The sequence below is a fragment of the Gallinula chloropus genome, assembly GCF_964237585.1.
Source record: "Gallinula chloropus genome assembly, chromosome: 2".
NCBI lineage: Eukaryota > Metazoa > Chordata > Aves > Gruiformes > Rallidae > Gallinula > Gallinula chloropus.
In genome coordinates this window covers 22,965,717-23,077,091 of record NC_140086.1, presented here as the reverse complement: position 1 = coordinate 23,077,091, position 111,375 = coordinate 22,965,717, and the positions used below count along the sequence as shown (strand labels likewise).

General features: G+C 46.6%; 1 protein-coding gene across 1 annotated transcript; it reads right to left on the bottom strand.

The window, feature by feature from the left end:
• Nucleotides 1-12,487: 12,487 nt before the first annotated feature.
• NCALD (neurocalcin delta) lies at nucleotides 12,488-62,378 on the bottom strand (the record flags this gene model as incomplete). Its single annotated transcript, XM_084260213.1, has 4 exons — nucleotides 62,269-62,378; nucleotides 19,798-20,194; nucleotides 12,867-12,972; nucleotides 12,488-12,585 (listed from the first exon to the last, which is right to left on the bottom strand). The coding sequence occupies exons 2-4, from the start codon at nucleotides 20,173-20,175 to the stop codon at nucleotides 12,488-12,490; spliced, it is 582 nt and encodes a 193-aa protein (XP_084116339.1). The 5' UTR covers nucleotides 20,176-20,194; nucleotides 62,269-62,378.
• Nucleotides 62,379-111,375: the final 48,997 nt, after the last annotated feature.

Sequence of the window (111,375 nt, the reverse complement as noted above, 5' to 3'; positions counted from 1 at the left end):
TGTCTGCTCTGCAAAGCAAAGTGTCTGTCAGGTCTTCCCCTCTCCCTCCCTTTTCCTCTGTCACCTGCTCTTTCTCCTTTTGATGCAGTTTGGTAGTAATTCCATTGTCTTTTTATAAATATGTACTCCAGCAAAGATGCTCTTGCTACCCTGCTCAAGAGCAGACACCTGGGAATACGGGGGATTCATGGTGGTTCTGTTTGTTTCTACTTGCCTGCAGCTCAGATGAAAACCTCTGTGCTCACGTAGCCCAGATGCTTCCCCCCCCACCCCCTCTGCCTTAAAGAGGACAAGTTTTGGCAGGTGGCATTAGGAACTGGGACCAGCACACAGGACTGGTGAGCAGCATAGGATCAGTGAGAAGTGCAATGCTCCAGGGCGCTTAAGGAACTCTCTTTCCAGTGCCATTTAGGAGCTTTTGGTCAGGCACTGTCCAGGGAAAGAAAGTTGCTTCCAAGATTAAAGGAAAGCTTTTCTATATACATCTTCAAGAGTGTGAATCCCTAACATGAGAGAGCTCCTGCCTTTGATTCCTTCTTGCAATCTCAATGAAGGTGGCAGGGTTGAGGAAGATGAGAAGGGTTTACCCTGATGGCAAGATTATTTTAAAACAAACTGCAGCTAGTTAAGGATGATCTCCCTTAACTGTATCTGCCAAGCTCTGAGGGTTTTGTTTCTCTGCTCCAGGTGCATCGAAAGCACCTGAGACATTACACAGAGCACATCACCCTGCATCTCTTCAGCTGTAGTGCTGGAGGAGCACTGAACCTTGGGTGCTGGTGGTGGCAAGCTGCAAGCTCTCAGGGTTCACGCTGTAGGTCAAAACCAGGCTATCAAAGTGGTGGGGAAGGGTCAGTATGAGAATCACACACTTCTGAAGCAGTGGCCTGCCTCGTGCCCTGCTCCCTTCAGAAGTCTCGAGGAGCGTGAAGGGCTCGCGTGTATATTGTCTGTAAAATATACATGCTGCTTTTACTGAAAAGTACTGATCAACTCTGGATCTTCCAAATATTGAGTTACATGGAAGTAAGATTAGGCTGCTGTTCAGCAGGGGACAGGAGTATCTGTCTTGCTTCCTTTGGTCTCTGTGGCACTGTTGTGGGTTTTTTATTTAAAGGAACAAAACTCTCGTTTCCTTCCCTTCTTCAAGACAGCAGTCTTGGCCCGTAACGTGTGCAGCCTGAAGGGTGGCTGCCTCCTCAGCCCGTTTCCTTGTGAAGAATTACAGCAGTGTCTGTAGGTGTTGTTTTGAAAGACCCTGATTAAGGTGTACAAAGGGAGAACAGTCCTCTTAGCTCTGATGTCGGTTCCCCCTGCAGGTTTGGCGCTGTGTCCGTCCATTTGACGTTGTATCATGAAGCCCCCAAATGTCAAATTTTAGTTTCTTTTTGTGTAGTTGGGTGCCGATATCCCCAAAATAAACCACATCTTTGCAGTGAAGCTTTGTTGATGTACAGTGGTATCCCCATCAAGGCATTTTGGAGGACTTTTACTACTTAACGTAAACTACAAAGGAAAGAACCTTTTTTTTCCCCCTTGTGTGTGCACTCTCATGAAGTTTTTGGCCAATGGAATTCAGAGATCAAGTGTCTTTCTTGTATATCTTCCTCTCTTGGTCTATGGATTGTTTAAATGTTGTAAATTAATTCAAACAATTAGTAAAAACTAAGCTCTCCAGCTGTCAGAGATATGCTATACTGATTAATATGGAACCGGAAAGGAATATTTTATGCCTTTTAAAATGTAAAGCTTATGAAATGTTTATATGCTCTTCCATTTCGTATGAATTGAGACAAAATGCAAACAAGAATGTTTGTGCCAAAGTTTGTGACAAGCCCTCTTTCTGGCAAACAAGGAAACTATGTATAAATAGTGTGCTTTTATATTAAGAAAATAGCTCATGTAACTTAATAGTGTTGCAACTGGGAGAGGGGTTTGATAAGCTGTAAATACAGTTATTTTATTTTTTGTACATTTTTAAGAAGGAAAAAATAAATATTCCTATGTATGAGATAGTATTTCTGTTGCTGTGGTGTGTATTGCTGCGTGCTGGGGATTGAGTTCCTACCTCTGAGCCCAGAAAAACTTTTCAAAAATAGGAATACAGAAATGAATTCTACCACGAAAACAGGAATGGAGACTGGAAATAATAATCACCAAAGCCTGCGTTCAGTGCATGCACAGGAGGTCAGGCTGAGGCTGGCCAGAGCCCCTGCTGCAACCAGCTCCGCTGTGGCCCCGTGAGCATGTCGCAGAGCGACCAAGCACAGCTGCCACCATACCAACGCGTGGGCCCTCCCCACATCCTGCCCTTCCCCTGACTCTGTGCTAGTCATTCCGAGATAAAACAATGCCCTGACCCTGCAGAGGGATTTCTCTGTGGCAGGGAACGCTTCCACCAGCCAGCTCAGCCACCCTCCCAGCTCCGGGGGTCCAGGGCTCTCCGCTTTGTGCTGTCCTTCCTTTGCTTTTATAAACCGCTCCCCGTTACCTCGCCCCGTGCCCGGCTGCTGGAGGAAAAACCTTATGAGCTGCAGAGCGCCCAGGCAGCTGCAACGTGCCGGCAGGGTGCCACGCACGGTTAAACCCTCACTAAGCTCTGCAAATTGGTTTACCCGGCTGCTGCCCCTTTGCCCGCGGCTGGGGGCTGTCAGGGCAGCAGGCAAAGACTTCTCCGAGGTTTGCTCCTCAGAGCACGGGGCTACACGAGGCTTTAAGGCTGTGAAGGGCGAAACAAAGAGCAGGCGGCACGCTGTAGCTAGCTGCAGCAGAATATTTATTAGTAGGAAAGAACATTTAGGGGATTTCAGTAGGAGAATTTGTTTGAACCGTCGGTAACCACCATACATTGGTTTTCATCGAGATTGTTCAAGGTTACATATTGATATAAGAAAACAAAATAAGTCATATTTAGGTGCAATCAGGAATTCCAGTATGAAAAAGCACCATGTCACAAAACAGTTTACAATACAAAAGTCTTCAAAATCTAACATTTAAAAACAATATTTGTTCAACAGTAATAACAATACAGTAAAAAATTCCTTATTTCCCTTCAAACAATACTGCGTATATATTTTGGCACTGAGAAAGAGACTGTCACAAACGCGCCTTTTTAACCACACAATGCTGATGGTGAGTGTCTATATAACAAGGAAAAACATGCTTCTGAAGTCAGTCGCTTTGCCAGGTGCGGTTTGAACTGCTTTCTCCATTAAAAAGAAAAAATAACACCCAAAAGGAAAAGAATAAAACAAACCCCAACCCAAACAACTCCTAAGCTGCAGCATGTCTGGTCTTTTGGCCCAGGACAGATCTGGAGAAGCATCTCTCTCAGACTCAATACATTGAGTAAGACTCCCCTGCCCGAAAGGCTAGACCCAAGCCCCTCTTTCGTCTCCCAAACCCAACAAAAAGCGTAGACCTAAGCTGGATAAATGGTCCCGTCTTTTGGGGGCTGACCCCACATTCTCACTATATTAAACACCCCAATAAAATCTTGACCCCAAACTCACTACCTGGGCTCTTCTTTTCCTTCATTGCTTAATTCCTCAGAGTTTTAGTTAGTTAATTTTCGAGTCATTTACACAAACGGGTTTAAATTGTGAACCCATCAGGTTTTGCCCCGGTATAGCCAGTGGTCCCGAGCGTGCATGTGGGTGAGGGGAGGGGTAAGGAAGCCTGATGCTGGGGCCAGCGGGGTGTTGCGAGGAGGGGACCCCTGGCTGGGTCTCCTCCTGGGTCCAGAACTGGCACACAGCACGGGAGTGGGAAGCTTGAGTCTGAGAGAGAGACAAACAGAAAACTAGACACTTCTGGAAGAATTAAGTTTCCGCTCCAAACTGACCCCTATTAAAGGAGAATGCAGGTACTGTGCTCTGGGTGAAAGGAACACCGGCGCCTGTGTGCAGCTACGACGGCCCTTGGAAAAGGCAGGTTCTAGTGAACATGCAGTCCTTGGTGCTAGCTCTAAAAGCTGAACAATAACAAAAAAAAAAAAAAAAATTGATTTTTTAAAATAGTTTTTACAGTTTACATCAAAGATGCCACTACGAGAACACAATAGCATCACACATTAATTAGTACAGTCTTAGAAATGCAAACCAACGCTGGTAAGACTCCCATACATTCTGCATATCATATGTACAGAAGAGAAGGGCTTCTCGAGAGGAGAGGACAGTTGCAGAGAGATAATCTCTTCTTTTTTTTCTCTTTTTTTCTGTTTTTCTCTGAAGTACGTTGCGTAATACAAATACGTTATCAGCATAAGAAAACTTTACTCCGACACTAAGAGTTCAGGAAAGGTCCTAACTGGAAGTTAATAGCAGGGGGAACGGTGCGCGTGCTGGGGGGGGAGGGGGGGCACAAAACACATACACAACCCTCCGCCAGATTCTCCGTCTCCTTGCACGGCCTGATCATCCATCCACCTGCGGACGCGCGCTCCCGAAGCACGCAACAGCGCAGAGGCAAGTCCTGAGAGCTGCCCACAGACCCCCTGAAGGCAGCGCTCCCCCAGACTCCATCCCGTGGGCTTTGCCTGGCTGACACCTGGCTGGAGACTCAGAGTATCACTGGGTGAGCTTACAACTCAATCAGGGGCAGGGGGGGAATCAACACATCACGATAGCTACAGGCAACTACACACGGGACACTAGCGATTCTAGACAGCCATAAGAGATCTACGCGGACCAAATTAATTTCATTCATATTTGCCCCTCCTTTCTGAGTTGTAAAAGTCTTCCTCGGGATATGTAGGTTTGCTGACAAAGCGTTCATCTAGAGAGGTATCTAATTTTGCCCAGCCACAGGGTATGCTGAACTCCGTGCTGCTGCAGTTAGTCTGCCCGTGGTAACTTATTTAAAGTCAGGTTTGGTGCTCTACTCTGTGCTGCAGTGCAGAAACAGCCTGAGGGACCAGAAATGAGGAAGCTCTCCCTTGTGGAATGGTCATGGACTCCAATGGGAATGGGGCACTCGGATCCATTCAGCCTTTGGCCATGGTTTATCTCAATTTATCACTCTCGACAGCATCAAAAATACCTGCCCAAACTTACACACACATGAATGCATAACTGTTTACTTTCACACCCACCCAGTCATTCACTTGGCAACAGTTAAAAATCAAAAGGTACCAAGTCCTTCTGTCAGAAGAGGCCAATTACCGGTCACCTCGGCTTCAAGAGTGAAATAGAACCGAACATACCAACATGAACTCCAAGACTGTGCGGAGGGAATGGAAGTGAGTGGAAGAGATAAGCGCATTGAAATGCAGCTCAATCAGCCTCCTTGCAGCAAAGGTGCAGACAAAAATAATCCCTAATGTAATTAAGCACTTCATTTTACTAGGCACGGCGAGCCCACCTTGCTGGTACCTGCTCAGGCAGCTCTGCTCCTGGGGTGATTGCGACTCTTGCTAGCGTACAGGCTGAGGGACTGGCAGGGATGAATCTGAGAGGATCCAAAAAAAATAAACCAATCACAACTAAAACATGGATTAGGAAATTGAACAGAAAGGACTAAAGCAACGTGCTCTTGCAGAGCAGCCATATGACTAGCATGGGGCACAGCGCCTGCAGTATGCTTCCTCAGATCCTTATTACATTGAAACTCTGGTTTGCTTTTTCTTCTTTTATTTTTCTCCCAGTCACTAATAAAAACTGTTTGGTCGCCCTGGAAATGGGAATAAGTTGATGACAGGAAATAAAAAGGTGGTGGTGACAACGAACTGCAAGTTCTCCCCCAATCAACCGCGTAGGACCCAGGCAATTAGCAGCACAAATGAAGCTTAGAATTTAATCGGATTTTCTCAGGTGGGTTTACTAATCACCATCATCCTGTTCGGTGGGGGAATGTGAGGCCAGCCCTGAATACTACTGAAGCCCTTGTCCCCGGGGAGGAGAAAACCAGAGGTCACACCCTTGACACGTGCTTTGGACAGAAGGCAGGAAGAGTCCCTGCCTGCTGTTACTGCGCCAAAATTTTCTCTTGGTCCACAGCATGCAGGTGCTCCGGGCAGGACCAGTGCACCAAATGCTGAAGAGTGATGCATGGGAAGATACTGCTCCTGCCTGGGAGAAATCACCTGCCCAAGGAATAAACCATGGGAGCCTAGAGCGAGCACCCCTCAGAGGTTCGGTCTGCAGTCCATCAACAAACAATGTGCAGTAACCAAAACCACATTGTTCCAGAGGTTTGGTGTGTTCTTGAAAAGTTCAATTTACTTAATAATAGGAAATAAATAGTGTGGTTGGCACAGTATGCATAGGAGGGCCAAATGCTGGGAACCAAATCAGAAGCTGTTCTGTCTCAGGGCATCAAGCCTGGCTCCTCTACGTGTCAAGGGCTGGTCTTTGTTATTCATTGACAGAGGGGGTGGGGATGGCAACTGGGAGGTGGGCACAAAACCTCAGAGAGCTAGAGACCCTGAGTGTCCGCCCTGGAAGGTGAGAACATCTTTGGTGTAAGATCAGGGAAGGGGGGAAGATCTAAGACATGTCTCAGCTGCACAGTAAGAACACAGGAGAGAGGGTGGTCATGGCAGACTTTGGGATCTGGGAAGCACTCGACAGGATGAAAAAGCACCGATGACCCAGAAGGGCAGGGCCTCGAGTCCCCAGCCTGAGCACGCCGTGACACAGGGATGAAGCAACCCATGGACTGGGCTGTCACAGAGGTGCTATTCTGCCCTGACTGGAGAGTTTCCCCTTGCAAATCCAGACCCTGATCTGAAGGCAGCTGACAATTACAGTTTTGTATTTCTCTAGCCTTTCCACATTGCTCAGTCCAGCCCTAGCTCTTTTTTGCCCTGGTTACTGGGCATTTGTCAGCACTGGGACAGGCTGCCCAAGGGGGTTGTGGAGTCTCCTCTGGAGATACTCAAGACCCACCTGTAAGCCTATCTGTACGACCTGTCCTAAGGAACCTGCTTTGGCAGGGGGGTTGGACTCGATGATCTCTGGAGATCCCATCACTTATGATACTGTGATTCTGTGATTTTGCACATGATAACTTAACCCCAGCTATACATGCTAACAAAACCACTTGTGACCTGTGGGAGCAATGAGGAAATCAAATCTATACACTGCAAGAAGCCCCTCAACCTGCCCTTTCCAGCTGTTACTTGTTAAGGTATGGAGGGTATAACTGGAAAGCTTTATCCTGTCAAAATCTCCCTCATGCCATCGGCCCCAGACAACTTCACAGTATGACAGATTTGGAAGCAAGAGCAGCAGAAGCCAGGCGGGCAATGTTGCTGATACACCTGTGGTAGCCACGGATGGTTTCTGCAAGGGATGAGGAGATTGACTTTGCATCCCACTGATCGTTCTCTTGCTCTGAATGCCAGAGGTACCTGCAGCTCCTCAACAATACTCCCAACTCCCAGTGTCACTGCTTTCCGTGCCAATTTGCAAACCCTGCTGCTTCCCCCACCCCTGCCCTCGCGTGCTTGAAATGTAGCTGGTTCATCTCACCTTACCCAGGTGCTGCAGAACAGCACCTGGGCTCTGAGAGTTGGGGAGAGCTTTCTCTTCTCATCTGCCATGACCAGGAAGAAAGCTCATGCAGGCAACGTTTTGTCCTCAGCTGCACTTAGGAAATGGCACAAGCTTTGCCTTGTTCAGCCTCCAACCAGCAGCGCACAGGGCGATCAGCTCTGTTACTCAGAGTGACTCTGCTGCTGCAGCTGCGTGTTCACACTGGTGGTATTCAAAAGCGCATCTTGTCAGCGCTGCTGACGGAGTGCACAGCCGGCAGAGCTGCTCAGCTAGAAGATGCCATTTCTGCTTCAGCCCTATTGCAGAGTACATCATACCACGAGTCTGACATATCACTGCTTGGTATCTTATCTGCCTCCTGCACAGACAGTGGAAAACTCCACATGCGTCTCCCTGCCTCTGTCTGGCACTTGCCAAGTTTCTCTGCATTTCTAAGCACCAGCCCTGCCTGCGGTACCAAGGAAACCACTTCCCCCCCCACTTCAAGACTCTTACGTGAGACCCTGCTTGGTGACACACAGAGCAAAGGATGCATCCTTGTGTAACGGGCAGGTGAAATATTCTTCTCCCCATCTTGCACTGGTTACCTGATACCTAATGCCTGAACCCGAGGACCATCTCACCACGGAGGGAGCACCCTGAGAAAGGAGAGGTGCTAGCCAGCCCTCCCCTCCGCCTGCTTCCCTCAGCACTCCTGTGCTAGGCTTCAAAAGGAAACTCTTTGGGAGGATGCCTCCTTTATCCTGACCGTGCTATGCTGCTATCGTGTTCCATCTTCGCCAGTGTTGCTAAAAAGAAAAACAACAAAAAAAGAGAGTGTTTTAAAACAAGGGAGACAGCTGAGCTCAGGGCAGGGATTCCCTCCCCACTGCCACGTGTCCCCTGGGACCGGCCTGTTGTCACCACGTTCCCCGGTTCACATGTACTGAGAGACAGGCGGCCAAGGCCATGTTCTCACTCGGCTTAGGCTGCGGATTAGGGCTCAACGTCAAGTCGCCACAGTTCACCAAGTTTCCATGAGTCAGCTGAGCTGAGGTTTCTGCCCATGTGTGTGCTCCCAGCACACAGCAAATGCGACTTAGCCCAGTCTGCGGTGAAAGAAAATTAAGCTAAGCCGCATTATGGCACGTTTGCCATCGGGGAAGAGAGCACACCCTGAGGGGCTCAGGGGCCGAGAGGTTCAGGGGCTCAGCCCCCGCCAGCAGCTATTAAACAGTGGGGACTCAGTCATGTGTGAACGCCTCTTGCACCCGGATGCGATACACACAGACCTCGTCCAGCTACGGAAGTCACATGCTTCTGGCTCACTGTTTCCAGCAGCAGTGTTTGGAAAATGTGGAGCTCGTCCTTTAAAACAGAGAACAAAAAAAAAAGGACAAAATGCTCCAATGATAAGGTAAAAATCCTACGAGCTCCCAAGAACAGAGAGAGGAACAGGATCATCTGCTGCTGTGAACTCACAGGGCTTCAAATAATGCTGAAACAATTCAGTCCCTCTCAAGCCGTAAGTGCTTGCAAAAACACATGCATCCTGGTTTCTCAAGGGTTGTGTCCCCGTTCCCCTTCCCAAAGCAGATCGCACAAGCCATAGGCCTCACTTCGCATCTTCTGGCCCAGAGGTTGGCAAGCCGGCTGGGAATGTTGCATAAATGGGCTGAGCGGGGCTGGCAGTTTCCATGGGTTCAGTCTACATGCGGGATGCACCCAATAATTCATTCGGACACCGGGTGAGTGAAGGTTACCTCTTCCACATGCAGCTAGTACTGGAGAATGTATCTACACAACTGAGAGGTGTAGCTCCATCCTTCCTGTATGGAAATAGTCGCTAGAGGAGCACTTGGAAGTGTCTGGCTTGCTGTGGCCTTTTATACAGGACAGGCCGTTTCTGCCTTCAGAGGGACTGTGGAGCAGGTATGACTGCAAAGGCAACTGGCAGCAAAGCAAAAAGACTCCGGCCTGAGGGGCAGCACACCGCTGCTGCCCTGCTGCTCTGTGGTCTGCAGAGGCTCCCATCGCAATTCCAGCTACGGATCCCTTTGAAAGTACATGCAGAGGCAGAGAAAGCAAAGGGTAGTTAATAATTTAAAACAATACCAATGATCAGCGGCGGCCAGGTAAAAGAATAACCTCAGTTCTCTCTGCAAATGTTTATACAGCAGGCTTATCGGCTGCTGTGTCCTCTGAGGCTGTCGGCTAATTCGTGTTCTTCCAGGTTCAGTGAGCTGTGGGAAGAATGACATCTCTGCTGGCCTGGAGTCGTACCATGGGTTGTGTTTGCAAGCAGGTGTCATACAGTACAGACACGTGCAGCCAGCCTGGACCCAGAGCCCCACATCTACTGAGCGAAAACAAATGGAGAGGTTAGGTTCTGGGCCAGAAATACCTTGTAAAAGGAAAAAGAGATGGAATGCAGCCGCTTAAATAAAAGGCAAGATTTTAAAAGTTTCAGTTGCAGGCAATGCTTTCACAATGTGAAGAAGAAGATGGACCTGCAGAAGGTATCCCAGTTCACCTTCAGTAAATGCTAGGTTCTGCAGGTCTGGGCTGCTGTGACAGGTTACCTCATCGAGGTTTCTCAAGCATCACCTAGTCTGGCCCGTGTAGGGGTGGTGAGGGAGCATTCAGGGCGTGGCTGGGGCAGCGGGACTGCTTGTTCCCGTCTGACAGAGGGGTGTTGATCAGAGCATGTCCACTGACCTTCCTGTGGCAACCTCCAGCAGCCTGGCCAGGCTTGTCCTGCTGAAAAGCAACCCTCAAAGCAATTGAGAGAGGGAACGTGGCTTTGAAAATAGGTGGGGTGATGGATACAGGAGAGAGGGACAGAACCTCTCCAGAAAAAGCAGAAAATAACCTTGAAGAAGGTTTGCACAAACTCTCCTTTAAAGGGTTAGGTTTGTGCACAGGTTGTCTTATTGAAGATCAGAGAGACACAGATACAGGACATTGCCATTGGCTGGAAGAATTGGTGCAAGGTTTGCTGGTGATGCTTGGAACAGCTAACAGCACTGAGCATTGAAACCTGTTTGTGGCTGGGCCTCTTGTGCTTCCTCACTTTCTCCCCACACCCCTCTGCTGGGTATCTTGATTAACGTAATGGGACTATATCACCACTGATCCTTGGAGACTGTGCACACCTGAAGATGTTTGCTGAGTGGGTTATTAGCCACTCATAATAATTTTAGTACAACCGATTAGCAATGTTATTTTCAATTTAGGTTTATTTTATTTTAATATGCTCTGCACTTCACACCTGGCAAAGGAAATGGGGTGGAAAATTAAATCTAGGGCTTTTTCCTCTCAGTTATCGTGCATGATAGCGAGTGCTCAACAGAAAATTATTCATACTCGGCTATTTTTTCATCGCTTCTAATTAGTACTTAGCTGATCATCATCTGCAAAGCAGACTTATTTTACTTAGTTTATTTTAAATTAAGGCTACTGGGGATTAGCATCTACAAGGTCACTTGACAAAACGCCAACCTTGCCTGTCAGACAAAAGGTTACTCTAACGAGCTCTCGCATTCCCAGCGCTGTGGGCTGCCTACAGGGGTACCTCTCCAACAGGATCACAGAGCAGACTTTAGCTAATGACAGATTAATGCCGATTTAGTCAGCATAATGCCTCCTGTCGCTAAAGCTTTTCCGTTGCAGCAGCAGCAGCAGCAGCGCTCCTAAAGTCCCTAAGAAATCCCACGCATGTGTACTAGCTTTGCATACAGCAACTTTGACCAAAGGATAAAGTTCTGCAGCAGCGAATTTCAGAACTCCTGTGTCTAGGCGAAAGGATAAACATTCAACATTTCTCTCAAGAGCTGATCTTTTTTTTTTTGTGTTTTGTTTTGTTTTAATTTTTTTATATATATAAATATACCATAAAGCGTACCATTTCCTTGTTTCAGTACAGATTTTCTGAACTTTACTAAAATAAACGAAATATAAATGCTACAATTTCATGTTTAAAACAAGTTTTGATGACAACTTTCCCCTAGGGGAAGGCCAGGAAACTCTGTTAGCTACGTGGAGAGAGACAGGAACACCCCAAAAGTTCATGCTACGTGAGAGCGTTCAGAACAGCAGATGTGCATCGCCTGGAGCTGCGTGTCTGTGAGCTCCTCACGTGAATGCCCACTCTCCTTAGCAGAAACTGCTTTATTACTAGCCTGGAAATTTCACATTCAACATATATCTCCGTTAAATTCATTGTCAAGACCCAGTTTTCCATATCTGTGTCTGCCTTTGCTGATCCCAAACGGCAAGAGGTATCGTCAGTTGTGGATTTGGGGATCAGGATTGCAAATTGCTGAATTTTCAGATAAAGCTGTGTGCAATCAACCACTGTAAACTTAGGAAAAACTGTCCGTCTTTGTTTTTTCCCCTTCTCGTTCACAACCTGGATAATGTTCACAGCATTGAAACAACGAGGCGTGGGAGCAGGGGTGTGGACAATGCACCCCCGCACCCGTTTTCCACTTTCTTACTTCTTCCCCATCTTGCCTTTGACCTTCACTGGTGCCTCCTGGAGAGGAGAGGAGGTTCCAGGTGAATCCTACCCCACCCACCACAACCCCTTTGGTTCAACCCCTACCACACTTTCAGGTCCTGCAGGTGAATACTCAGCGACTAAAGCAGCAATCTAAAAATCTGTCAGTGTGTCTTGCTGCCAAGGGTTTTGTTGTTGGTTTCCTCCTTCCCAACACATACTTTCCAAAACAGACATGTTAAAACAACAACAACAAAAAAACAAACCCCAAAGTAAAATCTTTAAAACAATGATAACACCGCGATACCTGTTTAAAACAGTACTGCCCGTGCTCTGGACACATTGTTAAGAGCAATTCAGCATTCTTATAATTAATCCACAACAAAAGAAGCTATAAGATGCCACAAAAGAAGGCATAATTGGCCATACAGAGGCAACACTACCATGAATGTTGTTTGGCAAGGAAAAAAAACAAAAAAAAGCAGATACATAATTAATCCAAAGAACGGGTTCAGAACTGCCCGGCGCTGCTGGGGTCACACTGCAGGAGGCGGACTATGGATGGGTCGCTCTTGGCGCCTCGGATGAACTCTTCCAGAGAGAGCTTTCCTAGAAAAGAAACACGTCTGCTTAGCGCACGGGGTGGGTTGCAGTGTACCTGCCAAGCCTCTGGACAAGCGTGACGGAAGGAAGCTGGGGGAGCCCGAGGAAAATCCCTGGGAAAGCAATCCCGCAAGGCAAAGCCCTGCCTGCCTGCACCCCGCTGCTTCTTTGCCTGGGTGGCTGAAGGAGGAGTGGTGGGTCTGAGGGGTCACCCCATCTGGGCAGGACACCCCAGCCACCCAGCATGAGTGCAGAGGTGGCCACGCTGGTGCTCGGAGGGTTCCTACCATCACGGTTGGTGTCCATCTGGCGGAAGATCTTCTCTGTCCTCTTCTCTGGTGTTGACTCATCTTCCGGCATCTTCATTACAGAAGAAACCATCTTATAGATTGCCTGTGTGATATGACAGGAGCAAAGAGGTGGTAAGAAACACTTTATCTCAATGTGGGGGGGTCTGATTATCACCCGGTGACAGAAATAGGCAGAAAATATCCCAGGAACATTGGCTGGGACCTACTGTCCGGATGCTGAAAGGAGCCAGGTGGCACCAGTGCATGCAGCTGCCCCTTCTGCGGGATGCTCACTTATGAAATACTGTGTTTCCTAATTTAGGCACGGTCGAACAGAGTCTGGGTTACATTTTTCCTTATTAAAACAGTCTTTGGATGAATTTATCTCTTGTACAGCACATTAGGCACTGGCAGCTCCTAGTGCCTGCAGGAATGGTAAGGCCTCTGCAGCATGTCCCTGTGCTTTGACCACCCAGCACACTCAACCCCTCACCCTGCCTTTGCTTCCCTGCCATCTCCTTTCCCTCCCTCCGTGGCCATCATCCTGCCCGTGGGGAGGGCAGTGACACCCTCCCTGTCTCACAGAGAGTGAAGACTTGACCAGCAACAAGGAGGCCTTCTCCTTGGTGTGCGCACGTGGCTAAAACCCCCCATTCGCCAGCCCTTCCTCAGAGAGCGGGTGCTCTGGTCCTGCACGGCACTGGTGCACCCAGAGCTATTCCCCGCAAAGACACATCCGTCAGTCACCTGCGGTACTGGCCACCCCCTGAAGAGATGTAACTAATTTCAAACCAAGCACGAGTAGTTGTCTCAGAATGGGTTACCCAGACGTAATGGAGATGTGAGCGTGCCGTGCCGGTAAGCCAGCGTTTCGCGTGCGGTGGGTATCTTTATGGTGCTGCGTGGCTGGGAGAACAGCAGCAGCCAGGCGGCTGCAGGGTGGGGGTCTTGGGGGGGCCTCCCAGGGGGTTCAGAGAGGCAGCGTGCCCAGCCCCAGGCAGCAATGCCCTCATCTGACCAGCTCCTCTGCTTCTTGCTGCAGCTGGCTGGCCTTTGGCTGGCAGGCACCACGCAGGACAGCCACCATGCTGGACAGCCACCATGCTGGACAGCCGCCATGACAGACAGACACCGTGACAGACAGACACCGTGACAGACAGACAGCCACCATGCCGGACAGACACCATGCCCTCCAGCCCCAGTCTGTAGAAGTGGATGGCTTTCATCCACAGATGCAAATTCTTGTTCCCGCCCCGTACAGTGTCTGTAGTAGTCAGCTGATAGTGCAGACGTGATTGATTAAGATGTTTGTTCTCCACTTCCTCCTGCTCAGGTGGCGGTGGGAGGAGACCCTTGGATGGCCCAGTGGATCTCCTCTCTGCCCACATGGAGGCTCTCTGCCTAGCATACTCCCATCATCTGGCCCAGGGTCCCCAGGGGATAGCTCCAGGAACATGACAGTTTAGATTCTCTGGCTGGAGGATGCCTCTGAGAAGCACAGGCATTTTACTAGGAAGCACTCGCTTCCTTGGCTGTCTTGCCGACTTCTCCTCTGTCAGGAGCTCACCTTTCATGTCTCCTGGACTTTAAATAACTTAGAGAGTTAAATCCTGAGAAAGGCATTTGTCTGTTTAATTAATTATCCATCGCTTATGCTCACAGTGAAACATCTGCTCCCTTGGTTATGTCACCAACAGTGTGGCTGTGGATTTCCTGGTCTGCCCTCTGGTAAATCTGTAACGCTGGCTGTGGACCCCAGCAGGGGAGCAGGAGAGAACGTTTCAGCATGAACAGCTGCTGGCTGAATGGAAAAGTCGTGGGCACCCTTTTACTCTCATAATCGTCATCATGATTTGCACTGCAGGAATGCCCAAAGGCTCCCAAGAGAATTTGGGTGCCTGAGTATTGGGCTTAGCCTCAGCAGAGGCAGGGATGCTGTCCACAGAAGCATGATCATTGGATAACCAGGAGAACAGAAGAAGGGATGAACATGCAAGCACATGACCATAGGGATGATGGGGCTGGAGGGAGGGAGGAAGAAGGAATACAGGAAGAAAAAGGAGAGGGTGGACAGTAAGGATTTGCACCTTCCTCATCCTCATCAGCATGCAAGACTCACAGGGGTCAGAGCAGAGATGAGGCTTATAAATCTGCCAATGTTTAAGCATCTTAAGCTGTCTGGCTTTTGTCTAGGGTAGGAAGAGAGGTGGAGGGGTCATTCCCTCACTCCGGGTGAGAGGACAGCAAAGCAGAGAATCTGTATTGAAAGTGTGGGAGGAATGCCCTGCACTGGGAGTGCAGGCGTGTTTACTCTGATCAAAGTAACCATAGTAAGAATATGCAGATTTTTAGGACAAAAAAAAAAAAAAAAGCACTTCAAGATGACTTCATCCTACAGGGCCCTTTTCACAGAGGCGTGTGAAGGGAATAACAGATGAGATATTCTAGGAAAGCCAGATGGGAATAACATAGTAAGCGTTCCTTTCATGCTGAAAATGGTTACTCTGGACAAATTCTTATGTCCTTACTCAGAAGTTCAGTGGGAAGTTTTCCCAAAGTAAAAGCCAGCTAAAGCTGATTAAGAATCTTGAGACTTGCCCCATATTAATTCAGTGCAGCTACACAAAGCTCTTTATTGCGTGTTTGAAAGAGCAGGCTTTCAAAGGAAGCTGGCTTCAGCCGATAATTACGTGGAGCTGGGTTGTTCTAACCCTGGGCAGAAACCTGGGGAGGCTGCAGGGGCTCCACTCCACCTGGAGTACGACTCCTTGGCCTCACAGCACTTGGGCTGAAAGCAGTGGCAAGAGAAGGTTTGGCAGTGGTTATCTATCTGTAGCCATCTGAGACAGGGCAGCCTTCTCAGGTGGGCTTATCAGGAGGGCTCCTTGCAGCTTCCCAGTGCCACCAAGACATTGTGCCTCCAGAGCCCTCTGTGCGTTGCTGGAGCAAGCACAGGCTCCAGCATCATCTGAACTGGCCGGTTCCCTGCAGAGCTCTCCCCTTTGATTTTCCACCTACACGTGGATGAGCGGTGATGGGTGATTTAGGGGAATCTCACCCCTTTGCCCATTCGCTTCCAGCTGCTGCGCTCGAGCCACCTTGGTAGGGGTGGCACTTCCATGCCATACTTGGCCAAGTGTCAAAGAGCTTTTTACAGTGATGGCAGCAATGACAGCACAGTTTTTGAGGCAATCATTTTTACTCTGTCAAAATAAATTTTGACAGCTAAAAATCTCATCAAGTGAGTAACTGGCCTGAAGAAAATTGCTCTCCTGTCAATCCCATGGGGATTTTTCCCACTGTCTTTACCGAGAAGCTTCTGTTTCTCCACATACCAGATTCTGCTTCTTCCTGGCTTACAAATGAGCCAGCCCAGCAAGTGAAACTGTATTAAACTGGAGGTGTTATTCTCCTCTCTCAGCTCAGTACTCTTAAGATGCCTCATGAGTCCGCATGGTTTAAAAATGTACCCTTAGAACAAGGTTTCCATTTCCTATTTGAACTCTTATTTTAAGAGACTCTCACCAAATATGTCCCATTACCAAGGGGAACAAACATAAAGCTTCTAGCTGGTTTGCAGCTATTTTTGAAGGGACTGGGCTATTTAGATTATAGGTAAACATATGGGAGACATGAAAAGCACTTGAGCAGAACAATCTGAGAGGTTCTGTGGTGGGGTCTGTCGAGAGGGCAGGATGGGAAGCATCTTCCCACAGCACTTTGCAGCTGTGCTGTGCCTGGTAGGTGCAGCAGTATCCTGCGGACCTTCTTCCATTAGGCTCTGCCATCACCAACCCACCACTGAAGTCCTTCAAGTTATGTGACCCTCCAAACTGTGCAGCCAGCTCTGTGGGGATGGCTCGTGTGTGTCTCTAAGCTGGGCTTTTTTTAGAGACTGGTCCTGGGGGAGCTCATGGGCAGGGGTGGTGAGTATGTAATTGGCTATGCTATACACACATGGTTAACATCACTACACTAAGTGGAACTTAGAGGAAAGCAGGTGCTTTGCCCTCTAGCCCATCGCTTTGCAGAGAAAACGGGCTTCAAAAAGCTGTTATGGGCCATTTGTGGCCTTGGCAGCTGGCTGGTGGGACATGAGCCACCTTAACCAGCAGCTCTGCTGTTTGAGTGCTGCTGCCACTGTTACCACCAGCACCTTCTTGCAGCAAGAACGCAATGCCTGCGCTGCCTGCAGTGGTGTTGGACCAGGCCAGGGCATGAGAAAGGAAATGCAAGTAACCATCAGCATCCCTCCATGGTGGAGGGAGAACTTTCAAAGCACAAAGGCAGGCTGAAAAGAGAAGACAAGTGTGCCTCGCCCCTGTGCCATTTAAGACACAGGAACCCTGCAGTAATAGGGACAATATTTTTCTGTGAAACCGAGACTCTTAGATTGATGGAATTTCTTTTAGTGTTCATTTTGATGTATTGTATCATGCAAAAATCCCATGAAAACATCATAAATTCTTCTGCTATATCAATATGCAAATACATTCTAGATAAGGGACTTGTAATAGGTTCCTGTGAGACATACATCAGAGATATGAGAGTTATGTTTTTCGCTACCAGAAAGATTGTGACGGCTGAGGGCCCCCAGGAAGACATGTGATACAGAATCCTGTCTCTCCATATTAAAAAATAATCTTCTTTCATAAATGAAAGTGATAGTTGCTAGCTGTTTTTTTGTAAGTCTAATCACTCCACATCAGAGGAACCTCTCAATAAAGCAATAAAATGTTCTCATCTGCTTCAGTTTCACATATCAGCTGAACACACTTCCAGAGTCTATGCAATAAATCCTATCCCACCAGGAGCAGCTATGGGTGACCAGTGCAATAGAGGGACATCATGATGACCACAAAAGAACCAGATGAACATGATGAGATCTACAAGCACTTTGCCTCATGGAAGATCCATCACAGAAAGGGAAGCTTTCTTGACTGTAAAACCATTGATGGTCCATGGTGCAGAAATGACTGTTGCTCACGCTTATTTTGGGCTGTTTATTTCCATAATTGATTTTTGCACAGTCCTCCAAAATGTGGGATGAAAGTAAATGAGAGAAAGCATCACTCCGTTGAGTTTCAAGTGTGATCTGGAAGGAAGAGAGAGCCAAACCTCATTAAGTGCAGTGGGAAGGCTGGAGAGCCAGGCTTAGGGCCACAGGCAAAGTGTTGCTCTGGGTTGGACATACAAATTGATAAAATGTTGCCCTACATGGATCCCTAAGCTGCAGTTTCTTCTGACAATAGCATCATGGTTGTAAAGGACAATGCTACGATTTAGTACCAACACGACTGTGAAGAGGAGGCAGAGCATTTCAGCCTGTCATGATGCTGGTGAGCAGATCCAGGGTAAACAGAAGCAGCTGCTGGTTTTGCCAGTCCTCACTTGACTTGCTACAGAGAATCCTGCCACTGATGTTTTCATTAAATTCAGCATGAACACATTCATGGCATTGTTCTCCGTGTTTGCAGATCTTCTGGCCTGGTCAGCATTGTGCTGCTGTTCAGCACTGAGGCTACTCAACAGCAGCAAGGGGTCCTGTGGTCCCTGGGGTATCCCCTTCCCATGAGGATCAGGTGCTTGCTCAGGTTTGGCTCCTTGTGTTTGCTTAAGTACTTTGTTAGCTCCTTTGGGATTCTCTTGGTTTTCTCATGAGGAGAAATACACACAGGAAAACAGAAAATGATAGCCTGTTTACCCTATCTGGGGGAAAGGGAGATTTGTAAGGAACAGAGTATCTTCTAATGTAAATATTCCACGGGGTTTGTCATGGCATGGAGACTGGGAGGTCTCTGTGTCTGAATGTAACCCTCTTCTTTAACTCAGGCACGGGAACACAAAGCAGAATAATTGAAAGACGACACAACAACCCCACTTTTGCAGCTGGGTGTTGCAGCGGGTCTTGCTGAAGCAGTGCAAGTGCTGGTGTTAGTTACTGTTTGGAGGATGTGGGAAGAGCCCTGGTAGAAAGACAAGGGCATCATGCGTTAGGCTGACTCCATACATGCCATTCGCCATCACAGCCTGTAATTTGTGTGCATTCCTTTCCCTTGGTTTCCAGCACAAATATAAATCTGAATAATACAGTACATTGTTAGCATTTCAAAACTTCCAGGGAGAGAGAGGATCTTGATAACAGGCCTTAAAAAAAAAAACAAAACCCAACCAACAAAACAGTGCTGCATTATACAGGCTCAAGCTGTGTAAATATACCACCATGTCAAAAATGTTTTAAAGCTTTCAGCAGAGTGATGTGCCTCAAGGGTAAAACCACGTTAGAGGAAGACAAAGTGAAGTGGGACTCCTACCAACACCACAAGATAATGCATCCAAAGAAGCTACCTATGGAATCATCATCTACCTGGATAAGGTTTATCTATACTGGCAACTTAACATGAAGGTAGCTAGCATGATACTAAGTAGGCAGACCTTGCCGGAAAGAGGCAGACAGACAGTTTAAAATGCATGAGCTGGGGCTCCATAACAACAGGATTTGAAAGCAAACTTTTTTCTTACTGTGGAGGGAGCCTGCCTTCCTTAAAAGTACACTACCTGGTTGATCTAAGATGCCTACTTGGTCCAACTAATTAGTTGTAATTAATTAACAGTGATTTCCCAGAGGACAGAATCCCATTTATCAGAAGGTTAGTTGCTGTGCTCCTGCCCAGCTCCCAAAGGAGAACTTCCCACACAGTGCGCTGCTCAGGAAAAACGTATGATGGGTATCAAGTGCTGTAGTTTGAATTGTGACACAATCTCTGCCAAACAAAATAACATTTTATATCCAGGCCATTATACAGAGAACCAAGAACATAAATCCCCAAATACCACCAGAGGTTTTAGTTCAGTGTCTCACTGCAACACCGCTTCAGCATTTGCTTGGAAGGTGGGAGGCCGAGGGGTGCTTCTGAGCAGCACATACCTGTACGATTTCGAGCATCTCTGACTTACTGATGTAGCCGTTCCCGTCAAGGTCGTACATGCTGAATGCCCACTTTAGCTTTTGCTCCAGTTTACCTCGCGACGTGACGCTCAGGGCTATGATGAATTCTCTGAAATCTATTGTTCCATCTCCGTTGGCGTCAAACGTGCGGAATACGTGTTCCGCGAACTTAGAAGCGTCCCCGTAAGGGAAAAAGTTCCCATATATTTTTTTAAACTCCTCCATAGATAAATGTCCACTTGGACAGTCTCTCAAAAAGCCTTTGTACCACTCCTGGATCTCATGCTCTGTAAAGTCTGTACTTTCTAGCAAATCTTGCATGACTTCGGGGCGTAGTTTGCTGTTTTGCTTTCCCATATTGGTGTCAAAATATTATCTGCAGAGGAAAAACAAACACATTGTTGTTATTATTGTTATTATTATTATCATTATTATTATATTAATAACTATTGGCTTGGAAGCTGTAGAACAGTATGCTGGATTCTGAGTTTTCTGGTGGTAGTTTGTTCTAAGGAATCACAGTCATAGATCAACTGAAACTTTGGGCAGTGTTCACTACTACAAGTATACACTGAAAGCAAGCTTAATCTGCATGTTGATTACATTGCCTTTTCATGGTCTGGAAAACTGTAATTACGTTGAATTTATTGTCATCCCACTTTGTCTTTGAAATCACAAGTTAAACAGTGGATGTTGCAAGGTATAGCTGACTGGCAGCTGTGTTGCAGCACACCCTCCACATCAATCACCCAACAGTCTCAAGGACCTGACCTGAGTGAGATGTGAGTCTTTGTCCCTATGGTGGAAACCAGGTTGCTACAAAGGGCTGTGTTCACTTGCTCTTGCTTCAAAATGGCATCAAGGTGCATCTGCAGTGTACACTGAAACCAGGAGCTCCAAAGCCCTTCTAGATATATCTTTATAGCCAGAATAAAAGAGAACAACCCAGGAGTTGCCTCTCTTGTTTGGCATGGACTAATTCCCAGTTTAGTTCAAAACGCTGATAAAATCGGAAAAGATTTTATCCGTGGTGGATTCCCCCACCCTAAACTATTACTCTATTTTTTAATTGCCTTTGTAGCCAGAAATTGGATCTATTACTAAGTAATAGTAATCTGGGTGGTCACAGCTCTTTGAAAAAAGAAAAAAAAAGTACACAGACAACAAAACTGGAAATTCATTTCCCTTAAATTAACCATTAAGAAATATTATAATAATATTGGATACGGCTTCGGTTAAATCACCTTAATTATATTTTATTCAAGACAAGTTGCTACATATCACATTGTGCAGCAGATTTACTAAAGACTGATGCCCTTTGGGTTTTAAGTTTTGGAGCCTGAGTGTGTTGCTCTAAAAGGCAACATCATTGATTTTACTGGAAGTTTAGCATTATACCTGAATTGTGGGAAGCTTGTCTCTATCAGCAGAAACCTGCCGGAGAATTTGTCATAGAATCAAAAAATGGTTTAGATTGGCAGGGACCTCAAAGCCCATCCGGTTCCAACCCCCCTGCCATGGGCAGGGACACCCTCCACCAGACCAGGCTGCCCAAAGCCCCATCCAACCTGGCCTTGGACACTGCCAGGGAGGGGGCAGCCACAGCCTCTCTGGGCAGCCTGTGCCAGGGCCTCACCACCTTAATTTCTTCCTTATATCTAACCAAAATCTACCCTCCCCTCTAACCCATTACCCCTTGTCCTATTCCCACTCTCCCTGATAAACAGCCCCTCTCCATCTTTCTGTAGCCCCTTCAGGTACTGGAAGGCCACTATAAGGTCTACCCAGACCCTTCTCTTCTCCAGGCCAAACAAGTCCAAATCATGCAGCCTGTCTTCACAGGAGATGTGCTCCAGCCCCTGATCATCTTCACGGGCCTCCTCTGGACTTGCTCCAACAGGTTATGCAAATGACAGTAACAAGTGAAGTCTGATGTATGGATAACTTAAGTAGAATTGTAAAACAATTTATTCAACACTCCCACACTGCTGTCAGAACGGAATCTCTGGGCCACAGAGATGGATTTATGAACAATGTCTGGAGTGGTTAATGAGCATTCAATAAAGTGTCCTTTCTAGACCAAGGTAATACTTTTAGAAAATGAAGAACAATACAGTATTGTTACATGTCAGAAGTACCTAGCAAGAAACGAACAACCATCTGAAACTAATTTACTGTCTCTTCTAGTTGGCACTGGGAAGAAGAAGTTGAGGCCTCTCCAGGTTGATGCTAATTGTTTCCTGTGGTGAGAAGCTTCCCTTCACCCAAGGTGAATTTGAACTACCCAAGGCGAATTTGAACTACCCAAGGCAACTTAGAGGACTTACTCCTTAATTTCATGTGTTCTTGGACCAAAATGACCAAAAAGGTTTATTTCTCAAGAGTAGAATGGTGTGATCCATCCTAGGTCTATCTCCACAGGATCCACTGATGGCTGCCTGGTAACTAGATGTCTAGTCTAAACTCATTGCCTACACAATTGATGTAGAACAGGCTCCCCTGTTCACAGAGAGGAGACTGAAAGCGGTGAGGAACCCTGAGCATTTCAGGAGCCAGGGTGTCTACCTTGATCCAAACAATGCCTTGACCTCCAAAGTGTCTCCAAAACACTTGGAAAGCCAAAGATGCCACCTCAAATGTATTTTTTCTATTGCCTTTCCTCTTTTCATCATGATCAAAACATACTGTACAGTTTTTAAGCAATCCAAGCTCTTAATACGCTGATAATAGCAAAAAAAGTCTGTTTTATAGGCCTGGTCCAGCAGCTGCTCAGGCAGCTGAAGGTTGTGTTGCCTCCTGTGGGTGTTGGATGGGGTCCATAATAAACAACCTGGGAATTAGCTGAGTGAACAGATTACATTAGGGCAGCCAGACGGGTTTATGTCAGGCAAAACAACACAAGCAGGGTCTGTCAGCAGGATGGGAAAGCAACCGGACAAGCAAAGTGACCAGGCTCAGTGCAGAGCAGCACCAGCTCAATAAAAAAACAAACGAGTAGAATCCCCAGAGTAGGTAGCAGCTACTCACACCCACGGTCGGTCGGCAGTTACTCCACAGCCCCAGGGGCTGCACGCTTTTTAGACCATGAGAGCAGAAAGGGAAGATCTCTGACTAATGTGCAAGCCAGCTGCCATGGGAGTGAGCTGGCATTAGTGATGTAGTCCCTTGCTGCTTTTTAATACCTCAAACATTTGGAAAAGCAAAACTTGGCTTGCACATTTCCAGTCCGGAGCCTTTTGAAAAACAAACCAGCAAGGTAACATGCAGGCAGTGGCCTTCAAGAGGTAGCCAACAAGAATGTGTTTCAGTCCAAAAAATGAGGCCTTTGCAGCTGCAGGTGCGATGTATTTTTACCAAATAATAAGCTGACAGAATAGCAGAGTACTGCATTGCACTGGTAGGAGCAAAACCCCACAATCAGAAAAATCTCTGTATGTTCCTCAGGCACAGGGAGAGCGCTGACCACGCGCAGTGAGGAGCTGAAATTCACAGCCGCTGGGATGCCAGGCAACGCAGTCAAAGCCAACAGAATTATTTCTGAGCCCGCTTTTGATGAATTTGTATTGTGTTCTTGGCCCTCCAGAGTGTTCATTATTAATAGGTGGTGTTCTAGGAACCATAACGATGGGATTTATCATGCCCGTTGTATCAACAACAGATCAAAATGCTTTTGCAGCCCAAGTACAGAAAATCCTTGAAGACACTTGAAGATCCTTATAATCACTTCATACACTGCTGCCTGCCTCTCCAGGATAGATTAGGTTATGGGAAGAGTACAGCGAGCTAAGAGAATGTCAGCTAACAGTGACAGCAGTAACTGCAAAGAATGAAATAAACTCGGATTCAATTTTAGGCATTTTTCCCCAACACTTAATGACCTCTGTAGATCTTTCAAAATTCTAATAAATGGCTGAATTTTAAGAACACAGCAAATAAATGGTGAATGGCAACTGCAGTAGAAGAGTAAAATATCGACAATGCTGAGAGATTGACCTTGAAGGTATATAAAACAAAGAGAAATTAAGTGTTTAAAGATTAAGTTTACTTGCGTTTCTACAATTTCTCCCTCTGATACAACAATGTTAGGCTTACTATAAATGACTTCCTATATGGGACAATGTGGCACATAAAAATATTAAGGTCTTAATTCTGAAGGCAGCGCTGTTTGGTAGAAAGATGTGATATGTTTGTGACTGGAAGGGTTGATACCGTTTCAGCCAACAACTACAGGAGATCAGAAAGGAAAGCATCTCTGCTGTGTGGTTGCTATGGAAAGAATCTCTATTCACTGATTACTGTAGGAAATGTCATAGGTGCTGCTCCATAAAATAAATACTTGGATCTTGCTCTAATCAGGTCTAGATGGAGAGTTTTTCAGATAAGTCTGAAGACAGAGTTTTTTGACAGGCAACAGGCTGAGACAATTCAGCATCAAAGAGAATAAATAAGTGAAGTAGTGACCGGCACCACACAAAGTGAGTTTCCATGGGGTGCAGTATATAGATGGGTTAGAGATCCTACTGACAGGACATTGATCCTGTTAGAACCTTCTCCTCAAAATAGGAAGATGTGACTGGACAGAGAGGCGATGAACACTTACGCTATCAAGTGCCTTTTGTTAGCGGTTTGCTGCTGCTCACATACAGTCGTTACCCCCATCTGAAACCTGAGGACAGGGAAAACATGCTGTCTGCTTAAGCAACAGCCTGGCAGGAGCTTGGAAGCTGCAGCAGCAGCTAACCCATTGCCCTGTCAGTGCAATGCAAGCATCTGAATGCATTTCCTCAAAAGAAACCAAGTTGATTTTATCTGTTGGGGGCTCACTATAATAAGCAAGTGCTAGCAACATGTTTCTAACAATGCCCTTGCTCTTCAAACTTGGAAACCACATAATCATATAGAATCATTGAATCACTGAGGTTGGAAAAGACCTCTAAGATGATCAAGTCCAACCATCAATCCAACACCACAAGTTGGCTATCTACCAACACCCTGGGTCCTTTTCTGCAGGGCAGCTCTGCAACCACTCTTCCCCAAGCCTGTGGCATTGCGAGGTGTGTGTGTGTGTGTGTGTTGCTGTGACTCAAGCATATAAAGATAACCTTTTTTTTTTCTGATTGAGCTCAGTCCACCAAACCCAGCAGGCCATCTTAGTTTTTGTTTAGGCTTAAACCTGGAGGAAAGGCCACTGCTGTTGTGAAAGGGTAAAATGAGTAAAATCAGAAAGGGGCACTTGTCCAGGGGGAAGTGCTGCTCTAAACTGGAGAATTTAGAATACTGAGTACTTCATAGCTAACAGCATGCCAAGCATCTGAAAGGTGTAGAGAATCAGTTCCGAGGCAAGTCTTGCCTGATATATTCCCAGTGGGGATAGGAAGAGAAATCATACCATAGGCTGGGCTACAGAGAGCAATGGTGTAAAAGTTAAGGCAGAAAACTTCTCAGAAAGAAGCAATGAAAGCTCCATTTTGTGATTTCAGAGCTATTCCACCATTTCAAAATAGAAAGCACTAGATAACAAAACATGAGCCTTAGAGAACAATTTTTCAGTTGCAAAGGGAACACTGGACGGTGCAGGAAGCCTTTTACACAGCCAGTTTGTGCAGTCCTAAAGCCACAGGTTACACACAGAGATAATTCAGCTGCATGGATATAGAAAGTCTTGGCAACACACCACTGAAGTGAGCTGGACAGCTCTCCAACAGAGACAAAACAACTGGATGATGAATATACCAGAACTACCTTATTTGACAAGTAATACAGCTCAGTAATATCTCAGAAAACATGGATGAACCACCTTCTTATTGTTTGTCTTCAGGAACGGCTGTTTCTTGGTTTCTTAAACACATGGTCTGACTGGCTTCCAAGAAATAATGTACTTATGGGGCAGTGCTGTCTTTAACATTTTTAACACATAATTTGAACATTTCCCTGAGAATAGCAATCGTGGGATTTCAGTCACTGCTGAGCAGCTGAAGCAGTTCCTGACAACTGCTGGAATGAGCCAAAGGCTGAGCGGGACAACATTGGTTTGAACCACTGCTGTTACCCGACAGAGAAAGCAGTGCTTCAGAACTTGTTACAAGAACCTGGAGATGTGGTAAGTAGACTCACATAAGCCATCTATTTCTCAACTGTCTGCACATCTGGATGTGCCAGGGATCTCATGTTCTTTCATGTCTCAACCACCCAATAGTCATCAGCTGTCACTGCATACTGGCCTCCACATACAGGGCTCTCACAAGCTAAATTCTCCTGCCATCGCTTTCTATCACTCTGTCCAGTTACATCCACTAACTCATCTACACAGGTAGATGAAGTACGTAGAGATATGTTTCAGTAGAGGACAGGTTCGGTTGGACTCAAGTGATTCTGTGATTCTGTGATTCCTGCCCTTCACTGTGCAACCCCACTCTGTCATGAGTGCAGAGAAGGGGTGCTGCTCTATTCCAGTTGACCAAACCTTTTTTGCTTGGTATCCTCTTACCCTGTGATATGGAAGGCTTGTCATGGGGGGACATTACAGTGCATCTCAGGGCATGGGACTTGGCTGGAAATGTGTCCCCAGGGCTTCCAGGCCAAATCCTTGCCCTGCTCTTAACAGTCTTCACAGTAAAAAGCTACTCTCTTCCAGCTGCTGCCATTGCTTGGTGAAGCTTCAGATACTAAAAGCCCATTCACCAATCACAGCACATGGCAGTCTGTGCAAATTCAGCTGTAATTTGTGATCTAACGTACAGACACTTCCAGATGCATCTCTGGTTCTTCTTTGCCTGCACCCCGTCAGAATGGGGGAAGGTGGGCACACTCACAAAAGTCAGGGCCTCGGTGAACACTTTCTGGTGTAAAAGCCAAGTTTCCTTCACAAGGTCAGTTATCCCTTCAGGCTGAAGCACACTGACGGCTGCACGAGCTGTGTGATGAAACGGTTCAAAGCAGCAGCTATCTCAAGTGACACGTTTTCTCCCCATCTGTGTATACTGTTTCCCTGGGGCTGGAACACCGACACTGCCCTGAATGCAGTCCCAGCAGTAAAGGTGGGCAGTGCACTGTCGCTCATCTTGTAGCTGCCCCGTGGGACTCGGGTGAGCAAGGCCCTGAACAGGGGAGCTGTAATCGATCACCGAGCTCCAGGTTGGGAAGAGTGCTCTTCTTTCAATCCACTCTCATTTTTTCCCTCCTGATGCTCCCACCTCAGAGCTACCTCCAGCACTGCTCTCCCCTTTCCAGTTGGAAATGTCAGCGCCGGTACAGGATCCCACTCATTGGGCACGGAGTACGTTTTGTTAGAGCACCAGTGCTGGCAAGAGTAATGCCTTGGGTTTTAGCTTCTCACCATAAAATGCAAGCACTAGCTGGTCAGGAGACTTTCCTTCTCCGTTCTGCAGAAAAATATCCCACAGGCTTCTAGAAGCAGCCACTTTATTTCCTTCTGGCCATTTCTATCTTATTTTCACATGTTCATTTAAGTGACCAGTGTGGCAATGCTTGCCAAGAAAGGCTTTTGTTTAATTATTATTTTTTTAACAGCATCTTGGAATATATTTTTGAAAGAAAAACAAACTTATTAAAAATCACAGAGGTACTCAGTGAAAAAACAAATATATGCAGAGTGAAATTTTGAGGCTCACCACCCTCAATTTATCTGCTTATATTGGCAAACAGCAAAAAAATTGATAGAATTCATGAGAGAGATTCATTTAAAAAATCTGACACTCTCTGATGAATATTCACAAGGAACAGCAGTAAACAGATTTGCAGTGCAGTGTTACAAAGTACCCGAGGCCTGAAATATATGCTGCAAGTAAAACTTCTGGCTAAAATCATGGCGGCCATTGAAGAACAGGAAGAAAGAATAATGTGGAAGATGACAAAACCCCCAGGAAAACAGAGGAAGAGGTGTGGGTAAGATCGTCATTCAGTATTTATACTTCATTTGTCGGTAGAAGGAACAGGACATGCATGTGGCATCCGTTTATCCATTGGTACTTCATAATGTGTTTGTCTCAATAAATTTCACCCATTTTGTATTAGGCTTTCAGCCTGATGCCAGGATCCTGAGGTTTTCCACTGTTGCCAGTTGCTGTTTTGTGTCACCTTCCTGCTCCTCCAGCCCCCTCACCGGGGATCCTTCCGCTGCGGAAGGTGCCCCTAATTGCCTCTTTCATGGTACTTGTTCCATGCTTTCCTTCCACAGCCCCAAGGAGAAACTCCAGGCGAGAAATAAAATAAAACCTTTATAGCTCTGAGGTGGGCAGTTGGAGCAGGAGCAGCTGCACTGAGTTCATGTGTTTCAAACTTGGAGACACTTAAGGATATCAAACATCAAAAGCCCAGGCTTTTATCCCTTCAGATTTACCCTGGCAGAGAAATGCTACAGCTGCTCCATGTTGCCTCCTGTTTCTCTTTATCGTCACTCCTTTGTGCACTTCAGCAATGAGGGCTGGCATGGGGGTGGAGGAGGAAGAAGCTGCAGAAAGGCAGTGTCCCCCTGTTAATAAACTCTGGTACGTTGCTAACAGTGTCTTCAGCATCAGTGGGTTAACTAGATAATGGCCTGGTGCTTATCACATTACCCTCAAGCAATGCCCATGGTCTTGGCTGGGATTGGTTGAGACCAGCAAGTGGTGTTTGAGCCTTAAGCAGTGAAAGGGATTATGTCTTCCCCATACCTACCACCTCCGCATCAGCTTCAGGGTCACTCAGACTTCCAGAGAAGTCTCTGGAAAAGTGACTTAGGGAAGGCTGAATGTGTGGTACAGGGGAAATGACTAGGCAGGAGTATTTCTAATATTGGGAGCCAGGGGCAAAGTGCACGTTGTGTGGGTTTGTGCAGCATGGAGCATTGCGCAGAGACTCCTCTCGCAGTCACCACTGGTCACCCTCCAACTTGAAGCCTTGCACTGAGCTTGAGAGCTTGTCTGTGAAACTGGTCCTAGCTGAGAGGTGGTGTACACCAGTGGAGTGTCTCTGCATTTCCTTATGTAACGGACTTTGTTCGCTCCACCTCCACCCACCAGATTTCGATTGCGTGGGAGCATTACGGAGCCTGTTCTTAAGCTACTGATGATCAGCTACTTGCTGGTGCATTGAGAGTGTGGCTGGTACAAGGTGGAGGTCACTTGCCTTGGCACAAAATCTCTGCCACTTCTGAGTGCACACAAGCATCTTCAGGAAGGTTTTCTGTTCAGTTTAGGTATAACCTCTGCCTCCACGTAGGGGCAGACAGGCAGTGAAGGTGGCCAGAAAAGGGACTGCTGGAGTTACACATAAAGCAATCAATGTTCCCAAATCCTACAGTGACCTTCCAAGGTAGAAGTGGGTGCAAATGGGGGCCCATCTAAATGTGCTCCCCTGTACACATGGACAGGAATCTGGACCTCCAGGCTGAGGTTGACGAACAAAGGCTTCACCAAGCAAGAAAGTAACATTTTCCCTACATAGTAGGCATTAAGAAAATAGAAAACAGAAACTAGACAAGAGGGGGAAAACTCACAGGATCTTGTTTAAGCATTCTTCCCAGACTCTCAAAGGATCTTACTATTTAATTTCATTTCTTCCTCATTCTTTAAGAGCTCACAACAATGACAACCATACCAATAACCACGTGGGTTTTTTTTGGTTCATAATCATTCATTTGTGAGTAGCTGAAGAACAACAGTTCCATAGGCTTTGTAAAAAAAGACAGTGATTTGTTCATTAACCCTGGGAAGAACCATCTGAGGTCTTTAAAATAACTAACTCTTTGTCTCAGCAGGCTTCAGATGACTCTTTTGGGAATTAGATATGTATTTTTGTACTACATATGATTTCTTTAAACTCTATGAAAATAGTACTTTTGTAAAAGTGCATTTGCCTTTGCCTAATTTTGTGTGACAGAGGGCAAGAGAGATGTTGCTACCACAGTACATTAGGACATCCACTCTCAAGAGGCTGTTTCTCCAGATTTTACTGCATTCAGCCATTTCAGTAAGCACAGGACATCTGCAGTACAGGGGTGTTAAACTAACAGCAGGGGAGATGGCAAAATCTCTCAGCCCATTGCAGCTGGAGGTGACTTTAGCGGTGTTCTTTCAAAAGGAGACCATATATCAGGATCCAAATGACGGACATTTTCTGCACATTATGGTGTCTCCTATTATGAGAGCAACTCAGGAGCCTAAAGTTTCTTTGTTTAGCAATCCCTTTCTGTACCATGTTTCCTAAAATGCTCAAGGTCACATTGTTCAAGTGCTCAGCACCCACAATTAAGTTCCGGCTTCTCAAAAGAATCACGTCTTCAGTTTGGGCACCTGTGTAATAGGCAGCTCCTCAAAAAGCATCTGTACCCAGTAAACTGAGATCTCCCAGAAAATCACACCACTTATTCTGGTACCTAACAAGGGCCTGAGTGCTTTAGAAAAGCCAGCTTTCCTACATGTCTGCGTCACTGCAATTTGTCTTTATCCTGATACTCACACCTCCAGCTACATCAAACACTGTTCTTTCTCCTCTCTTCTGAAGTGCTTCTCTCCTTTGTGTAAGGCACTCACTGGCTGTAACACAATCTTCCCCAATGCACCCGAGCACACCAGTCATCGAACTCATCTAGCAGCAACTTCATCAGGTTTCTAATCTGTCCTACATCTCGTTTGGTCCTTTTATGTAACCATATATGCAATACCTTGGTGGAAGGTAGTGGAAACTAAAGCAGAAAGCTACTGTTGCACAAAGTAACACGAGAAGCTGATGTGAATTCATGATCTTGATTTTTTTTATCTTTGTAAATAAATAGCATGTGACTCCCAAAGAGTGACATTTGTGCTTACTCTACCCTTAAAAAAACCGTTAACAGATGGTCTCCTATCCCACAGCAGAGACTCAATGTTGACAGATAAAATGAAAGCATGATATTGGAAAAACAGAGCCATTAGCTGGCTAGCTAGATATTTTTAAAGATGTTTCTAGGAAGGGGAAAGGAATGACTATGGAGGTTCCTACCTGGACAGTAGCTGCGAGTTTTTGTTCCATACTGAAGAAATTTGGTGGAACTTTCTCCAGGAAAGTAGGCAACAGAAGAGTGGGAGTGGGAGGTTCTGGCAGCCAGAACCAGAATCTTGCTAAGGAGACGGAAACAAGATGCACTAAGATAATGTCAGAGTTTACAAGTTCATAAATATGAAGGTCCATGCCAGGGATGATTTGTCCAGTACCCAGTACCGTGTCTGAACACAAGGGACCTAATGTGAGAGGTGATAGAGATGACTAAAGGAATTTTATGGGAGATGTAGGGGTTTTTCTAAAGCAGTTTTAAAAGTTTCTAATCTGCAGATAAAGCATTAATTTTCTTTTTGTGCATATCTTATTTCTCAGAATTTTTACATCCTTGAACTTGCAAGATGAGTCTGCGAATTGCTGGCCCTGAAAGAACAGCACTGGGTGAACGTGGGTTTTCTCCAGCAGGAACTGCATTTCCATCAGGTACTGCACCTCAGCTGAAACCAAGATGCTTTGTGGAAATGTGTCACATTCAGGAAAAGAAATTCCGGGAAAATGTCAGAATTGCTCATTTCAACTTTATCTTTTCCTTTTAATAAAGCAAAAAGTTTGAGAGTGGCTTTACCTTTTTATTAAAATTTCGGTTTGGCATTTATATTCCTGTTAGTTTGAGCAGAACAGTGGTTTTGACATTATTGAGAAAACAATTCATTGCCAGTGAAGTGAAATAGCTCGGTGTTTCCAGATCGTTTTTAACTTCCATCCCACCAGGAAATTTTGATGTTTTATTCCAATTCACAGTGGAAATAAATATGAATGTCAAAATTTCCTTTGGAATGGGAGCTTCAGATACTAACCAGCTCTAATCAACAACAAAGCCATCTGCTTTGTATTAATGACTTAGGGCAGTATGTAACGCTGCAGAACAGGGTAATGTTCTGCTGTTCAGCACTGCTCACGGAAGTCTATGGACATATGGCAAGTTTCTTGCTCCTAGTTGTCTAGGGAAGTTCGAGGCTGGCCACTTTTATTTTATTCTTCATGCTGTCTTGCCAAATTCACGGAAATCATCATTCAAACACAAGATTTTCTTGTGAATATATGAGAAAACATCCTCCCAGTGACATATGGCACAGCCTACAGCCCCTACATTGGAAGAGAACACATAATACCCAAATCACAGAGCAGAAAGCTACTTTCATTTTAGAAAGGTTTTAAATTGCTAAATTAAATAAAATATTTGTACCATGATAAATGCTTGTTTTTGAACATTAAAAGGAAGACAAATCTATTTGTTTTCAAAAGATAACTTCATCTAGATGAGTCATAATTTGAATTCTATTTGAGAAGTCACATTGACTTGAAGGACTTCAGCACCAACAAAATAAAATTAACATTTTAATTCTGGTTTAAGACAATGTCTTTGTTATTTTTCCTAAAAGCTCTTTTCTCTCTTCACAGATACAGTTTTTATGCTGCAGATAAGGTACAGGAAAACCACATAATTGCCCCCAAGTTGGTCCAGCAATTCAGTCTGCTCACTAAGTTCAGCCACAGACTCCAGATCAGGTGCTTTGCTGTGCTCCCTGACAAGTGTCCTGTGGACAGCAATAATGATGGTGATGATGAGGCTATTTCTTGGTGGTGAGGGTTTCTCTTCTCTTCCCTAACAATTTGATGATTACTCAAGCCACCTCAGGGTACCTGCTTCTCCCCACTCCACATGGGCGACTGACCCGGGAGAGCTGGATGGATCTTGGGGTGTACGACAGGCATTTAATGTGGAGATGCTGCTCTCTGTTTCCTCTGAGCACCACTTGTGTCCTAACCTGATGAGATACACAGCTTGGATATGTTCTATAAGGTTGCTAGAAGAAGATTTTGATTTGTATTCATTTTGAAAGTCAGGATGACATCCAGTACTGACAGCCCGCCGTGAAAAACACAGACCCTTGTCTTACCCGACTGCTATTTCATGCGTGACATGGTGCACTGCCTGCCTTTAGAAATTACTCAACAGGAATGAATTTGGGAGCTTGAACAACATGGTTGGTAAGCAAACTCCCTTAAGAGGCAAAGAAAAACATTTTACAAATTAAGTGCAAACATAATTTGCTGCGCTTCTCAGTGCATCTCTCTCACACACATATAAACAAATGCTTGTACAATCTTTGTGTTCATACTATTACTTGTTATCAATAAGCAAAACCCTAGCAATACTCAACATTAAGTGCAGGCAATAGCCACTCACATAAACAACACTGTTTTATAAACAAGCCTTTGCAATGGCATCTATCATATTGTCATAATACAGACTGTAGAAAAAGAAAACGTTTGCAAGAAGTCAACAAAAACTATTTACATGTTCCCAGCATTACAAAAGCTGCGGTGAGGAGTACTGTGTAAACACCAGGACTGAATCTAGACCAAAAAATCCAGATTACCACCTAGAAAACCCGTCTGCCATCACTGAAAATTTTCTGTAAATTCAACTAAGATGAATGGGTTAACAGCATTTCTGCCTTCACTATTAACATCCTCTGAGGAAGTAAACAAAGTTCATCAGATAACTGTTTTCAGACAAACGAACTATTTTTTTCCTCATGTGAACAACAAACAATTTGTATTATTATTGTAGAGAAGTAGAAGTGGCAGAAGCAGAAAACTTCTTTCCAAAGTTTAATTTTAGGAAGACCAGATTTTATCCAACGTGGAATAAACCACCACTTTTCACCACTTCCTAGGTACTGTAAATAAATAGAAACGCTGATCTTATTACATTTTAGGCCAGTTTACTTTTGCCTCTTTGCTGTTCTCAAGATGACAACTTCTCCTCGCATGTGACTTTTAGTGCCTCTCCCCATTTTTCAATTCCCAGTAATTTCATTTATAGTTTTATTGTATAAAACTCTGTTCTTTCTTTGATGTTTTATTCATCTTTTTCCCTTATCTCTTACTTTTTGCTACTACTTCTCAGCTCCCTAGAACAAACACCATCTTTCTTAATTTTTCTGTTATCTTTGAGAAAGTTCATGTCATACAATTACTCTTATATTTGTCTCTATTTCCTCTGTATTTCTGTTCCTACTATTAGCGTTTCCAAGTATTCACATTTCCCACACCACGAACAATAAAATATATTATGACCAAAGCAGCAGGGCTTGGAAACCTTGGAAGGAGACCAGCTATGGCTTAATCTCTACGTCTCTTTCTCCGATTAAATCATTTTAAATAAAAAAAAGGTAGGGAAGACTTACCCTGTGTCTAATTCCTAGCAAATAATTTCCATTTTATCCACTATACTTTCACCTTGCTGTTTTTGTCTTAGTAGTGTACCAGCACTGCTGTTACTAAAAGCAGTTTCTGTATTCTGAACAGCATCATCACCAGTGTTTTATTTTCAGCGTTGGATGGCCTGATCCCCTTTCCTAGGAAGCAGTCCTTTTCAGACGTGGAAAGGAGTGGAAACGTACGCCAGTGTGTGAGATGCTGACTCTAATAAGGATTTTTCCCCGTGGCTATTGGAAGATTCACCGGTTACATGATGGCAAGTATTTCAGATCAGATCCATTCAGTGACGTATGTGTTTATGTAACCATCATCTCGCCGATAGAGATCTCTGTCTCCAGCATTATTTGTTCCAGTTTCTTTGCTGTCCCTGTATCCCCCATGAGCTCCATTCTGTCTACGGCAACTTTAACCTCTTGTGTTCTCAGTATCATGCCTTATAAAAATAAAGGCCTTGTACTTTAAATGCTTGCTACATACAGCTTTTAAGAAGTCCTTAAAATATCTTCAGCTGTCTATTCTCTCTTGTACATCATCTTCACCAACACGTTCCTAATCCACTCCCTGGACGCTCCACGCTTCCTCTCACTTTATACATCAGGTATTTCCTAATTGTCTCCTCTGTTACCAATGTTATGAAAACCAGTGAAGCTCCACTGCTTAGAAACAGGATGAACACTGAAGAATTAGCCCACTGTTTGCAAAGTGCCATATAAAATCACCGTACAAATCACTAATTCAATAATAAAAGCACATCCTGTTCCACCAAACATGCCTCATATCTTAATGTTCTAATGACTTCACTGGAAAGTCACTAAAATCAGTGAGCAACACAGGGATCCTCCTGCGAATTGCCAAAGGAATCCTCCAAGAAAGATTAAGACACTGATAGCTATGCAAATATATATGTATAAAACTCATTATCCACTTGCTTCTTCTCTATTAAAAGAAGGACATTCCCCAGGAAACTTAGGGGGTTTTAATACATGTTCTAGGAAATGGAGGCATTCATGAAGAGACAGTATATATTTCATTGCAAGGTGTTCTAAAATTTATCACTTGGTTAAATTAAAATAAGGATGTTTTCACATTAGTCTCCACAGGATGATAAAGCAGCCACTTATCAACAGTTTACCACCCAGCACTTGGTAAGACTCATTTGATCTCAATCTTAATGAAAGATGTAGCTATCATCATATCATGAGAGCAGTTCAAACCCACACATTGTTCATTCATTTGTGATCAGATGGGAACCAGTTTCAGTGACCTCATACTGATTTGTGAAACCTCCTATCACCATATCTTGTCATTCCTCTGATTTTTTAGAAGGTTGGTGGTAAAACTGGCTTTGGAGTTGGTTTTCAGGCACTCAAATAAAAAAGAAAAAAAAAGGAAAAGAAAAAAAAAAAGAAAAGAGAAAAAGAAAACCCACACACAACAGCTTTGGGAGAAAGCCAGAATTTTCTTGGAAGTTTCCTTCATGAAGGAGTAGGAGTGGGACAGAGCAAAATACTTGATTTTGGCAGTAAACCTTTCTTCTGGCAACTTCATTAAAAAGCCATTCCACATTATGAGTTATCAGCACAGAGCTGGCATTTCTGAGTGTGACTGATGGTCCTCCCTGTGCTGACAAAATTAGAAACATCAATAATTCTTAGATTAATTGCTTAGAAAATTTCCAAGAGGCAAACATTTCCTTATTTTTAGACCCTTGTTTTCTGCTGTAGTCAAAGCAGTAAAGGCCAAAGTTCAGCTACATGTACTTCAATTAGCTGATGGTGTCCCTGTACTCTGAGTTTTATATGTGCGCAGAAATAAGTGTGCATGACTGCTGTGTGGGTGGGGGCATCCTATGGTGAGCCCCAAATTCCCAGGCTCTGAATAAATTCTGATTTATCTCTCAGCAGTCTTCTTGCCTGCATATGTATATATCCATCCATATATATCCCTATCTATAAACCTGGACATGCTAGGGTCTCTAACAGGCACCAGGAACACAAGTGCACGGAGGACAATCCATGCTCCACGATACTGGCTCAGCCATAATGAAGTTTTGCATGTGGCTAGCAAGAGGTGAAGATCTGTGCTGGTAGGGACAGACAGGGTCCTGGCACAACAGCTGCTGTAGCCACCTCAAGCACAAGTTCAAAGGTTGTGGGGGAAGATTGAGATGTTGAAATAACACAAGTCTCACCCCATAGATTTCCCCTCTTGCTTATGCAGGCCAAACAAGTTTCGTGAACCCTTCTCCACCCACTGCTTAGATAGACATATGGAAATCCACCAGTGGGTTTGAGCAGAGATCTATAGTACTCCTGAAAGGCTCCTCCTGTGGCTCCTTAGCAGGGTACCAGCACAGAGTCCTCAAAAGCACGAAGCTTGTGTGGCCTCACCCTCTTTTGCACATGATATGGACAGAAAAAGATAACTACTGCAGAACTGCATGAGAACAGTTAGAAATCACTCCTAGGAAGAAAGTTCTTCACAAATCTTTTATTTGACCACTTAATGTGGCAAAAATAAATGGAGTCTCATGGGTATCGTAAGCAGGTCAGACAAAGCAGTGAGCTTCAAGCTAAACACAGGAGAGAAACAGGTTGCCTGTAAATTAGTCCTTGTTAATGCGCTACAAACATGTCAGAGAAGGGTAATTAGAATGTTTGTAGCAGAGAAGGATATTAGTGGAAGGGGAGGTGTTCATTAACCTTCGAGGAGCAGGCGATAGGCAGTTTGCACCTGAAAAGTAGAGGACTAGGAAAAGCCTGGGGAGAGATGTATTGCAGTGGGCAATACCTGACACTGACACCCTGGTCTGTACCAGACACCTCAAGCTCATTTTAACCATTTTACATAGGCCCTCTCTTCATGGTCAGGACTGCGATGCCAGTATTAGAGTGGCTATTTTACAAAAGAAGGTTTTCCTTGGCATGATTGTACTTCTCTGTATTTCTCAGTTGTCCATGTGAGCTCATTCTGACCTGCAGACCTTCTGCAGTTTCACCTTCTTCATTGTACAGGAGGATGATGCATTGGAAGATCTGTATCATATCTGGTGACAAATGTATCTGGAACTCACTGACCCTGAAGACCATGGGCGGCTTCATCAAAGCCTGATTTCACCTGATGCTTCTTGGTTCTTGGGACAGTTGATGACTGCTGATGAACTGGGCAAGGCTGGAGGTTACTAAGAACACTAAGGAGGACACTAAGAACATACTTCCAGGTGTGACCTCTGGAATTCCAGTCCAGGCTGTAATTCTTTAATGATTTCTCCATGTAGGTTCCAGCCTGTAACACCAGCATATGCTAAAGGTGTGTTCTGCTTTTTCAAGGTGTATAAACTAAGAATATTATCTCTCTGACAAATCTCTTACACTTCTAAACCATCATGGTGACAGCACCTCTCTTGCACTAACACAGTCAGATATATCCATGCACACATGTATTCACTTGTCTAATTCTGATGACAATAAAGTATGGCATGAAGGACTGGAAAAGGCAACTCCTGAATGGCATGACAGGTCTAGACACAGACACCTTACAGTCAAGCAGATGCTCAGTTTTTCCAGCATCTTTTCAGCTAAGAGGTTAGAGTTGTTCATCTATGAACACAGGCAGGGGATTGTTTTACCTTCTGCCCAAGGTAGAAGGCAGAACTGGACCTCCTAAGCCAAACACAAAGCAACAACTTGAGGACGTACATCCAAATACCCTCTGCACCAGGCAGCAACACGAGGCCTCACACTGAGCAGAGCATGTGCTGTCCGGCTTCCTTGGAGTCATGAGCATGGACACCCTAGCGTTTTACTACACATTTCACCTAGAATGTAGTTTTACTCTTCATTAAATGAATACCAGTCCTTTTAGGCACAGCTTTAAAGTGAGCCCAGAATAAACAGGTCTTGCTCAGGAAAGATGAGGCAGGTCAGGTTTATCATTACATTAGTTGTCCTTCAGAATAAGTGTGAAATGCTCAAAGAAAGTAGCCTTTGCACTTAACAGCTGGAGCAAAAAACTATGAAAGAGAACAAAAAAATTCCTACATTGGAGAGAGGTTTGATGCAATGCTAGGATGGTCATGCCTCTCATTTGTGGATCACTCTATGTATATCTGCTGAATTACCAATATACTAATGGTCACAGAAGTGAAAGAACAGTTAGTTTAAATTTGTGTAATCTTACTGTATTACATATACAGACATCATACACAAAGCACAGACTGTTTTTCCAATACTGTTGCCAGATCTAGCACCCAAATTTGTGCAAAGCAAATAATTGATGCAAAGAGAGATAAAAATATCATCACTGAACTCAACAGTGTGTTGCTTCCTAAAAAATGCAACGCATGAACTTTGAAAGTAGTCTGGAACAAAAAAGCATTATTCTGTTGGGTTTTTTTCCTCAGGAAGCCTATCTCAGCAGATTGCCATTCTTGTCTGCCTTGAATGGCCACTTGGGAAATCACATTTTTCATCTGGGAGCTCTGCAGCTCTTATATATTCCAAACCCATTCATTTACAAAGCTAGTTGATAACAAAAGCATTTTTAATTAAAAATTGACTGAAAAATGTCTTGAATATCTCATTCACAGAGGGGAGCATGGCTCCTCCATGAAATGATTTTCTAGAGAGGAGAATCTCTGGACCCTCCTGAAAGGTGCGTTGTGATCACCACAGAACAAGGATGTCTGGATGCACCTTATTATTTCCGAGAAAGACACATAGATTGGACTGTTTGAAATAGGGAGCTCTCCAGATATTCCTTGAGATATTCACAGACCCAAATGCCTGAAGTTGCACTTGAGGGGACAGCAACCCACGCAAGTCCCCTCGGGGTGGAGAGCTACCATGCAATGCAGGGTAGGTTCCACCTTTGCAAGCAAAGTGACTTCCTCTAAGGAGGAAGCACTGAATTAAAGGCTTAGGGGTGCACAGCTTTTGAATTACAAGTAAATACCTCCTCTTCAAAGCAATCTTCCTCGTACACAGACTTGAATTTCTGCAACTAGTTTCCAAGGGGTGTCACAAAATTGAAACATAAAGAGAAGGCACATCTCACTGCACTAAAATATATGAACTAATTATATGAAAAGAGGCACAAGCAATGATAGCACAGATCACCCAAATTTCAACTTTTCCAACTATTTGGCTTTGAAAATTCACCTTTATCTTTTCATGTAAGCACATATATGTACATGTATGAATGAGATACAGATATAGACACAATATATATGTATACATACATGTCTGTGCATGTGTGTATATACATAACATTAGTTTAAATAATATAGAAAGATGAACACACTTTCAAGAGGAGAAAACAAGAGACCTACCAGATAGGTCAGTACAAACTGGGGTGGGGAATGGGCTGCAGGGCTGGGATGCCAGACTGACCTGTGAATGCCCAGAGGAGAGAACAAAATGGGTCCTTCAGATCTGCTAGATGGGATGGATCTGAGGTCAGCCTTCAGAGCTGCTTTGCACAGCACTGACTGCACCTTCGTGTGACCTTGGGGCTGCAGGTCTGTCGAGCTGCTGTGGTGAGAGATGTTATCAGACATGCACGGAGTGTGAAGCAAGCGTTGGAAGCGGAGCACTTGCTCCTCTTCCCATGACTGCAAACTGAAAATACGCCTTAAAAAAGGGATTGCCTAAAAAATGTGCTGCCCAGTGAATAAACCCTCTCTTCCTTCCTCTCCTGCTCCAGGGAGATTATGTTTCTGCTGTACGTAGGTAACAGATTATTTCTGTCCTACACCGACTCAGCCAGGCTGGGCAGCATGGTATTAAGCTTTCACCAAGTTACTAAGGGTAAGTCTGGAGCATCACGCTACTGCTGTAGAAAGAATGGGTTCCTAAAGCCCAAGGCTCAAGTCCTCTATCAGCTGCACTCACTGCCACCTGGGAAATGGCACTGTCTCTGAGAAACAGAGAATGGAAAAGCTGTGGGAGACTTTTGGATAGTGGATAGTGCACTGTAGGCATGACATGATGAGGGGACACATTTAATTATATAGGCTGCATAGGCTAAAGAAGCTTTTACAGCAACAAAATGGATTGCCACTTAGCAAAGTAATTGCATCACCAAAAATAGGGGCAAAATCATCACAGCCAACCTTTGCATGGCCAAAGGAGGCTGAGAGACACATCTGTCATTGGTCAGCTATCGCCCTGCCTGCCCAAAGGCAGCTGTGCGGTGGAGATGCTGTAAACACTATGTAGTAGGAGGGATTGGGAGATGCTGCTCTACGCTGACCACATTGTGGGACTTTCTGCAGCCATTGACCCTGACCTAAACTCCTTTTGGCATCTGTGTTTCCATCTGGGGTTTCAGTGAGAATCCCATGCTGCATCTCCCTCCACAGCCTGTGCTCTCCTTCGGAGGGAGAGAGACGGCACTGTCCTTTGCCCTGGTTTGCAAAATCTTTAAATCAGTTTCCATCAGCATAATTGCTGCTGAGATTACAGTTGGCTTAGTACATGAATAGCTCCATGTTAGCAGCAGTATGAGCGAGAGCAAAACCAACGCCAAGGGAAGCTAGGCAAGAACAGCAAAACAACAAAATCTTGTAACTCATCACCAAGGTGACACCTAGCAGCTCAGAGTCAAGAAAATACTAAAGAGGGAGCCAAACAGCCATTGCACTAGAGCTACTGTTTTAGAAGGGAAAGGGAGAGCAGCCTGAATATGCAGATCTGAATTCACATCTCGAGACCCACACTTAAGTTAGAGACAAAGAAGTTGCAAAGTACATTCTGGCATATATTTATGAACCTCTGCTATTTTCCTCTAGGAAAATTATAAACAATAAAAAAGGATTTTTTTACTTAAGACTACTAAAATGTCATCTGTACCTTAGTGAATGGAATAAGTATAATGTAATTAAACATCTGCTCTTTCACTCCTACTAATGACTGTAAAATAGCCAGAAAATTGTGAAGGTTGTGGCCATGGTAACAGACACTAGCTTAGGAAAAGGGAAATATCTGCAGTTATAATTCAACATCAAGATTGCTCATCTCCTTCCCAGGCCTGGAAGTTTAAAATCAAAGCCTTGATGTATGTGCTGGCCCCTCTATTATGATTTCTTCCTATATATGTGGCACATTGATTGTGGGAAACTGCCATTTATAAGGACATAGTGTGGCACAAGCACTACATTCACTCCTATTTGAAGGAAGAAAAGCTGCTCTTTTTTGGCAACGGGCTGGAGCAATTGCTGGTAAGTGCTTTTGTGGAAAATGACGATGTAGCCTGATGGAAGTGGGCCAGATCTTCCCCTGAGATGCAGCTGTCTCCCTCCCTTAGATCAGTGAAACGATAGCTGCTTACACCAGAGTGAAGATCAGCAGCTACAAGCAGCATTTCTGGAGGATCCTGAAGGACCAAGTCTGCAGATCTCCTTGGCTCAGCCAAGGGAGAACTGATGGAAACGAATGAGACTCCTCAAAAACACGTGTCCTCATCAAACCTACTCACTGCCCTACTGCCTCCAGGGTCTCCTCTAACACTGTCCTGCCCGGGGTCCACAGCTTGGACAGCCCACCTTGCATCCCACCGTGTGCTGCAGCTCCTTAAGCACATACAAGTGAAGAGGAAGGTCATTAGTCAAACAAAGCCCAACAAAATAAAAACCACAGCAGGAAGGGGCTGGACAAGCTGAGACAGAGGTGGTGGGGGATAATATGGATGTGCTGGGCACAGAGCTGATAACCAGCTCCAGGAGCTGTGCATCATGACTGAAACCTCTTCCACCAAGAGCCAGCAGTGAAGGAAAGGGCTTCTCTGAGTGCAGTGCTTTCCACCCAACTGTTTAATGAAAAACCTGCAAACTCTCCTCTTTGAAATGCACACATGGGGAAATGCCTTGGAGGTCTGAAACTGAGCAGGCAAAGGCCTGGGGAGCTGGTCCTGGTGAACCCTACTGAAACCACTGGCCGTTGTTTCTGAAGGATTTTTGAAAACCCAAATCAGAAACCCCAAAACTGGGGGGAACCCCACTTGCTGCCTGGAGGCCAGTTATGAAGCCGGTGCGAGTGAATTGGTTCCAGGAGGTCTCTGTACAGGCAGCAGTTATGGACAGAGTGGGAGTGCCTGAGCACACTGTATTTTTTGTGTGATTTCCCTTTGAAGTGCAGCACACTGTAAGCACCCAAACAACACAAGCAGCACAAACAGCAACCATTTATTCGGATTTTGGTAATATAGAAGCAACATGTGTTTTTCCCAGAGATGCCACCATCACCTTACTGCAGATGCTTTTAGCACACTGTTTGGAACATCGCACATTTGGATCTCCATAAAGGAAAACAGCATAATGAACACAGGGATGGCTTTTTGTCCCAATCAATTATCTAAAATTATGCTAAGGCAGCACATACCAAACACACTGGTGGAGCAATGTAAATACTGGCTTTTCAAATATGAAGACAACCAAATACTCAGGAAGGTTTGGTTAGCTTGCAAACTGCCCTAGCATAGCCAAAAGAAATAAAGCTACTGCCACCAACACGGGAGGTTTCTAACAATGCCATCCTTGCAGTGTGGCCGGGTGAAAAAATTAATTCAGTTAAGCTGTGTGAGGAATTCTGGTTCCACCAGCAACTCAAGGCAGCTCAACCGTCAGTGAACACCAGTGACCTGTGGAGGCTAGTGATGCCTTGGGAAGTGGGGAGCTTTGCAGAGCTGCCCCAGGCACACACAGCCATGTCTTCCCGAGGTCTTGACCACACTGTACTGGAACCATTCCCATCTCTGAGGTTGCAGAGATGGATAAGTTCAGTGGTTCCTCTGCTGAGGTCCAAACTATCACCCGGTTTGAAATGCCCAGCTCTTGGCATTTCCTCACTGTCTGCAACTTCCCTAAATTACTGCCACAGGAGGCCTGTGGGTACTGAGCTTTCCCCAGACTGACCTTGTATGATGCCCAGTGCATTCAGCCATCCCTCACCCCAAAACACATACAAAGCCCCAAGGTGTCTGCCCAGCACCACCTTGTTGCAGACTGCTCTGCCCCTTCTCTTCCTGGTGCCACTTCTTGCTGCTGCACTTCAACAGCCTGTGGGAATCAGCATTTCCTGTACCACCAGTATTCAGAAAGTTCCCCGTTTCCAGACCAGTAGGAGGTCCAGGGGCTGGGCTGGTGGTGCTCACAGCTATCTGAAACTCATGGAGAGAGGAGGGCTGTCAGGAACTGCTGAGAAGTGGGGATGAAGGGGGCAAGGGGAGACAGGTCTTCTCCTGACGCAGGACAGCACTCTTTATTTTGCTCAAAGAGCTTCTCCAAGCCCTGATCCATATGACCTTTCGCATGAGCTGCAAAGAGTGACAGCAGATGCTGGTGCACAGAGGGAGGGCAGTTTTAGTGCTGCTCTATTTCCTTCCCCAGAAGATTTGTTTTCTGAGGAGGAGGTTGGAGGCAGGGAGCAGCTACCTGAGGGAGGGATTTCTTGCCTGACACTCTGAAGTGCTGGAAATTGAATGGAGTGTGCCATGAAGCATCACTTCACTGGAGTTTTTGTCTTTTAAAATTAGGTTAGCAAATTTATTTGTACAGTAGCTTAATCTCAGAGTACATTATCTGTACACATGATGGACTGGAATATGAACTAATTCTGTCAATAAAGTGACTGCCTGCATCTCAATTGCCAGAGACAAGGAATTCAGTCTTCCCTTTGAAATGCTAGGCAGCTGCAGGCTGGTATGGTTCCCTCCTGCTACTTTTGGTTCAGAAGCTTCCTACATCCAAGTTTTCTCAGCAACAGAGAGAGGATGATGTGGGAGAGGAGGAGAGGGGAGGAAAGGGGAGAAACCTGGTTCTGGGCATCTGGCTGCATACGGTGACTCTGCACTAGTTGGTGCAGTGGCTTGGGGTCTGTGGCTTCCAGGGGCGTCTCCAACTGATACCATGAGCCCTGAATGCTCTGGAGACCCAGCTGCCTGGCTCAGCTCACCTTCAACCATTGTCCAGCCATTGGCAAGATAGGCAGAGACCAGAAAATTTATTCCTTCTGCCAGGCTCAGATCAGCAGGGAGTTTCCTTGGTGGAAGGGATCCTTGGCTGGAAATTCACAGCCAGAGCCCCCAGTGCTGCCGGAGCAGAGCAAGGGGGCTGGGCAGGGCCACAGCATGTGTGCAGGTACTCAGGAAAACCTTTGGTTCCAGACACAACCATTACCAAGTCACATCCTTTGGTGGCTGCAGCTTGGGAGGTGATAGTTATAATGCCAAACTTTTCACAGTATTTCCCTACAGAAACTGGGGGCATCTGACTCTGGATTCAGAAACCTAAGCTTAGCTGTCTCCACACAAGCTGTGGAAATTCACTCCATACCATCTCTGGAGTCTAGAAAGTGACTGAGCAAATTCCAAGTTTGCAGGCTGATTTCAGGCAGAAACAGAAATATTGGAAGCTAGTTTCACAGAAGTGCTTGAGGAGGACGTGGTCTTAGTTTGCTCAACATCCACTGTCAAATTGAATTATAGAATGCGTAGTTGCTGTAGAGTTCCTTCATTTTAGCAAAAAGAGCTGGAAAATGCAACCCCACGCCAAATTAAAGCCTTTTCTGCCTGATTGCTCGGCAGACAAATCCTCAAATCAATTATTCCTGGAGCTGCAGCCAGGATAACTGTCCACCAAGTGAGTAAGATGAAGTAAGATGAAGTCTGGAGTGTCATGGGAGTATCTAGTCCTTGGCGTTACAACATTCCAGATGTAGGCAAAAGGAGAAGCCTTGTCAGCCAGCTCTCAATATGCAAAGGCAAAAGCTTGTTCTTCAGATCAGAGAATACTCCAATGTTAATAAAAAAAAAAGATGATTTATAATGCAGTGACCAGGCTTAACTAGACTTATTTGATACTTCTGAAGGCTTTTTGCTCTTCTTCTTAAAGGTAGAATCATTCAGTTCTCATTTATACAACACATTCAGAAGAACTAGCTGGTAACACTGAGACATATCAAAACCCAAACTGGTCAAGGGAAGGAGGGCAAGAACTTCTTTTCCTGTCATCAAAAGGGCAGCCAATTATTCAGTAATGCCTCCTCTTGAGCTTTATCTGAGCCTAAAAGAGAAGTAGCTCTGTTCTTTGGTTTGTGGGATTGTACCACCAACTCCTCCGAAAGTCCCTGAACCCTTTGGCACAGAGGAGAAAAGAAGACAGTCAGATCTTTGTGAGGAATTGCAGGGAGATGTTGGAGGAGAAGCCTTGCATTTTTAATTGAAGAACTAGCAAGAATGTTGTTTTAGGACTACAAGATATTTATAGTCTCACCCAATTTGAATGTAAAGGGTACAAATACAATTTTTGCTATTCTTCTACAGGCCAAGAACTGAGGAACACAGGCCAGAGCACAAAAGAATTTTCACCCCATTCCAAATTCCCATAAAAATGTGCACTAAGCCTGAATAATGAGTTTAGTCATCTGAATCATGAATTTGGCTTCATAACCCACTGGGAGACCGAAGCAGAGCAAAACACGTCTGCTAACACCCCAACTTGAGCACCACAATTGGCAAGTCCTGCTGAAGAGAAATCTCGGACTCAAGTTGTAGAAATGTTAGAGGTTAGAACTGAAGTTTCTTGGCAGGACTGACCTTATATGGAAGCCCTGGAGAAAGTCTGCTCACACCGGCTTTCAAACCAGCACATAAACTTTCATTTCTAATAGATATATAGACGTATATAGAAAGGTTAATTCAAAACTACTTAGGTAAAATCAAAGTAAACCATTCCTTCTGGGGGATGTGCTGGACAGAGTCAGGCAGATGTTCCCTCTTGAAGGATCATGGGTTGTAATGGAAGGGGAAATCTCAGATGGAAAGTGACTGCAATGGGGTTCTTCAAAGGTGAGTTTCAGGATGGATCTGGTTTAGCATTTTCATTAATAGCCATGACGCAAAATCTTAAAGCAATGCACTTGCTGATGACACCAAGTGAGAGGCACTGTCAGCTGGACAGCCACACAAGAAGAATGGGATGATTTTAGCATTGGAATAGCGCTAAATGGGATGAAATCCCTTGTTGCTAAGTGCAGTTTCTGAGGGACCATTAGTTAGAATTGATGCTTTTAACTAGAAATGATGGATCTGGAGGAAGAGATGAAGATCTTCTATAGCTATAAGATAACCAATGCAATGTGACCTGCAGGAAATAAACAACACTTCCTAATGAACCTGCTGAAATCGATGTGGTGACTCCAGGCAGGGGATTGTAGAAGAGTTTGGTGGTACAAGGGCTCACCTGGATTGCTGTACTACATGGCCAGGAAATCATGCTCAGGAAAGGGATTTTGGCTTGCAGTGGCTGCAGAGCCGGGCTGTTAAGCCAAATAAGGGAATGGAAAGCCTGTGCTCTCAGAGGAGACCAGAGGCACTCGGCTGTTTAGCCTAGCTAAAGAAAGGCCAAGAGGGGATATGGTTGTAGTCTATAAATACATCAGAGGGGGTAAACACTAGGGAAGGAGGAAAGCTATTTAAACTGAAGGACAATGCTGGCACAATAACAAATGGGTATAAACTAGCCATGAATAAATTTTGGCTGAGAATGAGACACAAATCTCTAACCACTGGAGCAGTGAAGTCTGTGGAACAGGCTTCTCCAAAGATCACAAGACAAATGGCCCAGCTTGTATGAAAAGGGAGTTTGAGAAATGCACAAAATAGGGTCAATATTGTGTAGATACCTGCATCTGACTGGATGAGTCAGGAGGTGTCCTCCTGTCCTGACATCCTCTGGAAGGGAAAAGGCATCCTAAAAATCAAGTGCACTTCTTACAGGGAGCAGAGACTTTCTAGTGCAAAGGGTCACCAAGAGGAGACCCCAAGGCAGTAACATTAGGTAAACATGTTTACAATATCTCTGTCTTCCTCCTCAGCATGTCATCTCCCGCCACCGCACATCAGCAATGCAGGAATGTGAGCAGTGGGTTGTACCAGCAGTGCCAGGGTGCAGCAGACAGGTCAGGAGAGTCAGTCAGCTCTGTCAGTTTGGGGAGAATTTTGGGAGCAGCAATACGATTACTGCAAAAAAAAATTAATTGAAATTAAGATTTACAAGTAACCTCAATAAAATTTGCAGCTGGATGGGCTTAACCTTAGAGTGCAGAGGATTAACAGAATAAGTTGTCCAAATATGTGAAATAGCAGCTCTTCCATTTTCTTCGATAGTGACCCGTGTGCCCAGTTTCTACTCAGGATCAGTGGAGCAGTTCATGCTTTCTACAAAGGTTTTCTTCTTGAAAGAGATCCTTTTGTCTCCTATAGGGAGCAAAAGAACTTAATAACACCACACAGCTTTTTCATCTGAAGGCCTCTGTCCACTGTCAAAGAGTAATGGGTGAAAACTGCATTTCGCTGTTTACTGAGCTGATGCACAGGAAGAGGGAGGAAGGGATTTTCTAAACCATCCATATGGCTTTTGGTATGAACAGGTCCTGTGACCAGTCAGGCTCAGTTTTCAAAGTTCCTAGATTGGCAGGGACTCACAGGGGGACTGACTCTCATGAGGCACTCCCAGACCCCACCAGGGCACAAAGGCTGTAGGCACTTAAACCATCCCTCTGCTCCAGGACACGCCCAGGGCAGTTTCTGGCGTGATAGCAGGAAGGCACCTTGCCCTGTGCTTCCCCCACATCATGACAAACATGGAATCATGCTTTGGGTTGGAAGGGACCTCACAGACACCCTCACTAGACCAGGTTACCCAAAGCCCCATCTAACCTGGCCTTAAAAGCCTCCGGGAATGGGGCTTCCACGACTTCTGTGCCAGGGCATCACCACCCTCATAGTAAAGAATTTCTTCCTCACATCTAACCTAAACCTACTCTCTTTAAGCTTAAAGCCATTGCCCCTTGTCCTATCACTGTACTCCCTGGTGAACAGCCCCTCCCCCACTTTCCTGTAGGACCCCTTTAAGTATTGGTACGCCACAATTAGGTCACCCTGGAGCCTTCTCTTCTCCATAACAGACATGGAGGCACCCTGTGTTTATCACCTTCATGCAACAGGTCCCTGAAAATGCAGGGCTGCTCCCATGGCCACAGTGCACAGGCCATGGCACATCACTTTTCACTACCACATCCCGATGCCGCATCCCCAGCGCTACATCAAGTAGAGTTCTGCTGCTGGGCATCCTTTCCCCACTAGCCTCAGTGCACCTGTTCCTTCACAGGGAGAAAAATGACCCTCAGATATTAATGACTGAAAGTACTTCATGTAACAAAATATTCACCCTTTGGTGCATCTTCTCTGTGTTTCAAATATTATAAATGACAGTGTTAAGGAAGGCTGCTCCTGTGCAAGTAACACAGATACTTTGGATGCTGTAGGGCACAGGAGACTTCTGATTCTGCTGTTTGGCTGTCAGGTGCTTATATGCAAGAAGTCAAGAAGTTAACGTGTACGAAAGCTGTCAACTGTCCACTTAACGGGGAAGAACAGAGGTGGAAGGGAGCTGCTGCTCCAGGTCACCACCTTAATCTGAGTTTTGTCTTTTTTTTTCTGAAAATTGTCTGCCAAGGATTTGAAATAGCAATAAAGTAGGAAACATTAGTGAGGGACACTTTGTAAAACAAAAACTAGCCATGCGAGTGGAGAGGAACACCACAGTCCTTGGCTATCTGATGAGCTTCCAGTGGGCAGCTCTGAGCACCGCAAAAATGGTTGTGGCCCATCGTTGAAACTCTCTGCCCACATTTTGGCAGCCTTACGAGTTTCCTCAGAGCAGGAAAAAATAACTGAGAACAGATACCACAATACCTAACAAATTCATCTGATACCAATTTCTCCTGGGAGCCATGTAATACAGTTAACCACTGCTCCCATTAGAAACACTAAACCTAATTAGTTTATGAAACTGCATTAGATGGAGAAGGTGCATGTTGCTGATAGTGCTTAGTGGGAAAGCAGCGTAGATCTTCCTTTTGCCCACTTATAATTAAAATGATCTTCTTTGTATATTAGATTCCGTGGCTTATAATGAAATGCAATAAAGATTCCTGGAATAAATCCCATGGTTCTTAATATGTTTAAACAATTTTATGGACCCTTTTATTGATCGGACGAGGGTCAGTTTCAGGAATAATGTGCTTAAACAGCCATGACAAACCATCCAATTACCCAGCACTTCTCAAGACCAGCGCCTGAAGTAATGAGCGTGTCACGCAACGGTACCGCTTCCATTTGCGCCAGGCGCCTGAGAGGCAGCGATCATAAGTCTTTGCAACTGGTGGGGTGGGGGATTTCAGGAATGACTGGGAGAAAAGCCTGTCACAGTATTCTCTGCGTGGACACATTTTAGCACCCTGTGAAATCTTGATAAAATAACCTACTGGCAGAATTAGATAAGGAATAGGGAGCTATGTCCTGCTGGGAAGTGATAATTTGGACACCACCGATTCTTTAGTGGAAAGATTGAAGCAAAACATAAAATACGATATAGAACAACGGATGCAAACACCAACGAAACATGCAAATGGTTGAATAGGCTTTTACTACTAGATGAAATGACTGTCCTTTAAAACAGGAGCTCATTTCGGTTAAAGAAGGAATAGGCAAGGACTTGTGCATTAGAGCCATACGCTTAGTGGAACTAGAAATTTAAGAAAGTTTTTGCTTCTACCTGATGATGCTTGGAAGAAAAACTTGTGGATTTTTTGTGAAAAGAAATGTTTCCTGTTGTTGAGCTTTCCTCTGGAAAGGCATATTTCTGTTTCACTAGTCAGAGCAGCTGTGTAGCTATAAATGCATGGCAGGCTGCAGAGGACAGATCTTTAATTATACCTACCCTTCTGTGAGTTCACCAGGAGACAATTGCTCAAGGCCAGCAAGGATTAAAACATAGTCAATGCTTCTGAAAAAAAAAAAAAAAAGCCTTAATGCCAGTCTTCCTAAGTGCCCTGTATTATTTGGAGCAATACAAGCACATAATATGTTTGCAAGTGAAAGGGAAAAACATGACATTTTCATGCAGTCATGCCCATGTCCTGCTTTACTAAAAACCAGGGTCCTGCATCGCCAAACCCTGCAGTTCAAAAAACCCCAGCCAGTATCCTGGCGCTCTGCAGGGCTTTGGTGTAAAGATGCAATTAATATCGGAGTGCACCATACCATGGTTTCCGTGAAAGAACCTGCTGAGACATCATAGTCATGGTCACGTTCATCTGACTGGGAGGGTCAATGAAATTAAATTATTTCCCTTGAGTTACATGTGGAGGGGTTTAAATAAGGACCTCAGCCTAAGAATCCCATCCTGACGGATTCTGCCAGCTGCCGCCGAGTGACAACACCTGCCTCTGCTCAGCATCTGATAAATGAGCTGCATTTCCAGCATGCAGAGTGAGGCTGAGGTTTAGCACCATCCCACCAGCCATGCAGCTGGTGATGTCCCCAGGGCAGCAGGAGGCTGCAGCCTCAGAGCAGAGGGACGGGCAGCTGGATATCCCTGGGAAATCCAGGGAAAGTGGAAAACCCTCCACATCTGACAGAGGAAGTAATAAAAAATATCAATCAGACATCCTCAAAAAGCTGCAGGCAAGGAGATAGGTAGATGCTCCCCTGGCACACTCAAACCCCACTGGCGTTAGGCTCCAAGGCCAAAACTATACAGGTTAAATCTAACAAGAACAGAAGCACCAGGAGAAAGCTGCACTCAGAAATCTCCTTTGCATTTTACCTCCTCCAACCCTGAAGTTTTGTGAAGAGGGCACCAGGGCATCACTTCCCTCTTGCAGAGCAGAACACGAAATCCCTGAAAGCTCTGACTGCACGGCAGACATGGTGCTACATGGGGCTGTAGCGGCCGGGGCGCTGCGGTGGGATTCAGCAGCACTCGGCGCTGGCTTCAGCCAAAGGAGGGTTTAGAAAACAGATTTTAGGCACAATGCAGCATTAGAAAAGTGGATCACGTTGGTCTCTCATTGAGAGGGTTAATAATAGTAATGTGATAATAATAACAATCTGCCAATTGGATAACTATTTCCTGATCCTGGAGAAATAGCAGAGCAGGAGGGGCATAGCACTGGAAATCCATCTCTGCCGTTTCCCCATCTTTAAAATGAATGGATTGTAAGCTACAAAAGGTTTAGAACTGAGCCAGACAGCATGAAGTGTGTATACTAGGGAACAACGTGAAATCAGCATCAAACCCACACACCGGGGAAAGAAACCTCTGTACAGAGTCAGGTCGGCACCGTGCACAATCATGTCCCTCTGTACAGATGCCTGTTTCTCTATAGATTGAAGGGTTTTCTTTATCCTTCCTCCTAGCCACGTTCCTCACTTCCTTCACTCTGGTCCTATTAAAAACCTGCTGCTTTGTTCAACAGAGCGGTGCTGCCAGCCTTTTTGTCATGCTTCAGTAGGCTGGTTTCCTGCTGGTGGCTGCAGCCAGAACTGGCAGCTCAGGAGCTCTCCCCAGCCCTGGGTTCAGGAAAAAACACTTTTCTGTTTTTAAGATTTTTTCCCCCAAGGATTCCCACCAACTTATGCCTGATGACATTTACCACATCACCTGTGACCTCAAAGCAAATGCATCCGAGTGCATTCTCCAGCACAGCAACCAACCCGCACAGAAATTCCCTCTTTTGCACCCCCCTGGACAGTGACCATGTGCCACCTGCCCAGGGACAGGCACAGGGGCACAGGTTCAGTCCCAGGCTGGGCTTGGGCACCAGCTGGGAGGATATGGATCGGCTGGGAGCAGAACTGGGATAGGGACTGCTGTGGGCAGAGAGGGGTTTTGATCACTGTGGCTGTAGTACAGACACAGCTTTTACCTCAGGAAACCTGTCCCCTACTTGAATGTTAATGCTGAAGCAAGAAATGTCAAGGCTTTGGGAAAAGCAAGCTCTTCCCTTCTGGGGGAAAGGGGTATGGAGGGGAGATTCTGAACTAGATCCATTTGAGACATGCAAGTGGCTCTGGGCTCTGTGATAGGCTTGCTGGGGCTCTGAAGCAGCCTGACTGGCACCACTGATGGGTGCAGGGAAATGCCCAGCAGGGAGGACCAGAGGAGGTGGGAATGGTGGGATGGGCAGTGGCAGCCCCACCTGGGGAGGAGGGCTCTGGGGGATGGAGTCTGTTTGGTGCTCTCTGGTGATACAAGTGGGTGGGAGCTGGGACATCTCCATCGCAGCTCTGCACCCAGGCATCAGTCTGATTTTGGCAGTCCTCTGTTGACAGCTTCACAGAGCCCAGAGCCCTGCTCCCACGCTGTGTGTATGTGGGTCCTGCTCTCCACCACAGTGAACATGGCTCTTCACTTATGTGCCAGTGGCATCCCTGAATGCCAGCCCCAGTGGGGCTCAACCTTTGGACTCCTGAACACCAACCTCAGTAGGCTTGACCCTTGCACCTCAAATGCCATCAGAGTGGTTCCAAATAATGTTTATCAATATGGTGATAGGCATTTTATATATCTAAATCCCTTTGCCAGCACTAAGCATGCCCATGGCTGGGGCTATTCCAGACCCCAAACCAGAGAGAGGGCTGTGGCGTGGCCAGGCAAGCTCCCCAGCACCCCGTATTTAGCAGCAGCATCTGTCCAAGTGGTGTGTGACTCATCTGGGTCTGGCCACCTCCCTGGGCCATGCCTTTCAGTATGACTCTGGGGATTTCCACAGAGACGCAGGTGCTGCTGCCTCCAATGCGGCAGAGCTAGTGCTCTTGTGTGCCAAACCCCCGCACACAGTGGGGGGGCAGCTCCTTTCCATCGCCCTGCCAGGGCTGTAGGAGAGCTGGCCAGTCTCCAGCGAGGGCAATGAGGATGGGATGCTCCTCTCTTCCCACCCTGCGCTTGGGCAGCCAGCCAGCCACAATGAAGGTGAACTGTTGGGACATGGTGACAGCAAGCTGCTGCTGTGAGCATTTAATTTTTAATTCCTTTCAGGTCTTCTTTTCCACTGACACACACACACCCACACTGCCCATCCCCAGGGGAAGGCTGCTTGCACCCTTTCCTGAAGCTTGCAGTGTTTGGCTGTGTGTCTGATTGTGAGGGATAAGAGAGGGATGTCTCCAGACAGCTCCGGTGGGTGTTTCCTGGGATCCCCTGCAGAGCAACTGCTTTCCAGGGTCAGCTTTGAAGGACAGGACACCCGAGCCACCCTGAGGGGTGGGGCTGCATCCTGGCTCAGAGGGATCTGCCTGCAGCGCTGGTCCTGGGGCCAGGCTCCCTCGGGCTTACTTTCCCAAAGGCTTCTCCTGCTTTTCCTTCAAAGCGTCATCCACCAACACGAGAGGCTTCTGGTCAAGTTGGGCTACAAAGACACTGGATGACAGGAGCATGCTGCCTGCCAAGGCACCTTCCCACCACACTGCCATGAGCATGTCCTCTCTGTAGCTGGGAGCCGTTTGGACGGGTTCAGGCTTCCCCTTTGAAAGAATAACAACAGACATTTCTCTCGAGAGTAGCTGCAAGCTGTGCAAAGCTGGAGCCTGCCCCTGAGGAGCACCACTGAGGGCTGGCATGGAAGGAATTGCCAGGCTTGCTGCCGAGGGGCAAAATTCCCTGAAAGGCCGGGAATTGCCACCTGCCTGGTACTTGCCATTAGCATCCAAGGGCAGCTCAGACACGGGAGAGCATGCAGCTGTCCTCGGCTGTGGATCCCCTTCTCTCCCTGCTCAAGCCATTCATCTGCTCAAAAATGTTATTTTGGGAAAGAAATGAATAATCGGAACAGCACTGGAAAAGCACGGGGAATTCAGCAAACAAAGGAAAAGCTGCTATTTTTGAAAATGCCTCAAACTGGTAACCGTGGTTTGCTTTAACCCCTTCTCTCCCAGCTGGCTCTCCACCACCCTGCCCTGAGGGTGCAGTGGGAGCCACGCACAGGAAGGATGCGTTTTCTACAGGCTCTCAGTACGGGAGCAACGCCACAGTGAGCCAACAACTGACCCATAGTGAACTAATAGACAAATATTTTTAATTAGACGTTCTGAATTAAGTGGTGGTGGTGGTGAGGGTTTCTGCAAGGGTGCCAGTGTCTAACAAAAAGAGTGAAAATCAGGCAAGCAGTCACCCTACTAGCGCTGTGGTCTCCTTTTGTCATCTCTGAGACAATTGCATTTCTCTAATTGGGGCATCACAAGCACTACGTGGACACGGTGAGTGGGGGGGATCTAACCCTGCACGGCAGCTCGTGGCTCACCGTTCACAGCGAAAAGGCCATCGCCACTGTGGGGAAAGACACTGAATCTGTCAAGGCTGCAGATCCAGGTAAACATTTTCCACAATAAACTGATCTTCACAAATTCACCATGACCCCCACTCCCCACCCTGAGCTGGCATAGAACAACTGGCGGTGCTGGTTCACTGGCTCTCATTTCTCCTTGACGTTAGTGTGACCAAGGGCCCTTTGCAGCCCTGGCCAGCGCAGGCATGGCTCTCCTGCCGGCAGCATCCTGCGCCGGGGGAAGGCACAGGTGACATCTGAGCCACCACTGCTGGCGGCTCCCCACATCCTCCTGACGAAAGGGACCAGCTGCCTTCCTACATGGGCTAAAACCTAGCAGAAGAGAAATGAAATAGGAAATAAAGCCCTAATGATGCTGGAGGAAGAAGGACTAAGGTCTGAGCTTGTGTTTTCAGTTCCTAAAGCGACCCTGCCTGAGTGCTGCTGTGTGTGCTGGCCGGGACTCCCATGGATACCATGGAGCCAGCTGCAGGGATGGGGGCTGCTTTCTCACAGGCAATCTTACTTTTGAATTATCAGAAAAGAACCCATTTTGTTTCAGGAAAAAGCCTTCAAACACTCCTCCTGGATTTTCCCTTCCTGGAGAAGTATGAGAAAACAAAAGTCTGGGGTTTGTTCAGAAAGAGTTCCCCTTTCCACTGCCCCTGACCTTCCCAAGTCCCAGCACTTCTGCCTTTTCACTGCACACTGCTTCTCAGCTTTTACCTCACTGGGAACAAGTGAGGCTTCCTTTGCAGGAGTCAGTCAGCTCCTTCATCGTGCTCTGACAGCAGAGGGAAGGGAAAATCGAGATGGTCTTTCTGCAGAAGTGCCCACTACCTTCTTCAAGAAGGTGGCTCTTCAATAACTCCGTGACTGAACAGTTCTACACAGACTTCAGAGCTGTAAGTGGTTTAACATCATGTGCCATCAAACATTACATGCCTTGCAACTCACGTTGGGGATTTTGATTAAGGAAACCCTCCAATGTGGCAAAGTGCTGCAAATTCTGATAAAATCCTCAATTTTTAGTAGTACAGCGATTGAAAGTGAAGTATGAAATGAAATAATTGAAAGTGAAATCTGCGTGCTGTGCCAAATCAGCAGTAATATTCAAGCAAGAGGAGACTGTGGTTAGACTGAAAGATAGCCTTGGCCAGCCATAATTTTGCACTCTTCTTGTTCACATCAGCCGATGAAAAAAGTCTACAAAGCCAGAGATTACCCTTCAGATGAGACTGGTTTAGTAGGGTCAGAACAACTTTATGTGAAAAACCTCATGCAAGATAAACAGCTATGAATAGGACACTTGACAGACAGGTCCAGAGGACAACAGACAGTGTTTCTGCTGGGATATAATTGCTCTAATTGGACCTGGGCTTGCTAAAATGGTGAAGTTAAAGAGGACTCGGCAATCATGCTGCCATTCTGCACAAAAGAATAGTGTTGTGATAGGAAGCATATAGCAGTTGTGGAAATAATCAGTGGCTTTGTGTTCGCTTCCCCCTGGCAACTCAGATTTGCCATTAGGAACATGCACACAACATGAGCAGAATATTTTCTTTAGAGCTAAAGGGTCTTGGGGCTGAATTGCTTCATAGCTGAAGTCTCTGCGCGTATTATTCAGCTGCAGTTAGACACTTCAAATAAGCTGGGTCCATTGTGTTTTTGTAGTCCTGGAGGAGATGCAGAAAGGCTGTGTTGAGGCATAGTCAGAGAATGTGCTCACTCTTGGAGCAAGGGAATTTGGTGAGGAGAGAAGCTAACTTCGACCTTTTTCCTCAGTAACTTGTCTGCGCTGGAGAGAGCCCATAAGCTGCCTGATCATCTTGTCTGATCAAACATCTGTACATGTAATCTGGGGTCTCTCCAAAACCTGGTAACTTCTATAAAATAAGAAGCAGCACAAAGCTTATAGAGACAAAAACTTTCTTCTCTGGTAGCAAGTACTGTGCAGGAGTTGACTGTGTGTTGTTTCCCCAGCCCTGTTTTGATCACAGCATCCAGCAGAGAGATCAGCCCTTTTAGCCCCCGTCACATCAGACGACCGCAGAGCAGCCAAGAAGTGGCAAGTCCACCCGTGGCCCTGTCCTGCCCTCGCCTGGTCACTTAGGCCTGCCCAGGGCTCTCCCTTCCCCGTGTGGCACCACTTGTGGTGCCCGGCTCCAGCCCTCTCCCGAGTCCCTGTTCTCTGGACGGTGAAATCCAGTGCGCTGCTAAGAGGCTTAGTGACAAATGCAGCAGGTATCAACCTGTCTCAAAGCCTTTCAGCCCCAGCATGCACCCGCTTCCCTGCACAAAGGCAGCTGAAGCACTGTCTCCTGCCCTTCTCAAAGTGGTGTTCCTAAGTGAATGTGGGGAAAAAATGCTGGTGTGCTGCTCAGGAGGTGCTCACGCCCCACCTGCCACCCAGCACTCACATGGGGCTTCCGGAGCAAGGCCATAAAGAGCCAACCTGCCTTGTTGCTCAGAAATCCCTTCTCAGATCACCTGCAGCCATGCCCTGCAGCCCCTGCCCTTTGCTCACATTGCAAATACCAGATCCAGGTTGCAGGACGTGCATCACCCAAAATGTGAATGATGGATCAGACGTCCTCCCTGGCACCCCAGAAAAGTGCCAGGGTGGGGTGTAGGTGGGTGAAGGAAGGTGGTCCTTGGCAGGTATGGGAAAAGGGTCTTGTTCCTCAGAGCACACTGGGGCTGACAGTGTCCCATAGCCATTAGGAACCATGTCACCATCCAGCTGGTTTATTTGTGCAGACTTGGATTCAGAGGCCTACACTTCTGCCCTGCCTTGACTTCCCCTCTGGAGAAGCACTGTGACTTCCTCTGAGCAAGACTGTGAGAGAGATGTATGGGGACATCAAAACACCAAACTTGCCCCACACTCAGGTTCTGCCTCCTCCCAAAGCTAGCTTTGGTTGTGCATCATGAGCTCTGCAGCATGCATGGGCTTGTCCAATGCCCCCACAAAATTATAGGAAGATTTGGGTATGGATGATGCTCTCCAAAGTAGTGTTTCAGACAATACCAGATGGGATTTATCAACCCAAGTCCAACTAAAAAGAGAGGATGTGCTCGTTTCCAGCTAATATATCTGTAGTAAGCCAACGTTAGTAATAAGAATAATAAAACACTGTAAGGATTGACATCAGTGAGGTCTGTGCAGCTACAACTTTGCACAACACTGTGAACATAGAATCATAGAATGGTTAGGTTGGAAGGGACCTTTAGAAATCATTTAGTCCAAGCCCCTTGCAAGTAAGCAGGGACATCTTCACAAGGTCATGTCGCTCAGAGCCCCATCAAGCCTGACCTTGAATATCTCCAGGGATGGGGCCTCCACTACATCTCTGGACATATTGTGGATCTACCACCCTCAGAGAGAAGAACTTTTTCCTAATATCCAACCTAAACCTCCCTTTTTCTAGTTTAAAATCATTACCCCTTGTCCTATTGCTCCATGCCCTCAGGAACAGTTCTTCCCCACCTTTCTTAGAGGCACCTTTCAGGCACTGGAAGGCTGCTATAAGATGCCCCTGGAGCTTTCTCTTCTCCAGGCTGAACAAGCCCAACTCTCTTAGCCTAACATGTAGAGCAAAATGTCTTGAACTACAAAAGAAGACAAAGAAAGTTAAACTGAGCCCCATCCTCTGCTCTCCCCTGTGAGAGGAGGCACAGTGCTGGGCACTGGGCAAATTAAAACCAGCGTTTCAGCCCAAACGATGAGCTTCTTGGCTTTTCTGCCTGTAAATCAGATCCTTACATTATCTCAGTGTCATTTGGTGGTTGAAAGCAATTCAGCAGCTATCAGCACAGCCAGACTGAAATTCAGCAGAATAGGATCTGAGCGCTTCAGCTCTTAATGATTAGATGTTTCTGTGGAAATGAATCTTACAGAAAAATGAAGTTTGGCAGAAACTTGACAGCCTGTTGAGACCACAGAAGGGAGAGGAACTTTACAACTCAGGCTTCACATTTTCCACCTATAGGATTTCAACATTTGCTAAAGTTGTAGTGAGGGCAGCTTCTTCACAGTGCTCCCTCTGGGAAATATCACATTCAGCAATTCCTGAATTACAGTTTCTAATTATATTTTCATACTGTAACGCTGTCTGAAATGCAAATTTGATGACAGAATAATTCAATCCATGTAAAATAATTACAAAATTACTGTTTCTCAAACCTCAACCCATACTCCCTGCTATTTAAGAAGATAAATTTAACAGCAGCAAAAGTACAGCCAAAGCAGTCTATTTTTTTTTACTGTTATCTGACTATAATTGTCTGCATGGATTTTGGCTCTCTGTGGAAGATTACTTCAAAAATATGACTACCAAAACCATTCCAGAGTTAGGGTTTTTGTTACTTTCACTTGGGACCAATGATCAGGTCCACTTTCACGTTGCAGCCAGAGCACCACACACATGGCATTTGGGTTTAACTGGAAAAGAACTGCCCAATCTCTGCTGCAGCTCAGTTATCATTTGAAACAGTTGCTGTTAATGTTGATGCAGGACATTAAATCAGCACAATGTAATGATTTTTAGCAGGGTGGAGACCGTCTTCTGCAATATGTCATTTAAGAGCCTGAAACTCCATGCTGTTTCCACTGTCTGACAATTCCCCCCCCACGAGGGATTTTATTCCCCCCTCATCCCCTGCTGAAATATTGCCTCAAGTAGTGGCTAGGACCTTTAAAAAGACAACAGAAACCTCTTTTTTGTTTTTTCGAAAGGAAGGTTAAAAAAAGTCAGGGAGTCAGTGCTTTGCATTGCAAGGGTGTTTTAGGCTTTATTTTGTTTCTAGCCTCAATTTAGATTGTCATTGCTCATCAACTCAAACAGATAAAGGTAGAGCACACCAAAGGCTTGAGTGGGGTGTTATTATTACTAGCCTAGGTGCAACAGCTCAATTTCCCTAGCTGTATGCAGTTGTGTGAGAAGTGACTCCAAGATACCTCAGTCCTGGATTTAGCCAAGGTTTCTCCTACGGTAAAGTGCTCTGATTCCTCAGGAATTTCTAGTCTGCTCCCCCATGGACAAAGAGACTATCGGATCTCCTCGTGTGTGTGCAAGGGTGACATTTGCAAATGATGTGAAGGCTGCTGGGAGGTATGAGGGTCAATCTGGCCTCCCCAGAAGAAGGTGGAGTGTCACAAGCCTGTGTGCATCTCATTTTTTTTCTCTTTATGTCAGAGGATGTCAAGTCTGAGTTGGTGGTCTCACGGTTGTAGTGCCGGCAGAAGATGAGGGATGGGCTGCAGCAGTAAGAAGGAACCTACAAGCTGTTTGTTCTTTCCCCATGGTGGGTGAAACCGTGGCAGGGCAGTGACAGCGGGATGCTCAGCGCTACAGTGCCTGGCAGTTTCACACACTCCCACAGTAAAATCCAAGTGTTCATTGAAAGGGAGAGATACAGTGTTGACCAGTGAAAGTGGGAGCATGAACTCACCGAGCAGAGGCTCACAGCCCTGGGACGACTCTCACGCACCGTCCCCTGCCCTGCCCCTGAGGAGGGACCCGTGCCTCTTCCTCCGGTGCAGACCCTGGCACTGCCTGCCAGCTGTCTGCCTGCGGCTCAGCCATCCCCATGTCTGGGACTCAGGAGACCAGGATGATGGGCTGCTCAGAGACCCCCCAAGACCCAAGGAGAGTCTGCCAAGCAGGACACATCCCTCTGCAACCTCAGCGGCACTCACCCGCATCCCCAGTAACGCTGCCTTTCAGACCTCCTGCCACAACGCAGCCAGGACCCTAATGGCATTTTGGCATCTTCTCTCAGGTCGTTAGTGCCTTTTGAAGACTTGCTCAGTATCGCTAAAGCTGGAGATGAGCACCCCATTTAAAACATATTGCTAATGAATAGCTCAGACGCTAAAGCCGCATCAATTATTTTTCCCCTTGCAGGTGTTTTCAAGGCAGCAAATGCTGCAGGATGCTGTACTCGAACTTAAATGAACGAGGTGAAGCTCCAGCCCTCCCTGAGCATCACTGCAACACTGACAAAGTCAAACCTGGCAGACAACCACAGCTACGTGTGGAGACAAACCCTCCAGATGGGAAGATGAATGACTTTTTTTGAATGGCAGGTGCTGCCTGGCTCGAATCGGTCCCCAAACTCCCTGCCCCAGCCCCTCGCCGGACTTGCCCCACCGATGTAAGCAGATTCCATCCACCTCCCCCTGCCCTCCCGTCCCACCCCATCACCCAGATTCCGGGGAGACTCCCATGGAGGTGGGGGGCAAGGATCGCCCTCAGCCGAAGCAGGGTGCCCCAGGGAGCTGTGCCCAGCTCTGCCTGGTCAGCTTTCCGGGTGCGGGCACTGGGAGCCCCGTGTCCCGCGGGAAGACCGGGCAGCCCCAGCAAAGCTGCGAGCCTCCTCTAAACCCTGGTTAAACTCACCTACGAGGAGCCGGCTGGGATGCCCCAGGCACTGATGCGCTGGCACCGGGCAGCGAATTCAATACAGAAATTTAAAATATTTCACCCCCCTCGAACAGTGACAATTTGGGCACCAGAGTTAAATGGGAAAGAACGGATGAGATAACGCCAAATGAAATGGTTTAGAGATTTCAGATGCATTTATCCTTGTTGCTCTCTTAAGAATGCCAAATGCAGTGAAATCCAGAGCGTTAACCCATAACTTTCCTTTCAGAAGTGTTTTCAGTGTTAACCTCTGCCTTGGCTCCCTTCCTGAAACAATGACTTCTGTTGCATTTAACAACATCAGAATAACAGCCACAGATATTTGTTTTTTAAATCTTCCACTGCTCTGTGCTTTAAGTTGTTTTGTAGCTCTGTGATTGCTGCAGAGTGGCAGCTGCTTTACAAAATCATTGCCATTATCAATAAACCCTTTGAACTTTGGGAGGAAGGGAACAGGAAGATAAGAACGATACTTTTCCAGGATGTAACACACGCGACGTTACAGCTGTAAGCTGTTCTTCAAACAAGTCTATATGTTCCCACACCAACAAAGTCAGGCGGCGGCACTTAGCCTCAGCAGCCCTGGGACCTCCTTCCCCGTAACAGCCCCCCACACACCCCCACACCCCGAGTGAGTGCGGTACGGAAAGAGACCCGAGCTCCCTCTTCTTTTCACAAAAAAAAAAAAAAAGAAAAAAAGACCCAAAGAGCATTTCATTTTTCAATTGCCGTGGTGCTGTTCGTACTGCAGTTCTTTTTTTAGCTATTCTAACCGCTCTCAACCCACAACAGAGAAAAAAAAACCCAAGCAAAACAAAAAACGCCAAAAAAATTTGAAAAAGCAAAGCCCAAGCTGTACGTGTGCGTGTGAGGAGAAGGGCAAAGCCTGCGTTGCAGCAGCGCTGCTCTCTTGGCATATTTCAGATAATTTTTCAGGAAGCTCTTGATCCTCCCCAATGAAAACACGACACGGGCAGGGGTCCCCGTGCCCCGGGAGAGGGGGCACAGAAAGCCCGGGGAGCGCCCGGGGCGCGGGGGCTCCGCGTGAACAAAGATGATTTAAAGGCTGGAACTTTGGGAGTTGGATTTCAGGCTGCTCCTTGCTGCTGTGGCCGCTGCCTTCCCCCTCACTGAACGTTGCTGGGTACAGACCCGCCTGAACTGGACGGCGTTAGAAAACTGCGGGTTCCAACAGAGCCGCGGAGATGCCCGAGTGGGCACAACGCCCCAACATCACTACTTCTAACTCCCGCACGCGTTAGCCCAGGATGACTCGCGTTCATTTATACTCCTAAAGTGTCAAAGGAGAACAACATAGTTTTATTCTCCTTTCGTGGATCATTAATCTATATTTAACTCAGCTTTGCAGTGCTGCACACGGAATTAGTAACTGGAAGCTGCTTTGCATTTATCTGATAGCGCCGGGCTTGTTCATCACGGCAAACTTCCAGCCAAAACAAACAAGTGAACAAAAAATAATCATCAGTCACGATAAGCGGCTTTCTATCCTTTTGCTTTTCTCCTTCTTTCTTTCTTTTTTTTAAAAGAAAAAAAATACCTGACGAGAACATAAAGCAAAGGGTTACCTCACGCTGCAGAAATGCAAGTTTTTAATAGTCCATGCTCTGGCAGCCCCTGAGAAACAGCAGCAGCGGCGGCGGCGGCGGGGATAAATCCAGCATCCACCAGGTTCTCACACGGCTTTGGCTGCGCGGCCGAAACCGCGGGCTCTGCCTCCAGCTGACGTCAAGGCGGCTGTCACATGGCCCGGCGCAAGCCCAGGGAGCACTGGTTGTCCTGGCAACCCCAGCACTGCTCCGAAATTATTTCAATAGGTCATCTGTCATACTGAGCGCACATTGGAACCATCACGGGCGCCCGGACAACCCAAACACCAAGGGCTCGCCGGAGCTGGCTGCGCCGGGGGGGTTGGTCTCATCGCTGATGCTCTCTTAACCCTGTCCCTGTACAGAAAAAGCGCCTCCCTCTTCCTCTTCCTCCCGCATCCCCAGCCTCCGGCAGAAGAAAACAACCCCTTCTGCGCCTGGTGTGCCGGAGCGGAGGGGCAGGAGCGCGGCACTCCGCGCGTACCCGGGCACCGCGGCGATGCGCGCCCGGGCACTGCACCGCCTGTCTAAAAATTGGGGCCGTTCGGAACCACACGTGGCTGAGGTTTTACTCAGAGCCGCAGAGGTGCGTGTTTGGTGGCCGGCATCTCCGCCCGGATGGAGGATGAGGCAGCGGTGGTCCCCGCTGAAGCACTGTGGGGCTGCGGGTTGGCCCCAGAGGCGTCTGGCCAGGCTCGGCCCCGCACCCCTGATCCTCACCCGCTGACCCCTCTGCTTCTCCCGCTGCTCCAGGAAAAACTTCCCGGGAAGGGGGGCGAAGCGATACCTGCCTCACCTCAGCAGCCTTATCCCGCAGGAGACACTACACCGGCATCTCAGATTTCTTGTAACTCTAGCTAAAACCCACTCCTTCCCCCAAATCTTCTGCACATCACCCCATCAGAACCCTGCAGCGTACACACACACCAGGGGCGGGATGCAGGAGAGGCCAGGAGGAGGGAGAGATTTTTACCTGCAAGAAGCAGGGAGGAAAAGCAAAGTGTCAGCAACAATAGAATACTCCTGTGCTCCTCTGAGTCATTGCTGGGTACTGACCGGGGCCGGGGATACGAAATACCAGGAACCAACCACAAGAGATGGCTGTGGTGGAAGCAGAAGTAAAGCTGCACGGCATCTGCAAGCGCAAAGGCCGGGGCAGCCTCAGCTGGAGTTGGCTTTGGTCCCTTTGCAACAGGCAAAAGAGAAAAATATGAAAAATTAAAGGACAACCCAGGATGGGGCATAAAAGGGTGCTGGAAGGGCTTCCCCCATCTGAGGCAGAGGGAGGATGGAGGGGTCAGGACTGGTGGGCAGTGTGGGGACTAATGAGCCCCATCGCCCTCCTCTGCATCCCCCTTCTGAATGTGAGAGCAGCAGGTGCTTGGGATATTTCACTCAACATCAACACCATGCACCACTGATTTAAGTAGCATTTAGCAAGATGCATGTATCTCTCTCTCTCTCCAGTACAGCTCTTAAACCAACTTTCCAACACCACCCTGTGGGGCTTCCCGGGGCAGTTCATCTCTGGGGGAAAAGTCCCCTGTGATCCTGAGCTGCCCCCCAAGCCTCAGTGCAAAGGCAGCACCCTCCTGTCAAAAATTCTTGACTGAAACAGAAAATACTCACAATTAGCTGGGAAACCTGTGACAGTTCAACAGAACAAGAATAAAGCTATGAATTTTCATACCCCCCCCCCTCCCAATTACTACATGTGCTACATATAATCCAGTATAGAAGGCTGAAACTTCCCATCAACACCCCCAAATAAAATAGTACCACAACTTACAGATGTGTATTTTCACTTAATGGCAATATTTGCACAGCACAATGGAAAGTTTGGGGTTATAGTTTAAAAAGAGAGCTCAACATTGCCTAGGGCTTCACTTTCTATCAGTCTGTCAAAAATGTGTGCACCTGGGGGGAAGATTTTAATGCTTCTGGCTTCTTTAAAGGCCCCTTCACAAAAGCAGACTGCACAACACACGCATTTCAAATGGTCACGAAACATCTCAACAGCCATTTTGCACCTAAAGGGGCCAGAGGCAGCCGGAAGGGTCCCCCGGAGCTCCCCGCAGCAGCCATCTGCGGACCTGTGCCCGCCCAGCTGCCGCGTAAAGCTGGTCCTCCCACTGCAATCACACGGCTCTGCAGAGCACCTCTGCCCACCGGCATAAAAATGTCCCTTTCCCTCTCTATTATGGTGTGTTTCTGCTACAGGACAAGAGCCCAGAGGAGTTTTTAAGCCATGCACAGTGTTTATAAGGGCGCACTAATTATATGTTGTGAAGGTTACAATTTTCAGCCAGTAAGTGGAAAAAAAAAAATGACCAATGCTCAGAAAAAGCGTGATAATGGCACCCTAAAGTGTGCTGTTCCCAGTTCCTGGGGCTCAGCAGAGGTCCCGCTGTGCCTCCCTGCTGATGGGGGCTGAGCATGACTCCTCCATGGGAAGATTTTCTGAATTTCTGACTGAAACCCCTACTTCACCCAGCACTTGCTGTAATCGGCAAAGGTTCCCAGAACTACTAGCAACAGAGACCTTAAGGCACACAGACGGACACAGAAATGAAAGCAACAGCACCCATCCCTCAGAGAGCCAGGGAATCCCGCTAAAAGTGTCAGAAAAGCCTATATTCCCTGAACGGGCTTAACTTTTCCCCCAACATCAAACCAGTCTCTTCCATGGTGTCAATCAACCAAGTGAGCACAAAGCAATGAGACATGGGCACTGACTGGAAAAATACATAAAAGATATTTAAAGGCTGAAGCCTGCTGAGAAACAAATGCATTGCATCCCACCTGGGACCAGGGTACAAAGGCTCACCCTCCTCCTCCCGCTACAAGGACATGATGCCTCTCAGAGAGAGGTCTCCTGCATTTGGGACCTTCTCCCTCCCACTCCTCCACATTTGGAGCCCACAGTTGGCACTATCAGGGGACATGAGTTGGCTCCCTCACCCTCAGTGTGATGGACAGTATGCCACAGCTTCACTGACTGCAGCACCAGTGAATCTGTGTGGCATATATATTGTGATTTACACACAGATAGATAGCTCGAATATCTGAACCCACCTATGAAAATAATAACGACTTGCACACAAATACAGTGCTCTAAGGTGGGACACAACCCAGCTTTTCCTCCTGTACTTCTTTAGGCTCTGCAGAGCTAACAATAGATAACATTTGTTTGCCCATAAAATGGAAGACATGCAGGGAACAGAAACTCTATATGGTCTGATCTCTGAACCCACAGAAGACCAGATCTTCCCTGGTGTCAATCCCTGCTCTCAGAGAGGAGCCACATCCATGTAAGCAGCTGAGAATCTACTCTTGGCTTTCCTCTTGCCAAAACAACACTTAGAAAAGGGCTTCATCTTGAAATCTTCCCTCAAACATTCATGACTTTTTACTATTTTTAAAAATAGAAGGAAGAAAAAAGCACAAGTAGGCATAATTTTAATGTTTTATATACATTTACACGTATAAACCACATGTATTTTGCTGGCCTCTGCAGCTTGCTGTTTGAAAGAGTGGCTAATGTTTCCATTGGCATCGGTTGCATAGATAAAATAGAGACAGAAACAGGGCTCCGTAAAATGTTGTCATGTTGACTTTTGCTCTTGTAGAAAATCTGGGTGGAAAAAAACCCACAGGAAAAGACATTTTAGTTTTGATACAGCTGACGTGGTGCTACCAGCACAGGGAGTTTGAAATAAAAACAAGAAGAGAAAGTAGTTCAGCCGCCTCCTTCCCTGCCAGTGGCCCAGTGAAAGGATTATTGTTCATGTCAAATCAGGTGGAAGATGGTTTCCCAGGAATGCAGCCCTATAAGAAAGTCCTATGCTCTCCATATATGTCATGAGTCTTTAGTGCCACTGATTCCTACTCCCGGGGAGGGTGAATGATTCCCCTTTCAGAAGCAATAATTTTGGGTTCCTGTACAGGACCGTTGGCTTGGGGATTTGCCCAGCACCCTTCCTAGCAGTGGTAAGACCCACCACACCAAAGTGCTGGAAAGGTGTGAGCATCAACAGCGAGGACCTCTGATGGGTGCTGCTTCAGGGTGGTGAAAAGTTCTTGCACCATGGTCTGCTTTTTGTGATATATTTTGTAGACAGGATCACTTGGTTTGCAACATTTTTTCTGGCATTTGAGCCAAAACAATGCCATTGTCTGTCCTTAGGCAGTACGGCACTGATTTTTTGTCCTTCTGATACATGCAATAGCTTCTCACATGATCTTTTACAAATCTAGCTTGCACCTGCCTCCTCATGGGAGCTAGTAACTTCTGGGGCTGCTGCATCCCACCTGCATCTCTTCCTCTATGCCAATGTCCCCATGTCCTCTCCTCTTTCTGCCTGTCCTGCATTTCCCCTGCAATGCCCTTGCCATTGGCTGCACTACTTGTTGGTTAGATGGGAAAAGCGTCTTGAACCACGAATAAGGTGAAACTCAGTTTCTGCCACCTCGCATGTCTTCCAGGACAACATCTACTCTGGCAGGTAAAAGGGGCCAGGGCCCATTCCTTGGCCCAGAGACTTGGTGTCATAGTACCTCTGGAGCCTGCAGTGCAGGCCTCTTCCTCAAGAAGGTGGCCTCATTCCTTCCTGCCTGTTGGGAACAACCTGAAGCCCGTGCTGTTCCCCAAACCACTTCCAGGAGAGAAAGAGGAGTTCAGGTTTGCCACCACATCGAACATTTGGCCTCTGGGCAGTAGCAAGTGCTCTGGATGAGAATCACCCTTGCAGGGATCCCACCTCACTGGCACTGAAGTACCAGGAGACCAACTCAGAAAATTAAGAGAGTAGATGAAAACTGAAATACTCTTAGCTGGAAAAAAATCCCATCATCTAGCAGTCACGATCAGTACCTCCTAAGGGACCAGCCAGCAGACTGACTTTGCTGCTGAGTGTGGATGCTTTCCATTAATTGATGCACTTGAGTTGTGTGCACTTATCTGGGGGCCAAACTGAAAGAAAATGGAGAAAAACTATTTGGATCAAACAAGAACTGATTACTTGGCAACATGCAGGGGAAAAAAATAAAAATAATCCTTTTGGATCCAAGAAAGTGTTTTGGGCATTTTTAAAAGAAGCCAAGGATATTTGGAAAGTCAAGGTCTTCATTTGCAGTGTGACTTCAGCGAAGAGCAGAGTGGGCTGGAGGGGTCACCATTTCTTGCTCCACTGGTGGTCACTCCCCTTGTCCTGGGGGACTGCTCGGCCTCCACTCCTCTCCTCTCACACTCTGCTATTTGCATGGTCTAACCTAACCTGGCTCATTTGGACTGAATTTTCTGATTGCTTCAAATGCCCAAAAGAAGCACTTTAAGGAGAATAATTGATTTGCCAATTTCCCCCCAAGACCAAAATAATATTTCAGGTAGCAAATTACCCCCTGAGCCCTCTTGCCAGGCTCTCTGTGGTCTCACAGTAACATTCTCTAATTGTCTGGCTCTTCTGCTTCTCCTCCGTGCTGTGTGGAAGTCACCATCTGAGCCGTGGAGATGTTAAGATCCTGACCCAATGTCATCTAAGCACATGGATAACCTTACTCTAGCTGGGATGTTACACGTGTGCTTAAGTATTTGCTGGATGAGAGCCCAAGTGCCTGACAGCATTGTGGAAACCAGCCGTGCACACAGCGATAGTGAGTGCAGAAAAGCAAAGAAGTAAGATAGAAATATCCTTTTACTCCCAAATAAATCTTTCTCTAATAAAGGAACAGAAATATGTACCAGGAACTCCGTTTTCTTGTCCCACCTGTATTAAAAAAGAAAATTCCCTGTTTTTTTTTAAAAAAAAACTTTGTAGAATTTATCACACTTGGCAAATTTCAAATGTTTTTGCTTTTTCTTATTTTTCTTTTCCTGTGGTTCCACTCCCTCATTTTCCCCTTTTCCTTGAGCTGCTGCCATCCTCTTCTGTGTACCTTATCTTATCCGAGTAGCTGCCAGTATTTAATTTGTAGTAACAAATCACCAGCCTGCACCCTCACATGGAAATACTATATCACACTCCTGCTAAATATAAGAGTGCGCTAATAGCCTGATTAATTAAAAGATGAATTTCAACACAGCTCTGGCACAGTGTCTCACTGTACGTGCTGAGGAAAGAGTGTGGTGTTACCCTTCCTCTGTGGAGATACTGTGGTCCCAGCACTTCCCATGGCTCCAGACCACTTGGATGCAGGTTGGCTCTGAGCACCGGAGACCTGTTTTCCACTGCAGAGGACACTAGTGTTTTGCAGCCCAGTCCTGGGAACTCTGCAAACAACCTGCTTCCTGTGCCCCATCCCCAAAACAACCCCAGAAGGGGTGGTCTCAGGCTGTGCTAGACACTGCCTGCCCCCCTCCTCACCCAGCCCTGGCTTGTCACCCAGCTGTTACCTGTCCATAGGGAAAAAAATCTCACCTGGGTTGAATATGGACAGGATGAACAAGTGACTGCTTCATTTCCCTGGCAGTCCTCAGCAGGACATCTCTGTGTCGCTCCCCATCATCCAGCACCTCCCCAGCAGCTAATCTCCACTCCTCACTGCTAGATGGGTGAACTCCATGTGCCCATGCTTTATCAGTGGGCAGGCAGGTTTTGGAAAGGAACAAGGTCAGCTCAGAAGAAAGTCCTGGAGTTTCACTCTTGGGAGGGGAACTCACTGTCCTTGCATGCATTGTTATACAGTGTTTCTGGCAGGCACTTCATTAACTTCTTCCTCCACAGATAATAAAGGTTTCCCAGTGTCAGTAGCTGCTGAAGAGATAGCAATGAAAGCGTTCTTGGCATCCGTTTTCTGGCTTACACCAGCTGGCCCTGCCCTTTCCTTGATACCATGCACTTTTCCCCTTTCTCCCTTTGATATGCAAGAGGTAAGTGGTGATAAATTTGCGGTACGTTTCCTAGACACAGGAGCTGGAGCTGGTGAGGGTATCGTGCTGGGACACAGAGGGTCCCTGCTACTTCAGCACCAGCTTTGCCAAGCCATGCTGGAGCATGAACTCGGACAGCAGCAGCTGACTGCATGTCTTTGATACCCCGCTTCTCGCAGTTGCCTTTTCCGGCACCCACTGCTGCCCTCTCTCCAGCCCCAGTGCTCCTGGTGCCTGCATGTGTCCCTCACCTTGCTCTGAGAAGGATGGACCTGTGGACATGAGTTAGTGGCATACCTGTGGTAGAAGCCCCCAGTACTTGCACAAAGGCACCGCATGTTTTCATACTGCAGGCTCTGCAGCCCTGGCACAGCCTGGCACTGTAACAGGAGCTGGGCACAGAGCAGGTCAGTTATCACAGAATCACAGAACGTTAGGGGTTGGAAGGGACCTCAAAGGATCATTTAGTCCAACCTCCCTGCCAGAGTAGGATCACCTAGATTAGGACATGCAAGAACATGTCCAGGTGGGGTTTGAATGTCTCCAGAGAAGGAGACTCCACAACCTCTCTGGGCAGCCTGACCGAGGGCTCTGTCACCCTCCCAGTGAGAAACTTTTTCCTTATCTTCACACTGAGCCTCCTATGCTCCAGCTTACACTGCCAAGCACCTGGGGCAGAAACAAAACCAAAAGCTGTTAATCTCTGGGGAGAGGAGAGCAGAACAGCCCCACTCCTTCCCCACAGAAGATGACATGCACGGAGCCTGATAGGACCCCAGACACTAAGCCAAATGTCTTAGACCTTCCCAGGCCACAGCTGGTGCTTTGTGTCTCTCCTGAGTGCTCTTCCCTGCAATCAGACCTGGCAATACAGCCTCATCTGCCAACATGTTGGGTCACAAAAGCAATGCTGCATGTAAGGCAACTTCATGGCTGGATCCCATCTGTTAAATGGGTAGGCACATGTTGGCCATGCTCTGAGCCCAGTAGTGGTTTATGTGAACCTGAATGTAAACCACAGAATCAAGGTTGGAAAAGACCTTCAAGATCATGAAGTCCAACTGTTAGCCCTACACCTCTGAACCACCAAAACATCTCCTGAAGTGCCTCATCTACCTGTTTTTTAAACTCACCCAGGGACAGCAACTCCACCACCTCCCTGGGCAACCTGTTCCAATGCTTCACAACTCTTTGGTGAAGAATTTTTTCTTAATCTCTAATCTAAAACTCTCCTGCTGCAACTTGACACCATTTCCTCTTGTCCTAATGCTAGTCACTAGGAAGAAGCCAACCCCTCACTACAAGCTCCTTTCAGGTAGCTGTAGAGCCTGATAAAGTGTCCTCTCAGCCTCCCCTTCTCCAGGCTGAACAGCCCCAGCTCCCTCAGCCCCTCCCCATAAGACCTGTTCTCAAGACCACAAATCAGCCTAGCTGCCCTTCTCTGCACCCTCTCCAGCTCCTCCTTCCTATACTGTGGTGCCCAAAACTGCACACAGATGCGGTCTCACCAGGGCTGAGTACAGGGATAAGATCACCTCCCTGGCGCTGCTGGTCACCACTCCTGATACAAGCCAGGATACTGTTGGCCTTCTTGCCCCCCCGGGCACACCGCTGGCTCATGTTCAGGCCACAGTTGACCAAAACCCCCAGGTCCCTCTCTGCTGGGCATCTCTCCAGTTGTTCTTCCCCAAACCTGTAGCGCTGCTGGGGGTTGTTGTGGCCGAGTTGTAGGACCCAGCACTCGGCCTCGTTGAACCTCATACCATTGGCCTTGGCCTATCAATCCTCCATGTCCAGATCCCTTAGTAGGGTCTTCATACCCTCAAGCAGATCCACACTCCTGCCTAATTTAGTGTTGTTTGTGAACTTAGTAATGGTGTGCTTGATCCCCTCATCCAAAGATGTTTAAAGGCCCCAGCACTGAGCCCTGGGGAACACCACCACTCGTGACTGGCCACCAACTGGATTTAACTTTGTTTAACACAACTGAATTTGAAAGGGCATTTCACCTCAGGTAACAGCTGGAGCCTTGAGGCACCTTCCATATCTGGGTCCTTGGTCTTTACAGGAATTTATGTCACCCTTAAACCAGGACTGCTACATCAGTACTGTAACTTGGCTTTTTCATCTCTGGCAGTGCTTGTGGCAGTGTCTAATGGTTTTACTTCCCAGTTTCTAAGGAGAGAAGCTATTTTGGAGAGGATGCACCATTTCATCCTTCTTTCACCTGACTAAAGTAAAAGAACAGAAATTGCTCATAATATTTCAACAGTCCTCAATCCTTCTGATTAAACAGGAACAAGTGAGGATAACAAAAGGCTGATAGGAGCCAAGGCTTTGGTGGGAGGTTACAGTACCACTAAACATACAGAAGGACAGCTGCAACTCCAGCAGATCCAGCAGAGCCAGCTACCTGTGGGCATCTTTCAGTTCAGAGCACACTGTGTTGCACTAGGTAAATACTACAATACATCTATTTAAACATCTATGGAAGCACTGAAACGCATCCCTCTTCAAACACGTGTTTTTTTATGGCTTATTAACTCTTAATCCGAGATATTTAAGCAGAACCTACTTTACACCCCAAAAAGAAGTACCTGAAGAAACAGCTTTAGTTTACAATTAACAATGCAGAAATAATATTTTTCAGGAAGTTCTAAAAAGCTGTTGCTCAAAATACTCCAAGAAGCCTGATGGAATGCAAAGAGAGATTTGAAACTGCAGTTTAACCCACAAACATACACACGGGGCTGAAGCCAGTGGCAACCTGCTAGCTAACCGGCAACAGCATGTAGAACAACAGAAATGCCCAGCTCTGGTTTTCTCCTCTGTATTTTTTCCAGGTGCCATCATGACAAGGCTAAAGCCATGTTACAGCCTGTCTTTCACCTGTTTGCTTGGTCAGCTTCAGCAAACCCAACAAAACTGCCCGAAGCGAGCAGCTCATGTCCATCCCGCACTGCAGCCCCGTCCCTGCCAGCAGCAACCCCCAAAGGGAAGAGGCAAACTCCCACAAAGCAACACAATTACTGTTGACTTAGTTGACTCCATGGGGATGCCCATGCGGTGTTTTGCAGGCAGGTGTGAGCTCATTCCAGTTCGAATTGTCTGGAAGCCACGTGAGTATGGTTTACATGGAACAAAACCCCCACCAAAACCAAGCAAAGGAGGTAACCACACTTCAACATGTTCAGTTGCTGCAGAGCACAAGATAGAGCCAACAACTGCCTGACCAAAACATGTAGAAATACCCCAAGAATAAACCAAAGCAGGCTACGAACTGCCGAATTCTGTAGGACCCCGTCACCGATGTCTGTGGCAGCTACTGCTCTCATCTGTCTTCAACAGGAACTGAGCGCTATGTCACCCTTCCGGTGCAGGCCCCATTGCGTGAGGTACCTCTCTGCCCTTTGCTGAGATGACCCTGTCCAGCTGCAACAGATGTTCCCAAGCTCCCCAGAACAAGCGAACGCGGAGGCTGCTTTCCTGCGTTATCTCTGAGCAGAATAACGCAAGTTGCCCAGCTGTGCTAAATCCCAGCAACCAAACTCAGCAAAACAAAACAAACTGGAGCCAACGTGAAGCTCTCACCGTAAGGAGAGGACACGGCTTCAGGCAGCCAGACGAGCAGCCGCGGCTGCGTGCTGTGCATCCATCCTGTGTGCTGTGCATCCAGCCTGTGTGCTGTGCATCCAGCCCTCACCTCCATCGCCTCATCAGCACAGGCAAAAGCAGCATTTTGCAGCTCCTGTACCCGTTACATCTTCATGTTTTTCTGGTTTTTCTTCAGGGGGTGAATGCCACACAGGTGTTTGAGGATGGCTACTGGGTTATAAACACATTAACTTTTTAAGAAGATGCAAAGAGAAGACAAATATGGACAGATGCAAGAGCCTCTGCTTCTGACCCACTGGGTCTGGGCACTGCTGTCACCCAGTCCTGCTCAAACACCTTCTCCCAGGAAGTCACAGACCCTCTGAATGATTGAGTGGTGCCTGCTCGCTGTGATCTGCTCCTTCCCTGACCTGCTCCTTCCCTGACCTGCTCCCTGGAGCCTCCCCATGTTGCTGGAGAGCATAACTCTCTCCTCTCCAGGCCTGTGAAAGATGTTACAAATGTATTTTATCTGCTTCAGCAAGATACAAGTAGGAGAGTGATGTTTTATTTATGCTGAGTTTGATAAACTGTTACCCAAAACTGATGAAGAAGACATTGAAAATAAATGAGTTAAGAGCTGTCCCAAAAGAGTGTTAACTTTGGAAACAAAACTCACCCAAGTAGTTAAGAGCTGTGAGCCAACCCAGAAAGATGAGAACAAGGAGAGACAGGAGTTATGCAGACAGAGTAACATCCAAATTAAAGATATCTAGGTATGGTCTCAAAACAAATTTAATCCTTCAACTCAGTTTGCTGTAAGAGAGGACAATGAACAGAGGGGAAAAGAGAGGGTAGACTAATTAATTGAGAATACAGGGATAAAAATTACCAAACCTAAAATGGAACAAAATTTGAAGAGTTTCAATGTGCTTGAATCAAAAGACCAGATGATCTGTATCTAAGAATCACAGAATGATGAAAGAGCTGGCAAATGAAATGCTAAGTCTGGCAGCAAGTATTTCTAACAAATACTTCTACTTCAGGGTAGTTCAGGCTGTCTCTAATAAAAAGGACAGTAAGTAATATGCACAAATATGGGCCCTTTTATCTGGTCTATGTTTTTTCAAGGGAAGAACAAACAACAGAGGAAGAGAATACAAGTCCATACCTTTATCAAACAGATGTGTCCAGTTTAGCAAATATCTATTTTTGATAAAAGGATTTTACTGGTCACAGGAAATGAGATTTACCTAAACACTGCTAAATGACATAATTTGGCACAGTGTGGTAAAATATTCAGTTAAAGTTGGAATTATGCAACTTAATACAAGAGTTTTGAGCAGAAACTGGCCAGCAGGCAATGACTTGCTGAGCCTGGAGCAGGCTGGCACGTGAACACCAGCATAGCGCCCCAGGGACAAGGTTTAGGAGTGCTTTGATTTAACCAGGCACAAAAAGCAATGTTGAGCTGGTTAAATCTGGTGATAAAGACGTTGCCAACATGGAATATGGTCACAGTGTCAGAGAGGAATAGCTGGATGGACAAACTTGAACTAGGAAGGATGGAGATGCCTGTGGCATGGGAAGCCTACCTGGCTGTAGAAAACAAAACCAGTTCTTCGTGCTGTTCCCTGCAGCTCTGATCAGAGTGGCTGAACTAACAGCATTTTCCAGAAAGGCACAAGGGTATGGAGCAGTGGCCATCACTGATCATAAATGTATCCTGCTTGTCCCACAGGCACTGCCCAGAGGACACAAGGGAGGAGATGACACGTCCCTATTCCTGTTGGGAATCAAAACTTTCCTTCTCAAAATAAGTTTTTGCAAAGAACATTGATTCCTTGAAACTACAGTCCATGACAAAAGGGGAAGAGACAGTTCCAGTATTTGACTTCCCTTCACTGTCTGCTTATGTGTCTCTTTTGCATTTTCATACCAAAAGGTACTTCTGTCCTTGAAAAGGGCGGGAGAAGTCATTCCTAAAAGGCAAGAGAAGCAAATCCCATTACTCTGGTAATTAGTCACTGGTTTAAGCTGTTGTCATGCAACATTTCATAACTAGGCAATGTGAAAACAAAAACAATATAAAATGAGCCTGGATTTATCTCCTGGAAATTCTGTGTTGGAAAATGAATTGGACGAGGGAGATTTTCACATTGCCAAGGGGCAAATTTTATTGGATTTTAAGGTCTTTGGTGGATTAGCAACAATAAACATAGAGAGCATAAAGGAGTTAGGCTGGGGGTACAGGGTAAACATCACCTTCAGAACAGGGAAAGTCAGCACCACCCTGACACTAACAGGCAAGGGCTGGGTTGAGGCAGCTGATCAAAAGAAGGGGGTTAGGCCAAGGTGAAGGGGAAAATGTCATTGCCTTGCCTTATCATGATCATCACCTTTGATTTTTAAAACAGTCAGTGCAACAGATAAGCTGTTAGAAATGCTTCTCTAAAACTAAAATAATGCTAGCAGAAGCAACAGTGGAAGATCCCAGGACAAGTAGGAACTGATTCCCACCGCTGGCTGAAATAAGTCCATTTTGTTATGAAGGGGCACAAAGCAAATGGACAAAAAAGTCCTTATTTTTTTCGCCCTACCATGCTGAAGCAAACTCACTGTTACCCAATTACTGAAAGTGTGTTATTTCCAAGACACAACAGAGTCACTGTTTCCTCTAGAGTCACATCTTATGGTCCCCACTGCAGTGACTTCAGACCTGTTCCATGTCCTGGATGGCTCTTCACTACAAGTCTCCGTCTCCCTCACATCTGCAGACCTTCAAAATCCTTCCAGTTCTTCCCTGCTGTTTCCAAACTGTCCCCATGGAGCACTCAGTTTATCCCCAGGCCCCAAGCTCCAGTTATCTGTCTTCAGCTCCCCTGCTACTCCACATCAACAGTTTTGGACATGTTAGCTGGCCCAGAAAAGATGCTGGTAGCAACCCTGGACTTCATCACATACTGCATGGTTGGTCTAGTGGTGTGTCTTAACTGATTAGACTGCATAAAGCAGACCTGAACTCCCCCTTTGTGCCCTTGGGCAGGACGTGGTTAATTTTGGTTCCCTTTAATAACCTATCAGTTTGCACAGAACACAGAGTAACTTGTTCTCCTTGAAATTTCCACCCCTCTGCCAGCCTGACTGGATTTGGGCAGTGGCTTCAAAAGCAACTTTGGGAGTGAGGGATAGCGAGGCATGCTCAGAGACACAGCATGCTCAAAGAAATACCATTTTGATTGGCAAACAGGGCAAAAGGAACAATCTTCCATTCCTCCTAATATACAGTACAGCAGATGTTGGACATGGTTCCCAGTCTGGTGTGCTGCCATCACAGGAGGTAACTGAGTGAGCCACGCTCTGCTCCTGCAGCCTTACTCATACTAGGAGTTCTGCTGGAGCTGACATAATCCAAAGGTTCTGTAAAACAAGCCATAAGGTGTCAAAATTATTGAAACTGGCAAGTTGACAAGAAAAATATGAATCTTCCAGTGAGCTACAGCATTTCCAACACCAAGGTAATACAACAAAACCAAGACTTTCAGAAGAGCCTTCTACACACTGGAGCATTTTGCACATTGGAAAAGCTATTGGCCTAACTTGCTGCGCTGTGCACAGTGACTCCAGAGTCTGTTAATAACTGTTGTTGTGGATTGACCCAAGGAAGTTAACTCCATCTCAGCCAGACCCAGTACAACCACGCTGGAGTTGGTGCTGACTCTGTGGTGGTGCACAGCCTGTTGCATGTCCCTGGGCTGTCCTCCAGCACAAACTGTAGTCCCAGGGAATACCTCAAACCCCTATCAGGCATGAAGAACTATTTCCCTTGTTGTCTGGAGCACTCTTCAAGGTGAAGCTCCAAAGTTTCAGGTGGTTTTGCTGCAATTAGTAAGAGCAGCAGCGCCTCAGCATCTTGCATGAACTACTTGTTCATCCTTCTTCTTCAAAAGGTGCAAGAGGCAATATAAGGGACAGGTTGTTTGCCATGTTTACAGCTTCCCAGGGAGATGATCTTCCTCAGTTTGGGGGCTACTTTCACCTTAGATCAACTCTCTCCTCCCCAGGGTTTTGCTGCTCAAGAGTCTCCTGTGTAATATATGTGTGGAGCTTGTGTTGAGGTGCCAGATGCTGCTCCATCCTCTTAGTCCTGAAGATAAAGCTTAGCAGTTCCTGCTACTTTCTCTTCAAATAACGTACAACCCAATAGAATTGGGTCAGAGCACAGGCAACAGACCTGCAAACCTGCTGAGTTGGACCTCACAGCTCCCTGTCCTGTCCCCTACACACACCAGCATTGAGAGCCACAGCTCCTGGCCAGGAGCCCAGCTAAACCAACACCAGCACTGGGGCCTGGGTTGGAGGGATCCCTGCCTGTCCCATGTGGGCTGAGGTTAGCTCCTGCTGCATTCTACTAAACAGGAGGTATAGTGACACCCCAGATGTTAGGGCTTGCAGGATAGAACTGTGTCAGAAGTCTGGAAAAATATAGTATTTCACTATAACCAAAGCTGTCTCTGTTTCTGGCTCTGTTACCCAGTCAGCTTTAAAAAATATATCATCTGCAGTCCCATTCCTACTTACGTGGGTGTCAGTGAGGAGTAACCCTGCCCAGATCACTGCTGGTTCCCTGGAGTACTAAAAAGCAGCTGGATCCAGGACAGGCTCAAGTTGCATCACATCAAGCCAGGGTTGAGCAGTACTAAAAACGGTGGAGTTTGGGCAGCCTGAAGGTCCCTGCTCCCTCCATGTTGTTAAGATACAAGCAACTTTTATAATGAAACAGGGGAGAGTTCACTGAAGCATTAAACAGGGTAGTTATTTTCATTAGCTGTATCACCAGAGACCCCCTTAGAGAAACGCGACGTAATTATAATGCAGCTCTTACCTTCTGCCAGAGCCGTCAACAAGCCAACTTAATTCCTTCTCTTACTGGGTTTTCCTGCTCAATGAAGCTTGTCCAGACAGTGGGATGACAGACTGTGGGATGGGAACACAGCTATTGCAGAGGTCGCATTGCATATCTGAAGGGAACCGTGTTGATTCCTACAGTATAAGAAAACCCTGGGAGAGCACCTCCAAAAACCTGGGGAAGAGGCTGCTACTGTTTACATCCACAATGGTCAGGGTACAGAGTTGCAACTACAAGTCAAACCCTGATTTCACTAAATCAATTGTATCAGAGGTTTGGTAGTAACTTCTCAGGGATATTTGAGAGACACTTCTTTATATGGACAGCATTTGCGAACAACCCCAAAACATTTGGAAACAATCTGGTTTTGCAGACATTTACTGCTTAGCTCACCATAGCTGGAGGCAGATTTTGGACCATGAAGGGTAGGAACGTTTCTGCAGTCAGATGGTTAAAGGTGTTTTAGACCAACTCTGCTGTGCTGACATACTTAACCAGTTCATAAGGACAGGGCTTGTTTTCAGTGTGTGTTCATCAGTGTAGACATCACAGGTATCTATATATTTCTGTTTCTAATCCTCCCACCTTGCCTTTTAAAACTCTGTCTAGACAGAGCATTGCTATTATTTTGAGCACTAATCAGAAGTGACCCTGTATCCCCCTCGATGAGAAGCCACCCTTGAACAATATATCCCAAGAAGAAAAGATGCCAGAGGTTTCCACAGAAGCAGGAGGTCAGGAAGGACAAGGAACAGCCCTCACACTTACAGCCTGTGCAACACTGGGGCAGATGGGACACAAGTGCATGGCACACTGTCATCACAAACACAGACTGGACCAATCTCTGTGTAAAAGGGCTCCTCCATAGCCTTTTAGCTGCTTTGCAGAACAGCAAGTCCTCTTTAAACACAAAAAGTCAAGATTTCAGCTAAATTCTAGGAACATTCTCAAAATTAGTATCAGCTTAGTAGCTATCAGGAGCAGGGATGTACTGCTAATGTCAGCTGGCTCTGAGGATGGGGATGGAGAGCTGGGCTGTGGCTGAGCACTGGGAGATGGGACACCCTGGATGGGCAGCAAGGACAAGGAGGGGAAAGAGGGTAAAGGGGAAGAGGATGCCACCAGCAGGGATGGTGGCATCAGGAAATGCCCAGCTAGGGGTAGTTTTCAAAAGCTGGCTCAAGACCTGGCTGCAGTTTACTTCTCACCCAGCCTGTGTTGGCACAAAACCCAGGCATTGACACGATGATTTGAGAGCCTGGTTTCACACATTTGCAGCCCTTCAGGAGACACATGCTGCTGCATGCATCCACTCAGGCTCTGGCTGTGCTGCCAGCCACAGCTCTGGAGAGCCGTCCCCAGCAGCCTCCCTTAATCTGCTGCCTGAGCACTTAATCACTGATTTGCAGGAGTGTTTGGGAGGTGAGTGGCAGGAGCCTTTATAAAGGTTTACCAGCCACTGCCACCTGCCCTGCAAGACTGTCTGGCCTCATGTCTGCTTGTTTTATATCGGTTTGTGGGTTGGGAGCAGTCCCTGCTGTAGCAGTGGGGACCAAACATCTCAATTACTGTAAAGTGAGAAACTGGGAAACTGGATTGTGGTAAGGAGTGTGGTGCCAGGGTTCTCCCCTGAGCTGTCCCCCTCCTGTACAAGGAGCAACCAGCCCCACACCTTGGGATAATGCAAGGAAGAGCAGCTTTAATAATCTTGTGGGTGTCAGTGCTATTGTGCTGTAATACCTAATCCAACAGCCCCTGCAGCCAGTGTCAGCCTTTCCACTGACATTAAAAGTTGTTGGATAAGGGCCTGAGTGACTAACAAGTACAATATTTGAAATAGAGGCGTGGGGTGTATTTGCAGGAATATTAACAAAAACCTCTGAAACTATTCAATCTCTCCAGCAATTAACTTTAAAACATTGCTATTGTCACTGAGCAATTCAAACATGCTGGGTCTTGAAACAGAGGACCAAACCTGTCCCATTTCTGAGCCAAAAATCTTACCTGAACACAGGTGGGCCATTCAGAGAAAAGGGAGCAAGTGTTTCTGGAAATAAATTCATGTAAAAATAAACCAATTGATGTGAACACAGCAGAGGTTGTGTGAAGTCAGAGAATGTGTAATGAGAAATCTGATTAAAAATTCTGAACTTGGCAACCCTTCAGTCTGGAACCACCATAACTCATGGGTTTCTTCATGATCCTCAAGTGTCAGAGCTTACCAATAATGGTCTGAAATGAGTTTTAACTGTATGAGTGTAGGAGTATGCAACTATATATAATACATGCTTAATCATGACCTCTAAAGCCCATACCCAAAGGCAAGGTGTGATCCTACGCAAGGTGCCTCAGGTCCTCAGTCATGAACGGAGACAGGCACCTTCAGAGAGCAATTTGTCCCACCCTAGTCAGTTAAAGGCATTCTGACTTCATCTGTGTTCCATCTATGCCACAAAACCCACAGAAACCCATACGAGGTCACCAGGGTCTCCATGTGATCCCCTGTTCCCTTGCATGACCCCAACCACCCGTTTGCTGCTGAGGAGCAAACTGTGTGGCCTAGTGGCCCCAGGCGACAGAGGTAGGGTCATCTCTGAGTTGCTGGGGCCTGGTAGGATTCCTGAGTCTCGGGGCCTCCCAGGAGACAGTGGAAAGGATGTCTTCCCAAGCGGCACTTGTGCGGAGCGGCAGGGAAGTCACTGAGTAGCAGGGGGGAAGCCGAGGGCTCTGGTGGGGGCTGCAGGCTTGGCAGAGGGACACGTGCGAGAGCAGGATGCCACAGGGACACCCGCGTGAACAAGATGCCGCGACACAGAGAAGGAGCTGCAGGCCACTGGTCATTAGCTTGCCTTTGCTCTGGACTTCATGCTTCACAAGGAGATTTGGATTTTTCTAACTAGCGTGTTTCCCTAACAGGTGACAGAATATGGATGTGTATTCATCAGGTCTTTAGGACTGAGGAGGCACCACATACTTCCTATTCAACAGACAGCTCCTCACTTCGTTTCTGTGCTGGCACTACAGACTGAAAAGCAGCTGGGGATGATTTTTCGGGATTCTGACTTACACTGTGAGCACTCCTGCAGCATCAGGATTCACTGGGCAGCACAGACCTGCGAACCCTTCACAGAAAAATGAGATGACTGTAATGCTGAACAAAGCTGCATGAGCACACCAGGAAAGAAAGCTCTAGCTCTCGTCTCCAAACTCCTGTACAGTTCTCAAATCCCAACCTCGCTACTTTTGTGTTTCCTAGATGTTGGCTTCCCTATACTGTATTCTTCTGAGCAGGCAAGGACAGGAGGGAGATGAATGCAAATTTGCTTCTGTTTTCTTCATGAGCTCAGTGGCAAATCAAACAAAGAATTTTAATGGGCTGGTCAGCAAGCAGACAGACCTCTGCAAGTAGCCAGTTCTAAGAATTTCCATGACCTAGGAGTATTTAAAGATCAGCTGGGCATAAATACATACATTATATATAACATTTAGTTAGTATATATATTTTATACAGTTCCTGAGCTTGGTGCTCAGAGTTCATAAGCGAAAACCCCAGGTACAAATTTTGCCCTTCCCTTGAGCTCCCTTGCATTGGCAAAGCTGTGGACAAGCCAGAAAATGCGGGGCAGCTCCTGAAGCTTCTGGTGGCATAGTTCCTGAGACAGGAAGTCTCAGCACTTGTGTCCTCTTGGACAGAAAGGGACCAAACTGGACAGGCAGAAATAGAAGTTTCAGGACCTCCACTTTCGGCAGGCACTCAGCCATGCCTACTTTGGTGGAATGGCTCTGAGAACAACCACAGGGCTGAGGTTTTTCAAGGAGAAGAGCTCATGCTGTTGTCCTTAGGGCAGTCCAGGAACCAGAGAGATGTTGAATGGGGGTCCGCAGGGGTCCACTAGACCTCCTGGCAACTTGTGTTCACCTGGGACATTGGCCAATGTGAATCTGAAAAACTCAGATGCTGGGGGACCTCTGGCATCTTCCAGATTGAGGCAGCCCAAGAGTGGTTTCAAGAACCTAAATCATGGATTTGTGCAGTTCCCAGATAGACAGTACTTCACCCACGCGTTTTGGTGGGATAGATGATGTGAAGGAGAAACTGACTGGCACATAACACATCCTCATTCTGCTTTTTTAGCAGGCACAGAGGGGGCAACCTGGAATGCAAGGTCTGGGGTGGCATCCTTCCCTCTGAAGAAATAGTAATCTCCATCTGCCTAAGTTTGAGGGCTGGATGCAGAAGCTCCAATTGATCTGCTTTTCCACCACTTCAACACAAACCAGGGGAAAAAATGGCAGTGAGGTTTGTGCAGGCACAGCCCAGGGGGGACCCACCGAGCCCAATTCACCTCACAAAGAGGTACCCAAGAGGGAGAAACCGACATAATTTGGATACCTTACCTAGGAAGAACATCACATCTGTCCTCTGGAGTACCAGGAGGAGGAGGGTGGTGTGTGTGCTGATATCGGCTGCACTTCAAACCACTTTGCAGGATGAACATGTTTTGTCTGAGCTGCCTGAGCGAGGGGGCCGAGGGCTGATGGGTGGGAACCCAGGTTGAAAGTGAAAGGAGCCTTTCATTTGTTGGACTGTAACCGGCAGCTCAGCTGGAGCGAGGGCTGGGTGGAAGGGGAGGAGGAGGAATGCTACGTCCCGGCAAAGCAAATATCACCATATGTGCGCTCTGCATAAAAACAGAAATGTAAACAGAGCCCTTTCCAAAATAAACACCTGCTAAACAAACACAGAAAGGCAATATATTAAACAAAAATAAGCACCGAGGTACAGGGGAATGTCTCAGCAGCCAGCCATTGTCCCAAAGCCACCAGAAACACTCATCTTCACCCTTACCACATCTTCTCCCATAAATAAAGCTGCTCTGGAAAACATGTATTGAGTGAAGGGGAGCAACGTCCCAGCACAACTGTGAAGGCACTGTCCCTGTCCTGGTGGGAGGGGTTCCCTTGCCACGGGCCACAGCCACTGCTGGTGCCCAGGCTGCCACTGGTGAACACACAGTACCTGGCACGTATGGCAGGGCCAGCAGCAGGGCGCAGCAGGACATTCTGCAACAAGGAACAGGGGTCTCGCAATGGAAAGAACAAGTTGAACAGACTTAATTGTCTGTTTCCACCCCTGCAAATGTTAATAAGACCAGAAGCTTTCTGCCCTGGGTGCTGCTTTGCCCCCACTGCCACGCCTGCCCTGCCAGGGCCACCGTGTGCCGCGGGGCATGTTGGCATGGCCATCACCCCAGCACACCAGCCCAGGCAGCAGTCCAGCTCCCACTGCCTCTCCACACTCTGCAGAGGCCAACAAACAGGGCTTTATTACTTTTTTCTCCTCCAGCACAATGTCAGTCCTATTCTGCAGACTTTGCCACAGCAATGATCCAAACCAGAGCCGTTTCTTTCCTCTCTTTCAAGACTTTTTCCGTCATGTGCCTGGTGCAGCACTGAAGCTGGACAGTCTGCCCTCCCTGAGGACAGACAACAATGTGCAGCCTGCTCCCTTTGTCCCTTATTATGCTGCATCCCAACCCCAATCCAGAGATACAACTCAGCTGCTGCATTGTCCTCCTGCATCTTCAGGGTCACAATATGGAGTGAGAAATTCTCTCCCTGGTCCTGGGCCTACAAGCCAGTCTCCAAAACACGTGCCTAAAGGATGTCCTGGGAGCATGCCAATGTGGGGCTTGTGTCTCCATTCTTGCATCATCCTCACCCCTCAGCTCGAACATCAGCCGGTGGATGGACACTCCAGACCCATTTATCTGCCAGCCTAGGCATCCTCATAGCACCCACAAAGATAGGAGTACCAGGTAATTGAGTCTGCAAGTTTAATTTACTGAGCTTCTGTTAGCACAAATTATTTCTCCACCATTTGCCTCCACACTGTCATATCCTTCAGGGATATAATTTCCCACCGGAATCATCTCCAAGGGCCCAGGCAATGAGCTTGCTGCAAGCCTGCTCATGAAGCCTGTGCTGCAGGTAACCCCTGTCACAGCTTCTGGGGCTGTAGTGATGGGTTTGAAGCCAGCATGGTCCCTGCCATGTCCTCCTCTGACCTCACACTCCCAGAGCTGCTCACCTGACCCTGACTGGAGGCCAGGTGCCCCCAAAAGCTACTCTGTCACTGTCCATCCTCAGCTGGACAGGGGAGAGAAAATATAACAAAAGGTTCGTAGGTCAAGATAAGGACAGGAGAGATCACTCAGCTGTTACCATCAAGGGCAAAATAGACTCAACTTAGAAAAAATTTTCTAATCTATTACTAAGACATCACAGTAATGAGAAATAAAACACAAATCCTAAAACACCTTCCCCCACCCCTCCTTTATTCCTGGGCTCAACTTTATTCCCAGTTTCTCCCCCTCCTCCTCCTGAGAGGCACAAGGAGATGGGGAATGAGGGTTGTGGTCAGTTCATCACATGTTGTCTCTTCGGCTCCTTTCTCCTCATGGGGAAAACTCCTCACATGGCTCCAGTGTGGGGTCCCTCCCATGGGAGACAGTACTCCATGAACTTCTCCAGCATGAGTCTTTCCTATGGGGTCTTCAGTTCTTCAGGAACTGCCCCTACATGGATCCCTTCCATGGGGTGCAGACTTTCAGGACCAGATTGCTCCAGCATGGGTCCCCCATGAGGTCAAAAGTACCCCAGTAAACCAGCTCCTGCACAGGCTCCTCTCTTCATATGCTGTAGGTCCTGCCAGGAGCTTGCTCCTGTGTGGACTTCCCACAGGGTGACAGCATCCTCCAACTGCTCCAACCTGGGGTCCTCCACGGGCTGCAGGTAGAATCTCTGCTCCCCATCATCTTCCTTGAGCTGCAGTGTGACAGCCTGCTTCACCATGGTCCTCTCCATGGGCTGCAGGGGGGTCTCTCTCTGGTGCCTGAACCATCTCCTCCCTCTCCGTCTTCATTGACCTTGGTGTCTGCAAAGTTTCTTACCTCTTCTCACTCCTCACTCTGGCTGCAAATCTGCCATTATTTTTTCTTTTACCTTCTTAGATAAGTTACCCCAGAAGCACTGCCCCTGTGGCTGATGGGCTCGGCCTTGCCCAGTGGTGGGTCCATCTTGGAGCCAGCTGGTGTGGACTGTCAGACATAGGGGAAGCTTCCAGCAGCTTCTCACAGAAGCCCCCTCTGCAGCCCTCCCCTCCCCACCAAAACCTTGCCACACAAGCCCCAAACACCATCCAAGGGTGCCTGGCAGACAACTGCGCCTGTTGCTGCAGTGCTGAGCTGGGCATGTCCTCAGCCAAGACCTGGGGTCACGCTGGGCTGCAGGGCAGACCCAGGCATGAATTCACTGGTGTCCTGCCTTGGGGAAGCCCAGCATCAACCACACAACGTGCACATCCCATTTCCTAGCAGTCACTTGTTATTTTTCATTTCTGAAGTTTATTTAGCTCCTTGAAGCAGAACTGTCCTGCTCACATCTGAACAGCACCTTGCACAGGCGACCCTGGTTGTCAGAGAGGATGTGTTTGCCTTGCCACTATGTCCCATAAATTATAAGCAATTTTGTTCTTGGTTCTAGTGCATTGGAAGGAGTAGGAGCTTTGTGATGAAATATGCTGGACCTGAGGACAAGAAGTGGCTGGGTTTTCTGCTTTCCACAAAAATCAGCAGCAAGGAAAGCACACCGTAACCACTCTTATTTCTTGGGGTGAACCTCAGAATGCAGCAGACGGCTGATAAAGAGGCTGCTTTGTATTATGGTTTATATTGTAAATCTTATATCTTGGGCAGAGTCTGTGTGAATACTTGGGAGATTAGCCACAGATACCAAGGCTAGGGACTGCATCTGCAGTGGCTTTTAGAAAGCCAAGCTCTCCATATCCCATATCTGCTGTACATCTAGTGGACTGACCTCTTTAAAAAGAAGCTTTATAGAAGATGCTTTTAAAAAAGGAAGAATTTACTTTATCGTCACAGAAATACATATTAAATCTTACTATATGCTAACCCCTAAAGTATTTCTGGTTTATGCTTTGGCATTTACACTGTAAATCACTGTGCACGAGGTTTCCTCTTCATGGCAACCTCTTCAATTCCATACTCATTTGGCACACGAAACACAAGGGCCTGCCAACCTGCTTCTCCTTTTCATATCTTCTGGCTATTTAACAACAATAACTCATGTTAATGAGGTTGTACATTTGCTCATTCCCTTAAAAAGTAACACACAGCTCTTTCAGATAGGGCCCTCTTTTCTGTGCAGATGCTTCAAAGACCAGATGTAAAATAAATGAGCTCATACCAATGGCTTTGTCACCCTTGCAAATGTTCTTGTCTTTGGATGGTTTGTCTTCCTCTGTGTACCAGGAAAGAAGAAAACTTCTGCTTTCAACAAAAAACCCCAAATCAATACAAACCAAGAAACACAAGAATAGCAACAGCTGAACAAGGCTGGCTTTGTTTACCGTGGAAATACAAGTAGTGTCACCCTCTTGTTAATGTGTATCAGGACAGATCCTCTACTAAAATCACTTTACATGGGGATATTTGAAAATGAAATGTACAAGCACCAAATGCGGCCTGTTAGGAGAGGTTATCCCCCATTACAAAACGTCCCACCCTGCACTTCAACACAGCTGAGCTCAAAGTTAGTTTTTAAAGAGAATTCTTTAGCATCTAGTCTGTATTATGAAAAACTATCACATTACTAATCAATCAAATCCAATACTTAAAATGCCCTAACTTTTTTTAACTATTTGATGTATGGATTACTGAATTAGAGCCATTGACAAAACTGGTTCCATATTAAGCTAATTTACATGCAGGAAATATCTACCCATAACTCAGGCAGGTGAAGTTGATACAGCTTTATTTGATATTATCATGTTCTTAATCTTAAGATTAATTTGCTAAATCAAACATTGTGATCAAATTCCCTTTGATGGCTCATCTCTTTCCAGTTTGCAGAAACCAAAGCTTTGCATACCTGGAAATAAATGCCAAACTGCACTTGCTGCTCCAGCCAGATGGAGTTATTGGCATTAGCATGGTTGAATAAACTTAGTGCAATTAAAATGAACATTTTGCTCAATCTACATTGCATACTGCAGGTGCACTGCTTGATTTATTATGTAAAATTATTCAATTTAATTAAGGACAGGAGAATGTGATACAAAAGTAACAACAGCTTCTCTGCAATTAAGCAAGAGGGATCTTCCCTTTGCAAGGAGGGGGGGGTAAGAAAGCCACATACCATGGGCCTGCCCCAGACAGGAATTTGTTTGCTTTCCCAGTCACTGACTCCTCTGAAGCTGCTGTCACCAGCATTATCCTGTGTGGTTCTTGACCTCCCCCAGGCACCCACGGCCTGTCCACCCCAGGCAGAGCCTACCATCCAGACCCCACAGCCTTGCGGGGACTCTGTGGCTAAAGCCAGGAGGCAGCATTTATTTGGAAACACCTCCTTATTTCATGGGTTGTCCTCCTTGCTTTTAAAGTGCAGGGAAAATGCTGACTAAGGGAGAGGTTTTTGTCTCAGTCTGTTACCAAAGGGCTTTACTGGGAAGAAGGTAGATGGGCCATCTGCCAGCTTGTGGGCAATGGCAGCACCACGTGCTGTAGGTTTCTTTGTCCACAAACAAAATATTGCATAAAAGATAAGAAGTAAGCACTGCCAGCTCTAGTAAAAGAAGAAAAATCTCAAGGGCATTCATCAAAAAGGCTTTCACCCAGGCAATCCAATGCCCTGGGATGCCAGAAGGTGCTTTGGGCTGTGCAGGATTCAGACAGGGCCAGGCACTGATGTACAGGCAGGAACATTTTCTCATTCACTGCTCAACTCAGTTTCAGAAAGTACAGAGTATAGTCCTCACACTCCTCATCACAAGCCGAGTTCCTTCAGTAAATAAGACTGTGATTTAGGATCTGGCTTTCCTATTATCATCCCTTGCAGAAATATTTCTTCTAAAGCATCTGGAAATTGTCACTGTTGGAGATAGGTTGTGAGTTAAAAATACTGAGAGTCTGGGCCTGTCAAGCAATGCCTATCTTCCCAACAGTGCTGGTGCCTGCTCTAAATATGTATGAACTGTGTGGAACCTATAAAAAAGGCCAGAGCAAAAAAGCATTCGAAGGAACCTAAATTCAGGACCTTTCATCTGTGGGTTTCTACTGCAGTTTCTGATTTTCATTTCCTTGGGGATTTTGAAAACTAGTATCATATAATATGTCATCTGTTTACTGGAATGGGAACCAAGTGTAAATATTGAGAAATCTGATAAACAATAACTGTAAATCCAGAGCTCAGCAAGTAGGCATCTGAAAGCACACCCCAGCAGCTTTCCACCACTCTTCAGGAAAGGTTGACATTTACCCACGGAAAATATGACATTCATACCCAGGATTAATCAGCACACAGGGGAGAAACAGTCTTCGTGTCTGAAGTTATGACTTGAATATTCTGCAAGGACACTGGGATGTAACATGTCTGAGCAGTTGCAGAAGAGCCTGAAAATGTTGGAATGTTTGTGGTGCCCTTTGGCCTGATGTGTTTGGGCTGTTTGAGTGTGTGTGTGACTGTAATGGGATAAAAATGTCAGTGTGAGCTTCTGGATAAACCATTGCCTGGGATTCTTTCCTGTTCCCTACACTCTAAACTTAAAGGGACAATGGGGAGTGTTTGGGGTGGAGCTCAGCTGGGTGACTTGGTGTTTGGCTTTAATGCCGGTGTGAACCTGAGCATCCACACTGGGCATGCAACCAGCAAATCTGCAAAGCCACAGTGAGTCCAGTGCAGACACCTCCTGAGCGGAGGAGCTCAGTGTCTATTTACTCAGTGTACACATTGAGATGAGAGGGACCTCTGACTTTTGAGAAGGAGTTTCATGCAGCTTCTGTTTTGACACTATTTTTCTTCATCTTTGAAGTCAAACACACTTTTCCCTTTCTGCTCCATGCCCCAAAACATCATCCTCTCCTACTGATTCATATCTTCCCAGACCTCATCTTTCTGCCACATTCATACCTCCTCATCGCTCCCACAGACTGTGTTGGACCTGCAGAGCCACCTGCATCTCTGCTCTCCAGTTCCTTGTTTCCCTGCTCTGAGTGCTGCTGGCCACAGCATCCTGCTTCTTTCCAAATTACAGCATTTGATTTGCAAAGAAACAAGGTCCCTTGCTTGCTGTTTGCAAGTTCTTCTTCAATGCCAAAAATTTGCTGGGCTGTCCAGTGCTCCTCCAGGCTCGGCAGTGGGGGAGTGCAGGAACCCTGCTCTCCAGTTTACCTTTGCATTGATGCCTTTCAGCCCATCACTCATCTCTAGGATAACCCCTACAGCTTGTTCGAAGTGTTGTTTTCCTGATGACTTAAGTAATGAAGTGGTTATAAATACTTCTATCAGACAGAAGTGCTGCTGAACAACATGACATCTCTGCATTTTACTTTGAAGGAGACAGGCTGGAAACTTAGTTGTAAACAAGGAAACTATTGCTTAGGCTTCCCTTATCTATAGCGCTTTTTGCATGCCAGTCTGAGCAAACAGGGAGGTTTGTCACTGTCAGCAGTAGTGAGAGGCTGTAGTCAGAGCATCTCTCTGAGCTGTAGCACTAGGGAAAACCAGGAGATGCCTCATCTCCCTCATGAGTCCCGCACCGATGAGGTGACCCCAGCAGCTGGCACACTGGGATAGGGGGACTTCACAGCCCCGTGGGGCAGTGGCATTTGAGCCAGTACCAAATTGCCAACTACAGCACCCTGAAGCACAAGGTTATCCTTCAACATCCACAGATGTGCAGCGGTGTGAACAGCTGTGGGGTCTGCACTCGAATGCCCACTTCTGTTTACAGGGAAGCATCTGCCATCCAATAAAAAAATGTGCAATGCTTCCCCAGTTTCTGTCCAGCAGGTAAAGGCTTAACAGCACACCTGGGAGAAAAGACTACTGGTCACAAGCACGCCAGTTTTATATGAAAACATGACTTTAAATCAAGGACCTTTAATGACACTTCTTAAATGCAGAAAATACCCCTTCTTCTGGGGATTTATTGGTATGTAACAGAATGAAGTGTGTGTTGTGGGGCAGAAAGGAGAAACACTCCATGAACCAGGAGCTGGAGCAAATGAAAGAGACCTCGTCTAGCCAGGGAGCTTGAATTAGAGGGCAGAAAACGGGTCTTCCTTTTCCCTAATTAATTTGCCTGTGCTTTTTTTTTCTACCCTGCTTAGCTGACAGGCAGCAACTGGCAGATGCACGTACTCCAGAGCATCCCACGAGAGCTTGCAGAGAGCGTGAGCTCCACCTCGGAGCCCTTGTGCCGCTGTGTTGTGATGTTTCTATTATGGGAGCTGAAAGCTTCCGTTTTGGATAAATGGACTTAAAACTGTGAGCACTGAACAGGCCAGCAATGGGCTCAGGACCCAGCACCCCCACTTTCACAGGCTGAACCATGCAGTCCTTAGGGCAGAAAGCAACATGTAGGGTAAAAAATAATAATTACAGATGAGGCTTAAGATTTTTTATTTTTATCAAAAAGCTGAAATTCTTATAAACAAGACATCGTCATTCTGACACTATCCTATTGAGCTGGCATAAATCATAGAGCTGGCAATGCATTGTATTTTCTTGAACAATGACAAATGCACTGTGGAAATTAACTGAAATATTGAAAGCAAAATAATAGCTGAAAAATATCCTGCTTTTCAGCTTTTGGTAGTAGAAAGCACAAACTACGCTGCTTATGCAAATGTGAAGTCAGTTGCAGGCTAAAAGAATTAATCAGAATGCAAAGTAGTGTAATTCTGTCCTAATTCTAGGAGAAAGTATTAAACACATGTTTAAATGTCATTCTCCAGCCATTAATTACCTCTGCTTAGCAAACCCCTCACAATAAGCTCTATGATGAGGTGTCACTCACCCAGTCGATGAGAGATGCTGTGTCCCACGGGCCAGCAGTCGCAGACCAGTACTGCCCATAGCACTGGGCAGCTCTGCAATTGCACACAGGGACTGTTTGGTGGTCCTGTCTGCTGGAGCATCTCTGTTAAGGTCTTCCTTGGATGTATGAATAACTATAAAGGAAATATAATTAATTTATGAGGTCTGCTCTATGGTGGGGAGGAAAAGACCCTTCCCTGGCCCATCTCTGCAGTGCTGCTGGTGGCATTTCCTGCCCTGAAAGTACCTCTGTAGTTTATGTCCAGCTTTCCAGCCATGATTGTGTACAGGAAAGAGGAGACAAACTCCAGCTTGGGCTCCATTGAGGTACTGAGCCTGCTTTTTGCTCACAATACCTGACGGTATAGCCATGCCAGGGAACACGTTAAGTTGGGTTCATCTTCCTCAGGATTTGCAGACTCACACGATGCTGCTGGTGTCCTGCATGTGGCATGTGGAAGGAACTGGTGGGGGGAAGAAGTCCCAGCCATGGCCAGCTCCAGGCTGTTGCACAGAGCTGCAATAGACCTCACCCTCCAACCTGTTTGAACAGTCCTCAGGAGGAGACTGAATTGTTGGCTGGGGCTTGGTAAGACGGAGAGTCTGTCGTGGAGCCAGCAGGGATGACAAGGAGTCCATAAACACCTCTCTCTGCTTATGTGAAAATAAATTACCCTACAAAAAGGAGTCGCTTTCACGCTCTCCCAGCTGATTTTCTATGCTTTAGGAGTGAAATGCTCTCCAGTCTTGAAACTGAGCTTTTGATAACTGCCAAAAATCTGTGAAGCATTTGTTCAGGTTAGGCTACTGAGCAGCGCCGGGCGTGAGTGCATTTGAAGAATGGAAAGGATCAGATCGCGCCTCGCCTCAAAAGTTATTTTTAAATGGCTATTTCAGCACAGTAAAGGGTCAGGGAACATGTGTTCTCCACTGCCAGAAGGAACTGAATCTGCCAACATGAGAGAGATAAAATTACTGGTGTTTGCTCTGGAATAGTAAAAGCCATCCCTAATAGTGAAAGAAGTACATTTCCTGTTTCCTCGTTAGGCAGGACGGACATTATTAAATGCATCCCACTGGGAACTTTTATAGTTTCTCAAAAAACTACATTGCATTTTTACTCAGCTGAATTAGAGCCTTGTGTTGCATAAAAGTGATCTGACCTGTATTGATTACAAAAAAAGGAGGAAAGGTTTTATTGAAGAGGTGAATGGGCTTTTTGTTAGTTTGCTTCACTCTGGCTAAGAGGAATGAAATTATTCCAGTCCTACGGCACTTGGGCGTCTCAGCAGGTGGATTGGTACTCCCCACTCAGTATGCTGAGAGGTTATTTGGCAGTTTAGCAGAGACACAAACACCATAGCTCAGATCTCTAACTGGATGTGAATCGTCAGTGTTGTGCTGAAATCTGGCTCCTGCTTCACAGTCGAGGGAGCTGTAGGGTTCATCCCTCACAGTGCATTTGCTGAAGGTCATCCAAGCTTCCTTTTGGTGCTGGGGTGGTTTCAGGACCCTTCTCAGAGGTCACGCAGAGATGGTGAGGATGGTTCATGGCTCCACATATCTATGTGCCAGCGTTGGCTAATGGGCTTGTTAATGCAGGAGTGATGACCATTTCTCTCCCCAAAACCACAGTGACTGTCACCCGCTGCAGTTCTTAACACCGAAATGGCATGACTTTACAAAACACAGTGGCACTTCACCCTGTCCACAGGGAAGATTGCTCCTCTAATGATGGGATTTTTATGATCTGCCTGGTGAGGGGATGAAATCACCTCTCAAGTACAAGACACTGTAGTGGTGAAGCACCTCACACTTAAACTGACCCAGCTCATCCCCCCCCGGCCACCCAGATGTGGAGAGTCAACCTGGAGGGATAAGTGGGAGAAGAAGGAGTCTGGGGTACCTGGGCCAGGTTTAAGGCTAGGAATACATATTTTTGTTAATTTATTCATTCTTTGGGTGAACTAAGTAGAGAGTCCTGGGAGCAGGGTGTGACACCACTGGGAAGAGCTTTTCACCCTGACATTGGGTTCTGTATCTGGGGCTGCTGGGATTGCCGAGTATCTGGGGCAGTCCCCAGCAAAGACCAGTGAGTCACTGTCACTGGTCCCAGTGAGCACCATCTCATGCTTCCTGGTACATACACAGCTGCCCAGGGTCTTTGCAGCATACCTTTCTCCCTGGATTGAGCTTTCTTTCTTATTAGGTAAGGAGAAGGGGGGTAGTGGTAGAGATGCATGGGGGCTTATGGAGATGCCCCATCGGCTAGGGCAGAGAGGACACAAACAGCTTTTGCCAGCAGAGCATTCTCTGTGTTTCTCATTTTTGCTTAGCTCATTTGGCATTATCTCTGATCCCTAAATTATAGTTTATGTTGGGCAGACGTGATTTCTGAATGAGTCAGAGCTTGGGTCATGACAGGTCTTTCCAACCCCATCTGCATGTGCCAAAACTTCCCCAAAAGTCATCCATGGTATAATATCACCCTGGGAGTTTTTCTACCCCCATGCAAAGCAAATACCATGCAAATAAAGATGGACATAAGAAACTTCAGTATCCAGGGTCTGAGCTGAGCCTTCTGTAGCCATCTGTAAGAGGGACTTAAACTGTGTCTGTGTCAGGATGACTCTGAGCATGGCTCCCCAGTCCCCCTTCCTTTGCCAGGGTCAGAGGCAGCTTCATACCTGCAGTCACAGCTGCAGTGAGGCTGGAGACAGGGATGAAGCAACCATCAGTCCAACAGGTCCTGAACAGGAACTGACAAATTAAACCAATTCTGCTGCACAGTCTAAACAAGAGAAAGTTACTGGTTCCTCCAGGAAGGCTTTAACGTGCACGAGGAAGTCCAAGGGAAAGGTCGTGTCTCTTCCTGCCCTCAAGCAAAGGAAGAAAGCACAAAGACCTACAGCCTCCAGCAGTACCCTGCTGCTGGGGTAGGAGCTCAGACCCCTCAGCAATGTCCAGCGCTGGGCCAATGCCACCGCCTTGGGTTCCCCATGCAGGAGATGCAGGCATCATTCATTCCCATGCCCACCCTGCTGGGTTCTGCTGCCGTGGGGCTCTTTCCACATGGGTACTCCCGCGGTGCAGCCTGTTCAAAGATAACATGGTCTTGTGTCAGGGAGTGCCAGGGGCTCTTCTGAAACCTCTGTTTTGTTGCCTACTAGAGAAAGACTTCTAGAGAAAGAAAAATTTTAGGAAGGTGGCTGTGCTGCCTGGTTTGCGGAGACATGTCTGATGCTGGAGAGGTTTTCCTAGGGTGAATCTCTGTGGCCCACAGACCAGACACCAAGGCTTTAAACCATGCCCCTGATCCTGCAGCCCTGAGTGCTGCTAGCATCCATGCAGGTGTCGGAAGGATTGGACTGCCAGCTTGAGGTAGGGCTAACAGAACAGGCTCGGCAAAGAGAGCAGCCACACGGCTCTAGAGAAGGCTTAGGTTAATGAAGATGTTGCTATTTAAAGTTAGCAGCAAAGACAATCCCTGGCAGAGGATTTATTTGAACCGGGTCAAGCTAAGATTGGGGTGAGGCACACCAGGTACTTTGCTTTTTCCTTTGCCAGTTGACGAGCATCTTCAGCATGCACTGGGGCAACCTGTCCTCAGCCCCTGCCACCAGCCTGCTGCCCACTCCCACCCACCTACCGCTGCCTTCACCTTCTGGCTCAAAGTCAAACCTTGTGATGAACAGCTCCTGCCAATGGGAATTCAGGCCATTAAAATAAAAGCATCGTCCTCCAGCTTGGCACAGCCACATATTAAGAGGAAAATGCCTCTGCTGCCTTGATGACCCCCAGGAGAGGTGTCAGGCACACTGAATCAGGTGCAGGCAGCACAGGCAGTACAGGCAGCGGGGTCCTGCAGCCCCCCCCCATCCCACACATAGCTCCTGCATCACGGGGTATCTATTCTGCCCTCCACCCAGGGTGAGTGGCACTGCCTGGGGTACAAGGTCATAACCAATTGCTACGCTTGGAATGGAACAGGATAAACCAGTAATAAAACTTTACAAATATATAAAAAAATAGGGAGCTATAGAAGTCAGGTCACGATCCAGGATACACACCGATTTGAACCTGCAGTTAGGTTTCTCATGCCAAAGTGATGAACTGTTAATAGTGATTAGGAAAGTTTATTTCCTGCCTTGAAGGAGGCAGCCAGTCAGTGCCAGGGATCATTTTAAAATCTCTTAAGTCTTTGCTGTAACTCACCAGCAGCTAAGTAAGCCTCTCTCTCCATGGGAGGATCACCTTGGAGGGAGGTTTAAGGAGAGGGCTCTCAAGATGCTAGGGAAAAGAACCTGTTCCCTGCCTACCCCTCAGCAGCAGCTTAACTGGAGTCTGATGCTCAGCAGGTGTCCTTCCTCATGTTCCAAAGAGCTGAACCAATACCACCTCCCACCTGCAAACAGAACCTTGGGGCAGCCTGGACTTGGGTGTCAAAGAGCTCTTTTTTTTTGCCCAGATTTACCTTATGCAACTGAAATGTTGTAAAATCTCTAAAATACTTAATAAGTTATAAAAGTTCACTCATGGAGTCTAGGTGGGGTTGCTAAGCCCTGCCACAGGAGCCAGGACAGCAGCAGAGGTGCTGCAAGGAGAGCAGTTGCAAATTGTGTGGTGACTTTTGCAGGGGGAGATGCCGGAGATCTCATGGGTGAGACACTGCTGCACAGCTCCGTGGCCCTGTCACACAGAGTGTAATGACAAACTTGCTAATTATTAGCATTCAAACAAGCTGCTGAGCAGGTTTAACATGAGGGACATGAGAACAGAGGATGGGACTTCTGCTGCCCCCATGTCCCCATGGGGTGCAGCTCAGAAGCCCATGTGCTGGGGTGTTATCTGGCTGCTCAGAGCGGGGTCAGGCCCTCTTTCTCCATTGATCAGGGCTGGAAATGCCTGTATTATCTCATGTCCCAGGACTGCCATTCCCTGTGTTCCAGAGATTTCCAGGAGACAGATGGGATGTCACAGAACAGCTCCAGGTAACAAGGCATGCAAGGCTGAGTTTTTAAGAAATATGAGTTCCCTGAGAGATGCCTGACTGCAGCATTAGAGTCACCAATGCCATTACAAGGGGAGTTCAAGGAAAGCTTAATTAAAACATTATTTTTTTAAAAATCTGTGTTACTAGTCCTCTGGGGAACCCTCTCTAGACTCGGCAGCCATGACGATCCCCTGGGCTTTCTGTGCAGAGAGTGCCTGAAATACGTCCAATTTCTCTTCTATTTCTAATCCCCCTGGCAGAACCTGTTTATGATTTAACATTGCCAGGTGCTATATAGCACCTATGCTAGGAACTCCAGAGGTGACTAAATCGATTTGCAAACAAAAAAGAGCTATCCTGGATCTCCACTGAGGAATTCCTGGAGGTAAGTGCAAGGTTGAACAGAAGCTTAAATGTAGAAGAAATAGAAAAGCAAAGTGAACTGAAATCAGAGTTGGGGGGAGACCAGGAGCTCAGCAACGACTTTGCTGTGATGGGTGTCTGGCAAAGGCACCACTCCACTGACTCCTCTGGATCCCTTTGGTCCTGGCCATGGGCAGCTCTTCCTCCCCATCATCCCACCAAGCCCAGGCATGAGCCACGTCTTCCTCCTTGCTGTAGTGGTGGGGTGGTTTAATTTTACATTGAGGAGTCAGACACAGACTATGAGCTTCTGGCTGAGCATTCCCCCACTCAGTCAAGCCGAGCAGCTGGTTCAAAGGAGTAGGAAGCAGTGTGGGCGGATGCCTGAGATGCGGCTGTCATCGGGTGACATGGCTAATAATAAGAAGAGTCCTCCCTTCTGATTCCCCTGGCAGCTTTTGGTTCTCCCGGGCGTCCCACCCACGTCTGACGGGAACGGCAGCCACAGCTCGGCATGCCACACAGCACACCAGGCAGCACTGCCGGCCTCCCCCCCGCCGGGGCCGGGCACTGCCGCTTACACGCGCTGCTTTCTTGGTGAGCTGGTTCATGAGACTGCACAGTGATCCCAGCAGGAAGAGGAGAAAAAATGAGTGAGAGCTGTCTGTGATATTGCATGGCCAAATGGTTATGATGCTGAAAGAAATTTACTTTCAAGTCCCTGTGGTACCCTTCCCAGAGCAAGTTTTGAAGCCCAGGGTTGGGTGAAGTTCTTACTGCCCCTCCAGTGCAGTATCTCTGCTCACTAGCAGCAGGGACACAGGCAGAGGTCTGCCACCCTCCCAGACAGAGCCTTCATCCCTGGCATAATAAAAACAAGCTGGATGGAAAAGCCAAAAGCTTGTTTCCCAAAAAGGTGGCCGGCACCAGTTAATGGTCAAGCAAGGGGGGAGAAATGTTCTCTAGTAGTCCTGTGAAGCGGTGCCCTCTGGTGAAGAAACCCACACAAGGGTTTATCTCCCCCGAGGTAATGTCTTTATCACTGCAGATGCACCTTCATCCTCTGGTCCTGTACAGCTGCACAGCAGGTCCCACTCCAGCCTGCAGGTGATGTGCTCCCTCCCACTGGGCAGTGGTTAGAGGTGCAGAAGGGCCAAGCGCTGCACCCATGTGTCCCACCAACTGGGCTGTAGGTGTGGGGGTGATGCATGAAAGTGGCTGAGCTCCAGAGCTGGGGTAAGACAAGCTGCCATCAAGGCAATGCATGAGAGAAAGGAGAAGAACATGCAAATGGCTGGTCTGTCCCAAGAAAGAGAGAAGGTTGCTATAACTGGAGCCAATGTCCAGGTCTGTCGTTGCCTGTGAAGTCATTCAGAGTGACCCCATCCTCTCCAAGTCCTGTGGAAAGCAGGGCGAGACCCGCTGATGCCCAGGCAGGAGGAGCATTGCATCTTGCTGCATGTCTGACTCACTAGCTTCTTTGCCAAAATATCACCACCACCGTACCACACACTCCTCCTCCCAGCCCCAACAGCATCTGCACCAGTGGGTGTTGGATGGAGGTGCTGAGCCCAGCGTGGGGTAGGTGGAAAATGCAGGGTACAATTTGCTGTGGCTCAAGGCTTACTCCCCATTTTTGGGGAGGAGAGGAGAGCGTGAGAGTGAGTGGACGGTGGCCAGAAGAGCAGCCAGACAAGCATCCAGCTCCCAGCAGCAACGTGGTGCAGGGGCAGGGAAGCCATGTGCTTCTTTCTCTCTCCCCAGTTTGCATTTCGCCACAATCTATATTTGGAGATAACTGATGCAATGTCAAAAATAAAATATGCTTCAAAAGACAGCTTTAAGCTACATACAGCAATCTTTACGTTGGTATGAGACTGTGTTCTCCCTCCTTTGTGGGTCAATTGCCAAGGAGCACAATGTGTGACTCTAATTTATATAGTGATGAATTCAAAGTTCACGTGGCTCTTGGCACCAACAGACACACAAAAATTCAGGACCAACTTCTACGAGTGGAAGAGTGATACATCCTAGGACTTAATCTCCATTACAAGACAAAACCCATCAAAACCTGCTGTGTGTCTGATTTTCTGGGCCCACAGAGTGTCTGTGGGCCAGTACAGCAACAGGCACTCTTCTGCTATTAGAGGGGAAGGTACCAAGAAGGTCCCTGCGTGTGCAGATAAAAGCCATAATGGCATTCCAACACAAGCCATGCATCCTGCTTTGTTTTATCAAGCTCCATAATATCTAGAAATATTCCCTTAAAAGAGGCTTTACTCACATTTCTGGGTTATTTTTTTAGAATGTCAAAGGGAAAATGCCTCCTAAAGTCATGTCTGCCTGGAGGGTGGAAACAAGAGTGTGATTTTAAGGCACACAATCCCATGCCAAAACCAAAGGCAAAACCAGTATCTAAATGACCAGATACTGGATGCATTTTGTTATTTTAATAAGCAGAAGTTGTTCTAAACTTTCCTGAATAAAGCAAAAAATATACAAACTATTTAAAAAAAACAAAACCTTTTTACTAGTTTATGCTTTTTAAGTTCTAATACCTTTTTTTTTCTCTCCTGAATTTTGAAGATGTTTTTGGAGACAGAAGATTACCTCAAGGGTATGGTCCCAAAGGCACTGAGCTTGTGTCAATATCAGTTTTTAAACCAAATGCATCTTTGTCAGTGTGTAAGAAGAGCTATACTGGCTCAGGGAAGAGGTCCCTCCAACCCACCATTCAGTCTCCAGAGTAACCAGAAACAGATGTTGAGAATAAGACTGAAAAATCTAGATAATCAGTGAGCACTGGATCTTCTGGGACAGCTCTCCAGCTCCCAGCAACCAAAGGCAAATTTGCCCATGAAAATCTGACTTAAGAGTTTTGAATGTGAGTGATCTCTTCCTGCCCACTTCCTTCATGAGGTTCACCAGAGGATCATATAGCATTGTATGACACATTGACCCATTTCCAAACTGAGCCTGGATCAGTTCAGTGCCTCTTCACAGAGATGTCATTTCATGGCCCCAGTGCAAGTACAGAAAACTCCACAAAGACTTGATACATACTCCTTCATGGAGTGGAGACCTTGATGTATATTCAGTGTGGAGGTAAGTCCTGACATCTGATATAGACTCACCTAGCCACATTACCAGCTGCAGGATAAGCAAGGTTATGCTCACAGTTGGGATTAATCAAGATAATTAAGGCATTTACATGATTAGCATGCCCTTTGCTAACTGTGATTTCTTCTCTTTCATGTGGAGCATCTAAGGAGCACTGCAGAATGCCATGGAGATATGATGTCTGAGCTGGAGTGCTCAAACCAGCACTGAAATCTCGGGACAGGGACTCAGGAGGGCAAGGGTTTTGTTCACTGCTCAGCTGTGGGACTCATGACAATGATCATAGAATCATAGAACACATTAGGTTGGACCTTCAAAGGTCATTAAGCCGAACCTCCCTGCAGTAAGCAGGGACTCCTTTAACTGCTCAGAGCCCCATCAAGCCTGACCTTGAATGTGGTCAGGGATGAGACCTCCACCACCTCTCTGGGCAAACTGTTCCAGTGATCCACTGCCCCATAGTGAAGAGTTTCTTCCTAATGTCTAATCTGAACCTACCCTTCTCTAGTTTAAAACCACTGCTCCTTGTCCTAATGCCACATGCTCTTGCAAACAGTCCCTCCCCAGCTTCCCTTCCCCAGGTCCCTTCAGGTGCTGACATGGCTCATAGGAGTCAGGCTTGATTCTTTGATCCAAGGATGTCGCCTTCCCTGTCAGTGTTGAAAGCAGGGACTGCCCAGTCCCTGGGGAAAGAGGTCTTTTAGAACAGTTACTCTGAGAAATGGAGCAGACCGCTCCATCTGGGGGTTAATGTGGACCTTCAGAGTGGTCGCACAGCATGACAGTGGCTGGTGCTTTGAGTGGGCTTGTGATGACCGAGAAATGACCCAGATGTAATAATATACCATTGAGCTATGCAGACATAAACAAATGAAGTATTTTTAAAAGCTTTTGAAATGAAGGTTTACACTACCATGTTCTTAGAGGCACTTTATTCAAGCATACAACACTTGGCCATATACTAATAAATAGTATTAGTATTAACAAACACTAAGTTTTAGAGGGTGAATTTTTAAAAGGAAAGGGGATTATTTTCTTCATCTCCATGCTTTTTCCTTTTTTTTTTTTTTTAGATTTCCACAGCTAAAGTACTTTAGAAATGGTTTGGTTTGTAAAAAGCACAGCTCCCTTAATCAACTGTGAAAGCTGCAAGACATGCACATTCAACAGGGACAAGCACTGCTATGGCCCCTGCTATGCAGGTCTGGGGGAAGCCATAGATGAGCAAGGGAGGTGGAAGGCAGCTGGTGGCAAAGCCTGTCGAGTTTGGGGGCTGCAGTCCCACTGCCCCACCATGAGACACAGGAGGATGTGCTACAGTTGGTGGTACCAGACAAGAAGAGGGGCAGCTACCTTGCAGCTTGCATTCACACGCCTCTCCTTCCCACCACCCTCTACAGCGACACTGAGCTAATGCATCTGGAGTGGTGAGCAGCCAAAATCCTCACTGAAGGTTTTCTGAGCCAGAGGCTGCTGCCTCGCAGAGCCAGGCTGCTCAGGGGGAGAGGCAAGCTGCTGCTGAAGGCTGGGGGGAAGCAACGGGGAGTTCTCAGCACGGATCGGGAAGGGGTGTGTTTGAATGGCTCTTTGCTGTCCTCATTGGTGTTAACACTGTGCTTAGCAGAGCTACCCGCTGCCCTAGGCAACCTACTGTCACAAAAACCTCCTCATATGCTTTAACATCCACTCTTAAATATAAGGGTAGATACAGGGAAGCAACCCCAAAGTGTTGGTTGACAGAATGGGAAGTGCACTCCGCTTTACACATCCCAGCCCCTTTAAGACTGTCCTGAGCTGGCTACAAGGTCAGAAAGGGTTCAGAGGTGAGAAAGAAGCATTTTGGACACGTGCAAGAAGCTTCTTCCCCCACCAGCAGCACATAAGTGCTTGTGACAATCTAACACATGAGCGATGGTGGGAGAGAGGGTGGGAGGTGATCCTGCTGGGCCAGGCATTGATGTTTTGACAGAAAATGAGAGTTGATGCCTGGGAAAGGAATGGAATATCACTGTAAGAGAAAAGGGAAAGTGATGGTGGGGTGGATCGAGAGAGCTGGCATGTTCAAAACAGCAAGCTGGGGAAAAAAAGCTTCATAGCAGGATCTGAGTGGATATTGGTAGGGCAATAACCTTGCAATAAACGAGGCATTTGAAAATCTGGATAGCAATTTTGGGAGAGGGAATAGACTGACAGAAATGTGGAGAAGTTTCACTGAAAGGATCTGCAAGCATCACCAAGGTGTTTGCCAAATCACAGAATCACAGAATCACAGAATCTTAGGGGTTGGAAGGGACCTCAAGAGATCATCGGGTCCAACCCCCCTGCCAAAGCAGGCTCCCTATCTCATATTACACAGATAGGCATCCAGACGAGACTTGAATATCTCCAGAGAAGGAGACTCAACCACCTCCCTGGGCAGCCTATTCCACTGCTCCGTCACCCTCACTGTGAAAAAGTTCTTCCGCATGTTGGTGCGGAACTTCCTATGCTCCAGCTTACAGCCATTGCCCCTAGTCCTGTCCCCACAGACCACTGAAAAGGGGCTGGCCAAATCCCCCTGCGTCCCAAGTCTAAGATATTTATAAACACTAATTAGGTCTCCCCTAAGCCTTCTTTTCTCCAGGCTGAACAGACCCAGCTTACTCAGCCTTTCCTCATATGGGAGATGTTCCATGCCCTTAATCATCTTCGTGGCCCTTCTCTGGACTCTCTCCAGGAGATCCCTGTCTTTTTTATACCATGGAGCCCAGAACTGGACACAGTACTCCAGGTGGGGCCTGACCAACGCAGAGTAGAGGGGGAGGATCACTTCCTTCGACCTGCTGGACATACTCTTCCTGATGCATCCCAGGACCCCATTGGCTCTCTTCGCCACCAGTGCGCACTGCTGGCTCATAGCCAACCTGTCATCAACCAGGACTCCCAGGTCCTTCTCCACAGAGCTCCTTTCCAGCAGGTCATCCCCCAGCCTGTACTGATACAGTCGGTTGTTCCTCCCCAGGTGCAAGACTTTACACTTGCTCTTGTTGAACCTCATCTGGTTTCTCCCAGCCCAGCTCTCCAGCCTGTCAAGGTCTCGCTGGATGGCAGCGCAGTGTTCCTGCGTGTCAGCCAATCCTCCCAGCTTTGTATCATCGGCGTACTTGCTGAGGGTGGATGCTATACCCTCATCAAGATCGTCAATGAAGATATTAAACAGGACTGGACCCAACACCGAGCCCTGGGGAACACCACTAGTCACAGGCCTCCATTCAGATTCTACTCCACTGATCACAACCCTCTGAGCCCGGTCCGACAGCCAGTTCTTGACCCACCTCACTGTCCACTCATCTAACCCTTGTTCCCTCAGCTTCTCTATCAGGATGTCGTGGGAGACAGTGTCGAAAGCTTTGCTAAAGTCAAGGTAGACGACATCCACTGCTCTCCCTCCGTCCACCCAGTTGGTGATGACATCATAGAAGGCTATGAGATTGGTCGAACACGATTTCCCCTTGGTGAATCCATGCTGACTACTCCTCATAACCTTCTTCTCTTCCAGTTGTTTGGAGATGGCATCCAAAACAAACTGTTCCATCACCTTTCCAGGGACAGAAGTGAGGCTGACTGGCCTGTAGTTACTGGGATCCTCCTTCTTGCCTTTTTTAAAGACTGGAGTCACATTGGCTATTCTCCAATCTTCAGGCACTTCTCCTGTAGTCCAGGACCTATTGAAGATGATAGAGAGTGGCTCCGCAATCACCTCCGCCAGTTCTCTCAGCACACGTGGGTGTATCCCATCTGGACCCATGGATTTGTGTGCATCCAATCCTTTGAGTCGCTCCTGGACTACCCCTACCTCAACTAGAGGTGAGAATACCCAATCAAGATGCAGCTTAGGAGGAAGACCAAGATCTCTGGTTTAGGCATCCTGAATTTGTGTTGATGGCTACAGAAGAGATGCTCCTACTATAAGAACAAGCAGATTTGAAGCAGAAATGCAGATCTGTATATATCAGCCACAGAAAATACTTCCCAGGGCCACATTCATATAAGAGATGTCACTCAGCACTGGAGTCACTGTATTTCCAACCACACTGTGAAAAGGCCACCTTCAAATCCAGAATTACCCTGGCAGACAGTGCAGACAGGCTGAGTGAGTTGGGCTTGTGCAGCCTGGAGAAGATAAAGTTCTGGGGGGACCTTATAGCAGCCTTCCAGTACATAAAGGGGCTACAGGAAAGCTGGGGAGGGGCTGTTTGCAAGTGCAGGTAACAATAGGACAAGGGGTAATGGCCTTAAGCTGAAGGAGGGTGTATTTTGGTTAGATATTAGGAAAAAAGTCTTTACAATGAGGGGCATGAGTGAGGCCCTGGCACGGACAGTCCAGAGAAGCTGTGGCTGCCCCCTCCCTGGCAGTGCCCAAGGCCAGGTTGGATGGGGCTTTGGGTAGCCTGGTCTGGTGGAGAGTGTCCCTGCCCATGGCAGGGCTTGGAACTAGGTAGTCTTTAAGGTCCCTTCCAACCCAACCCATTTTGTGATTCTATGGTTTTATGATCCAAAATAATTAACATAGCAAGCAGAAATTCTTAAACCTCCTCTCAAAACCTGGGTTCCAAAGTTATCCTTCAAAACCAGGCAAACTGCAGTGTGTTTTCCTAGCTGCTGCCTGTCATTCTAACATATTACAGCTTTTATTTACTATGAGGTTTGTATGATTGTTCCAGAAAAATATCAATTTATAGCACAAAATGCAAGGAATGATAAAAACATTCATTACAGAGGGTCATTCAGCAGAGCTCAAACTGACAGGAATTTTGGCCGATGCATTTCAGGCGAGAATATTTTAGTATATTTGACCTTCCCATGGCATTGTCCATCAACATTTTTATCTATTGATACGTCACTTCTGCATTTTGGTAACTTAACAGAATATACACAAAGGTCTTTAAACCATATTAAGGCCAGAGAGTGACAAATGCCTTGAGAAGAACTAATCTTTGGAGCAGTCCTGACAGTGGTGGCTTCCTGAATACATTCTACATTTCAAAAGAATTCTGCATTTCCAGAGCAAGTCTAGTTAAGCAGAGCTGGCCACCAACTGGGAAGGGTGCAGTGATAGAGGGTACTCTACTGCCCTGGTATGGGGAGCACAAACAGGTTGCACAAATGCAACTGGCTTTTAATTGCATCTTTTTCAAATTTCTTTGTACCCGCTCCAGTTCCCCCAGTCACATCCATTGCCCCCGTCACACCCATACACACACCTTGCCAGTTACCTCCATCCTATCCAATGATAACTGGTAAAAAAAGAATACTCGATTGAAGTATTTAGTTTCTGGTCTTACAGAGATATTTTTAAAGTGCTCCCACACACAGTCCAATATTTTATGAGCAATGTTTTATTTGGCACAGGAAATTCAGAGAAATGTCTCGGAGGCATCGTGGAGTCACCGTAACTGAAGTTGGAAGAGGAATGTTATTATTGAGTAGAAAAGCCTCTCATATCATTTCATGTGCGTAACTCAGCTTGAACATTCACAAGTGACTTCCCTTTTGCAAGTAATCATACATTTTATCAGTCTTCACCACGGCTGCAGAGTTATCTACGTTTTGAAGAATTAGCTCGGTGTCACAGCATATTTTCAACTATTTATATATATTCATGAGGCTCCTCCTGAAGGCCCACAATTAGGCTGGATTTCTATCTTGCTCTACAGCTGACATCCAATCTCTCTGACAGGTTGCCCAAGTACATTTGATGTTGTTAACACTGCCCAAAATTCTCATTATGAGGTGCCACAGTGAGATGCTCAGAAGAATGGCAGCTCTTGTCTGTCTGGGCTGCAGATTCTCATTCTGGCTGTTACAGGCTGATTTTTTTTCCCCTGGGGTAAGAATAAACCCAAGCTCCTCTTGGTGTTTTGAAAAAACAAGACTGAAAAACCCCTGTATTTTTCAGTGTTAAAACTTCTAGTAATTTTTTTCCTGTAAGGCTCTTGCCCCTCCTGCCCTTCTGGCTGGACACATGACCCATCTGGAGGTGCCAACACCAATCCCATCAGCTCTGGGCTTCCTCCTACCCATGCAGAGCTGCAAATCCAAGCTGCCTGAAAAAACACATTTGACCATCCCAAGGAAAAACTGCAAGGTCACAACAACTAAAGCTTTCCCAGAAGCCTGTCCTAGCTGGGTGTACACCTGGCCACATCCCACAGCCAGATGAAAATGTTGGTGACCTCTCTGGGAGGACTTGCACCTGTCCAGAGGAAACCAGGCACCCCAGGAGTGGTAAAGTCCCTTTGGGCTGGAGTTTAGACCCAAAAATAGGAACAGGAAGACTCTGAGCCATATCTTTTCAATAACCAGAGATCCTTAATAAGGGACTTGTCTGGCTGCAGCTGAGGACAATCAAATGCCAAGGCTGGTGGGAGAGAGACAGATGGAGGGGGTAGCAATAGAGGGGAGAAACCCATTTGCAGCAGAGGGATGCACAAAAGTGGCTGGAGGTGAGGGTAGCAAAGGAGGTGAGCAGGCTGATGAGGGAACTTGGGAGTCAGAGAGGGGCGGGTGGAGAAGCAGAGTGGATTGCAGTGGGTGGGAAAGGGTGGACATGGTCTGAGGTGTCACTGAAGCTGGTGGAAAGGTTCCTGTTGGCTTTATGATGAGCTTTGGATGACATTCAAAGAGCAAAGGAGCAAATGATATGGACAGAGGAATGCAGTGTTCTCAAAATAACAAGGAAAAGCAGGAATCCTATCAAAAGTAATTTCTGTTGCTGAAGAATCATCTGAATATATAGTGCAAGGGAAGGAGATACAAGAATAAAAGCTCCTGAAATACAGCTCCTTTGCACCCAGGTGAGACTAATGCATTTTGCAATTCATCTTGACCATAAAGGTGGCTCCAGCATCTTCTGTCAGTTGCTGCTGCAATGGGAGAGATTGGGAAGCAGGAGGAGGAGACAAAATATTTGAGAAATTCTTCTGAAAAGTATGGACTAAAAAAAGCCTGCCTGAGAACAAGCAGAGCAACTCTGGGAGCATTTAAAAAAACCTCAATACAACAAAAGATGAGAAATGAAAATCAGAATTTCCTTCTGTCAGGACACATATGGAAGGTAAAGCAAGAGCTCCTGGTCTGGAATTCTAAGATCTGGAAGCAGCACTGAGGAACTGACCTTGACTACAGATGGTTTCTCTCCTGGTCTGTCATGGTGGAAGGTTAAAACATCACCCAGTCTAATGGCAGAGGTAATCCACTGCTAGCACTTAGAAGAAGTCAACAGAATGTCAAAAGTATACGGAAATACAGCACTCAAAGTCCAACAGTGCTTTCAACTCTCCTTGTGAATCCCTTTGGTTGGCAATAACTGTGACAGTCCTTCTGCTCAGGACCACAGCAAAGGCACACATCCCCAGGATATATTCTGGGCTGTAGGGCTGACAGGTCTATGCCCTTTACCTGCAGAGTTCCACCATGTACCAGAAGGACAGGTTTCTGAGAAGACACTTGCACTAGAGAGAAAACAAACTGTTGGCTTTTCCTTGTGTTGGTAAGGAGAAATTTCCCTTGTCAAGCACAAGTGAGGAGTGCATTGATTGTGTTGACCCACATCTCCTCACCTGTCTTGCCAAGACACAAGGAAAAGATACTTTTTGAGATAAGATAAAAAGGTGTGTTACAAGCATAACTGCAGATGTGCCACGGGCCAGATGCCCTGACACAAGCAGGAGGTCTGAGCTAACAACTGGCCAGGCAGAGCTCCTTGCTAGCCCTGATGATGCCTACTCCCCATAGGAGATCTCTCAGGGATTCAGGAATTCAGCTGTAGGCAGGATTCAAACCCTGGACTGACACAGCACACCCATGGGTTCTCCCAGTGCAGGTGAAGCTGCTGCCAAAGCTAACCTTCTCCTGGTCACCAATGCCCAGTGATCACAAGTCCCAAGCCCCCCAGACCAAAGCCTGAGTAACTCCAGTACCAGTGGAGTTGTTTGGGCTAACACAGACTTCACCATCTCCATGAGTTCTGCTTCTTTCCACAGTGATGGTCCAAAACAAAGCATTAGAAATTTCACATGTGAAGAAGTGAAAATGCTTCACTTTTAAAAGGGCTTTCTGAGAACCCAGTACAGCTCATGTTCGGCTCTGCTATGGTTGTTCAACTGTATTTGACTGTGGTAATATGGTTATTCGATAAATTAACATGAACATCTGACTGATGGCAAATCCTCTTTTTTTGTGCTTCCTGCTGATGAGAGGAGGGATGCTATTTCTTCCTTGGAGATCTCTCAGGTGTGATTTTATTTCCCAGTCCCCCCACATTCCTCTGAATAATCTCCGTGCCTTGCAGCTCCACCTGACGCAGTGTTCTGTGTCCGGTTTGTCACTGGGCTGGCTGCTTCCATTCCCACCTTATTCACTGAGACACTTACAAAACATCAGACCTCCTTCCATGATGTCTCTCCCTCAGCCACTTGCTGTCCCTCATCTTTGCTGACGGCTTAAAGCCTGTTTACATTTCCCACATACCAAACAATTTCCTAGGGGTTACAGCTTGCTTTAAGCAATGGCAGGAAAAATCTTATTAATCATGTCAGTGGCAATCAAAATTCTGGTCAGGGAAAGTGAAATGTAATTACTCATTTTCATCAGGCAAGCTGCTGCCCTGCACCTGAGTTTATTAATCGGGCAGCATGTCTGATCTGGGGATGGAAACAAAATGCTGCCAGATGTCAAAGGGGAGAGAGAGAAATTGTACCCAGCCAGCCCACAACTTTCTAAAGCCCTTCCCAGTCTCTGGGACTTTCACAACTAATTTAACACGTGCTTTCCCGAAGGGCTGTGTGACATGCAGGCAGCCTGTGCAGCAGGATAAATATTTTCTGCAATTGAACACCTCTTTTCTGGCCTCAAAAGAGGCTGGCAGTGCTATGTTTTGGCTGAGGTACCCTCAGCAAGATCAAACCCCCACAGTGCAGGCAGAGAGCAGAGGCAGGAGCCCAACCTGTGGTACCACAGAGCACTCTGAAAACTCTGCATGCAGCCCTGCACTTACAGCACCCTCCCTATCCATTGTGGTGTGGAAATTAAAAAGCAACACAAGGCAAAAAAGTCTGGGTATACAACTGACCATTTAGGTCAGTATTTTACCTCAGGTACACGAGTAGCCTTTTATTTTTTTTATTTTTTAAGTGAGCTAAATCTGGCCCCTGATAAATATTCACATTTTCCTTCACTGCTAGAAATGTTCCTGAGGCTCAAACTGTGCATTTTATTAGCTGAAGCTGTTAGCCTTAGTGTGGTTCATAACCATAACTAGGCTAATGGAGCATGCAGCTAAAATAGTTATTGCTCTCTCTTGGAACTGAAAAGGCCATTTCGGAAGTTGAAATGGCTTTCGATTTATCAGCAAAGGCTTATTGAAGCTTTTTTTCTTGCTGAGATAATTGGCAGTAGCTGGATGCAGAAGGACTTTGACCAGTTGTGCAAAGGTATCTTGATATCAGAAACCAGAGCAGTGAAAGAGAACAAACACAAAAATTGACTGGTAAATATCTTTAAGGCAACTGGCACACTTTTATGAACTAAAGGGGGGAAAAAGAAAACAACTGAATATTTAAAATAATTAGCCAGGACCCCTTAGCAAGACAGAGGCACTCTTGGAGGCTCAGATGTTCAACCACAGAGCAGCTACCTCATCTGAATGGCAGTGAGAATATTTGGATTTCTTTATTTTATTGTCTTGGTGCTGCTATGAGTTAGTGACACAATGAAATTCACTTTTCTGAGGCCTTTGGTTATCATGGATTCACAGAGCAATTTTCTTCATTAGAAATGCAAGCTATCAACCAGCCAAACAATACCAGAGATAAAGAGAGCATATGACCAAAAAATGAAGCACAGAAAAAAAAAAAAATCAGTCACTAAATTCTTCCTAGGTGACATTATCAAAACCCTGGGTGCTAAGATTTTGTGTAGCAGCAAAATGGGCTAATTACACATGGCTTTGGTAGCACATGCATTATTCGCATTATCAGCACAGAATGAGAATTAGAGAAACACTGCTAAATGAATCTCCCTCCCAAGGTGAAATGAGCAATTGCTCAGGGGACCAGAGCTTGGAGAAAAGGAGAAAGCAGTGCTGCAGCACCAGAGCAGAAAATCAAACAGGCTAACGTATTAACCAGCTACCTTAATTTAAGTATGAAACCAAAGAGCCACGACAGCCTACACACAAAGTATTGCATGGGCCTGCTGAACATCTGTTTAACACCAGGAGAGCAGTCCCTGTAGGCAAGTGTTCCTCTGGGCAGAGCCTGGTTTGGTCCACTGCATGCGCCTCACCAGGGCCAGGGCTGATACTGGGAGGATGGGAGGAGGACATGAGGAGTCAGTAGCTGGGAGACCTTGTGGGTTGTTTTTTTTAAACAGGACCCTTCCCTACATTCCTTAGTTCTAGTGCCCAAGGCAAACCAAGCAGAGTGGGATCATCTCCATCCTTCATGATGTGTCCCATCCCATCAGGCTGATGTCCATTCTGCAGAGTGTTCATAGGGTGGGGGAACCTCACTGCTGAATCTTAGTCAGAGACAGTGTTTCTTATCAGACCTGTGAGAGTCAAACGTGTTTGTTTTTAAGCCCATGGTGGCAAGGCAAGAAAAGTCTTCATTCTTTTCCACCAGCCACTAGGAAAAAGTAAAAGATCTCGTTGTGCTTATGGGATCTCTGGGAGGCAATGGCTTGTCTTTGGATGGGGGAAGCCACGCACATCAGTTTCTAAATGGGAAACAAACTTCAGCCTTAACCATGCAGAGTAGCCCTTTGCCAGAAAACCTCCTTGGAGCCAGAATACACCTGAGAACAGAGCCATGGTCCCTTGCAAGTATGGGCTTAGTCTGTGTGCTCCCCCAGGAGTCTCTGTGTTACCTCCTGCCCTCTTTATTGGCCACAAATGGTTTGGAGACAAGAGGCATCATGTAGTCTTTTACCCAGGTGGTTCCTGGTGGTATGAAACTCAACCACAGAGAGTTTGGGAACCCCCCAACTGTAACCCAGGGATCTCACTGTTTCCGTTCGCACACACCATGGCTGTGTTATCTACATTCTGCATTGTGAGTTATTCCTGGATGTTGCTAGGGTGGGTAATGTGCATGCCCCCAGGGGAACTGGAAATCCTGTTGGATCCTTGGGTACCAAAAATGGGAATTCCCATTCCCAGAGCGCTCCTCCTGTTCAGCACTTGCTGGGAGGCAAAGCCCACAAGAAGCCAGCGCCTTCTACTGGAACAGGACCTGCACTTTTGTCTGTCAGGCAAACAGAACAAAAGGGGTGAAGGACGAGGCCAACGCTTCCAATTAGAAAATGGGAGGAAGGAAAAGATCTGCTTTCCCATCATATTGATTTCCCAAGGGCATTGCAAGCTGGACTAAATTTCTCCTTGATTTTTGGCTTCTCTGTCCCACTCTGCTGGTTTCAGTCTGCAGCTCAGGCTCTGTGCTTCACATAAATAGGAAGAAACAAGCCACAAGAAAGGGAGCAGAGGGAATAGTGTTAAAAAATTGCACATTTCCCTGCCTTGAAGGCACTTCTGAGTGTTTCTACATGCATATCCACACCTAAACATTCTTCTGCTCCCTGCCTCTCTTCTCCTCTCTAGTGCATTTCTTTCTGACAGCTTTTAGAGGAGTTAATTGTCTCAGACACAAGTGGATGCTGCATGAGGAAGAGCACTCATCTCCACTGTGTCACATCAAAACACTTCTGCTATCTGTTGCATAATACACAAAACTGGTCATAAAAGAAACATGAGATTATGAACAGCTTGGGAGCTTGACACAGTCACAAAGACTAAATATTTAATTGATTTGCTGCCTATGCAAGAGGTGAAAACACAAACCCCAGCTCCACTCACGTGAGAAGCAACACACAGGGCTGCGCTGCTGGCAGGAGGTGACAAGAGGCACTGGACCTGTGGCATGAAATGACAAGAGGTGCTAAGACCTGCCTGGCTGCCACCCATCGCTCAGGGTAACCCAGCTTCCACCCCAGCCTGGAAGAAAATGAGGGATCGACTTTTACAAGGAAAAAAATCAAAAGGCTTTAACACCACCCACATAACTGGTATTTTTGTACTTCTTAAAGTAAGAGCCACAGCAAACTACAAACCAAGATTAAATTTCCTGAGGCCTCTTCCCTCATGTCCTGCAGTATCGTGGGTACTTCACTGAGGTGTTACATGCTTGAAAATGTGTTTCAAATGTTCTTTAAGGGTGGAAAAGCCATGTCCCAAATGTAGCACTGAACTGCATGAAAAAACAGACTTTTTTCCATTAAAAAACATCCCCATCTATTGTAGCC